Source organism: Ursus americanus, chromosome 31, assembly GCF_024610735.1.
Source record: "Ursus americanus isolate L20-20 chromosome 31, mUrsAme1.1.p, whole genome shotgun sequence".
Classification (NCBI taxonomy): domain Eukaryota; kingdom Metazoa; phylum Chordata; class Mammalia; order Carnivora; family Ursidae; genus Ursus; species Ursus americanus.
This window is the reverse complement of record NC_142157.1, coordinates 31,965,303-32,107,440: the sequence shown is the minus strand read 5'-3', so window position 1 is coordinate 32,107,440 and position 142,138 is coordinate 31,965,303. Positions and strand designations below refer to the sequence as shown.

The 142,138-nt window shown below is 45.6% G+C and overlaps 3 protein-coding genes and 2 long non-coding RNA genes across 12 annotated transcripts; 3 read left to right on the top strand and 2 right to left on the bottom strand.

The window, feature by feature from the left end:
• Window positions 1-9,446: 9,446 nt before the first annotated feature.
• Window positions 9,447-20,657, bottom strand: ANKRD16 (ankyrin repeat domain 16). The gene is made up of 7 exons (XM_045812969.2): window positions 19,829-20,657; window positions 17,429-17,649; window positions 15,971-16,013; window positions 12,911-13,019; window positions 12,433-12,594; window positions 11,289-11,367; window positions 9,447-10,199 (listed from the first exon to the last, which is right to left on the bottom strand). The coding sequence occupies exons 1-7, from the start codon at window positions 20,146-20,148 to the stop codon at window positions 10,042-10,044; spliced, it is 1,092 nt and encodes a 363-aa protein (XP_045668925.2). The 5' UTR covers window positions 20,149-20,657; the 3' UTR covers window positions 9,447-10,041.
• Window positions 20,658-20,757: 100 nt separating this feature from the next.
• FBH1 (F-box DNA helicase 1) lies at window positions 20,758-70,090 on the top strand. 3 transcript variants are annotated; one of them, XM_045812966.2, is made up of 21 exons: window positions 20,946-21,084; window positions 31,789-31,944; window positions 34,088-34,689; window positions 38,672-38,802; window positions 38,908-39,043; window positions 41,143-41,333; window positions 43,811-43,903; window positions 44,255-44,349; window positions 46,337-46,505; window positions 47,213-47,435; window positions 48,120-48,207; window positions 48,293-48,379; window positions 49,100-49,236; window positions 51,139-51,238; window positions 51,333-51,454; window positions 53,215-53,290; window positions 53,897-54,094; window positions 54,581-54,706; window positions 56,317-56,423; window positions 69,099-69,230; window positions 69,590-70,090. In XM_045812966.2, coding segments are annotated over exons 1-21 (3,141 nt in total). In that variant the 5' UTR covers window positions 20,946-21,083; the 3' UTR covers window positions 69,761-70,090. The 3 variants fall into 3 exon arrangements, with proteins under 3 accessions (XP_087713876.1, XP_045668922.2, XP_045668923.2); XM_045812967.2 differs by lacking the exon at window positions 31,789-31,944 and having other exon boundaries at window positions 20,960-21,084; XM_087857750.1 differs by lacking the exons at window positions 31,789-31,944; window positions 34,088-34,689 and having other exon boundaries at window positions 20,758-21,084.
• On the top strand, window positions 56,430-68,868 carry LOC148107414 (uncharacterized). Its single transcript, XR_015722478.1, has 2 exons — window positions 56,430-60,798; window positions 61,018-68,868. It is a non-coding gene; the product is annotated as an uncharacterized LOC148107414 (long non-coding RNA).
• A 5,661-nt stretch (window positions 70,091-75,751) lies between the features above and the next one.
• On the bottom strand, window positions 75,752-135,588 carry IL15RA (interleukin 15 receptor subunit alpha). 6 transcript variants are annotated; one of them, XM_087857751.1, is made up of 8 exons: window positions 134,616-134,738; window positions 104,995-105,189; window positions 100,840-100,932; window positions 98,135-98,329; window positions 97,079-97,097; window positions 96,522-96,554; window positions 89,927-90,002; window positions 75,752-79,095 (listed from the first exon to the last, which is right to left on the bottom strand). In XM_087857751.1, the coding sequence occupies exons 1-8, from the start codon at window positions 134,710-134,712 to the stop codon at window positions 79,015-79,017; spliced, it is 789 nt and encodes a 262-aa protein (XP_087713877.1). In that variant the 5' UTR covers window positions 134,713-134,738; the 3' UTR covers window positions 75,752-79,014. The 6 variants fall into 6 exon arrangements, with proteins under 6 accessions (XP_087713877.1, XP_087713879.1, XP_087713878.1 ...); XM_087857754.1 differs by lacking the exon at window positions 75,752-79,095 and adding an exon at window positions 85,791-85,958; XM_087857753.1 differs by lacking the exon at window positions 97,079-97,097.
• LOC148107413 (uncharacterized) lies at window positions 134,767-140,485 on the top strand. The gene is made up of 2 exons (XR_015722479.1): window positions 134,767-134,899; window positions 135,576-140,485. It is a non-coding gene; the product is annotated as an uncharacterized LOC148107413 (long non-coding RNA).
• Window positions 140,486-142,138: the final 1,653 nt, after the last annotated feature.

Below are 142,138 nucleotides of genomic sequence, written 5' to 3'. Positions count from 1 at the left end.
CTCCAGGAGGTGGTGCCACCGCGCAGGGGAAAACGGCCCGGGGGGCGCGGGGGCACCCACCAAAGAACATGCGTGTCAGACGTTCCATCAACGAGAAACATACCTTTTTTCTGTTGGGCTTCCAAGATTTTGAGGTTATTTCAGCAATGGTTGTGGCTCACTTCATGTTTTTTCCACGTTCAGCTAACGAACCAAGTTCAACAAAACGAATTAAAGGACACATTGTTTCCCCCTTTAAAGAGAGAGGCCACGTTGACACATTAATTAGCATTTTCTTTAGGGTTGCCAAACCCTGCACATGAAAACACAGATGCCCAGTTAAATCTGAATTTCAAATAAACAACAAATACCATTTTTAGTATGAGTGCTCTGTGCAATACTTGGGACCTACTGACACTGAACAACAATTCATTTGTCTGAAATTCAAACTGACCTGCATTTTATCTGGCACCCCGAATGTCACTCTATCATATCCTTGCTGTGGACCCCGCTCCAAAAACTTCCCCATCACCTCCACAAACCAACATTGCTCCCACCTTCCAGTCCCAGCCCGAATGCCGCCGCTTCCTGGGGACAGCCTCCCGTGGTCCGTCCTCTGCAGCTTCTGAGCAGCCCTCGCCACACGCACGCCCGCCGTGCAGGTATCTAACAAGGCTTGCGCTTTTTTTTTTTTTTAAGATTTATTTATTTATTTTTAGAGAGAGGGAGGAAGAGAGAGTGCACCTGCCCGTGAGTGGGGGGGAGGGGCAGAGGGAGAGCGAGAATCTCAAGCCAACTCCCTAACAAGTGTGGAGCCCAATGCAGGGCTTCATCCCGCGAACCTGAGATCATGTCCTGAGCCAAAGTCAAGAGTCGGACGCTTAGCCGAATGCACCAGCCAGGCATCCCAAGGGTTGTTCTTCTTTCAGATTTTGGATTCTTGAGGGTGGAGACATGCTGCTTGTCCAGCACTCGCCCCTACCAATTGTTCATAGAACACTGACTTACGGAGGGCCCATGCCACAGCACACACAAGACAGGCTGGGGCTGTGGACCTTGTGGGTTTCAGTCTTGCAGGAAAGACAGGCATGACTCAAATTGTCACAGTTATGAGAAGGAATACTGCCAAGTGCAGAGACCCTCACCGTCCGCCAGCTTCAGCTCTGCTCTAGTGCTCACGTGGCTGGGCTGTGGCCCATGGGGCGTGAATAGAAATGACACGAGCCATCTGTAAAAGGGGAATGACTCCCTTCATCCTCGCCCCCTTCACAGGCCAGTGAGCTGGCCTGGACCCTGCACGAGGGCCACATGCTCAGGATGGCAGCAGCCGGAGAGCGGATCTGGGTCACCGACACGGGGAGTCTGACCTGACTCACCCGAGTTTGGTTTTGCCCAGGCTCTACCTAGGAGAGAAGTAAGCTTGTGTTCATGCCGCTGTCATCTGGGGCTTAGCTTCGCTTGGAGAGTTTATATCCTCATCGGTGTAGACAACATACGGGGTGTGACTAGGGTACAATGGAAGGTCTGAGAAGGAGCAATTACATGTGAAAATATTTTCACTGTCCTTTTCCAGTGTGTGTGCACCTGCGTCAGGTCAGGGATGTGGGGTTGTGGAAACAGCATGCACACCAACAGTGCAGACGTCCATCTTTCTCTGCGTTTGGCGTGTTTTTCTCTACTTGCACAGCGGTTTCTGTCAGTGAGGTCAGCTGGGGAGGGAAGGCTGTGAGAACCTGGGCTCTGAACCCCAGGGACAGCGCAGCCCTGAGGCTGGAATTGGTGCCAAGGCCTTCCACGTCCATCTGAACCTTAGTTGACTGTGGATTTTCAGGGGAAAAATAAAGCCCGTGCCTGCCGTGGGCCACACAGATGGAAGCTCTAGAACCCTGGGGGTTGCTCCCACACGGCCACGCACTGCCGAGGAAGCAGCAACGCCTCACATCCCAGCTGTGCCCCCCTCTGCCAATCTCCCAGCAGCTTCCCTGTGTCTGCATCTCGAGAAAGGCTGTTTTCTAGACATCACTTCTGCAGTATTGCAGCTTGTTTCATTCTTCTTTCACTTAGAATCATACACCCCACATTTTACTGTTATACTATCTGAATTTTGTGTGAAGTTACTTAATTTACATAAAAAGGACTCTTGCAAATCAACAAGACAAACAAAACAAGACAAAAGATAATGCAAGAGACTGATTTCATAAAGGGCCCCTATCAAAGCCTGTCTGTATCATGGGCAGGGTGCTGGCCTCTCACATTGACACTGCGCTCAGCCGCCTGGCCGTGGGACCTGCTTTGGCTAATGCGAAGGGGCTGTCTGCACACAGCAGACGTGAGAAAGGCACTGAGTCCTCCTCTTTTCTGTCTTGGATCCCTGCCACTGTCACGAACATAAGCCTGGGCTCGCCTGAGAGGAAGTGCCACATTAAAGCAGAGCCAAATGCACCCCACACCAGCCAGCTGGCGTGACCTGGCCGCTGACCCGAGACACACGAGAGAGCCCAGCTAGCAGCTGAGTTCAGCCAGGATCAGCAAAATCACCCGGATGACCTGCAGAATTTTTCTTTCTTTTTTTTTTACTTGAGAGAGAGCGTGTGTGCATGTGCTCCAGGAGGTGAGGTGGGGAGAGGCAGAGAGAGAATTCCAAGCAGACCCGCCACTGAGCAAGGGGCCTGACACGGGGCTGGATCTCATGACCCTGAGATCACGACCTGAGCAGAAACCAGGAGTCGGATGCTTAACTGACTTAGCTACCCAGGTGCCCCACTGCAGATTCTTGAGAAATAATTAACAGTCGTTGCTTTAAGCCATGGAGGGTTTTTTTTTTTTTTTTTAAAGGAGGCTCTACGCCCAGCATGGAGCCCAACAGGGGCTCGAACTCATGACCCTGAGATAGTCACCTGAGCCGAGATCAAGAGTCAGGCGCTCAAACGACTGAGTCACCCAGGCACCCCCTGAAGTAGTTTGTTACTAGCTAATAGCTAACTAACACAGATAAAAAATACAGAAGGTATTTGCTTATTAGCAAATGTGAAAATCTTTGATCTGGCCCATAGCTAAAGAAACACAAACCCAAAACAATGAGCTATTAAGCCAGGTTGACTGGAATCAGGTGTGGTAACACAGCTCTGCAGATGGTGAGTTAGGATCAGGCACTTTCCTGTGTGGTAGATTCTGGAAGGTATTTTGGCAAAACCAAGTGTGATGGGCGTGTGGCACTCAAGGCCCATCTCACCTCCTTTTTATGTGACTTCACACGTTGCAGAAGCAGGAAAGTTATCAACTACGTCTCCTGGGCTCCTGTGGAGCCCGAATTCTGGATGTGAGCTGGACTCTGCTAATTGCTTGAGCTGGAGGAGGAACCAGTGCTCCTGGTGGCAAACTGTCATCAGTGATCGTTTTCCAAGGAGACTTCCGGACCATTTCTGAGTCCCAGCGGCTGCCCAGACAGCATGGTTCTGGAGCTGGAAGGTGAGGGGCTGCACCCAGCCAGCAAGGATTCACCTGATGAGAAAGGCAGCACTTCTCTTCGAGGCCCAGGTCTGCACGACGGCTCTGGAAGTCATTTCTCCACCAACTCCTTCGACCAAAACCTGTCTTTGAGCCATTGCAACGATTCTGCACGTCAGCCCACACCCTACGGTACATCTCTACTTCTTACGCTGGCTGGAATGCATGTTCTCGGTACCTGCCACAGCCAGTGACACACGACGGTGGCAACCTAGCCTTTGATCCACGTCTAGGAATTTATCCTCCAGTTACATACACAAGGACACAGAGATACGTGTTCATTGTGCCGCAGTTTAGAACGAGGATTCTCAAAACCCTTGGGCGCATCCTGAATGTCTATGGACAAATTGTGGAACATCTGAACGACGCAGTGGGAGAAAGAAGAAGCAGGTCTGCAAGGACTAACGAGAAACACTGTCCAGGGTGCGGTGAAACGTTACAGAAGTTACACAAGAGTAAGTATTACAGGATCCATTAGGTAATCAGAACCCCTCTGTGTCTGCCTCTGGTTGGAAAGCCCCCAAGAGTGGTTACTTCAGGTCAGTGAACAGGCTGGGAGAGAATTTTTATTTGCATTGTCTGAATTCTTTTTTCACCCGGAGGAGGATTATTACTCTTATCATAAAAACTCATTAAAAATTAAACAAGATGCATGATTACATCGTATAAGCTTATTTCAAATCCACAAACACGTCCTTGAAGGTGCGGCCGGGGCCAGGCACTGGGCGCGGTGCTTCTGGGGTTTATGAGCAGAAAGATGCCGGGGTTGCAGACGAGCAGCCTCGACCAGCGCACACGCAGCTCCTGCACACGGCACACCCCGCGATCGCGGCTAGGAAGTGCACAGCAGAGGCGGGGAGGAGGAATGGGAATCTGGAAGAGGCCTGGAAGGACAGATCCCTCCGGGAGCTCACGTGGACTCTTCTGGCCTTCAAGGACCATGGATGTTTCCTGTTCATTGTGGGCCTGGCGTGTGCCAAGTGTTACACGCGGAGGCTTGGCTCAAGTTTCCAACGACTCCATGAAGTAGGCGTGTTATCGTCTCACTTTGCAGATGAAAGAATGAGTTTGGAGATGCTAAGAAGCTAGGCTGAGGCTGTGGCAGGTGTGTGGGCCCTTACGCACTGTGTGCAGGGCCAGGGATGGGGGGTCCTCTCTCTGAGGGCAGGAGGGAATCCGAGGGCAGGCAGGTGCTGGGCATGGACTTAGGTTTGAGGCATACACCCTGTACTAAATATTGTGCTGAATAATCCTTTGCTCCACTTACCTCATCTTTTTAAAAAATATTTTATTCATTTATTTATTTGTCAGAGACAGAGAGAGAGAGAGAGCATACACAATTAGGGGGAGGGGCAGGCAGAGGGAGAAGCAGACTCCCTGCTCAGCAAGGAGCCTGATGCTGGACTTGATGGACCCTGGGATCTTGACCTGAGCCAAAGGCAGACGTCTAACTCACTGAGCCACCCAGGCACTCCCCTTACCCCATCTCGAGGAAACCTAACTTCGTGCCTACTCCACACCTGCACCTGAGCGGCTGACTGTGGCTGGAGAGAGAGGCAGGACAATGAGCCTCAGCCAACGTCCTACTGCATTTCCCCATGCCGGGGGCTCTCACACCGCCAGTCCACATCAGCGCCCCTGAGCCTGTCAAGGGTGCAAACCCAGACACCGCAAGCCCAGACCTCACGTCTCCCGTCCAGCTCCCCATTAGACTGAGCAGTTCGTGCCCAACAAGCGTCCAAGCCTAAACTCCTGACCTTCCTCCTCAGCCAGCCACCCTCTGTCTTTCTTGGCCCAGAACGAGGCGATTCCACACTTCCGTTTGCTCAGGTCTGAAGACTGGACTTTCCCTCTTTCTCTCCCATTCCTCGTCCAAGTCACTGGTAAGCGCTGCTCATCGCTCTGGACACAGACCCTATACCTTCTCACCCAGGTGCCGTGGGCCGGCGGATGTCACCGTCACACCTCACGTGAGGTTCCGCGATGTCCCCTCACCAGGTCCTTGCCTCCACCCGACATTCTGAATGACCCTGGGCCAACTCATCACTCCGTTGCTCACACCCTCCTGTGGCTTCCTCCTTCTTGCCCAGAGTAAAATGGCCCCAAAGGGCCTGGAGGCCCGCTCCCGGCCCTCCCTGCACGCTGAGAGCACTCGGCCTCGCACACCTGTGCAGCTGCAGCCCCTGCCCCCAGAGCATCTTCCCCAGAGTGCTGCACACACTTTGCCCAGAGGTCCCCCATGCGGCCCCTGACACTTCCTGCCCCTTCTCTGCTTTACTTTCCTCCCTGGAACTCCCCACTACCTGACGTTTCACATCCATAACTAGTTTCCAGTGTCCGGTCTGTCTCCCCAGCTACAAAGAGTCTCAGAGATTCCAGGATGAATTTCCCAGGTCACAAGGTAAGTATCCGAATCCATCTGAATCCAGGAAGCCTGATTCCAGCCTGTCCTGGAAACCAAGCTCTGCCACCACTTTGCCTTGGGAAAACATCCAGGACAGCAACCCCCGTGCACGAGGGGATTAGGATTGCTGTATTTCCAGATGTGGCTTCTGGTGCCCAGGATGCTCCTCATGCTTGAGTCCGCGGGGTCCTTTAGAGGCGGGCAGAGGCAGGTGGCTCATCACGTGATCCCTCCCCAGGGCTCCTCTCAGGGACAGTCATTGGAACTGAGACTCTGGCTGTGACAGGCCTCCATCACGCACACCCAGCAAGTCCTTCCCACCACAGCCGGGCCCTCCCTTTGGCCTCATTCCTTCCCAGTAAAAACCACATCACCCTCTAAGTGGGCGCTGATGTCCTCCACACCCTTGCTGGCTCAGGAAAGCCGTTTTTAAAAATCTATAAAGACCCCAACACTAACCCTTGGGTTCCACAAACCCCAATTCCTCCAAATACTGATGTTAAATGAGCCATGCACACGGTTGCACCGGAAACTTCCTCCTTGTCATCCCGTCTTCCTTCTCGTGTGCACCTGATCCTGATCCTGATCCAGGCGTCCCGCCCCCGGGGGCTTTCGGGCTCCCTTCCCCCTCCTTCCCCACCTTCTGCAGAGCCCACCTCCACCAACAAGCCTTCATCTGTCCCCCAAAAGCAGCCCTTATTGGAGCCTGAAACACTAGGGTCTCACCCTGAGTAAACCTGTGCTGTTAAACAGTCTTCCTAGCTCTTTCTTCTCACCACTCAGCATCTCCAAGAGCGCAGGCCCCCCTGTCCCCGCTGGCCCCTCCGTCTCCCGGGCTCACATGGCCCTGACCTGGGATCAGACCCGAGCCTTTTCCAGTTCTGACGGCCCTGCCTCTGCCTACCGTCGAGTACAAGGGCTTCACTGATGTCCCAGGTCCTCTCTTACCAAAGCAAAACAAAAGTGACAATGTCAGAGAATAAATACAGACAGCAACTCCAAGAAGCATTAGTGATTAAAATAAAATTATGCAAAGTTTTGCAAAATGTTAGGATACGCTTCAGACCTGAAGTTAGGTGAGACTGTGCGCACGGCGTCACCTCCAACATGTACACTTAAAGACCAGGAGGAAATAAGGGTGGTTATTTCTGAGTAGTGGGAAATAGACGATTTCTGTTTCTCCTTCACTGTTTTGTACATCCTGTGAGCCTTGCAAACTGGCGGAACTCCACGGTCAGCTCTCGGGTCTGCCCCCTGCTGGCCGTCTCCAGCAGAGAGCATGGGAATCACACCCCACGTCCCCTCACCTGGGCTCCCTTCATGGAGTTTTCCGTTTTTGGCCTGACTTGTGTAATTTCTTTTCCATTTTAAGAGCTCCTTTTTATTTTGTCTTGTGAATATTTTCTTGCATATTTTTTCCAAAAATGTACATTAGGCCGTATCTATTTTCAAACGATTGCAATTCTTTCTTATTTCTATCTCCTTCCAGAGGCTTCTGCCCTGATCTGTCTTAGGAACAGACCCTCATGGTGGGTCAGGGGCACTTGCAGGACCAGCCAACAGCCCTTGTGGAGGCAGGCGGGGAAACACGTCAGCGGTCAGCACTCTGGTCACCTTGGTGAGAGCTCTGGGACAGCCACGCGGGGGACGGCATTGAGGAAGGCGGGCCCAGGGTAGGGGTTAAGGGCACAGTTAGGATACCACCGTGGTCTGGATGATAGCCGGAGGTCTTGAACCTGGGAGTCACGGATTCCTGGCTTCCAGCTTTAGAGATGGTAGCGGCCAGCTGGGTACATGTGTAAGCAGCTTACGGAGAGTGTAGGTTTCGGATAAACTGAGTTGGGACGGCCTAGAACAGACCAGGGTGACAGGGGTGGAGTGTCCCCACGAGGAGCAGTGGGGTCCAACACAGACAAGACGGCCAAGGAGCACATACAGAGTGAGCAGACACAAGCAGGGGCACAGCAGCTTTTCAGGACAGGCCCTAAAACAGGTGCTCACGACGGACACAGAGATGGAAAGTCAAAAAACCCAGGCGTGCGTTACCAGCCACTACAAGGCACGGGCTTCCAGAAGGCAGGAGGGATTCAGAGCAACAGTCACACTGAAGTGGAAGGATCAGCAACATGAGGGCTACAAATACACTGCTCCGTGTGTCAGTCAGCAAGGCCCTGGTTACACCGCAGAGCAGCAGCGAGGGGCCAGCGTCTGTGAGCTGGGGGGACCGGCTGCAGAAGTCTGGCAGAGAAAGGGTGCCGGGGGCGGAGTCGTAACGAGGGGGACACAGAGAGACTGTGTGGGTAAGGCACTCAGCACTGCGTCCAGGACACAGTACGTGTTCAAGAAACACGAATCACCATTCACTCGTTGACCACATAATATCGTATCAGGCACTGTCCAGGCTGTGTAGACAGCCAGTGAACAAGGGAGACAAAGTCCCGCCTAGAGCTGGTGATACAGTGGGGGAGACACGCAGTAAATGAAGAACGGGACTCACGATGCGTGGTGTACCTGGCGGTGGTAAGTGCTAACAAGGAGAAAGCAAGCAAGGGACAGGAGGCTAGAAATGCTGGAGGAGGGGATGCAGTTTTAGATCGGGTTGCCTGGTGGGGACTCCCCAGAAGGTGAGTCAAGCACCCACGATTAGGAAGTGAGGGCACGACTCCCTCCTAGCGTGGTGACCCCAGAGGTAGACTGTCTCTGGGCTGTCCCTGCGGCTTTTGCCACAATCACCACCACTGGCGTCCACACCATGGTCCCTGGTCCTCGAGAAGCTTCAGCAGCCACAGTCTACACCACAGAACAGAGTCAGACACGCGGGGAGCAAAAGCGCGGCCTCACGCACCACAAGCGCCGCTGGTTTGTGGGGCAGACGCGCAGCTGCAGGTGTGCAGGGACTCCGCGTGGAGCCACGACGAATCAGAAGCTGCAACGCGTGTGCATGGGGAGGATGGCCGGCACCACGCCCGCCCTTCTGTCCTCCCACAGGTCACAGGACCATCTTCAGAGCCAAAGGGCAGCAACATGGGGTGGATCTCTGAAGCAGCAGGAAGTGAAACTTGAACCGGCACAGATCACACGGGGCGCCACGTAGAGGTCACGAGACAGATGACACCAGCAGGTGTTGGCTGTTCAGACTGGGACCCAGCTCGTGCTGTCTGGGATGACGAAGAGCGGGAAAGTCTTGCTCCTTCCCCGGCCCAGCACGATGCTCAGGCTGGGCGGGCATGCAGTACGTCCTTACTGGTTCACGACCAGCAGGAGGATCGAGTCTGGCTTGTGATTTTCTAAGATTGACCTGGACTAATTATTCTTTGTGACCCAGCAAAAATGACCTTCATCCCCTCCCCGCAAAAGGAAAAAGGAAGAGAATTGGAATGCCTGAGGACATAGCCTCCCTTCAGTCTGCTACAGGATTTTTGGAGTTATGATGTCAAGTGTCCTCCACACTGACAGGCTCTAGCGGGTAGGTGGCTGGGACAGGAAATGGGGTGTGCGTTTTAAGAACAAACTCCATTCTTCAACTGAGGCAGAAAAGTTTGGAAAATATCTTAGCTGCATTTTTTAGGTGTGTTTATTATCTGAAGAAATCCAACGCAGAACCTTAAAAAATAACCTCAAGATTGAAACGTTCTAGCTTAACTAGCAGTGCTTAGAATGTACAAATATTACCATTATTTCCTCGCAAATGTCTGTGTAGGCATCTCCATCCTGGCTACAGAACCAAAGTGAAGCCACTGTAATGACCAAGAAGAAGCGAGGGGGGAAGGAAGCAGCAGGCCCCTTACGTTTACGGCTCTTGTACTGTTAACATCATTGTCGTTGCCTTCCCCCATAACATTACTCATGGAACACCTGACGTATTTACGCGAACACGTACTCTGTGTTACCTTCACGCGGGTCACGTGCTTCTCTCAGGGCTCCAGACACTGACTTCGTGAACATCCCCTAATTCCGCAAGAAGGGCAGAAAAAGCGGAATCTGGGTCATGTAAGACTCTGCGTGTGGGTCACATGGCTCGGGAGCCAACATCCTCATGGCCTGGGGTCGCGCCAGAGAGGGGCAGCCGGGGCTGCTGGCTGGAGACCCCAACAACGGCAGCAGCAGGATGTGGTCACGGTGCGTGTCGCTGTCCTTTCTCAGAAGCACCCTCAGGATGCGGGGCGGCGGTCAAAGCACTGAAGGACGTCTGCGCTGTGAGCGAGCTGCTGAGCCAGGGTGCCCGAGACGTCCGCAGAATCGCTCAGCCCGGACCGCAGGAGGAGCTCGACACAGGCTGTGTGCTGGCCGGCGCAGGCCAGGTGCAGGGCTGCGTGGAGACAGAAGCCACACGGACTTGGAGCAGGACCCCGTAGCAACTCCCCAAAACAAAACTCCTTCCGCTACGCAGATTTTGTATCTCTGTGATTAGTCCCTGCGCCCTCGCCTGTACAGGACCAGAGCACTTTCCCTTCTAGCCTGACTGGGTTGGAAATGATTTTAAAAATATCAACCAATTAGAGACTTTAAGAGATTTTTGCCTAAAGCAATGAAGCAAGGTCACGAACAGGCGACTTTAAACGGCACAGAAACCATTTTAAAAGTTTTGTGAATTCTCCGTGTCAGTAAAAATATCGCCACAAATGAGAATGACATGACGAAAAGAAAAAGGGACACGTCTTTCCCTTTGAAAACTAACGCTCAAGGTTCCTGGTGCTGTGAGCCCTGGGATCCCGCATTCTGCCGACAAAGTCTTGTGTCCCTGGGCTTAGTGACCATCCTGCGCAGCCTCGGAGGGAGGTCTAAGCATCTCAGAGGGCTTCCCGGGTGGCCGTGGTGCACAGAATCATGGGAGGGCTTACTCTAACCCGAGTCTAAAGAATTAGGTCTGGAAATCTTTCTGGGTCTCAAGTTTAAAAAATTATAGTGGGATGCCTGGGTGGCTCAATTGTTAAGCATCGGCTCAGGTCACAATCTCAGGGTCCTGGGATCAAGCCCCGCATTGGGCTCCCTGCTCAGTGGGGAGTCTGCTTGGGATTCTTTCTCTCCCTCTGCACACCCCAAATAAATAAATCTTAAAAAGAAATTATAGTGATTCTCGTTTTTAAATGCACTCCAAAGAGAGACAACCTATGAAAAATATGAACTACGGGTGGCCAGCAGCATGGCGGACGTAGCAAGTGCTTCCAGGTGCACACACGGTCGTGGTGCAAAGTAGAACAGCAGTGACAGGCTGCAGTCCCCGCCATCGCCATGGCAACAGCGACATTTCCAGAGCTTTGCAAACGTGTTGTCTCAAAGAAGGGGTGACGAGCTACTTGAGGAGTAGTACGAAACCAGTGTTTTTAACATCGAAGTCCGTGTATCGTCTACATGGATTACTAGTCACTCCCCAGGCACGCGGGACACGAAGCCGTACCTGATCGGTTTCTTTCATCTTTGGAGTTGATGTCAGCACCCAAGGATAGGAGCACCTGAACCGTGCTCACGTGTCCTTCCTGAGGGTTGAAATACACTTGTTATCCCGTGACGAGCACACAAACAAGTCTTTAAACACAAACTAATGCATGTTAGGTACTTTTTCTAAAATACTCAGCCTCTAAAATGCAATTTTGACATCTAGAGGAGACTCACACGGCTCTCAGGTTTGAGTGTAAACTGTTAAACCCAGATTTTGGTGACGTATGGTTATTAAAATACAGAGGATCTACTCTGTAGGCCTAATTACCACCTACTGCAGGCGGGAGCGTGCGTCTTGATTCACACGGAACACATGCTTGTGGAATCTCTCCCAGCAAACATGCTCTTTGCTGGAATTTCAGAGCAAAGATAAACGGGGAGACCTTGACCTGTCCTGGACGCTCGTCACAGTGTGCGTCACCGTTTACCAAGCAGTTAACAGGGTTCCTGTCCAGCCGGCCAGTCCATGAGTACCCGGGGAGACAGGGAATCATGGCTCCAAGTCCCATCCATCCCCTTGCGGCCTCTGCCACGCTCGGGGCACCCTCGTCTCTCCACTGCCTTCCTGCGGGACGGGAGAGTGCCGTTTTCAGGAAATAATTATTCCTGTTGCTGCTGGAAAAGCCAGTCGGGGCAGGTAGCCAGGCCGAAGAGGCTGAAGATAACCCACAAAACACTCCTAGGGGCGCCTGGGTGGCACAGCGGTTAAGCGTCTGCCTTCGGCTCAGGGCATGATCCCGGCGTTCTGGGATCGAGCCTCACATCAGGCTCCTCCGCTATGAGCCTGCTTCTTCCTCTCCCACTCCCCCTGCTTGTGTTCCCTCTCTCGCTGGCTGTCTCTGACTCTGTCAAATAAATAAATAAAATCTTTAAAAAAAAAAAAAAAACACTCCTAACACTTGAAACCCGGGGTGTAAGCCGTGAGCCTCGCTGCAGAAATGTTCACTTCTGGAATCTAGTTTAAGGACAGAGCAGTAGGACTTCACATGGGGGATTCTTAGGGCTGCAAATGACATTATGTTATTTCTAAAAACGGAACAAGGACAGCTGTGAACTAAAGCCTGGACATCCCACAGAGGGAAGGTCTTCCCGGAGAGACAAACCTTAGCGGCGAAATGCAGTGGCGCCAGGAGGCTGGGTGCTGCCCTGGCATCCACGTCGGCGCCCAGCTCGGACACCAGGAAGCGGAGGGCCTCGTCCTGCCCGGTGACGGCCGCCCTGTGGATAGCCTGCGCGCCCAGGGCGTCCCGTGCGGCCCAGCAAGCCTGGTGGGCGGGGGAGAGGAGGCCACACGTGAGGAGCAGGGACCTCCTGCCGGATCCCCAAGGCCTCTCTGGCCAAACACGGGGAGGATGCCACACTCCGGCCACAGCACCCTTGGCGGGTGGCCTCCGGTCATTTCTGTGGACCAGCTGCTTACTGGATCCTCCTTGTCCTCTAACTGCTCCCCGTGCATCACACATGTGAGCCTCACAGGGGCCCCGAACCAGGACGTCTGCCTCCCCCTTGCCCACCACGACACTGACCCCACACCAGAGGTGCTCCCTGAAATGAGACTTGTAGGAAGAGCCATTTCTATACCTTGTGTTGCTCGAGCAGCAGCCTGGCCACGTCGATGTGTCCGCACTGAACCGCGTCCATGAAGGGTGTGCAGCCACAGCTGTCGGCGCAGTCAGCTTCGTACTGGCACCTGCCGCCCGGACCCAAAGCAGCAGGTCAGATGGGGGTCCCCGCTGCACACAGGCGCTGCGGAGACCGGAGCGCAGTCCCTGTCCCCCAAACGGCCCCTCCTCAGACTTCCTTCCTCTCCTCGTTTACGGGCATCGTCTCCCCCTTGTGACTAGCCTATTACCAAAATCTCAGTCCCGGGTCCACTTCTCCCGCTGTGGCTCCTGCCTTGCTAACTGATCTCACAGCCACAGGACCACCCTCGGTATGGCCACTCCTGCTTGAAACCTTTATCGCCCAATCACAAAGGACAATCTAAACCCTCATGATCCTACCGGGATAAGGTGGCATCTGCTCATCTCCCCAGGCTCCTCTGGGCCACCAGCCTCCTTCCTGGTCCTCCTCCTCCTTCCACCTCCTTCCCATGCCCTTCTTCCTGTTCCACCTCCTTCCAGGTCCTGCTCACCTCACCTTCTGCTCAGTCTCACCTCCCACTGGTCCTATCTTCATCTTGATTCTGCCCTTTTCTTTCCCCACCTACTCCGCTATCCTGTCCTCTCTGTTTCTACCTGTCCTTTTTCTTAATTCAGCCTCCAACATGACCTCCTTTCGTTCCTACCTTCCTCACAGTTACCAGTCCTGCCGTCTTCCTGGTTCTTCTCTCAGTCCTGACTCCAAATGGACCTACCTTCTTCTGTTCCTACCTTCTCTATGATCCTATCTGTCCTACTTTCTCCTTGGTCCTGCCTCCTACCTGACCTACCTTCTTCTGTTCCTACTTCTCCTCTCTTCTGTTCTTACCTTCTCCACAGTCTTTCTAGCTGACCTATCTTCATCCATTTCAACCGTAATTACAGCTCTTATCTGTCCTTTGTACGATCCTATCGGTCCAACCTTCCTCTTGGTCCTCTCTTCTCAGTTCTGCCTCCCATCTGATATACTTGCTTTCCTTCCCACCTTCTCCACGTTCAGACGTGTCCTACCTTGTTCTCAAGTCCTGCTCCAACCTGATGACCTTCTGTTCCTACTTTCTCCACGGTCCTACCTCCTACCCGATCTTTCTGTTTCTACCTTCTTTATGGTCCCAGATGGCCTGCCTCCTACCTGACCAACCTTCTTCCATTCCAACTGTTCCCACGATCCTACCTCTCCCCTCCTCCCATCATCTTTTGATCCTATCTTCTCCATGGTCCTATCCATCGTACCTTCCATTTCCTCCTTCCTTACTGCCCTACCTTCTTACTGGTCCTACCTCCTATGTGACCTACCTTCTTCCATTCTTATCTTCTCCATGGTCCTCTCTTCTTTAGATTCTTACCACCCACCTGTCCTCCCTGCTTTTCTTCTTACCTTCTTCCTGGTCTTCTTTTCTTGGTCCTGCCTCCCACCTGATCTACCCTCTTCTGTTCCTCCCCATCCGACCTCCATCCTCTCCTCTCTTCTTCTGTTCTTACCTTCAGGGTCCTATCCATCCTGCCTTCTTGGCCCCCCTTCCCACCTGTTCTACCTTCATTATGGTCCTATCTGTTCTACCCTCTTCTTGCTCATTATCTTCTCCTTCAGTTGCTCAGCTCTTTGCTGCCTTGGCATTTGCTGATCCCCTCTGCTTGGAACACTGGTTCTCCCTTCTTCACTTCAAATTACAGCTTTGTTATGACCTCGTGGAGGCCTCTTCTCTCCTCCATTCACAGTAGGACCTTTGCTCCCTCATAGCACTGCATTAAGCCCTGTTCTCTTCTTATTATTCAGTATCTGCTCAGGTAATCTCTTCCACTCTCATGAATTCAGTTGTTATTTCTATGTTGATGATGCCCACATTTGTTTCTCAGCTCACACCCCTCCTATGGGCTTCAGATCCTTGTCTGTAGCTGGCCACTCGACATCTCTGCTTGGGTGCCTTACAGGTACATGCAACTCAACGTGTCCAAAAGTGAAATTATCATCTTCCCGGCAAACCTGCTCCTCCTCCAGTGCTCTCTTTCTCAGTAAATGGCACCAGCACCATCACCAGGTGCTCGAGAAACCTGTCATCCTTGACTTCTCCTTCCTCATTCCCTTGATCAAATTATTCACCTGCATCTTTGATTCTACTTCTTAAGTATCTGTATGTCTTTCTCTTCACCCCTACAGTCAGCGTCTTATTCCAGCTACCATGATTTCTCTCCTGTTGAACTGCAATGGCCTCCCAACATTCACAGCAGCTGCTCCTGCTTCCCCCCAGTCCATTCTCTATTTTCCAACCAGAGGATCTCTGAAAAATGCAAATTTCTTATTACCGTCCACCCTCCACTCTGCTTAATGGCATTGCATATGCTTAGAATAGAATCTGAGGTCCTCACATAGCCCCGTGCCCTCCCTAAGTCTGGCCTTCCTCATCGTGTGTTTTCCCTGTCACTCCTGAGCAGCAGCACACACGGAACTTTCCCTTTACTAAGGCACCATGCTTTCTCTTGGCTCTGAGCATTCACGGGGACTGTTACCTCTGCCTGGAATGCTGCTCCGCCTCCCACTTGCAGTCTCCTTCAGATCACAGCTTGAATATCCCAGGGGCCAACATTCCTTACTCCCAGTCAAGCTGGGTCTCCCTGGCATATGTTCCTGGAGGGATCCTGCGATTCCTTGTACTCTTCAGACTCACAGGATGTGAACAGTGAGTCTTGTCTGCCCGTCGGTGGGTTCCATGAGGGGGACCTGTGCGGGCTGGCTTCTCTTGCAGCCCGTGCACGTGGTATAGCACTTAGTGGGTGTGAGGCACTGAGGATATGATTATTTGCCGATGAGCAGATACATGGGTGATTTTTTTCCCCTCGTGTTACTTAGTGATTTTTGTTTTATATTCTTTATGTCCTTTGTTCATCTCTCTTTGGGTGCTTTAGTTTCTTTCTGAGCAATTTTTCTGAGCTTGTCCTATAGCATCGATATTAACTGCCACAATTAGCCAATCCTTTCCTCCATTTGCTGTTTTGTTCTTACCTCTGTAGAAGCACCTTTACTGCCTCTAAACAGCCATGCATTGCTGGGAGAAGAGAGTTGAGAGTCAGAGCTTTTTAGTGCAGGTATAAAACTCTTCTTTCCTCCTCTCTCTGCCCCATCCTTTTAGCTAGGACTTATGGCAAGCAGTAATTAAATCAGGGACACTGTTACCATCCTAGAAAAATAAAAATTTAGCTGAGTAAGTGGTAACGATGATGTTTTCACTTAACAGGCACTTAGCCAACACTCAATTATCTTGTCTCTGTGAGCACTTCCATGGAAAATTCTCATCCTAAACTTTCTCCTCACTTTTGTGCTGCAAATCCTTAGGGCCGGTCAGTTTTTGCCCAGGAAATGTAAAACTTATTAATAATGATCCATGACAAAATAAGCAGGAATGTAATTCTCCTATTAAAGAGAATGACACTCAATAATAAAGATTTCAACTATCTGTTCTTCACTGTTTTCTGTGAATGGCTAGGTGTTGATTGTTTCTAGAGGAACTAGTCAAACAATTCATAGCACAGAAAAGTTTTTCTACTCATTTCTAAAGATTTAAAAAGAATTCCTTGGTCCCTAACTGCTCTCTGTAGCTATAAAATTGTATGCATATTTCCTAAACTATGTCATGTCACAGGTATTGATGTTTTGAGAAACTAAGGCCCTGTATTCTAATTCAATGTACTATCCAAAACGCTAAAGATCATTTTTTAAATTTCTTGATCTGGACTCTTGAGGTCTTTAATATCCGTGTTGTCTTACACCACAGCACATTTTGCTTTTCACTAATTTAAAATAATCTATGAATAGATAATTCAGATTTAAGGATAATTACTCAGTTGTACCCCACATTTTTATTGACATTATCACTAGATAAGTCAAAGACACTCAACCCCAGGTACTTAATTACAAGTAAGTACCCATATTTATTTAAATGGATGAGCACTGTGGGACGTGTTGCTGAGGATATATGGAAATATAGTCTCTTTTCCTCCTGTGGGTAACGAAGACAACGCAAACACGATCCTGGAAAGAGCCATACCCAGTTCGTCTGTGCTGTCTGTCGAGCACTGCGCCGAGTTCCTTAAACTCTACAACAACCTTGTGATATGGGCATCATTACCATCATTTTTTTGTTGATGAGGAAATTTGCTTAAGAGACTAAGTGCCTTACCCAAGGTCAAAGTCAGTGAAGAACAGAATGAGCTTTCCAACAAACTGGGGAGGACAGGACAGATAGACATGAATATGAGAAAGAAGAACATGTTATGTGCGAAGTTCCATTAGCTTTAGGAACAAACTATATGCCGAAATACCCCAAAGCTGCTCTTACTCCTGGCCCTCTAGTTTCCAAACCCCTCCAGCCCTGTGGGTGCCCCTAACCAGAAGGTGTTCTGCAGGGTCGGGTGAGTGGGCTGCACATGTGTGCCTGCGTCCCCGCAGAGCTCCGGGCCATACCTGCCGTGTGCAGGGGAGTTCTCCCGATTTTGCTCTCTGTCTTGCAGGCGGCTGGGCAAACAGTGAGCAAGTACTGGAGAGTCAGAGGGTCACCCTCTCGGCTGGCAATGTGGAGACTATTCCAGCCGTCTTTGTTCTTCAGAAGTGGATTGGCGCCATGTTCCACAAGGTCCTGGATCACCTCCAGATTCTTCCTTGTGCAGGCCATCATCAAAGGAGTCCTAAGGCCAATCAGGACAAACTGTCAGACAGAAGGGCAGCTGAGACGTTAGTAAGTGTGCGGCCGGTGTTCAGAAGAGCACATGCCCTTGGCAGAGATGGGAAAACCTAGAGGACTCAGGGGGTCTGGGAAGCAGGAAAACAGTATTGACTGGTAACTTCTCTGCTGCCGTGAGGCGCCAGGAGAAATAAGAAAGGGAGAGTGATTAGGATGTAGGTGTGCCTGCAGGAGGGGAATACTGAGGAGGCAAACCTGTTTCTGGACAAGTTTAGTCTATGGGACCAAACTGAGACAGAGTTAATCAAAACCATAGTTTATCTTGAATAATATATTTTTTAAAGACTTTATTTATTTGAGAGAAAGAGAGAGAGAACACAAGCAGGAGGAGTGGCAGAGGGAGAGGGAGAAGCAAGCTCCCCACTGAGCAGGGAGCCTCATGTGGGACTCCATCCCAGAACCCCAGGATCATGACCTGAGCCGAAGGCAGACACTTAACCGACTGAGCTACCCAGGCATCCCTGTCTTGAATAATATTTGAATAAGTACTCTGCTGGACTTATCCCATTCACTTCAATCAGTAATCATCTATGAATTAAATTGTGCTCAAAAGGGCTAAAAAAGAACATTTGACACAGTGCCTACCCATGAGGAGCATACATTGGTGACACAAATGGAACGCGTGATTATAGTAAGTTTCTGAACTGACTTGTACCCACAATTATGGGAATAAACTACATTAATATCAAGGGAGGTGGCTCTATCCCTCCACCTCTCATAAGTGATCTTGGATGAGCCATTTCAATTCCATGAGCTTCTGGTTTCCCATCTGCAAAATGAGGGAGACATAAACCCTGGAAAGCAAGGGCAGGTCTTATTTACCTCCTGATTCCTGTGGGTTAAGACCCATGTCTGGCACACAGTGGGAGCTCACCATATCTAGGAGATCTCTAAGGGCACATCTAGGACCTATCTTCTAAGATTGCTATGATATTAATGGATTACTAACACTTTTGTGGGGGGAAGTAGTAATGAGAGTGAATGAGAAATTAAGAGGGAGAAACCCAGAAAAATGAAGCCTGGAACCTTCCAGAAGGGCTTCACAGAGGGAATAAATCTTGAGCAAGGCCGGATGATTGAAAAAGCAGGGAAGGTATTGCAGAAAGCCAGAAAGATGAGAATGGGCAAAGATGTCTCACTGCAACGACACCTCCCACATACATACCCAAATGAACTTTGCCTCTTTAATGGTGTTTTGGGGAGAGGCCAGTTTCCTATCCACAGAATTGTTCTGAGGCATGTATGAGGTAATATGTCTCTCGGCATGGTCTATAGACCATTTCACCAGCCCCAGAAGAAAATCAGTCTTGTGATAAGTCATAGCCAGAGTGCAGCCCTCAAAACACAACCATGCTGACCCCCCACCCGGCCGGCAAGATGCACTTTATTTAACTATCAGTCTGTCTGCTGTGGTTCATACTGATACCAGATCAGGAATCACTTGCAGGCAGGAACTCCATTACCTTAGGAATCTCAGGATGCTATCACCTCTAAGGAGGCCCACGTAGTGAGTACTGGAGACCATGGTGATCTAACAAAATGCAACTGGTTTGTGTGATGGTAGCGCTGAGCATCTTGTCTGTGGAGGTGCTCACGCCGGGCTCTTCATGTGATAAAATCACATGGAGCACCACACGCACCCAAGTGTCTGTGTAACTGATGAAATCTGAATAAGGACATCGACGCTAGCAATGCCAGTTCCTCAGTCTTGGTACTGTACTGCAGCTGCGTAAGATGGTAACTTTGGGGGAGTCTGGGGGAAGGGCGCACGGGGCTTCCCTGAACATTTCTTTGCAACCTTCTGTGAACCTCTATTCCAAAATAACAAGTTAAAACAATGCTACTGGTGAAGTAGTCATTTAGCTAGGCGAGCCTCAAGCTACAAGTAGTACAGACAATTCATTGTTTGATCATATTGCATACTGTTTCATGAAGGGACAGGGTTTGGAACAGAGGACTGGAACCGTTAATCCCCCAAGAGTACCCCACTGTTCGCAGTGGGTAATCTGTCCTACAGGGGGAGGCTCAGAAGCTACGGTGTCGAGGCGGACAAAGTACACGGGAATCCATGACTCTGCGGAGAAGTGGGGGTGGGGGGTGGAGCACGAACCCCAGCCACTTACCAGTCGGCTTTCTTCAGGCAGTCGACCGCGGCTCCTCTGTCCAGCAGATAGCGCACGCAGTCCCGGTGGCCCTGCGAAGCAGCCTCGTGCAGAGGCCGCTTGTAGTCTCGGTTGGCGGCCTCGATGTCCATGTCCCAGGTCTCGACCAGATAGGCCAGCACGTCCCGATGCCCGTGGCGGGCGGCGCAGTGCAGGAGGGTGTCCCCGGCGGGCCCCGGGCAGCCCGCGGGCCCAGCTCCCCTCAACTCCTCCCTCAGGGCGCAGAGCCGGCCTTCCTGCACCAGCCGGTAGAGCCGCCGCGGGTCCCCGGGCGCCGCCATGGCCCCGGGCGCCGGCGGGGGTGGAGGGGGCGTGCGGACCCCCAGCCCTGACCCCGGCGGCCCCCGGGACGCCCCGACCCCCGCTGCTCTCCGCGGCTGTGGTCCTCCTGCGGACGTCTCGCCTCGCGGGCCTAGGCGGACGCGCGCTCCGGGTTGCGGGCCCGGCGTTGCTCACGGACCCGGCATTGCTCACGGACCCGAGGCTCGTTCCCAGGCTGCCGCCCGCACGGGCTGCATTTTGGGGCGCTACATCAGGTGTGAGGGGTGTTGCCGCCCAGCCGGCCCCGGGCCAGCGCTCGCTCCGAGCGGCAGCAAGGCCCTCCCGGCCTCTACAGCAAGGCCCGCCCGGCCGCGACCGCAGTCAGCAGGGCGGAGGAGGAGGAGCCCGCGCGGGGCGGTACGCTAGAGGGGCCGGGATTCCGACCCGGACCACCGCCCTTCCGTCGCTAGGCAGCCGCGGGCCCTCAGGGAGGGGGTGGGGCCCCGCGCGTCCCCACCCTCAGCCCCTCCCTAACCCAACCTCAGCCGGCCGCCTCCACCTCGCCGCGACCCCTCCTCCGGTCCGCGGGAGCTCGGAGGAACTCTGGGAAAGTTTCCACTCGCCCCCTCGGCCCCAGCGGAAACATGGACGGGGCGGGGCCCGCTAGCGGTAGCCGCGCCCCCTGGGGGAGCGCGTTCCAATTGGTCGCTGGAGCAGTCCGTCAGCACGCCCCCTCCGCGTGCCATTCCGATTGGACTTGCAGGCTGTCTGTCAGTCCTGGCGGCGGGCTCTTCCCGGGGCTGCGGCTAGGGCGGAGCTGGCGGAGGAAGTCTGCGGCCTGCTCTGGCTGGCGCTGCCCTGGGGAAGCTGGGACTGGGAGGCCGGGCGGCCCCGGCCCGGCGGCGGCGGCGGCGGCGACGGCGGCGGTGGCGGAAGGCCCGGTCCGGAGCGTCATAGTGCGTGAGGCCGCGGTCGAGGCAGGGAGCGCGGGCGGGGCCGTGCCGTGTGGACACTTAAGCTCTTGGGGTCCTGAGCGGGGGTCCGGCCTCGCGGGGCGGGGAGCAGTTCCGTGGGGGGTGTGGGGGCCCGGGACCAGCGCAGCTGTGCAGGAGCTCGGGTCCGCAGCCGGTGGCCAGGCTGGAGGGGCTCGGCGGGGCGTGCACGCAGGAGGGCGAGGGTCGCCCCCACACTGCGTCCTGCGGCTGGGGAAGGGGGGAGCTGGTCGTTCCCCGTCGGTTGCAGGAGTCACGGGGGACGTGGCCTCGGTGGCTGACAAGCCGGCATTTCCTTTTCTACCCTGGTGTTTTGACCTTGGGCGAGTCATTTGATTGCGTCCTCTGGCGACTCTTTCATTTGTAGGCTCCCTTATCTGAATCCCCCTTTCCTGAATATTAAGAAAATTAGGGTGATGTGGGAAGGCCTCGAGCTTGTCTTGTGGAGGGTACGTTGAGATCTAAGCAAACTGAACGGGGTGATGGGAGAGATTAGGGCAGGTGCTGAATTCTCAACCAGATCTTATTGGGCACTAGTCATTCAAATCTCCTGGTGTTTTCAGTCCAGAAGTTGCTACTATTTGCCAGGCTTGGAAACAGTTATGCTTTACATTTTGTGTTGTGCTGTATGGTTTACAGAGTACGTTAATTTATCTGCAAACAACCCTGAGAGGCATCATTACAGGTGGGGAAATTGATGCCTCAAGAAGTTAGTGATTTTCCCATGGAGCTAGAGGTAATAAAGTCCTCTGGAACAAAGGATGGTGGCACCTAGTGAGTGCCTGCTGGGCCCTGGCACTGTGCTCACATAAATTAAGGAGATACAGTGAAAGGAGACCTCTGGTATGGACCCATGCAAACAAGCCCATTTCACTAACGAGCAGATTGAATTTGGTTAATTTACTGAGTAATATGGGTAGTCACTGGAGACAGAAGTGGGTCCAGTATCAGTTTTGCCGAAGTTATTGTTCATTATCTCTTGCCACTTCAGCAAAGGGTGGGCACAAAAGTATTTTGAAATGTATGAAGTTTGAGAACATGCCCAGCATTGCTTTTACTGCCGCTCTTGGTTTGGTGCAAATGGAAGCTGAGGCATCTTGTAACTTCGTATTTTTTGCTGCTCATGCCCCCCAGCCCCATCCTAATTACAAACAACCCCACCTTTTATTGCCTTATGTCTCCAGTTTCCCTGTTTTTAAAAACAAAATGGGGACACTTGGGTGCACGATAAGAATATTTCAAATCCAGATAATTGGTTACTTACCTAGTGCCCTCAATGAAGATCCTCTCCTGTGTTCCTTAGGAGCGGAGCTTCTGTATCTCCCTTTAGATAACTAGATGATAACGTATACGAATCTGACCGTGGCCCTTGTGATTTTTTAGAGCAAAAGCTTGGTGTAGAGGGAAGGAATCCGTACGGTAAGCTGACAGATGGAGCTGTGCTTGGGTCTTGCTGATTTCCCAGTTGGGCTGCCCATTTCTTTTCTGCAGGCTTTTGGAATTTGTGGTCTGCTGTTTCATGTCTCGTTTCTCATGTAGTCAGTATTGGCATTGGAATTTGCTACGTGGCTGTCTTCTCTGCTTTCTCTTACGTTGTATTTCATGGTTCTGAGCATTCAGCTACGGTCATCGGTGTCCCGATCGTTGACATGTTCTGTGATCTGTGAATGTGTGAACACTGTTGGTATTGGTTGAAGTTCAGTTTTGCTGCCATCATCTTTTCTCTGCTTCTCATATCACTCTATTCTTCTAGGCAGATTTTATTTGAAAACTGAATTGGATTCTGTCTTTGCCCTTCTGGCTTGGAAATCACTTAACTCCTAGAAATTTATCTGTCATCACAGCATCTCATGTCTTATAGTTTCAGCTGTCACTCACATGCCTTTTGAGGACCAGTCTCCTATTTCAAAGTTCTTCCTGGAGCTTAACCCAGTATCCCACAGATAACTTTGAAACAAACAACTGCTTTCAAAACTGGAAACTTTCATCTTCCCCTTCCAGGAAAAAGCAAGTAAAACAAAAACACTGTCTCTCTTTTACTCCTTAACGTGGTTAATGACGTGACCTCTGGGTTCCAACTAGAAATGTCAGTTACCTTTGTCACTTCTCTTTCATCGTTCTTTTCAGTCTTGTCGAAAAAGATGTGTTGACCTTCCTGTTCCCCTCCTCCCTATCTCTGCTGCTCTCAGGCCTTTCCCAACTCTCGTCTTGGGTAGGGAAGTGGCTTTCTGTCTGATTTTCCTGGCGGTCTCTGTACCCACCCATCCTGTATCCAGCTCCCAGGATGACTGTTATAGAGTGTTAATCTGACTCTGCGTTGGCCCTGCTGGTAAACTAGATAATCCCCGAATCGCCTACACGGTAAAGCCCGCAATTTCTTTAGGGCTCTATTTAAGGACCTTTACAGTCTGTGCCTTCAGATTCCTTTTCCAGCTTCTCCCCCATCTGTGAACCTCTTGTTCTAACGCAATTCGACTTCCCACTGCACCAATGCTGTGCTATTTCTCTGCTTTTTGTACATAGTGTTTCTTTTGCCTTAGTGAATCCTACCCGTCTTCCGAGGCTGAACTCTTCATAAAGCCTTTTTCAACATCCCTACTCTGTTCCCTTTACTCTCAGCACTCCATGCGTTGTTTGGGCAGCACTTATATTGCCTTATGTATGGTCATTTGTCATTGTTTTGCTCTCTGCCTTATGGACAGGCAAAATCTTTTCTGTTTTGTGTGCTCATCGTTCAGCATTTGACACCGAGATACCAAGAGAGGAAGCCCTCATGGTGTTTATAATGAATCTGGGATATGGTAACAACTTAAAAGTGGTTGTGGAATGAATTGAAAGAAGGAAAAGCCTTTCAAATATATAAAAATATAGTCTGTAATAGTCATTTTCTTGTTTCTCCTTTTTTTCACCGTTCCTTCTTATCCTTGTGAAAATCCTGCATCTCCGTCCTTGTGTGTTCTAGTAAGTGAATGCTGTCTCTTCAGGGGGAGTAGGTGTTTGCAGAGTGTGAGACGATCTGAGGAAGATCAGGCCTTCGAGCCTAGGCCTTTGGGGTTTCTAGAGAAGCAGGATGTGGCGATCAGAGGCACCTCCATCAAGGGAGGTAGGACCGCAGTGTCTTCTTTCTGTGTTGATTTCTTGCAGTGCTAACGGGGATGCAATATTTTGAAGTTTTTCCATTTTGAGCTCACTGTAGTTAGTGATTATTTTCCTTCCAGTTACGTTTTCTAAATACTCGCTTGTTATGAAGTCTTCAGTTAATGACATTTCACACTGATGAAAAAAAGTGACCTAGAAATTAAACCTGAAGTTTTCAGAGGCTGCTTTAAAGCTTTCTGGATATGGAAGGTGGAACGTTAACAGGGGAAAGAACAGTGCCCCTGGGGAGTCAGAAAAGCTAAGTGCCGTCGAAGCCGTGTTGTGACTTGATGTAAGCCTCCTCTGAGCCCTGGTTAAAGTCATAGGATCGGGTGAGGTTCCAGTGAGAATATGTGAAGGAATTTCCGGAGCCGTGAAGCACTCAGGAGCTGTAAGGTAGTGTGTTTAGGGTTTCCAAGCCAAAGAAGAACCAAGCTGCTACAGAGGGAAGTGGGGGAGCGCTGTGGTGGTGCATTTATCTGCTGATGGCCAGTTATACATGGAGCGGTATGTGTTGGGTGCTGGGCCGAGCGAGTCCCTTGCTCCTGCCTCCCACCAGACGACAGAGCTTTCAGTCCATCAGTGGGAGACATGTTAATACCCACACAGACAGTTGACACTAGTATAATAACATATAGTGAAATACACTATAGTCGTATAATTTGCATATGAGGCATATTAAATGCATAGTTTTACGGATAATTGTTACAAGTATCTCAGAGGCCTACAGGATGGTTTTATTACTGCAAAGTGCTTCCTGGCTTGAACGAATACTTTCCGCAGTGCTGAAGTTGGGAAATAATACCATAACTGGTTAAATTGGGCCCTTAGGTCTCACAGGTTGCAATTTGACCTGTGAAGTACCTAGATCCTTGTAGTAATGGGCCACATTGCAGTGCACCCTGCTATCTCCCTAGGAGACCCAAGAGGGAAAGTGTCTACTTGTCCGTCTTCACAGAGCCCCTCCAAGAAAAGCGGGAGGCTTGTGGGGAACTAACAAGATGAGGTTAGGTGACACAGTAAGTTAGTTAGCAAGACTGCCCTCTGTGGTTCCTGTTAGGAGCAGTCTGTCTGGTCAGGTACTTTTGTACTAGACAATTACCTTGATTGATTGATTGATTGATTTTTTTTTTAGATTTTATTTATTTATTTGACACACAGAGAGAACACAAGCAGGGGGAGTGGCAGAGGGAGAAGCAGGCTCCCCGCTGAGTAGGGAACCTGCCGTGGAATTTGATCCCAGGACCCTGGGATCATGACCTGAGCTGAAGGCAGATGCTTAACTGACTGAGCCCCCCAGGTGCCCCTATTTCTTTCTTTCTTTCTTTTATTTTTTTTTTATTTTTATTTTTATTTTTTTTTAGATTTTATTTATTTATGTGACAGAGAGACAGCCAGAGAGAGAGGGAACACAGCAGGGGGAGTGGGAGAGGAAGAAGCAGGCTCCCAGTAGAGGAGCCCGATGTGGGACTCGATCCCGGAACGCCGGGATCACGCCCTGAGCCAAAGGCAGACGCTTAAGGACTGCGCTACCCAGGCGCCCCTTCTTTCTTTCTTTTAAAGCAGTTATTTAACAGTGTTTCCTTCCAGGAATTGTAGGTACTTAGTATCTTCATCTTGTCCATTTGGGTCTGTAACCTATAAGTTTTAGAGGACTTTTTGTTAGAAATTCTCATTAGCGATGATAGGGAAGAAAGAAAATAATTTGGTATCAGTTTCAAATGATCCTGGAATGGTTAGAGAGGGCTTGGCTACAGTAGCAGGTAGACCCAAACATGTAATGACAAAGTGCATTTCTCAATCTCAGGGCAATCTAAGGTGGTTACAGGTTGTTAGTGTGTGTGTGTGTGTGTGTGTGTGTGTGACTTTGGGGGGGAGTGGCCCTCTCTGAAACAGTAATCCAAGGACCCAGGCTGCTGGAGGTGCTTCCATTTTGAACATGGGGCCTCTAAGGATTCTGGGGAGTCAAGTTCCCCATGAACTGGAAGGGGTCAGAAGATGGAGGAACAAGCCTGAGAGGTTTCGTGGGCGGGGCCTGCAAGGGGCACCTGTCCCTTTTATTTGCATTCCATTGGCTCAAGCTCAGAGTGATGTCCTAACTGTGGTCAAGACAGAGAAGTGTAGACTCGCTGTGTGCTGAGGAAGAAGAGAAGCCCTGTCTTTGCCACAAAACCCAGAGCACTCCGTTTCACTTTCTGTGACTTGTTTTGTAAGTTGTTTTGCAGTAAAGATTCTGGAATGAAGCTGACGAGAACAGAGGTGAGGAATCACAGCCCTGTGCTTCTCATTCAACAAGTATCTGAGGGCCTGTTACTTGCAAAGTATCATCTTAAGAGCTTTGAGGAATAAGGTGGTGAGACATGTTCCCAGCCTTCTAGGGGCTTCTAGTCCAGGAGAGGCTGAGGACAGCTATAGCTCACTGGAGACCTCTGTCAGTGGGCCTGCCTCGGGAGGCGGGGCTAGCGTGGGACAGACTGTCATCAAGGTGAAGAGGTTCAATGATGGGTAAAGGTAGTAATCATTCCCGGTAGTCACCACTTTGAGGTCAGCACGGAGTGGGAGCCTGAGGTGCTGGTGGCCTGCTGAGCTGTGGGTTCTTGAAAGGGGGGCTACGGGGGTCAGAGAGATGTCATGCTGTAAGAAAGCCATCACAGAAAAAAAGCAGGGTGGTAATGGCAGAGTTCTGTTTGACAAAATGGCTTCATACGACCTCAGTTTTTTCCTGTCCTGACACATGAGGGAGATGACACATTTCTGTTAGTCACCGTGGTAGAGCCTCTAAGAGGGGTGATACACCCACTGGGGTGCAGAGAAGATTCATACCACAGGGCCTCATGCAGCACCGAAAGCCCACGCGCGAGTCTGGTCTCTCGCCATCCCTTTAGCTGCACGCTCATCGCGGAGCACTCTTGAAGGATCACGAGCAGCTTCTAACACTAAGAGAGGTGACCGGGGAGACTTGGTGCACAGTGTGCTTGCCACTCAGAGGCGGGAGGAATGCACGAGGTTTGGGTGACTCAGGGGAGGGGGAGGTAGCTTTGAGCCTCTTTATTTTGATACAATTATATCTGAACTGTTGGTTGAAAGTATGGTAATAAGAACAGGAGGGTGGTTAGTGTTTTGCTGTTACTGTTTTGTTTTTTTTTCAATTTCACAAGAACATTCATGCTGTTAAAATAAAACTCATGCACCTTTAAGGAGACACCAAGTGTGGTGGGGTCAACGTGTTGACCCCAACGTTCTAGCATTTCGGCTTTTGGTTTTGCCAGCCTCGATATGGATGTCACACAGTATTTTCATCTGTATTGTCTCATTTGAATCTTGGCCGTCCTGTGAGTTCAGTATGGCAGGTTATTGTAGTTTCCTTTTAATGATAAGGGAATTGGGGCTTTAAGTGGTGAGTGAATACACCTGCCAAGTAGAGGCGGCCTTCTGACTCCGAATCGGAATGAAGCACTCATTGAAACACAGTTCAGTGATCTGTATGACTCCAGGGGTAGACAGACACAGGACTCTGGCTCCCAGGTCAGTGAATGAAGCACTTCATCTCTCAGAGGTCGGAGAGTCAGATAAAATACAGCCTAGTTTTTCTGACCTCTAGCTGAAGTCAGAAACATGATTTTTGGTATGGAAATCCAATAAAAGTGGTAGCTCTGCTTCCCAGGACAGCAGTCATGGTGGCTCAGGTGACGCCACTTCAGATGGCAATACCCGGAACCCGGGTCACTCAGCCTGGGTGCCCCTATTCCTTCCGCTCTTTTAGCTCCTTCTGCGATGGCTTCATGCCAGAATCCATGGGAATTTCCCAGAGCTCTCTGGAAGCAGAATACTGACTCCTGTTACATCTTTCTTTTGCTCTTGTGCCTTTGTAAGATTTCCGCAGACGTTTCATTTTCTTAGCAAATATTTAAGATTCTGATGTATTTTACAAAATAAATATGTAAATAAGAGCCTACCCTGTCCATATAACTTACTTTGCACAAACAGTTTCTTTTGGATATTTCTGATATTCTGTCGTGTGGTCTGCCCTTCCCAGGTTCCCCATGAAAGCAGTTCTGCAGCAAATTCCTCGTAATCTGGAGCTTAGGGTCCTGTGCCGCCCAGCATGACCATGCTCCCTGCTCTCTTCTCATCCTTCTCCACTCTTCGGCATTCGCTGAACAGCTGCATGTGTCTGGTACTGTGCTATGTTCAGTAGTAGAAAAGACAGGATAGTTTCTTATCTACTTGGAGCACGCTGACTAACTCCTGGGCGTATGGTTAAGACATTACCCCCTAGTTGACGGTCATTATCAGGGCCTCCATATTTTCATTATGGCATCGTCGTTACAGATAGTTGGCTGGGGAGGGCTGGGATGGACTGGGATAAAGCCATTCTTATCTATTTTTTACAGAGAAAGTTCCAAGGTGCATGGCGTCTGTATTAGTTATCTCTTCTATACACACCTGCTGTCAGCTACTGTCTTGTTTAACCGTTTCCGAAAGCTGAATTTAGGGGTGTATTGTAGATTTGCGTGGGCATCTAAACCCTTGAGTGACTCCAGTGTTCTAACTGGTTCTATGTCTCTATTGCCTTTTAGACGTCTTCTGTTACCCGACTCATCCCAGTAAGCTAAGCAGGTCTGCGCCGGCCCCAAGGCCCTGGATCATATGAATTTGAGTGGTTTGGTGTTAATCTTATTCCTTTGTGATTTTTATCCACGACGGGTTTTCCTCTCCAGGCCAATTTGGCAATAGACCTTCACCTTCTTTAAATAAGATACTGTCTATCAGTAGCTTTTTGCTATCTCCTTTTTTTTTTTTTTTTTTTTAAAGATTTTATTATTTATTTGACAGAGAGAGAGACAGCCAGCGAGAGAGGGAACACAAGCAGGGGGAGTGGAAGAGGAAGAAGCAGGCTCATAGCAGAGGAGCCTGATGTGGGGCTCGATCCCATAACGCCGGGATCATGCCCTGAGCCGAAGGCAGACGCTTGACCGCTGTGCCACCCAGGCGCCCCGCTTTTTGCTATCTCCTGTTCTAATTCTAGACGTTCTGTTTGCCAGCTCTGCAGCGGTTGGGGATATTTGAAGAGCCAGAAAAGCAAAGACCAGTCACGTATTTGGGATTTGCAGTGTTAGTGGGTTTATTGGTTGGAATTCTGCAGCTGCTACTGTAAGTTGAACCCAGTGTGTTTGGAGCGCCCGAATTGGGGGCCAGGATTTGTCCGTTTTCTGGAAGGGTCACTGTAGCTCTACCTTATGTCTTTTTGCCAGTCTGACCAGAGGTCCCATTCGGCAAAATAATTAGGTTGTTGACTTTGTACTATGAAGGGTTTGAAGCAGAAGTGGTAAAGTCGTGTCTTGTATATAAAAAGGGAATGATCAGACTTTAAGTTTATTTTTTTCAACGTAGAAAATTTCAAATATATTTTATTTTTTTAATGTAGACAAAGTGCACATTCATTTTTTGCCTCTGTACGTGTGAATAAGACTCTTGGTTTTTAGCATCCAGGAATATATTCAACAGCAACAACAAAAAAATCAGTTAAAAAACCATTACACTGGAGGGGATATTTTCTGTTCATAATAAGTAATTAAGAGACATTACTTTTTTTTTTATTTTTAATTTTAATTTTTATTTTTTTTAAAGATTTTATTTATTTATTCGACAGAGATAGAGACAGCCAGCGAGAGAAGAAACACAAGCAGGGGGAGTGGGAGAGGAAGAAGCAGGCTCATAGCAGAAGAGCCTGATGTGGGGCTCGATCCCAGATCGCCAGGATCACGCCCTGAGCCGAAGGCAGACGCTTAACTGCTATGCCACCCAGGCGCCCCCTTTTTTTTTTTTTTAAACATTCCCAGGAATACAGACGTGGCTGTGGTTGGACTGCTAATGCACGTCATGTCTAATGCATGCCGTTAGGTGGCATCTTTATAATTTGAAAGTTATTTCCATGTTTTATGCAAATCAGTCATAGCTAAGCTTTGTTAAGTAGAGTAAGCAGAGGGTATATTTGTGTGGGGTTTTATGGTTCAGTGACTGTTTGTGGGTGTGTTTTCTCATTTAAGCGTTGTAACACCTCCAAATCTTAGAGAAGTAAGTGAGGGGAGGTCCGGCAGCTGCTGTGTGGCGGGCGAAGGGCTCACACCGGTGCCCCTTCCTCTCGCTACACTTGCTGCTTGGATCCCTCTGGGCGGGTTTGTAGAGACGGCTCAGTGCCTTCACGGTTCTGCCTGCCCTTAGCCTCTAAATTCACATAGGTAGAAGGTCTCTAGCAGCCTTTGAAAGGGGCTTGTACACCTATTTTTGCATGTAGAAATCATTATTTTAAAGTCTTAAAATATTCATGAAGATTTTTTTCCCTAAAACTTCTGTTTAAACCTTCAAAGAATGAACTGAAATTTGGAAGGATCATTTCTGAAGAAGCTAAGGGCCGAGGGAGATTAATGATAAAAAAAAAAAAAGTAAATCGTGCTGGTTATACTCATGAGTGACGTGGTTTTAGACATATTCGTGCTGTAATTTTGAGTGAGAGTCTGGCATCTGACACTAGAATTTCCTCGAGTATTTTTAGGACCTGTGAAAATATGGTACTGACAGGAATGGATTTTATTCTTTTTTGACCATCTTCTGTAAAGGATGACTCTAATTCTGTTTTATCTATTCTTGTTCTCTCTCTCCTTTTTCTTTCTTTTTTATGTGTAACTATTCAAAATGTTTAACATTTAGTATAACCGTTCTATTTAATGCCACAAGGAGGTAGTTAGATCTTACATGTCTTAACAGATACAGAAACATGAAGTCTTGGTTAAATATGAAAAGGGATTACCTGATAGCAAATGGCTCATGTAAAACTACATATGTCAATACTCTCGAGACAGAATTCTAGGTGCAGTTGCTGCTCTAATGCGTTGCTAAGGGAGGGTGTGAAGTTTCCTCCTCTGAAGATCCTCAAGAGTGGGTTTGATTCTTCTACTTGGGGGCATCAGTCCTTTCCCCTTACAACAGTGCCAGTACGGAGATGCCCTGGGGGCTGAGAGGTGTACATGGTGGTCCCCTGCGGGAATTTACAGGGACTATTCCATTAGTCACTGCATTCTGCTTCGGAGACCCGGAGAAGCTAGTATATACCGGGAATGATGAATGAGTTTATTATTGCAAAGCTATAGCCAGCTCTTATAAATACTTAGAGTTATTATGGGAACATGAATGGCCTGGCTAAAGTCAAGGAAAAGATGTTGGAGCTCAACTTACGCATTAGTGGCAACTTCTTTTTGAATAAACTGTTCATGATCACGGCTTCCAGAAGGTATAATAAATAAAAAGAATCATTTCAGGATCTTAGGATTTTTAAATTCTAAGGAGGAAATGCTAAGAGACTAGGAAATGACTAAAAGTGGATAGGAATGTAGGGAAGAAAGAAAGGGCTGGCTGGGGTGGTCCACAGTCACTAGATTCCTGAAAATTGAGTATAAGCTTCTGGCTCACTTGTAGAGTTGGTGATAACTAATGAGTGTCCCATTTCTTCTGCCCGTTGGTACAAAACAGTGAGACGGTTTAAACGGAAGCACCTTACAGCCATCGACTGCCAACATTTGGCTCGGAGTCACTTGGCTGTGACCCAGCCCTTCGGTCAAAGATGGACCAACAGAGACCCGAACCATGGTCTCTATCCTAGACCCAGAACAAAAAGAGGGACTAGGGGTATGTCTTCTAAAAACACCTTGCATTTCTGAATCTGTAGTGTGTGTGACCTTTGACTATCTCCTGGTATTTGTAAATCTTGCTGCTGTGATTCTGTACTCCTGTTGCAATAGTTTGACACGTTTTCCATTATTGGTGACTTTCCGTGAAAATGGCATCCTACAAAAGCGCTTGGCCAGAGCCCCAGGAAAACGTGGCATGACGAGTTGTGTTAGCTTGCCTTATTACAGCGTGGTGGAAGACATGCACCAGCGTCACGCTCTTCCCCTCCAGAGCCGCTGCGATGTCCTGGCTCCAGCGGGCCGTCACTAAGCCCGCTGTGCCATTAGTTTTCTCCAAAATGCCCCCGTGCCATACTTTCACGGTGGATTGTGCTCTTTGTCACCTTGTACCTGGCTGCTGCAGGAGCCCTCTCCTTGCCTTCAAGGTGTTATTTCTTCCAAGTCAGCTGGATCGTACAGCAATACCCTTGAGTTCCGTTTTCTGTCCTGCCACTCAGGCACCTGCCGTGAAATGTTTCCCTCTTACTATTACGGACACAAGCTCAGACTTGCCATTGCCTGGTATTTATTATTAATTACACGCAAATTCCACTTCTGGCACTTTGGTTTTCTTATTACCCATCTAGGTGCCAAACGAATTCCTACTTTTGTTAGTAATACCGGTCAGGAGAGTGCTGATTACCTTATTTCCCTTTGATGTATTTAATTTCAGAGTCCAACTCAGCTCTTACCTAGTCATATTTAACTATTGTAATACATGTTTATTACTCTTTGGAACTACCATAACCGACGTATGCGGCAGTTTTAAACTCGGTGATATTTTGTTTGTTTTGTGTGTTCTGTCATGAGTTCTTCACTGACAAGGACTTTGTCAGCGTGTGTACATTTCCGTGTGGAGTCCTGGCATGGAGCCCATAGCAGGCTCTTCGTGGATATTGGTGTTAAAATAGCACAGTTAGAAAATACCAGGATTTCACCCGGACTGTTGCCTTCGAGCCCTGGGTTTCTATCATATTGCCCCAGAGTCAGTTATAGTTTTTTCTTCTAAGACAGAAAAAATATTAAATCCTATGAATTCTATTAAAGGCTAACCCTAGTCATGTTCCTCTCTCTTATTTTCCACAGTAAGAATTCCGGCTACAGCCACTTCAGGAAGGAACCATGTATTTTCTTATATATTGATAAGGCGTTTAAATACTTCACTGGCACTTTACAATAGGGCTTAAAAATACAGTGGTGATGTGTGAAATCACCGTTTGGACTGCCTTAAGTGCCTGAAAGTCTGAGATCAGGGACCGTGTTTCACTTTCTTTCTTTTTTTTTTAAAGATTTTATTTATTCATTTGACAGAGAGAGAGACAGCCAGCGAGAGAGGGAACACAAGCAGGGGGAGTGGGAGAGGAAGATGCAGGCTCCCAGTGGAGGAGCCTGATGTGGGGCTCGATCCCAGAACTCCAGGATCATGCCCTGAACCGAAGGCAGACGCTTAACGACTGAGCCACCCAGGCGCCCCCGTGTTTCACTTTCTGTTTGTCTCAGAATCCTAGGTGCTGATTGAATGCCTGTGGAATAAATGTGTGGACTATTTAGGTATCACCCTTATCATATGAAGAGAATTCTGACTCCCTGCTTTTTATTTTAAAATCAGTTAATGTGTCAGCTTCACAGGAGGAGATAAAAATAAATTAAAAGGGTTTTAACTGAGGCAAAGAGTAGGTTTTCCTGAATCCTGATAACTGAAGCATTTTCTTTTCTACTTACACAAACTTAGATTTTGTGTTGTATGAGTAAGGCAGGAGAAGTGAGTTCTTGTAAGTGGGTGTGTCCGTGTGAGTAGTTGTTGACGTTCTATCTGTCCATTCGGGTGTTCAGTTTGTATGTACCGCAAGGTAGAACGTGGTCCTCAGACCATCTGGAGACTCGTGTCTGTCTCTTCCCATGTATGTGTCTGACTACGTGATAGAGCCAAACAGAAATATTTTCTGGATTAAGCTGTATATACAATCAGTTGACCAGTAGCTAGATTCTTGTCTCTGTTCTCTATTGATGTACACTATTAAAAATTAGCTTTTCTCATTTGGATCAGCAGTGGGTCAGCGGTCCCTCCTATCTTGTTTGTTGTGTTTGGGTTCTCTGTCCAGGTCAAGGATGTCAAAGATACGACACTGACTTCTTCCCAGCTGGCCAGCAGCGGCGCATCAATGACATGGCCAAAAGCAATTCTGTGGGCCAGGACACCTCTAAGGACTCGGAGGGGGAAATGATCTTTGCTGCAGAGAGCAACTGTGCGCTGCCTCAGGAAGGTGATGGGGAAGCAAGACTGGGCTCCTCAGGGTCTGCTCTGCCTGCAAGGAAGCGGTCTCGGTCCTTTGAGGACGACAGGAATCAAGCTACGGGGACCAGTCCGTGGGATGGGGTTTCTAAAAAGACTCCGCGGCATCGTTTGTCCCTGTCATGCGCAAGACCCAGGGAAACCAGGCAAGAAGCCGAGGGCTGTCTGTCTCGGTGCTCTGCGGAGTCTGGAGAACCTGGCCAAGAAGTGGAGGACGTTGGTCCTGATCCCATTCCTGACTCTTACTATGGGCTTCTTGGGACCCTGCCTTGCCAAGAACCCCAGAGCCACATATGCAGCCTGCCCAGTGAAGTCCTAAGGCACATCTTCGCTTTCCTCCCCGTGGAAGATCTCTATTGGAATGTGAGCCTAGTGTGCCACCTTTGGAGAGAGATCATCAGTGATCCACTGGTATGTAGACCGCTTGTGGCTCTGTGATGCTTTCTCGAAAAGCACACAGTATAGCTTCGCTTAAAACAGACCTCAGATTTTATTGTTTCTTCAGAAATGCCTCCAGAATAATACCCAGATTGCCTGGAGGCATTTAAGGCTTTCCATGTTTGTTCTAGTGTTTGTTTATACCCTCGTTGCCCAGCTCTCAAGATACCCTTGTATTCTGGCCACCACAAGTGATTTTCTGCATCCCAACCATAGGCTGCATATTCCTTCCCCTCTGTAGGTTGGTGCAGCTCCCCCCGCCCCAACCATATAAAGGGCCCCTCATATCTCTGTTGACATCTCATGTCTTTAAGGCTTCACTGTCTACCTAGGAAAGTGAAATAGAAGTTTCTCACTTTCTCTTCCTTGTGCTTCTATAGCGATTTATACCTCTGTTTGAAGCTTATCACATTCTGTATTACGGTTTAGAGAACCTTCTGCCTCCTTTTAAAGATTTTATCTATTTGAAAGAGGGGGAGAGAGAGCATGAGCCGTGAGCAAGCAGGGGGAGGAGCAGAGTGGGAGGGAGGGGGAAGGGGAAAGAATCTCAAGCAGACTGCCCTGAGCGCAGAGCTGTCTTGGGGCTTGATCTCGTGACCCCGAGGTCGTGATCTGAACTAAAACCAAGAGTTGGACGCTTAACCAGCTGAGCCACCCAGGTGCCCCTCTTTCTTCTCCTTTTAAATTATTGGCTCATGGATAGAACCCTGCTGGTCCTATTTGTTTTTGCATTCTCCATTGTGCCTCATGGTATTTTATATATAGTAGGTGATTCATAAATGAGTCTTGTGTGGAATCACCCTGGTGTCTCTCTTGCCATTGATAGAGTGGGCAGCCCACGCTCTCAGAAGAGACTTCCTGGTGCTGACCTCATCCTGTCCCTACTCTGGCACCCTGCCCTTCTGTTGGTGCTTCAGTTACACTTCTTCCCTCCCAGCTGTGGGCTCAAGTGTCAACCCGAGGACTGGGAGCATGTTTTGCTTGGCTTATGATATCCCTTAGACTAGCCATTGGGGATAAACCCTAGGAAAGAAGATGAACTCTCCCTTTAAATATAGTGAAGTTTGGAAATTTAGGGATGGAGGGGTGCCTAGGTGGCTCGGTTGGTTATCTAGGACTCTTGGTTTTGGCTCAGGTTGTGGTTTTGGGGTCATGGGATCTAGCCCCGCATCAGGCTCTGCGTTCAACACAGAGTCTGCTTGGGATTCTCTCTCCTCCTTCCCCCTCTTCTCTTCCCCCCTATCTTGCATGTGTGCTCTCTTGCTCTTTCTCTTTCCCTCTCAAATAAATAAGTAAAATCTTCAAAAAAAAATTTAGGGATGGAGTGCAAGGTGAACATATCAAGACTTAGTACATTTTTCTTCTAAGCACGAAAGGTTCTGGATGAAATTTCATATCACTCTTGCTCCATTCTTTGCTTAAGGTCTTGTCTCCTACTTTCTGAGAACTGTCTCTCTGCCTTTGGATGTGAACTCTGTTTTGTGTCATAGTATTTCTTCCCACTAAACTGAGATGTCTCCCGTGTGAACTGAGGAGTCACAGATGGGGATAAGTGAGTTTTCTCCATTTTGCTTGAGAAGATCTGGGGAAAGATATCCCAGCGAATATTCTGTTTACCTCTTGAAATGGTCGACTGACAAGGATGCGATGTATTTATTTCCAGTGATCTGTCATAGCTCTCATTTTCCTTCCATTGCTCATAGTATCTTTCTCTGGCTTTGATTAAAGGTTATGCCGGCCTCACAGAATAAGTTTGGAGGTTCTCCCTCCTCTTTAGTGTTTTTGGAACGTTCGAGAAGGAATGATGTTAGTTCTCCTGAAGGAATTAATGCTTAGTGGAATTCTCCAGTGAAGCTCTCTGGTCCTGGACTTCTCTTGGTTGGGAGGTTTTTGGTTACCCGCTCAGTCATTTATTATTGGTCCGTTCAGATTTTGTTTCTTCATGAGTCAGCCTTGGTACGTTGTCTTCTAGGTTGTCCAATTTATTCGTGTCCTTTTATTTCTGGTATCAGTTGTAATGTCCCCCTTTCATTTCTGATTTCAGTTGTTTGAATCTCCTCTTTTTTTCTTAGTCTACAGAAGGTGTTGTCGATTTCGTTGATCTTTTAAGAAAACCAACTCTTAGTTTCAGTGATTTTTTTTTTTTTCTTCTGTTTTTTTTCTTCTCTATTTCATTTATCTCTGCTCTGGTCTTTATTATTTCCTTCCTTCTGCTCGCTTTTTTTCTAGTCCCTGTAGGTGTAACGTTAGGTTGTTGATTTGTGGTCTTTCTTCATCTTTAATAGAGATGTTTATGACTATAAACTTCTCTCTGAGCATGGCTTTCACTTCATCCCATATATTTTGGCATGCTGTGTTTTTCTTTTCATTTGTCTCAAGGTATTCTCTAATTTCTTATGGTTTCTTTTTTGACCCATTGGTTGTTTTAAGAGTGTGTTGTTTAGGGGCGCCTGGGTGGCACAGCGGTTAAGCGTCTGCCTTCGGCTCAGGGCGTGATCCCGGCGTTATGGGATCGAGCCCCACATCAGGCTCCTCCACTATGAGCCTGCTTCTTCCTCTCCCACTCCCCCTGCTTGTGTTCCCTCTCTCGCTGGCTGTCTCTATCTCTGTCAAATAAATAAATACAATCTTTAAAAAAAAAAAAAAGAGTGTGTTGTTTAATTTCCACATACTTGTGGGTTTTCCAGATTTCTTTCTGCTACTGATTTCTAGTTTCATTCCATAGTGATCAAAAAGGATACTTTCTATAATTTCAATCTTTTAAAATTTGTTTTTTTTCCTTTTCTTAAAAAAGATTTTACTTAAATTCGTTTAACGTATAATGTATTGTTGGTTTCAGAGGTAGAAGTCAGTGATTCATTAGTCTTATATGACACCCAGTGCTCATTAGATTTCGTGCCCTCCTTCATGTCCATCACCCCGTTACCCCATTCCCCCACCCACCTCCCCTCCAGCAACCCTCAGTTTGTTTTCTGTGATTAAGAGTCTCTTATGGTTTGTCTCCCTCTCTGATATCGTCTTGTTTTTGTGGCCTAGCATGTGATCTGTCCTGGAGAGTATTCCACGTGTACTTGAGAAGACCGTATATGCTGCTGCTGTTGGGTGGAATGTTCTGGTCTGTCTGTTAGGTCCCGTTGGTCATCTGTTGTTCACATCCTCTGCTTCCTTATTGATCTTCGGTCTGATTGTTCCGTTCATTCTTGAAAGTGGAGTATTGAAATCCCCTAGGACTATCTTATTGCCGTCTGTTCCTCCCTGTGGTTCTGTCTGTGTTTGCTTCCTTCATTGAGGGGCTCTGATATTTGGTACATTTATATTTACGATTATTATATCTTCTTGGTGAATTGGCCCTTTTATCATCATATAATCTCCTTTCTCTTGGAATCATTTTGGATGTAGAGCCTTTTTTTGTCTGGTATTAGTATAGCCACAGATTTTTTTTTTAATGATTTTATTTTTATTTACTTATTTGATTGAGAGAGAGAAGAGAGCATGAGCCAGGGGGGAGGGGCAGAGGGAGAGGGAGACAAGCAGACTCCCCACTGAGCAGGGAGCCTGACGCAGGGCTCGATGCCAGGACCTGAGATCATGACCTGAGCTGAAGGCAACGCTTATCTGACTGAGCCCCCCGCCCAGGCGCCCCCCAGCCACAGTTCTCTTATTATTTGATCTTCATTGAAACTCTGAGCTGTTAGTGTCGTGACGAGGGAAATTGAAGCACTAGCTTTTCCCAGATTCTGTATCAGATTAGTGTTGGAACCAAAATCAAGATCTAGTTCTCCTAGTTTCCAGCCAAAATGTGTGTAATGTCTCTACCCTACTTGCCCAGCTTTTGAATTGTGAGCTGTAAGTGCTTTTCAAGTGTCAGAAGATTGTCTGTATATTTGTGGCTTAATCTGCTGTCTCATGGCCATTGCCTTCTTATTATTGTGGATTTTTTTTTTAAATTATTCAGTTCATTCCTTGGAAAAAGCTGTATCATCGCTACCTGATGAATGAAGAGCAAGCCGTGAGCAAAGTGGATGGCATCCTGTTGAACTATGGTATAGAGAAGGAGTCAGACTTGTGTGTGCTGAACCTCATCCGGTGAGTTGCCTTTCTCCTGGGAGGAAGACCGATTCTGAAGTCCTTTCCCATGTGTTAGCACTTAGGACCACCTTTCTCACGGACTCTGCTGTGAATGTCGTACAGCTATACGGCCACCACTAAATGCTCCCCCAGTGTGGATCCTGGACGGGCGTTATGGAGTCTGAGGGATCACCTCCTCCTTCCCGAGGCAGAGGCGTGCGTGCGTCAGCACCTCCCTGATCTCTACGTGGCTGCTGCGGTGAGTGAGGGGGCTGTGAGGGATTGCAGGCCAAGGAGACACCCTTTCTCATCTCGAGAAAGTGTAGTGGTGATTCAGTCTGGCTGAAGGTTATTTTACATTTATTTTCAAAATTCCCCCCCTTTTTTTTAAAGAGAGGGAGTTGAGGGGCAGAGGGAAGGGGAGAGAATCTTAAGCAGGCTCCATGCCCAGCGCGGAACCGGACACTGGGCTTGATCTCCTAACCCTAAGGTCATGACTTGAGCCAAAATCAAGACTCGGATGCTTAACCGACTGTGCCACCCAGGTGCCCCTCAAAATCTTCCTTTAATCTCTGCTTTGAAGCCTTAATCTTGTCATTGGTCCCCTTATGGAAATAACAGGCCACATTGTTATAGATTCTTCAATTTGGAAGGAATTTTAAAAAGCAATATTTATTTATTTATTTTTAAAGATTTTATTTATTTGAGGGAGAGAGAGTGAGAGGGCACAAATAGAATTGGGACAGAGGGACAGGGAGAAGCAGGCTCTCCACTGAGCAGAGAGCCCAGTGTAGGGCTCGATCCCAGGAAGCTGGGATCATGACCTGAGCCGAAGGCAGACGCTTAACTGACTGAGCCACCCAGGCGCCCCTTAAAAAGCATTTAATCCAATTTCCCATTCTGTGGAGGAATCTTCAGCAGAGGATGGTCATCTGGCCTCTGAAAGCTTTAATTAAGAAGGATTTCTTTACAAGATAGCCTGTTCCATTGGCAACAGTTGGTTTATTTGAAAGAACTAGAGAAATGAAGGTTTTTACTAGACACCCATGAGTCGGTGGGAAGCTAGAAATAGTCTTCAGTTTCCTGATTCAGCCTTTTTTTTCTTAATAAGAAAAAACTGCTTAAAAATAATAAGATGAAAAGACACTAAAATGCTCACCATTCCCATATCTTTGGGTGTTGATATGACAGACGACCTTTTATTTTTTTTTAAATTTTCATGTATTTATTTGTTTTGAATTTATTTTTTTTAAATTCAATTCATTAACATGTAATGTGTTATTAGCTTCAGACGTAGTGTTCAATGATTCATCAGTTGTACCTGACTCGGTCTTGTGGCTCCTTACCTAGATCAGGGATTCTTAAAAGGAATCGCGTGCACCCTCAGCCTGTGCTCTGCAAGCTGCAGAGGGCTGGACATCCAGCCATGTGTATTCTTTCTGTCTTTAGTGAAGTGATTGCTGGTGATGGTGGGGTGAGATTTCGAGGACCCCGAAATTATAACCGGGATGCCTGTAGTAAAGTGAAGAATGAGAAAGATACCTTTCTAGTATTTGACTATTTCCGTGTTCGTGAACACTTTCTTAGATACTACTAAACAGAGTGTATTGTGTCCATAGTAAATTTTTAGTCATTTATTTAATATTAATTAAAACATTAATATTATTTAAACATTAATTAACCTAAATAATAACATGAAGTAAAGAGTCGATTTTTTTTTCTTTAAAGATTTTATTTATTTGAGAGAGGGAGTGAGCGAGAGAAAGCGTGATGGGGGGAGGGCAGAGGCAGAGGCAGAAGCAGACTCCGCACTGAGCAGGGAGCAATGTGGGGCTTGATCCAGGACCCTAGGATCATGCCCTGAGCCGAAGGCAGGTGCTTAACTGAATGAGCCACCCAGGCCCCAATAAATAATAGATTAACATCTTAATGCCAGGGAATTGTTGGTCTTGGTTTTGTCCCCGAAAGCCTGCTGTCTTCTTTTGCGTCTTCCTTCCCTTGTGCCTCCCGGGTGAGCACCGTTGCATGGTGACCTTGCTCTGGCCCTGTCCAGTCTCTGTAGACCTGAGAGCTCACGCTGCCCTGGAGAGGAGTGGTGGGGAGGTGGGCGTATCCTCTCTAGGCAAGGTCCTAGGTTAGATCCTTTATTCATGTTTTTTAACTAAAGAAAACTAAGAACCCAAATGCAGAAGTGATGAGAAGAAGGAAATCCAGGGTGAAAGGAAAAGTTGCCGTGTTTCCAAATGTCCTGTGGAAAGTTTGCACTTGGCTCAGGCAATCTGAGACTTGGCTCTCTTCGCTGGTTGTCTGACGTGTTCTGGGTCTTTCCTCCCCTCCCCGGTCCGCCTCCCTCCACAGGGTGTCAACGTATGGGCTCTGGTGGCGGCCATCGTGCTCCTGTCCAGCAGTGTGAATGACATCCAGCAGCTGCTCTTCTGCCTCCGGAGACCCAGCTCCACCGTGACCATGCCAGACATCACCGAGACCCTGTACTGCATCGCTGTGCTTCTCTACGCCATGAGGGAGAAGGGGATCAACATCAGCAACCGGTAAAGCCGTGGGGGGAAGAGCTGAGGCCCTGGTAGAGGCAAAGGCCGGCGCTGGCTGCGAGGCCCAGCGCTAGTACTGGGTGAGCCGTCGGTCTCACAGGCCCCCGCCGTGTCCGTCGCGGTGAAAGCAGGTGCTGTGAGCATCAGACGTGCTCTGCACACGTGAAGTGCCACGCGGCCGGAAATAGCGCTGAGGCAGGCGGACACGCAAGGCTGTCGAAGCCTGACGTGAAGTCCCCTCACCAACAGGAGCCTTCTTTCTTCCTGCGTGGCTTCATTTTCCTAGGAAAGCATTAGGATTTGGTGCCTCCATTTCTCTTTTGGGACGGGATGTAAACCTTGTGGCTGAGTCTCGCCTGCCTCGCCGTCTCTAGCATGTGGGTGGCTTATTGGGAGTGACCGTCGCGGTTTCGCTCGCCAGCAGGTGTGCACAGGTCAGCTGGCAGGGGGCCAGCAGCTCTGAAGCACGTGCTGCGCGTCCCAGTTTCTCAGGCATTCAGGATGTGCCGGTGACCGAGTCGGCCGCTGTTCTAGTCCTCCTGGTGGACTGTGTGATCCAGGGAGGGGAGACAGGTACTGCGTAAGGAAACGCGTGACACAAGAACGTGTAGTGAGTGGAAAGTGGTACAAAGAAAAAGAAGTGGGTGACAGGCCAGGGAGGTGGGGAGCACCACGTTAGATGGGGTGGGTGAGGAAAAGCCTTTCTGAGGAAGTAACATTTGAACTAAAACCTGAATGTCAATTTTAAAATGACATTTTAAGACTTGAGAGCATTTTAGCAGAAGTCATAGATAATTTCAGGGTCCAAAGACAGGAATGAATTTAGTATATACAAGGAAGAGGAGTAGTCCAGTGTGGCAAGACTGTAGTGAAGAAGAGGGAGACCGAGCCATGGTTTCGTGGGAAGCGTAACCGGCAGTGGCCAGACGAGGGAAGCTGATGTAGGCCACGGGGAGAAGTCAGAATGAAGTCCCAGCTGTGAAGGGCAGCTGTCAGAGAGCCCTGACGCCCGACCTGGAGACAGGCAGTGTGCTTCTGCCGCCCGTCCTGGGGAGGCAGAAGGCCCAGAGAGGATATCCTTCCTCTGGAACCCCTGAGCCCTAAGTGGAGCATGGCTGGGGGCACCATGTGAGCTGTGGCCCAGTCGTCCTTGCTGGAGTTCAAGGATGGAACATGCATGCTCCAGAAATGTCAGTCTGAGTTACGTTTCAGTTTATTAAATGTTTTTTATGTTGTATCCACATCATGGCATTGAGGCATGGGACAAGGAGCTTTAGGGTTAATCGGGACAAGACAAATACACAAATGGTAAATAACGTTCTTAAGTGCAAATACGAACCTACAGGTTCTGTCCATGTTCACAAGGATGGAGAGGAGGAATGGAGGGTACGATATGTTGAGTTTTGTTGTGTTTATGTATTTCTTCCTGCTTATACTTGGGAGGTAATATGAGCGGAGACTGAAGTGTTAATCTTATTAAAGGTATTTGTGGGTGCTCAGAGGTCACTTTCCCTCTGGGGCTGGGGAGCAATGCGCTAAATGTGGGTACTTGGTGATGAGGGAGAAGAGTTTGGGGTCCGTGTGAACGCAGAGAGCTTTGGAGTGGCTTGTTAGCGGGCTGTTTGCCCATTTCTGGGGCCACTGCTGAGTGCTCTGTGTCATCTTGGGCCCCTCTTGGTGGCTTGGAGGCCATTTTGTTTCCAGTCCTTGGTAATCATATCTTGTTCTCTGTGTAACACCCTTCCTTTGGGACCTTTAAAGATAGCATGTTCTTCGTGTTTCTACACCAATTATCACCTTACAAGTAGCAGGGAGCAGAACAAAGGAGTCTGAGAAAGATACGATGACATTAAGTTGATGTCGAACAAGAATCGCACTGATCAGAGTAGAATTTACATTTGTTTTCAGCTGGTTCTTTTTTTTTTTTTTTCTAAGATTTTATTTATTTGTTCAACAGAGAGAGAGTGCATGTGCACACAAGTGGGGGGAGGGACAGGCAGAGGCAGAGGGAGAAGCAGGCTCCCCACTGAACAAGGAGCCCAATGCAGGACTTGATCCCAGGACTCTGGAATCATGACCTGAGCCTAAGGCAGACACTTAACCAGCTGAGCCACCCAGGCGCCCCTCAGCTGGTTCTTAGTGCTTTTGTAATTATTTGTCTCTTAGGATCACAGCTAGTGCTTTGATCCCCAAACAGCATGTCCTGGTCTCTCTGCCACTACACACTGGAGCCAGGCAGCTTTTCAGAGCTGGGCTTTCCAAGAGGGCTTTGGTCAGCTCTAGGTATATTTAAAATCTTTTCTTTTCTTTTTTCTCTTCTTTTCTTTTCCTTTCTTTTCTTTCTTTCGTTTTTCCATAAAATGGTGGTAGGTATTTTCCTTTTAGAAATGGTAGGGAGTCCAGGTACATCTAAGGGAAAACAAGATAGAGATTGTGACTTAATTTGAAAATCTCTAAATCTGCTTTCTCCCTATTAGGATTCACTACAACATTTTCTATTGCCTGTATCTTCAGGAGAATTCCTGTACTCAGGCCAGAGAAGTTACAGGGGAACCGTCGGTTTGGCCAGGGTATGTATATGGGAGCGTGTGTGTGTGTGTGTGTGTTTTGTCTTCTAGTCTCGGTTCCTTCTTATACTTAAGGAGGAGAGGGGTTTTGTCTTACCAGTTTCATGGAGGTATAATTTACATTACATAAAATTCACCCATTTTAATTGTACAATTCAGTGATTTTCAGTAAATTTATTGAGTGTGGACCCAGCATCATAAACTAGCTTTGGAACATGTTTATCTCCCCAAGGGGAGGCCTTTCGTTTGGTTAATTTTGTTCCTCTGATCGGCCTGTTTGCTTTGTGACAGTCCATCACCTGCTCTTTTGAATTCCTTTCTATTTTTCTAATTTCTCTTCTGTAATGATTATAGCAAGAAAACAACCATCCAACTTACACACGAGCAACAGCTGATTCTGAGCCACAAGATGGAACCTCTCCAGGTGGTAAAGATTATGGCATTTGCAGGTAAGGGAGCTCACCATTCCTGGACTAGAGAGTCAGGTTCAAGCCTCTTATCCCTGCATCCCTCTTCCTTGCTACCTGCCAGAATTTCTTTACCTTGGTCTGTTATCCAACTATTGCAGTTAAATTATTAAATTAAATTAAATTAATTTATTTACGTTTTTAAAAAGATTTTATTTATTTGTTGGTCAGAGAAAGAGAGAGTGTGTGCGCACACAAGCAGGGGGAGCGGCAGAGGGAGAGGGAGAAGTAGGCTCCCTGCTGGGCAAGGACCCTGACGTGGGACTTGATCCTAGGACCCTGGGATCGTGGCTTGAGCTGAAGGCAGATGCTTCTCCGACTGAGCCACCCAGGCGTACCAATTAAATTATTTTAAAAGCAGTTAAGGAATGCCTGGTTTTTTTCTTCCTTTTTTTTTTTTTTAAAACCACTCCTGGGCACATCCACAGTGGAGTTCCTGGTTGGACAGATAGTTCATAGGAATTAGTTTGTGAGAGAGATGCTGTCAGGATTGACCCAGGCCATCATTTATCGTTGTCTACGCTCAGACACTGATTGCTCACAGAAAGGCAGGCCATGTTTCCGTAGCTCCCTGATTTCTGTCCGGTAAAGTCAGGGAGGCTGTCCCTGCATTGGATTCTAACCTACATTCCTAAATACGCAGTCTGTAATTCTCCTGCCTCAGTCAACTAATTGTACTTGCAGTCTCCTAAAGTACTTGGTTATCCTTTTGTCTGAGCCTTTGCTCATACTGTTTTCTACCTGGAATTCCTTCCTGCTTCTTTCTGCGTAAATGTCCTACTACGAACAACAGCAGCCATTCGTTCAGCACCTGGCACCGTGCTAAACCCTAACAGCATTCTGGAAGGTCGGTTAGTTACCTCTGTTTTACAGATGAGGATTTGAAGCTCAGAGAAATTACAATGACTTGCCCCAGGTTAAATAAGCGAATAAGTGGAAGAGGTAGAATTCAGAGCTGGGTCTGTTTCTCTCCAAGAGCATGCCTCCCCCCACCCCTACCCGCCTTCTTTGCCTTGCTGTGTCTGACTCCCATCATTGCTGTTTCTTCTTGGTGGAGGCCTCTTTAGCCATTTGAGTCCCACGTGATCTCTGAACTCGTACTGTAACTAATCATCTGTATTAGCTGATTGGTACCTGATTATTCAATAAGTATAGCCAACACACACATTCTATAAATGCTTCTACGCTATGTCATTAATCTTCACAGTAGCCCTGTTTGGTAGGGAAAGAGGCACTATTTTTCTGCTCTTACAGGTGAGATTTTTTGTTTCCAAATTCACTCTCTCTTTTTTTTTTTGTTCTGTGTTGTCATTATACTCTCATTTTGTTCTAATTGTTTCAACTGTGTTGGTTTTGTATTCCCAATGAGATTGTAGTACCGGAACCTTGCTTTATGGTTTTGTTTTGTTTTGTTTTTTGACATACTCCCAGTGCTTAGCATACAGCTGAGCATGGAGTAGGTGCTCATAAGTGCTTGTTAAGTGAACGATAACTGAATAAATGAAGGGTGGAGAGGCAGGGTACACTGGAGAGCTCAGAATGGGCCGGAAGTATCCTTCAGTCTCACTTGCATGCTGTTGCCATTGAAGCGCTACTGATGCCTAGGCCAGCAATAGCTACTCTTACTGAGTTCCTCTGCTGGTTACCTTGATGCTTGCCTTTATCCTGCCAGACCCTGCAGGGTCAGCGTTGCCCATGCGTGGCTGAGGAGCACGATGATAGTCAGTGAGGTCGAGCGGCTCGCCACTCACTGCTCAGCTAGAGCCGGCCAGAGCCACGATCTCAGCCCAGGTTAATCTGGCTTAGAATCCGCTGCTCTTTTCACTACACCTTATCAGTATTGAAAAACTTGTCACGGTCTAGTTTCAAGCAAGAGGCAAGATAAGCATGAATAAGACCTGATTAGGGCATCCTTTGGAACAGTTTTTCCTGGTCAGAGGGTCACCTCCTTTCCTCTTGGCTTCCCCAGGCACCGGGAAGACCTCTACCCTGGTCAAGTACGCTGAGAAGTGGTCTGAGAGCAGGTTTCTGTATGTGACATTCAACAAGAGCATCGCAAAGCAGGCCGAGCTAGTCTTCCCCAGCAATGTCATCTGCAAAACCTTTCATTCCATGGCCTATGGACACGTCGGGCGGAAGTGAGCATTGCACTGCCACCATCATTGTCTAATTCCTGGTTTTCACGTTGCGGTCATCATGATTGCATATGAGCTTACACACAGCAGCACTGAGAAAATGGAATGCTTTCAGCTCCACTTATAGGCAGGCAATAGAAAGATATTTAGTGATTTGCACTTTTACCTTGTAAAAATGTGTTGTTTGCAAATAATAGTATCTTACTGAGGTGAGCATTCTCATTTCTCTGGAACTGAGGCACAGAAAGTGCCCGTGACTGGTCTGGAGTGCAGGCCCTCAGCAGTCTGACAGACAGGCTTCCCTTGGACGAGGTAGGGAGGGGTGGGGAGAAGACTCAGCTGACGGGCACTTGCCCAGGCCTCTTGGGGCCTCTGAACTAGAATTCCCTTGGATGGGAGGACTTCAGGGACTCGAGTGTCCCCCTGGGGACCTCTTGGAGTCTAGTCCACACCATGGAGTCATAGCATCTGCCGTGAGCCACTTCATCTTTTGGGTTATTTGAGAATTCCTGAAAGCCAGATGAAGCCATTTCCAATCCTGCATGGACCTTGCTCAACTTCTCTGGCTTTTGTTTACCCCTAACCTGTTGTGACATTTAAGGTGGCCAGGTGGTGTCACTGTAGGAAGGGGCTTGGAGTGGGGGGAGACACTAAATACCACATTGCAGTGGTAACAGTCAAATACTGTTCATTTGGGATATGTGTTGCAGGTACCAATTGAAGAAGAAATTGAATCTCTTCAAGTTGACACCCTTCATGGTCAATTCTGTCCTTGCTGAAGGGAAAGGTGGATTCATAAGGGCCAAGCTAGTATGTAAGACTTTAGAAAACTTCTTTGCCTCGGCTGACGAAGAGCTGACTATTGATCACGTGCCTATCTGGTGTAAGAACAGCCAAGGACAGAGAGTCATGGTTGAACAGAGTGAAAAGCTGGTGAGTATCTAAATATCTTTAGTAGTGGGGATCGAGGATAAATGAGAAGAGCTGACATGATACACTGTTCTGCTTGTCTTTGATTTCTTCAGAACTGCTGGCTGGAAGTCTGACCCCCAGACTGCAGGCCCGTCATGGTAGCTGGGAGGGGTGGTGTTTTCTGTGAAGAGGACTCACAGACATTTTACTTAATCTGCACACTGGTCCTCTTAATTCAACACATGAGGCTCCTTCTACCCAAGGTTTATAGGAGCATGTCATTGAGTCTACAAGATGTAGAATTTAAAGATATGGAATCTCTTTTCTGATTTTTCTTGTCTCTTCAGTCATTGGCCATTCTTTGTACGACTTAGTGGTCAGTCATAAATCTAGAGAACTAATCCAGCCTTTTCTGGTTCGTCATATCTTGTGCTCTTCCCCAATTCCCACCTGCCCCAGATCTTGTACTCTTTGAGCGATTTTCTGTTACTGGGCTTGGTATGGCCCAAGCTTCTTACTCATCTCTGCACTTGACATTGTTCAGAGGCTATCGTGGAGCCGGAGGAAGGTTAGGGAGGTGACTGCCCCTCACCGTGCTGTGATGGTGCCTTTGTTCAGACCTCTGTGTATGAGAATGAAAGTGATGTCAGGAGGTGTCTTTTCCAGGGTCTTAAACTATGACTTGCTGTATCACTTGCTTTCTAGAACGGTGTCCTTGAAGCCAGCCGACTCTGGGACAACATGCGGAAGTTGGGGGAATGCAAAGAAGAGGCTTACCAAATGACTCATGATGGTATGCCAGTTCCCACCTCTTGGTATCTGTTAAATGTGACTGCTTTACTTGAGAGTTCTGACTCTTTGCTGCTCCCTTCTTTTAGGCTATTTGAAACTCTGGCAGCTGAGCAAGCCTTTGCTTGCCTCTTTTGACGCCATCTTTGTGGATGAGGCCCAGGACTGTACCCCAGGTGATAAACTATTCAGGACATCAGTAGTCTCAAACACATAGAAACAACATCATGATTATGTAAGAGGACATACATGTGATATAAGTTGGTGATTATTATTTGTCATAAAGAAGAGGAGCAAATGATAATTTGGTCACACAGAAATCCTTTATTATTTGACTTTGTATTTCAGCAGTTGTCCTTCACCCCCCCCCCCCATCTCAAAGCAAATTTATTTTTCTGTAAACGTTTTGCTTCGGTTAGTCTTAAAACGTTGAGTATGCGTAGGTCATCAGGTGATAGGGACCTAGACTCATGCTGAGTGGGAAAAGCTAGTCAACTTAGAGCCGGACAGTTTGTGTTGTTTGTTTTTCAAGTGGCTGATAGAAAATAGTGTGCCTTTGTGGGGTCATTTTTGAGCTTTGAGTTACAATGTTAGAAAAGACAATTTGCCTCATTTTTTATTTGCTTATGTGGTTTTTTTTTTTTAGCCTCCATCATTTATCCGGGACTAAAAATAATCTGCATTCCTAGGCTTAGAAATGGTTTCTCTTGTCCATTATATAGTTGTTTCTTTGCATTGCCTGCGTATCCTGCAGGGAAAGACAACTCTGTTGTCCAGCGTGCCCTGGCTTCGTTTCATGAAGCGTTTTCATCTTTTTCTGTCGTAAATACGGTTTCTTTTTGCTCTGTGAGTTGGCATTCCTTCAGCTTTCTTACTGTCCCTCTTATTGGTTGCAGCTATCATGAACATAGTTCTGTCTCAGCCATGTGGGAAAATCTTTGTAGGGGACCCACATCAACAGATCTATACCTTCCGTGGTGCAGTCAATGCTCTGTTTACAGTCCCTCACACGCACGTCTTCTATCTCACACAGGTAAGAGCTCTCGCTGCTTCCGAGCCCCCAGAACCATAGAAGCAAGCATTGTGGTTCCCCACCCTCGCTTTCCCGTGGTTACCCTGTGACAGGCGCCCAGTACGTAGCAGATCCTTGCTTCTAAGCGCTGGTTCTCTGTGGCTCTCGGGGTCTGCAAAGTCAAAACTGTGTTCACAACACTTGCGTGTGCCGTTGTCACCGTGTTCACCTTTGCACCGCTGACGCCTTCCCGTGCGTCAAGGCGGGGGCACCACATGGTGCTGGCAGTCCTCGTGCTCTTCTTGTGACGTGCTCAGAGTAAACCAAACAAAAGTGGTTCACTCAGGAGCGTCCTGGTGTGACAGCAGACGGATGAACTGCTGGCCCTGGGGTGTGTCTCTAGTATTGTGTGCGAGCAAGTGGCAAGTGTGAATAAAGCACTTCTCCCTCGGAAGTGTGTTGGCTGTCTGACCAAGAGCACTCTTGGGATTGAGTTGTGAGCTCAGCTGGCTGCGTTTGTGTGTCGTTACTGTTGGTACTTGAAAGAACAGCTGACAGACTCGGGTATTTGGCATTTTCTCAAAAATGAAGGAAGTGAGCTGTGACTTCAAGGAAAACAACTGACAAATGTTTGTTGCCAAAGATAAAATTCTTGCTTTCAAGTGAAATAAAAATTTGGGAAATTTGTGTCTGCCCCTGTGAGCGTGACGACGCATGGCATCCTTGGCTGGCTGAGAAAGCTGTAACGATCCTCTATTTTCCGGTACCTGTCTGTGGGAGGCTGTAGGGGTATCTACATGAAGTGTTGAGAATTCTTCTGCAAAGAAGATTTTTGTCTTCTCTCCCACTTACTTACTCAGTCATTTGTTTATGTCGGTGAGGATTCATGGGTATTTTATTTCATGTTTTATTTCATGTCACTCAGAATGGTTCTGTAGCAACAAAGTACTATTTGTCAAAAGTCTCGTGTTTTCCTGAGTGTTGTTGATGTTCACCACAGCACATCGTAGTTTATTACTTCAAGTCACAAATGCATGGGAAAGGGCAATAAGTACTATGAGTTTGGGGACAAATGGTGTCTTTCCAGCTGCACTGATCAAGGAAGTAGGCTGTGGGGCCATGTTTTGAAGGGTAGGAGACCATTTTGCCCTGTGCCGAGGCAGGGGGAGCGCAGGGAATGCTCGGGAAGTGAAGATGCTTGGGGCTGGCTGTGTGGAGCAGCAGTTTTAAATGAATGTTGAGGGAGTCTCAGAGGTGAGGGGAGAAACCCCCCAGCCCTCCCTCAATCTTTTGTATAATTTACACTTCTTCATTAGATTTGATTTGGAAGGAAGGCTAGGTTTGCTTAAAAGAGCAGTTTGCCATTGGTCTTGGGGAAAGAAAGGAAACAAGGCTGTCTGGGCTGTGAGGGCTGTTCACAGTGCATGCATCGCCTGTTTCCTCATGTGCTGCTCTTCCTATTTTCCAGCAAGGGTGTGGCCCTGGTGAAAGTGTGTGGGAAAGAGTCATCTGACAGAGATGCATCTGGCAGTGGGAGGGGGAGACCAAGTGGGTGAGGCATGGAGTTCGGGTTGCTGAGCTGGGCTGGCAGCAGTGGTGAGAACAATAGTCTAGGCCCCATGGTGGGAGAATTGCCCAGATTTGGATTTGGGGATCAGGGGTAAAGGAAGATAGGTAACCTGAATTTCAGGATGGAAGCTGTTTCAGGATGGAAGCTGCAGTTCTGAAAGCTCAGAAGTCAAGTCAGTGATCATTTGACTGTGAGTGGGTTTGCAGTGGGGAATTGCAAATCCCCTTTGCAGATAGGGTGAGTCAGGAATCAACAGTTGGGTTTGGCAAGGCCGGGACTCGCAGGGACAGAAACGTGCTAACCTACTTTAGGGAGGGGTTGTTGACTCCGTTTGTTTTGTTGTTTTCCCACAGAGTTTCAGATTTGGTGTGGAAATTGCGTATGTGGGAGCTACCATCTTGGATGTCTGCAAGCGAGTAAGGAGAAAGACTTTGGTTGGAGGAAACCATCAGAGTAAGGCTTTTAGTTACTCTTCGTTTATTTGTTCCAAAAATTATTTTTCCTCTTTATTTGGATTTGTCACAGAGTTTGTGCTCTCTCCCAAAAGGTGGCATTAGAGGTGATGCCAAGGGCCAGGTGGCCCTGTTGTCCCGGACCAATGCCAACGTGTTTGATGAGGCTGTGCGGGTGACCGAGGGAGAAGTCCCTGCGAGGATACATCTGATTGGGGTAAGAGTAAATTTCTGTTGACTGCTTCCTGCACAGACACAAGCCTAGCCAATGAAAACATTCGGCTTCGTTAGGGTTATTACACCAGCAAGCATCTGGGGCTTGGGGCACCATCTGCGCCATGACTGAAGTCTTTGCCCCTAGCCATTCTGATCATATTAGCCAGACATTCCTATAAAGGCCCAGTAAGGACTGAGGATCCTTTCTTCCACACTTTAAAGCACTAATGCCCTTCTCATCTATGGCTTTGCCAACGATGCTGCCAGCTGGCTACCTGTGAGTGTTGTGGTGTATGGCGTTTGTTAGCGTAAGAACAGGGGAGCTGCCAACACAGCGGGAAGCGCTAGCGAGCTCCACGTAGAGGGTGTGCCCACCTGGGTTCTAGCTCTGGTTCTGTCACTAACTTTGTGTGGCTTGCGGCAAGTCACAACTTCCGTGTGCCTCATTCTCTCCATCTCTGAGACAAAAACAATGCCTTGCCTTTACCTGGTTCACGGGGAAGTTAGGATGAAGTGACATGTGTATGACATTTCTAACTCTTCAAAGCAAAGCGATATGACTAAAAGACAGTCACTCCTTTTATGAAGAAGAGAGTTTTCTGAGGGTTTACTATGCGTGGGCACTCAATAAATACAGTCAGTGAATCGTAATCAGAAGATGTTCTGAGTTTTCTCTTTTTTATTGATAGAGAGTATGTAGCCAAGTTACAGAAGTTTTGGAAATTAAAAGGAAAAAAAGTGACCCTAAATCTCAGTATTTCAGAGAATAATTTTCTCTTTTGCTGTTTATATGTATGTCTTTGTCTTTATAGACACACATTTCAACATAATTGTAATTATAACGTACAGACAAACGTGCATGTTTCACTCAACACCTGAGCGTCTTTTCTTTCACGGTGCTCCATTAATGACTCTGGTATTTCATCTAGTGGGTATAGTGTAATTTAGGCATTTTTGTCGTTGTAAGAAAATAGCACTCTTGGAGGGTGGCCCACGCCGGGCATGGCAGACAGTAGGCGGCTGTGGTCCCTCCGTCACTCCCATGTGTCGTCTGAAGCATGTGTCCACGCTTGTGATCACATCTGCCTTCCCACTATAGTACGTGCTGGCTTATTTCAGTCTCTGTCTTACGTTAGTGGTTGACATGTCCCTTTTCCAAATGAGGACAAATCCTTGGAGTGTGGCGCCTTGGTCCTGGGCAGTGCTCAGCGCATGCTTCTAGGTAGAATGGGCTGCACTCCGACACAGGCAGGCCCCCTCCTGCAGGAGCTAACCTTCTAGAACATACAACAGTCTGGACCTGTAGACATTCTCTAGCATAGTTCTTTTCTCCAGAGACACAGTGGTGAGTACTCACACTCCACACGTTGTTCAGGTATCCTCGTAACCTCCATCGCGGCCATTTTTCTGTTCCTGGAAGGTAGATGGTTTCAGTTGCCCCTTTTGGACAAGAAAGCAGCATGCAGCTGGTTTTTGCCCCTCCCCCCCTTTTTTAAACAGAGGAAGAGTTTGAGGTAGCAGCCAGGCCTTAGCGTTTGAGAATCCTGACTGCTCAGGCTGCATGATAGCCTAATGCTGTTGTGCTTGGTGAAATTTCCTGCTGACTGTTTGCTCTGGGTGCGATTTGAGATCCATTTCTACGAAAACATCTCATTTCAAAATCCCATCTCTACATTTGCTTTACTTTGTTTTGTTAAAACAACAATAACAAAACAAAACAGAAAACAAAAAAACAAAAATCCCACCAAAAAACTTTTTCAGGGGATTAAATCATTTGGATTGGACAGAATCATTGATATTTGGATCCTTCTTCAGCCGGAGGAAGAACGGAAGAAACGTGAGTACCCTCCTGGCCGTGGTGCAGTGGACAGGAACGTTCCAGTGACGAGGGACGGGAGAAGGCTGGGCTTGCTCTGAGTCAGCACTCTTACTTTTCTCCTGGAGAAGGGTGGAGCTAGTGTGGCTCTCTTCCTATCAGGAGTGGGATGCCTGAGGCCTCCTGTTGCAGAGGTACTGAGAGCTTTTTCCAGACCCTTCTCTTAGAAGTCTGAATTTCTTCCTATTGTCGGTCCCTTAGGCTGTCATCCCTTGTCATCTTTCTGTCTGCCTGGGCACTTTTACCCACCGAAACTTCTGCATGGGCCCCAGATGGTCATTTCTAACATCCTGTAGCATATTTCTTTTCCACACTGTGCTGTTCACATCCCTGTGAAGTAGGTAAGGATGTAAGGGTCGGGCCCTTGATCCTCAGTTTGGAGACGGAGAGGCTAAAGCACAGGTCCTTTCTGACTTGCCCAGGGTCACACAGCAGGTTAGTGATGCAGTCGGGACTAGAACCCGGATCTCCCAGGGTTTGTGCTGCTGTTGGCTAGGAAGGTGGAGCTGCGGCCGCCGGAGCTTAGTGTAGCCCTGTCGTGTTAACCGGAGTGTGTGTTCTCCTTAGAGAACCTCGTTATTAAAGACAAGTTTATTAGAAGATGGGTGCACAAAGAAGGCTTTAGTGGCTTCAAGAGGTACGTGACCGCAGCCGAGGACAAGGAGCTGGAAGCCAAGATTGCAGTCGTTGAGAAGTATAACATCAGGATTCCGGAGCTGGTGCAGAGGATAGAGAAGTGCCACATAGAAGACCTGGACTTTGCAGGTGAGGAGAACAGTGGGTTGCTCACCTCCCAGCAGGAGGGCGGGCAGGTGGCCCTCTTCCTGCAGGTTTCTCAAGGGCGCTCCTGGGGAGCCTGGGGGGAGGGGGAGCCGAGCTGCCGCTCCTCCTCGGGGCCCGTCAGTTCTGCAGTGGCTCCAAGCCCGTGGAATGGGGTCCCCTGGGCGTGACTGTGGGCCAGCAGCTCAGCGCCCTGGAGGTTCCGTCGTTGCTCTGTCTGCAGACTTGGGGGGGCGGGCTCTGGGACGTGATTCTGAGGTACTCCCCCGTGGGCACTGAATTTGCTACTTCCCTGACTGTCGTTTCCTGTCGCCCTCCCCCCCCCCCCCCCACAGGCGGGCAAGGAAGGGCGGTGGAAGGAAGCGCCTGGCAGTGTTAGGAACGCAGCGGGAGGAGCGCGCTTGGCTCTTCCTCGCCCCTTCCTTTCCCCGCCCAGCCGCCATCTAACTGTGCGCTCTCTTGTTACTCCAGAGTACATTTTGGGCACCGTGCACAAGGCCAAAGGCTTGGAGTTTGATACCGTGCATGTGCTGGATGACTTCGTGAAGGTGCCCTGTGCCAGGCACAACCTCGCGCAGCTGCCGCACTTCAGAGTCGGTGAGCGGCGTCTGCGTGCCGTGCGCTCTGCGGGAGGGAACAGCACACCTGCTACTTCCGGTTGTTTACTGTCGAGCCTTCCGGGTCCGCTGTCTCAGGGCTGCGGGCGCGCGGCGGTGCTTGGGGTGGGGCTGTTTCAGCTCGCAGCTCTGGGTGTTTCACCGTCGGGTATTGGGTGCCCAGCCTCGTAAAGCTTTACAACAATTTACCTGCTTTCCAAAGTGGTGGTTGTGGTGGTGTTTTTAAGATTTTATTGATTTACTTGGGGGGGAGGGGAAGAGGGGGCGAGAGAGAGCGCGCAGGCGCAGGTACACGTGCACATGCAGGTGGGGGGAGGGGGAGAGGGACAGAATCTCAAGCCAACTCCCGGCTGATGGCGGCGCCTGACTTGGCCCCATCCCAGGACCTGGAGATCATGACCTGAGCCGAAATCAACAGTCGGTCGTTTAACCGACTGAACCTCCTAGGCGTCCCCAAAGTGGTGTTTTTTAAAATTAAATATTTTTACTGAAGAGGCCAGGAAATCATAAAAAAGTAAGCACTTTGTATCATTTGTTTACTTTTATATAAATTTATCCTCAAGGCAGGTTGTTATATTCTGAGCATCCCTATGGTTATTTTGGTTTAAAATCTTAGAATTAAACCATGTGAAGTTTTTGTTAACCGTGGACTCAGAATTTGGGGCATAGCACACATTGGCGGGCTGAAAGTAGAAATGGTAAAAACTCCTGGTCTCTGGTGAATATATTCATAACATTACAGAAAGACCTTGTGCTGAAGGTAAATTAGAGTAGAGTGGGGCAAGGGAACGGCCCTAGGCAACAGTGGTCCATACTGGGGAGGAAAAGCTTATTTAATATGCTACGACCGTTTTTTTTTTCCTTGTTGGCCATTGCATGTTTACATATTTTTTTGTTTTTTGTTTTAGAACAGCTTTATCAAGGTCTAATTCACATACCATGCAATCTGCCCATTTAAAGCGCACAGTCGAGTGGCTTTCAGTATAGTCACTCGGTGCCACGTTCTCACCGTTGTGCTGGGTGTGGTGACTGTCAGGGGACAGGCTCAGGGACGCAGTAGAGCCTCGGACGTGTGTTTCTTCCCTGCTTGTCGTGTCACAGCCCAAGGCATTTCCAGAGAGAGAGAGAGACCATGTCAGGAAAAGGGAATAACATGGGCTTTGGAGACAAGTAGCCTTGGGTTTGGCTCCTGGGTCCTTGCTCAGCCTTGGCCCGTGTGTCCAAGTGACTTGGCCTTTGTGAGCCTGTTTCCCTGTCAGTCCTACACAGCTGTCGTGAGTGACCTGGGAGGATGAATGAAAACATCACGGGGGTTGAATGACCCGTGAACAGGCTCCCGGGATTTACCAGTAGCAGCACAGGTTAAAACTCAGTATTTTGTGCCGCTGGTCTGTTGGGTTTTTGTTTTTGGTGTTGGTGTTTGTAGGAAAAGTTTGTGTATTCAGCCAGCTAGTCTTGAGTGGTTTTTCTTGGTCAGGGAGGCGGCGGCGGGGGGGTGGGGGGTGGGGGGAGTTAGTGAAAGTGTAGAGGAGAACACACGTTTAAGCAGGCTTTTGAGCTGATAACCTTTCTTCCCTTCATTTTCTTTAGAGTCGTTTTCTGAAGATGAATGGAATTTACTGTATGTTGCAGTAACCCGTGCCAAGAAGTGTCTCATCATGACCAAGTCCTTGGAGAACATTTTGACTTTAGCTGGGGTAAGAGGAACCAGTAGCACAAATTAATTTAGCAACATTCAAATTTTGTTGGGTTTGAATAAGGGATCAACCTGTGGCCTGCGAAGGCCTTTGGTTCAGGATCCTGGGCTGGAAGAGAAGGGCTTCTCTTGGGGTTCATGGGTAGTGCAGGAAGCGTTGTAATCGAAGAGACAAAAATGTAGGTTCTCTTCTCAGTTCTTCCCTGATTCAGTTGTAAAAGTTCTTTTTAAAATATCCACTGTTCATGTGTTTTGCAATTTCTCCCTTGCTCAGTTTGTGCTGAACACTCTTGGGGAAACACCAGCAGGAATGTTTTCTGTGTCTACACTCCCTCCCTCCCTCCCCTTGCCTAGTTCCTCTTGAACCGGCAGCTGCTTGCTGCCACCAACAGACCTCTTCCAAGGAAAATGTCCTTGCCAGGAGAGAAGGAATATTCAGGCACCAGGCCTCTTGTCACGGGCTAAGATGCAGGAAAGTGTCGGCACTCGCTCCTTATCCCCAGAAACCAGCCTGCTTCCCACCCTCTTATTTCTAGCTCTCTTCTGCCTCTCACAGGTTGGCGTATAAGCCAGTTAGTCTTTGAACCCTGTTGGAAATAAGAACAGAAATGTGAGCTCCCAGTGGCTACTTGGTCCATCTTTCCCTGAACCAAAAATACTTAAGCCAAAACCTAAAACTTAAGTGTAAAAGTTATTCTAAATACTCTTCTTCCTTTGCTGTCTTGAGAACAGAAAAGATTTTGTAGAGCAGAAGTGCCATATTTCATGCTCTCTCAAGGAGGTGAGAATATTGGGAGCTGTGGAGTCTAAGCAGTGCCGCCAGCGGCTTTGAACCTCGGGGCGGGGTGGCGGTGTGGGGCAGTAATCATTTTTTAGTAAATGGTGTGGAAGTCCTAGCGTTGTTCAGCGGTGGTAACGCAGAACCCTGATGCTCAGAGTGGAATAGAGCCTATTTCGTGAGTGCCTCGTATGTGCCATGTCTGTTTCTAGATACCGGTGGTGACATGGCGGCCAAAGAATGCCTGCCCTCCCCCAGCCCCCATTCCAGGTGCAGAGACAGATGGTAAGCAAGGCAACAGATAGGATTTCTCTTCACATATTTGAGGAAGATGGTGTGAGAGCCTTCCGGGGGAAGCTGTGCCGATCAGTACTCCAGGACCTGTCACAACAGCAAAACCTTCTTGCATAAGACAGGCTACCTTGTGTGTTGGTAGCACTTTTTTCTTCTGAGCTTCTCTCAGACGGGCCCATTTGGCCATAAGAATGTTCTGGAATTTGGAATCAGCTGCATGTTTCCCCAAGCAGCTTTGCTTCGCCAAGGCCTCACTGTGGGTGATGGCGCCTGTGTCATATCTCAGAACCAGAGCCCCCTTTTTTTGTCTGTGTCCTCACTGGCACTGGAGTCACCCAGTGGTTTCCAGAGAGGACTTAGAGCAGAGCTTTGCCCACTTTTTCTCAAAAGGGCCGGACAGTAAGTATGTTAAGCTTTGCAGGCCATATGATCTCTCTTGCATTGGCTCAACTCTGCCGTGAGAGCATGAGAGCAGCCACAGGCAAGTCATTGAGGCATGAGTGTGGCTGTGTCCCGATAAAACTTCATTGACAACAGCAGGGACTGGTCTGGATTTGGCCCCATAGTTTAGAGATAAGTGTGGCTTTTCTTAAACTCTAAACCAGTACCCCAGGGACGAAGTAGAAATACAGTGGACCCTGGAATAACACGGGGTGAGAGGCACTGAACAATGTCCACCCCACCCGTATCCCACACAGTTGAGAATCTGTAACTCTAGACTCCCCCAAAACTCAGCTGATAGCCCGTTGACCAGAAGCCTCACCAATAGCATAAACAGTCGATTAACACATATTTTTTATGTTCGATGTATTATATTTGGTATTCTTATGATAAAGTAAGCTGGAGAAAGGAAAAGCGTAAGGAAGAGAAAATACATTTACAGCACCATACTATAAAGAAATCTGTGTGTAAGTAGACCTGTGCATTTCAAAGTTGTTTAAGGGTTAACGATAATAATTTTTATGTACAAATAATCTCTATTACATGAGTTTTTTTGTAGAAACTTTGATCGCAAGTATTTTTTTAGAAACTGTAGTGTGATTTTCCCCTAGAAATAGTGCTGCACTGGTGGTTGGATTTATCACAGAACCAAGTTGTCACATGGGTAACTTGTAGCAATATTGTGGGCAGTAATCTCACTTCACGACATGGGTTAAATAGGATTTTTTTTCACTTTAACTTAGGAAAAAAATTCTGAGATACTTAAAAGGCAGAGTAATAAATTGAATTCCTACATACAAATCATACCTATATATAGTTGGAGTATGTATCTCTAAAAAAAAATGGACTTTCCCCCCATAATTACAGTGCCATTATCACAGTTCATAATATTTGTAGGAATATCATGTTCCGAGGGCACTGGAAGTAAGTTCTTTTCCCTCTGTGGTTAGATCCGCCAGTGTAATTACAATAAGATACATCTGTTTACTGTCTCTACAAGGATAGCTTTGCTTCTTTTTGACTCAATTATCTTTTTTGAATATATAAGACATTTATGTTTTCAAAGTCAGAACTTTGTAACAAGTGTAAAAGTCTCGTTCTGTCTTTGTCCCCTTCAGACTCTCCATCATTGGTAGCTATTTTTTAAAAATTAGTGTTCGATTTATCCTTCGGTATTTCTTTTTGCAAGTATCAGCAAATGTGTATAAATTTTTCTATCCTCCTTTTTTGTGAAAGTAACATCCTGTAAATAGTGTTCTGAACCTCACTTGGTCACTGAGAAATGTGCATGGAGATCACTCACTGTTACTGGTTCATATAGCATTTTCTCATCCCTCAGGACCGCTGTGGAGTATTCGCCGGGTCCCTGGATCGTGATTGGTGTGGCCCCTCACTGGTGGCTACTGGGCTCTTTCCAGTCTTTTGCCTTAAAGAATAATGCCACGAGGCATCATAAGGCACAAGTCATTTTCTGGCTTGCCAGTGCATCCTGGGGAATACATTGTAGAATCTCAGTTTCTAGGTAAAGGATAAATGGATATGTGAATTTTCTAGATACTGCCAAATTCTTCGCAGAGATTGTATACCTGAGAGCCCCACCAGTTACATAGAAGAGTCGGAAAGGCTTTTTAAAGCTAGTCGGAAGCTCATCAGTTAGTTATTGCATACATTTTATGGGGAACACGAGTTTTTCCCCATATAGAAAAGGATACAGAATTGAGAGAAATACTTCCTCCTTACTGAGGCTGGGTTGGAAAACATCTGTTGCTCCCAGAAGGGCTCTGAAGTGCCCTGGAAATGTGGCCCGTCCATGTGAGCAGATGTTTGGGTCTGAAAGCTGTTGTATGAGACGGAATGCTTCTGCTTTTTAACTTAGGAATCTGTTTGGAGACATCCTCTTTGGAAGTGGCTGAGTCTGCCCTCTGCTCAGAGAGGAAGGCTGTGGGGATTTTGAAGGCTCTGGGGCAGGGGGCTAGTAATAATTTAGAGAATATGAAAGCACATGAACGGAGAGTCCTGCGTGCTGAGGCTTTAGAACAAAAGGGAGCCATTGGTTCCTGCTACCTCGAGTGAGAAACCACTTTGGTCTCTATAACCAAGAGAGGTCAGGCAGCCTCCTTTTTCTCTCACCCCCTTAGAAAATCTAGCTAATCCCTGGAGCCTTTTTGTTCCTTTGTTTCTTAAAGTTTTGAGGAAGTGAAGGGAATCATGACATTATTGAATGAAGTGTATTGAAGTCATGCAAGTTGCTCAGAGACAGCTTCTCAGCCTCCCAGAATCCGAGATTCTTAATCCAAGTGGCACGGGAGTATCCTCAGAATCCTAACGCATCGTTGGTGCTCTGGAAGTGTTTGTCAGCTGGATGAAAGCAGCCTCCCTCCTGGTCTGGGGCTGGGCTGGGCCCGATTCCACAGGCCCCGGATCAGACTGCCTCGGCTCACAGCACAGTTCTCCTGGCCTGACACTGGGCAAGTCACTCATCACTCTGTGCCTCCGTGTCCTAATCTGTAAAGCTGGCACAGGGTTGTACCTGTGCCCGAGAGGAGGGGGCTAGAGAAAGGTCTGGCTGGCCTGACGGGGTAACTGTATCTGTGCGTTGGGAGAGTGCAGGGGGGTCCTCTGAAGCAGTTACTGGTCATCGAGACATTCAACTCCAGGAGGGAGGTATAGGGGCGGGGAACTGGCCTCTGAGGAAGAGCGTGGGGGTCGTGGCACTCATGCAGTCATTCATTCGGCAATACTCGTGGTGTAGTTTTCACACAGCAGTTCTGAGGTCATGTGCCTCCTTGTCATGGAGCTTTGTGTCTACAGACCGTGGGAGAGAGAGGGAGCCTCACTGTTGCTTGCTGGTGTAAGAGCACAGGTTCTGGGGCGCCTGGGTGGCATAGCGGTTAAGCGTCTGCCTTCGGCTCAGGGCGTGATCCCGGCGTTACGGGATCGAGTCCCACATCAGGCTCCTCCACTATGAGCCTGCTTCTTCCTCTCCCACTCCCCCTGCTTGTGTTCCCTCTCTCGCTGGCTGTCTCTATCCTGTCGAATAAATAAATAAATAAAACTCTTAAAAAAAAAAAAAAGAGCACAGGTTCTGGACTTAGACCCGGGTGGGACCCCACATCTGCTGTGGTCTACCTCTGCAATCTTTTGCGTGAGTGACCTCATTTCTCAACTCTGATGCCGTCATCTGTGCAATGGGGACGATGACAGGATCGCCCCAGGAAGTCGTGGGTGAGGACTTAGAAGCCAAGGGCCCGACTGCTAGTGAGGAACCAGTGCCTTTAAAACCAGAGCAGCCTGGAAACATTTAAGAAGGGATGTGTAGGTACTGGTATGAGGCACCTTTGGGTTCCTGAAAGCTGGGGGTTCAAATGAAGCTTCGGGGTAGGTTTTGTCTTTCTTTCTCGGGGTAGTGTTTGCCACAGGTGCACTGGTCTTCCTGCCCACACGCGACAGTGTGATGTAAGCCCATTGGCAGTTCCCTGGACGTTGGTGTTTCCCAGCAGCTACTGTCTTCGTACCTGTGCAAGTAGTAGACACCCAGGACATCATGAAAGAGTGGAGGTGGCTTGATTGATTCACCTGTTCACTCCACTGACAAACTAGATTTATGGAGCCCCTGTTCCATGCCAAGCACTGTAGTTAGCGCTAAGGAGTGTAGGTAGCAAGTAATACGCTCCTTGATCTCGTGGAACTGACAGTCTAGGAGGGAAGCTATTAGGCAGTCTTGGATCCACCCGCAAGATTTGGGGGAGTTGGAGAGTCTGCCACTTCTACACGCGCTATGTACTTGCGCCTCGGGCCAGAAGGATAGTCGTCTCTGTCCCACTGGGGCGCTGTCCTCTCACTGCACCAATGATGGATTGTCTTCAGACTGTCTATATAGGAAGACTTATTTTACCCATGATGTTTGGGATTTTAAAGGTGTGTTTTGTTTTTTTAGCTTTTAGAAACTGTTAGACCGTGAAATGATTCATTTGCCCAAGTGGGATCCCTCTGCATCTTAAAGATCCTATTTATGGATGGGAAATGAAAGTTCTCCCTAAAGAGTATGTTCAGTGCCCAACAGGATTTAGAGCCTGATGGAATTGGATAAACTGATTCTAAAATTCGTGTGGAAGAACAACAGCCCAGGACTAGCCAGTTTAAGGAAAAACATGGCGTGGGAACTCTGACTGACTGTAAAGAGATGCTAGTGAAAGGAGAAGAGACAGATCAAGGGGAGTTCCCAGAAAGTCACATGGCTGTGGGAGAGCTTCACACGTAATAGCTAGGGATTACACAGGGGTAGGAAAAGAAAGTACTAGTCAGCCAGCAGTGTTGGGGCAGTTGGCTTTCCATATGGAAAGAGTCAAGTTAAATTCTTTATATCCTCATAATAAATTCCAACTGGATTAAAGACATAAATGTGGGTACCTGGGTGGCTCAGTCGGTTAAGCGTCTGCCTTCGGCTCAGGTCATGATCTCAGGGTCCTGGGATCGAACCCTGCATCGGGCTCCCTGCTCCTTAGGGAGCCTGCTTCTCCCTCTCCTGCTGCCTCTCTGTCTCTCATGAATAAGTAAATAAAATCTTTAAGAAAAAATTAAGACCTAAATGTAAGAAAATAGTTTTAGAAATGTTAGAAAAATAACTTAGGATGAGGAAGGTTTTCTTAATAACGTTGGCATAAAAATGGGAAGTCCTAAAACAGTTATTTCTGATTACATCAAGTTGTAAAACTTCAGTGTGATAAAATAATAACCAACATTTAGTTAACCTTTAAAAAACATCCTTTGAGATGCTTGTTTTGCCAGCTGAGTGCTAGGCACTGTTCTGAGAGTGTGGCCGCGAGCAGACCCGAGCTCTGCCCTCCTGGAGCTTGTGTAACTGCAGAGAGTAGGACTGGCCAAGGTCATAAAGAACCGCGCATTCGTAAGAAACAGGCAACCTAGTAGTCATATAGGCAGAAGATAGAAACAACAAGTTCACAGGAAAAGGAACCCTAGTGGCCAGTGAATAGATTAAAAAAAAAAAAAAGCCACCTGTGTCACAGTCTAGGAAATGCAAACGAAAATAATCAGATTGGTAACAATGAAAAGTTTGACCTTTTCAGGTATCGGCGAGAGTGATGGGAGGTGGGCATCATCCCGGTACTGGTGGGAACGTGCGGCCCACTGCTCAGGAGTGTCGTTGGAGTGAGCCCCAGTTCTCAGAGCATGGCCGGGGGCCTTCCGGGCAAGAGAGTCCCACTCCTCACAGTAGATACTATGAGTGTCTGCGAATCCAAGTTCATCTGCCTGATATGCCCAAGACAGTGACTGAGACATGAGGCTGCAGCAAGGAAGGGGTTTACTCAAGAGGCAGCGAGGGGAGGAGCGGGGAGGAAAGGAGGTGAGAAGGGAGGGAGTCAGGACATTGAAAGGCACATGAGAAAGGCCCGGGTACAAGTCACTGCCGCGCGTAGTCGTCCCACTAACCCTTTGGTTTTGGGTTTTAATCCCATCTTCTGGTCCTTCCTCGTTCTTGAGGGAATTGGGACGATGACCCATCTGCTTAACTTTCTGCTGAAATGGGGCCAAGTTTGGGTTCAGAGGAATGGAAACCTGCTCTTGTTTAGAAGTACTCTTTCGTTCCAGGTTGAAACCCAACATCCTGCATTAGCAAGATTTTTGTACCTTGGTTATGCGTTCTTATAGTGTATGTGATCCCAGTTTATCTAGGTCCTTAGGGGAAGCTTGTTGTATTTATCAACTGATTTCTAAAGATAAACTCTCCTAACTAGTAGTTTCAGGTCTGTCAGAGACTCACTGCTGCAAGGGGTTGTCCTTGTGGAGCAGGGTGTAGGGAACCGGTGGATCCTGTAATTCGAGTGTGATGGATGCCCCCGGCTTCCTTCCCTGTGGCTTCACTGAAGAAGGGGTGGTCAGCAGTACCTCGTGTGGTCCTAATGAGGCTGGAGCCAGTCCTCTGGGTGCCCCCACCACCCGTCCAGGACTGAGGCGGCATAAGGGCACATCTGTGGGGCACATAGATAGAACATACCGGGTAGCATCCAACTCCGTAACGTGAGCCCTAAGTCATGACAAGTGTAGAAAGAATCTTCCAAATAACGTAGCATAGGGGCTTAAACAAAGCCCCTTCTAAGGGCCACTCTTCCTAGATGCAGAGCAGCCAGCAAGGCTTTAGTCCAGTTTAGTAGGCAAACAAACCCTCAAAGACTGTTAATTCAGAACTAGAATCTAACACCCACGAAGTTGGGTTATTGGAACAATTTCTCTAAAATCACCCTCATTTTCAAAGATAGCCAAATGAAGTCTCATTTGTTTGTAAAATAAGTCCAGTTTTAACAAAGTTGGCCTAATTGTTCACATAAGCATGGCAAGAATAGTGATTGACCTTTTTTTTTTGGTTAAGTTTGCTTTGCTGGAACTTATAAAGAATTTCAGGTTGAACTTTTAACAGCCTCTCGAGGCTAAGAAGACAAGCCGAATACTTACCCTCAGACTTTGCCTGCAGTACCTATAGATTTGGGTGAATTCTTCTCTTTGAGGTCCCGGAATCTCTTGTGGTTTCTACACCTGCTGGGAGGTGACCTTCTTTACTCCCATGGTGAGGCTGCTGGGAGCCCTGTAAGTAAGCAAGGTACCAGACCGATTTTTCCAAGGGGTTTCATTGGCTCCATAAAGTCATCCTTAGTTCCCTAAAACCGATCATATCTGAGCCTGGGCACATGTCCCTCAAATACGGTATTCCTCTCGAAGCCTTGGTAATGTAACCGATGTTTCCAATTGTGTTCTGTCATAAGGAGACCAGATTCTTACTGAACTTATGCAAATAAATACATTGCTGTGAAAATAAGAACAGTCACTGAGAGTTTCTGAATCCTGGAGGAAAAGATAAATGTTCCGTATTTGTTTCCAAAGGAGTATTTTAACAAATTTCTGTAAGTCACAGCCTTAAATCTGAAAGAGCAAACAGAGAACCAGTGATGTTTTAAGCAGGAATCTGGTGGAATGCAGTTTTCTCGTTAGTTGAAAATCTTCATCAGGAGTGAAGGACTCCAGCTATAGGAATGCTGCCCACGGGCCTCAGCTCTCAGGTACCATCAGGGTTGCCTTGACTGGAGACAGCTGCCTTTGCCAAGGGCATGCCCTCCACCCAGGTGGTCACAAACCATGACTCTTGCCCCAGTGGTGGATACCCTGAAGGGTAATCCAACTTTTGGAACTCCTCAGAGAATCAGCGGAGGTCTCTGTTGATACTGAGTCACTGCTCAGCTTCTGTCTGATTTCGCGCTCTTTCACTCCCTTCCTTTCCACAGGTGTCGCTCACTCCCTAATAGACTTTTATATACTACGTCTTCATAGTCTTAGTCCTGACCACGCACAAAACTCCTTTCCAAAGATTCCCTTCTCACAAACCTTCTACAGCTTTACAGAATTGTTTCCCTTATTTCCAGTAAATCAACAACATTAAATTTGGCTTTAATTCCAAGTATTTTCCAAGGTCACATGAACTTAAACATTTGGGAGTTTCTTTCTGAATTTCATTTTTTAAAAAGATTTGAGAGCGTGAGAGAGAGAGAGATCATGAGCAGGGGGGAGGGGTAGAGGGTGAAGCAGGCTCCCTGATGAGCAGCAGCCTGAGATGGGACTTGATCTCAGGACCCTGGGATCATGACCTGAGTGGAAGGCAGACACTTCACTGACTGAGTCACCCAGGCGCCTTATCTCTCTGAGTTCTAGAATGCCCAGTTTTTACAAGTGCTTCCCTTTAAACAAACGAGCTCTTTTGTAAATTAACTTCAGCAATACCATCCAGAGTTAGAGGGGTGCCTGGGTGGCTCAGTCAGTTAAGCATCTGCCTTTGGCTCAGTTCATGATCTCTGGGTCCTGGGATCGAGTCCCGCGTGGACTCTACACTCAGTGGGGGAGTCTGCTTCTCCCTCTGCCCACCCAACTCATGCATGCTCATGCACATACTGTCTCTCAAATGGATAAAATCCTTGAAAAGGCAGAGGTAGAGAAAATCACTCACATTTACAACATATATAGACACGGAAATACACGAACAAGATGCAAACTAAATCTTAAAGGGCCAACTTCCAAATATCTCCCTTTTACAAACTTAATTGCAAGATGGTATTATATAATTTTATGGATTTGTTGGTCATTTTTCTCCAGAGTCTAATGAATATTTTGCCCAAGGAGTGTTGCCAAAAGTGATTGCCCAGTTTTGGAGAATAGCCCAGAAGTCTGCATGTGGGGGAATCAAAGTGTCATTTCCCATTTTCCAAATAGAATATGGCTGGTTTTATTCAAAGATATCAAAAGCTACAGCAACACACAAACCAGACGAAGCCCAGAGTAACTCTGTGAGCATTGGTTCCTCCCCAGAAGTTGGGGGGCGGGGGAGGGGGGATTCACAGACTGAACCAAACAGCTTCCTAGTTTCTAGTTCCTCCCTAAAAGTCAGAGCTCCACCGACTGAACCAAACTGCTTCCTCACCAGCCTTTCCTTCAGTAAGAAAAGGAGGCTAAGCTGAACAGGAGGAAGAAATCTAAGAGCCAAACCTAATGGGAAGAAGAAATGAGCTCATGTACCATCAGATAGGAAGTACTCACCAAGACACGTCTGCCCAAATCAAACCCCAAAACTGTTTCCTTGCCACAAGAGTTAAATTAAGTCCTGAAGGTTGGCCGCACCCAGGCTGAATGGGGCCCCAGGGACGGACCTGAGGACAGAGAGCCCAGGCAGCTGCTTGGACTGGTCACCAGACTGTGCCGCTGGCTGGGGGCTGACGACGAACCCTTAGCAAAGAGTGCCTGGCTGGCTCACTGGATCTGAAGCCAAAGCCGAGCTTGTCTGCCCAATGCGCAGTAAAGACAGACATCAGTGTGCCGCAAGGAAAGGCTTGTTGGGGGCAAGCCTCAGGTCTACCTCCCGGAAGAAGAGTCAGAGAAATTTAGGGGCAATTGTAAAAAGGCTATAAAAAGTTGCAGCTGTGTTTATGCATCCCATTAACCCTTTGGCTGCTGGTGTCATACATGCACTGTGCTGTTTGTAGGACCCTAGAGAGTCCTCTGCCTTTCTCACTCAGTGCTCTGACAAGCTCATGGGGCAGTTTTCCAGAGCCACGTGACATTTTGCCACCACAGACTGAACGTAGAAGTTGTTTTCTGTTAAGCCAGACATGAAAGATTTGCAAGAATGTAAAACAATGCAACTCTTCTAAGCTTTTTTTTTCTGAAAATACAGTTGTATTTGATAAAAAGGTTAACGTGATAGGTTTAATTGTTAAGCCTAAATTTCTTATGTGGTAAATATTAACAGATAAGACTCACATAAATTAACCTTCTTTGGAGCCTGTAATGTTGGAGCCCGTCATATTTAGTAGTGTCAAGGGGTCCCGAGACCAAAGTGTTGGAGAACCGCTGCTTTGAAGCAATGCTTTTCCAAGTGTCGGCTGCAATCCAGTCATGATTTATGAAACCAGTTTAGTGGGCTACGATAAGTTTTTTTTTTTTAATTTTTTTTTTTTTAAGATTTTATTCATTAGAGAGCCAGCAAGAGAGGGAACACAAGGAGGGGGAGTGGGAGAGGAAGAAGCAGGCTCCCAGCGGAAGAGCCTGATGTGGGGCTCTATCCCAGAATGCCAGGATCACGCCCTGAGCCAAAGGCAGACGCTTAACAACTGAGCCACCCAGGCGCCCCTACAATAAGCTTTTTAAAAAGCGAAGTGGAAATAAAATGTAGAAGAGAAAAACTACACTGCACATAAGGTGAAATACTGTTTTGTGAAACTGTTATTCAGCCTTTTAAATATGCACGTACGTGGCTATAGACTGTAACGCTAAGTGGGCTCCTTGGTGTGGGTCGTGCTCAGAAAGTTCGTCAAAACAGAAACTTCCGCGTGCTGGGTGGGAAAGCATGTACAAGCATGTTCGTTGCTACGTTGTGGGCAGTAATTTGGAAACAACCTGAGTATCTACTCAGAGGGAATGGCTGAATCAAATGTGGAAAGAGGGATGTGATTAAACCCTGTATAGCACTTAAATGAACTAGATGGGAAGCAGACTCAAAGTGTAACATTTATATAAATAAATACCTGCAAGATGACACCTAGCCTTCTGGGACATACATGTCCCCTTAAAGCCCTTTTCGGGTGGGTCAAAAAGGGTACACTCCAAATTCACTCGCGACGCTGGCTGCCTCGGGGGAGGGGAGGGGAGGAGAGATGACCGGCAGAGGGGATTTCTGCAGAACCTGTCATTCTGTTTTTAAAGGATTTCCTGGTTTAGTTGTCCCTCAGTTATTGGTGGGAACACGAGTGTTTATATATTTTCTGTTCTTTTCTGTAGCAGGCAGACAGATCCTGCAAGAGAGAAAGCCAGATCAATGCAAATACCAGATACAGATTTTGCCACAATTAAATCAATAGCCTGTTGTAATCCAAAAAACAGGAAATCGTAATTATTCGGTCAGCAGATACTTGGGGTTCTACTCGTCTGCCACAACTGTGTTACCTCCTCCGGGCACAGCAGACCAGACACTGGTCCCTGTCCCAGTGGCTTTTCCAGTCTGGGAGGTCATGAACATTTGGTTTGGGTGTTCCCTGTGTGCTGGGCCTGAGCACTTAGCATGTAGGAGTATCTCTTCACAGCAGTCAAATGAAGCAGGGACTGTGTTGTCTGCATTTTACGGATGAGGAGGCTGAAGCCTGAGGAGGCCAAGAATTTGCTCACTCATTTAGCCACAAGCCTGGGAGAAGGCAACATGCTGGGTCAATGTGGGCAGGTCTTTTAAGGTTGCCTGTTTCAGCTCACCTGGCTTGAAAAGTCAATATACAAATAATTTTTAATGATTCTGGGACAGGTCAGCGTGAGATAAAAATCCAGAAACCATCCTGAAATATCATTATTTCATGTTTGCCCATTAAACATTTTTTTTTTTTTTAAACTGGCCATTTTATGAAGAATCCAGCTGAACTGCTTTAAGCGTTCTGTCTTGGAGACGGCCTTACCGGCAGGGAAAAGGCACAAAAACTGAGGGCAATCGGGGCAGTCAGTGCTTTTCTCCCGAGAGGACTCCGCTGTGTCTAAAGAGCGTTTTCCGCTCCGGCACTAGCAGAGTTTCCAGGGAGAGTGTGGTGGAGACGTTGCTGTTACCCTCTTCTCCCCTGTCCTCAGGAGTACTTCCTGCAAGCAGAGCTGACCAGTAATGTTTTGAAGACCGGAGTGGTGCGTTGCTGCGTGGGCCAGTGCAACAACGCCATCCCCGTGGACACTGTGCTCACCATGAAGAAGCCCCCCATCACTTACGTATGTGGTCCCAGCAGCTTGTGCTTCTCTAGGATTTGAGTCAGTCATTGGCATCTTACACACGAGCATGGTCTGGGAGCTTGGATTGTGGCCCGACTCTTAACAGGACCACTGTTTCCCTGGAGGGCCCGGTCCAGTTTTCCTTGGCTCTTCACCCCTTGCCTTGATAAATTCTGGTTTCTGCCCCAAGGGAACTTGACAAGAGTCGAGTCTACCCTCAATGGCTGTGCTGTGGGATATGTGACCTCAGAGGTTTGCCCACGTCTGAAAACATCAGAATACTAATGCTTAGGCTCTTGGTGGAAAATTCCTGCTGTCTGATTGTCGCCCTGACATCTTTTTCTTTGCCCTCCCTGCAGAGCAACAGGAAGGAAAACAAGGGTGGCTACCTCTGCCACTCCTGTGCGGAGCAGCGCATCGGGCCCTTGGCCTTCCTGACGGCCTCCCCGGAGCAGGTGCACTCCATGGAACGCACCGTCGAGAACATAGTGCTGCCCAGACACGAAGCCCTGCTCTTCCTTGTCTTCTGAAAGCCAAGAGGAGCTTTCTCCACGGTATAGAATGCCTTGTGTGGACTCGAGTTACTTGAAGAAAGCCAGTGTGGGGTAGGGTTCTCACTCACCTGAGACTCTGAATTCACTCACAGAGCATTTTTGGAGGAATACGAAGCCAACGAGAGTTGGACCTGCCATTTCTCCATTCCTTGTAGGTAGCCAGTTTCCACTGCCCCTGCTCTATGCGCATCAGGCTGGGGACGTGGGGGATGTTCTTTTGATAAAAAAAAACATTTTATGTATTTAAACTTTTATTACAAGGTTTCAATTAAACAGGCATTGTAGCACTGGCGTACCACTGTGTGACACCTGGCCTCAGCCCTGTGGTTTTTGAGCTTTCTCCAACTTTCTCTTTTTCCCGCTCACTCTTTACAACATCTGTGTCACTGCTCACATGATGCACCAAGCAGAGAATGAGACTTCATGTCTGGCGATCATTGGCAGATCAAAACACAAGAGATTTTTGTGCCACGGGGATTCACACATGTATGAGACATAGTGTGTGCCTTTGTCATTACATGGGGTTCACGGTTTAAACGGGAGCAACATAATACATGAAAAGACAAGTACAGAGTGACAATAGCCAGGCCTCTCGTGTTTCCCTCCGGTAGAACTGAGAATCCGAAATACCTGACAGAGATGTGCAGTTGTCTGGCCGCTGTGGGGGTGGGGAGAGGGGCCTAGGGAGCGATGGGAGATTGGTACCTGGTTCACTGCCTGGGGATGCTGGGTGGATATAATAAAGCTATTCTTACAGAGACCGATGACAAAACTCACATCGTCTAGATGTACATGGATCTGGTATTTTTACGTTTTTGCCATACAGCACTTCAGGGATGCAGATGACAGGTGGGGGAGTTGGCACGGCATTGCCCAAAGAGCTCACCACATCTAGTCTCTGAGCCCACCAAGCGGCGTCCAGGAGCAGGCCTCGTAGCTTCCGTTGTCACAGCCTCCCCTTAGCCTCCGCCATCAGCCTGGTGGAGCTTAGAGTGCGGGCCGGTGAGTAAAGCAAGCGTGCTGTCGGATGGGGCGAATGCCAAGTTAATGTTTGTATATCGAGGAGCGGTCACAGAACGGGACCTGAAGGCAGAGGTGGGAAACTTTCACGGCCGTGGGATGGGGCTGTTTCATCCACTTGGCCAGGATTCCTGGCCTCACCTTAATTAATGCTTAATGGATGACTCAGAATAAAAGAGCAAGTGAAAGGAATTTGAATTTGGGTTGGTCACAATTTTCACTGTCCTTAAAAAGAAGGATTGGGGGAGGGGTAGTAAGCAAGGGTTCATTCACGTGTTTTCTGGAAATCAAGTTGTGCCAACCAGAGGAAGCCACATATTGTTGGAGAAGTCGTTAACTCACTGAACCGTCATCGAGCACCTGTTGTGTGGCAGGTGCTGTGAACGCGGGCATACGGAATCCCAGTGTGGTCTCCGGCTCCCAGAGACTGCAGCCACTAGTGCGATTGTAGTTGGAGTGAACCGGGTGTGGGGGGAGGGCTGCATGGGTCCTGGGGCATGGGTGGGCATCCTTATCCACAGGGGAGGTCGGAGTGCTGCCCGATGGGAGTGATGCTGCAGCTGCGTTTACCAACAGGACAGGCAGGTAGCTGGTGTTTGAGTGGGAAAATTTTCTAGGAGGAGGGAACAGCAGGAAGGACAAGAAGGATGTGTGCGGTAATGGCACTGCCAGAGCAAAATGTCAGGAGTAGCATTTTTGTACTAGTTTTAAAAAAACAACAGAATCTAGGAATATTAATACTGGTATTTCATTTTTCAAGGTTAAGTTGTTTTTGAGAGCGTGCGTGAGCGTGGGGTGGAGCAGGCAGAGGGAAAGGGGGAGAGAATCTCAAGCAGACTCCCTGCTGAGCATGGAGCCCCGATAAGGGGCTCGATCTCACAACCTTGAGATCATGGGCTGAGCCGAAATCAGGAGTCAGACACTCAAGCGACTGTGTCACCCAGGTGCCTCTCAAGTGTTAAGAATTTTTAAAAAATTAGTGAAACTAAATATTTGGTGTGTTTCAAATAGAAGAACAATTTTTACATACCAGTAAAAATATAAATTAAAAAAATAAGTGTTAAAAATATCCATTGTCATTTTAATAGATGCGAAAAATAAATGCATTACTCAAAAACATAAAACACTACATGAAAATGAAAATCCATTAATTTTTAAAAGTGGAGTCTTTAAGAGGCTTTCACAATTTTATTTAGTTGTGAATGGTTTTTTTGTGCAAGAGTTTTTGTAGTCTTTTTTTTTTTTTTTTTTGAACCCACAATAACTGGGGGGAAAATAAGAAAAATAGTTAAATAAGCTAGTTCCGAATATTTTTCTTTGGCTCATTAATTTTTTATTAATTTCTCTTATTTGATAGAGGAGATCTTTTAAGAATCTTCAATCTGTTGATAGCCAGCTCTAGTTTTTCGTTTTAAAGAAAGCGCTTCTGATTGTCTCCATCTTTGATTTTATCGTGTGTAGAGATTCTGATGCAGTTGCCCATATAAACATGAATGCTGTTATGTGTAGAAGGTATTTGAAATAAAGTAAAAATTATTCTTGCAATATAAGTGTTACAATACTACAGCATATCCTAGACCACGTCTTAGTTTGGTCCTTCACATAATTATTCTCAAGACCTTTATCAGATTTTAGATTTTTAAGAAGATAATAAGGTGATGGTATTGGGGCAACCTGTCATATTCGTTGGTAGATACTTTAAAATATCACAGCACGCCAGCAGCTGGAAGTGCAGCCCTTGAAGGTGTGAGGCTGTGGGACATGCTTGGGTGAAGAAGAGAGGTCTGTGTGGCTGCAGTCTAGTGCGTGCATGGCAGTAGCAGGCTTGCGGGGGGCCAGGCCGGCCATCCAGGGCCTTGAACAGCAGGCCAGGGAGTCCGGGTGTGATTTGGAAAAATTCTGAGGAATCATTGAAAATTTTAAGACCTCAGATTGTCTTTTTAGGAAGAGCATGCCAGTTGTAGATTGGAGGACGTTTTACAAAGGTCAGGCAGATGAGATGTTATAATCTCAGCACAGGGGATGTGTTGCTGGACTAAGGGAACTGGAATGGACCGGTGAGAAGGGCTGGCGACTAGAGGAGTGGTTCTCAAAGTGTGGTCCTCAGATGAGCAGCGTCGTCATCACCTGGAAACTTGTTAGAAATACAGATTCTCGGTCTGGATTGCGAACTGTGCCATTGAGGCCCAGTTGTTGGTATTTAACAAGCCCCACAGTGATGCTGTTGCACATTAAATTTTGAGAACTCCTGTTCTTGATGTTAAGGTAGAATCAATAAGACCTTGAGAGTCTGACATGAGGATGGGTTGTGACAGTTTCTCAGTGGTACGTCTGGTTGTCTAACTTATGGGCCACAGGGTCTCAGCGGGACTTCCGGTCGTCTGGCTTGTGGGCCACAGGGTCTCGGTAGGACTTCCTTCCGGTCATCTGGCTTGTGGGCCACAGGGTCTCAGGGGGGCCTACGGGCGTCTGGCTTGTGGGCCACAGGGTCTCAGGGGGGCCTATGGGCGTCTGGCTTGTGGGCCACAGGGTCTCAGGGGGGCCTACAGGCGTCTGGCTTGTGGGTCACAGGGTCTCAGGGGGACTTCCTTCTGGTCATCTGGCTTGTGGGCCACAGGGTCTCAGGGGAGCCTACAGGCGTCTGGCTTATGGGCCACAGGGTCTCGGGGGCCTATGGGCGTCTGGCTTGTGGGCCACAGGGTCTCAGAGGGGCCTAGGGGCATCTGGCTTGTCAGCCTCAGGGTCTGAGCGGGACCTCCCGTCGTCTGGCTTTTTGCAGGGTAGATGAGGGCCCTCTCCATTGAGCAGAACATGGGAGATTTAATAGGTTTGTGAACACAGTGACGACTTTGGTTATTGGCATGTTGAATTTGGAACGCTTACGAGAATTCCAGGTAGATTTGTCCAGGAGGCTATTGGGGAAACGGATCTATACTTCAGCAGATTGCTTTGGGCTGGAAGTGGAGATTTTAGGTTGTGAGTATGTAAGTGGCAGTTAAGGTAGTTCAGTTTAACGGTCTTGTGCTTATTCCAGCAGAATGCCAAGAGTGAAAAGAGCAGAGGTGTAAGAAGCCCCAAGAACACCAGGCTTGGGGTAAAGAAAGGAAGAGGATTCTGTGAAGGGAGTGATAACTGATTCCAGGAGTTAGAGTTGCTACTGAGTTTAAGATAGGAAGGAGCTCACACAGAAGTAGTGATCAGCACCTGAGTCAAGTGAAGGTGGGGAGGTGTTTGTCTGACTGACCGTCCGAAATCAGTGGCGGCATTAGCTTGGTCAGTTTCAGGGAGGCTAGAAGCCAGTGGGCGTGGGATGTGGGTGGGGGACTCCAGGTGATTTGGTGGACTAAACATGTTTTCTGAAACCATACTAAGTGGAAATAAAAGGATTTTTTTTTTAAATGCATAAACCTACAAGGGCAAAGAAAACAAAAAAGAGGTAATAGTTATAAAATTTTGGAAATTGGAAAGCAGGTAAGTGAGTGGTAACTGACTTAGTTCACTGAGTAAACTGAGTCCTAAGCCCAAGAACTTTCAAAAGATGTGGGGATTGATGGCACTAGGTTCTTCTGGAAGGAGGGTTTAAAGGTGGAGCAAAAACCAGGAAGATTGGTAGAAAAGTTTATTTACAAGTTTATTTAAGGGTTCCTTGGAAGCTCAGTTTGTTAAGCATCTGCCTTTGGCTCATGATCCCAGGGTCCTGGGATCGAGTCCCTGCTTAGCAGGGAGCCTGCTTCTCCCTCTCCCTCTGCCCCTCCTCCCTGCTCATGTGCGTGCTTTCTCGCTCTCTCAAATAAATAAAAAATCTTTAAAAAAAAATACAAGCTTATTTAAAAGCCAGTTAAGGGGCACCTGGGTGGCTCAGTTGGTTAAACGCCTGACCCTTGAACTCAGCTCAGGTCTTGATCTCAGGGTTGTGAGTTTGAGCCCTGTGTTGGGCTCCACTCTGGGCATAGAGCCTACTTTAAAAAAAGGAAAGGAAAAAGAAATAAAAGTCATTTAAATCCTCAGATTTCTGGGCAGCTTTTCATGCTCAACCATAGCAGAAGACCAGAGGTTTAGTCTCTGGAGTGGACCATGGCACATAAGAGACTCGGCATAGCTGAGGACAGGGCCATAGTGAAAACAAGGCCGTTGCTTACTATGCTTGGGCTGCTATAACAGGAGGCCACAGCCTGGGTGGCGCATCAACAACAGACATATATTCCTCAGAGTTCTGGAGGCTGGAGGTCCAAGATCAAGGTGTCAGCTTTTTGGTGTTTGATGAGATCCTGCTTTTTGGTTCATAGACGGATATCTTCTTGCTGTGCCTTCATACGGTGGGAGCGGCAAGGGAGTTCTCTGGGGTCTGCCTTATGACACTAATCCCATTCATGAAGGCTCCATGATCATGACCTAATGACCTCCCAAAGGCCCCAGCTTCTAATACCATCCCCTTGGGGGTTAGAATTTCAACATACGATGTTTATACACAAACACAAAAGCCTGCACATGCCGGCACACATACTCTCCGTGGGAGGTGGCCAGTTCCTTCGCTGGAGAATATAACCCACTTTAGTAGAAACACCGACATCAGTGACATCAGGGCTTCCTGAGGAAATTGGCCAACCAGATTACTCAGTGCCAGGAGTTCACAATCTTCAAACTCCACCCAAGTCCTTGGATCTTCAAACACATTTTTAGTGCCCCACACTTACATAGTAATAAACCAAAGATTGCCAAACATCTGAAAAGAAATTTCAAGATAAAGGTTGGATATCAAACAAACAATTAACTTGGAGGAAACAGTTCATGCAGGGAAAAGAAACCATCTAACTTTCTTAAGCATATTCAGAGAATAAGAGAAGACCGTTCATCCATGAAATAACAGGATAAAATATATATATACAGACATATATGAATATTTAGACATAAAAGTATGAAAAAAAACCCTATAGAATTGTTGGGAAAGATAGTTTGAGAAAATATCCAGATAGTAGAGCAAAAACAAAGATTGAAGAAAAGGAAATATGTAGTCAGAACCAATTTAAGCAGTTGAGTGTCTGAATAATAAAAGTTTCAGGAGGAAAAAGATGGAGATTGGGAAATTAAAAAAAAAATTATCAAAATTACCACAGCCAAATATATGAGTTTCCGGATTTACACGCTCAGCCAAATGGATGAAAACAGACCTGTAGTGAGTTTGTTATGGTGAAACTTTAGAAACATCAGGGACAAGGATCCTCCAAGCTCTCAGAAAGAGAAAAAGTCATCTGCAAATCAAATGTCTTCAAATTCCACAGCAATAGCACCGTGGAGCTCTACGTGAGGGGAAATGATTTCCAACTTAGAATTCTAAACCAAACCACATGAGCAATAGGATAAAGGCACTTGGACACCAACATTCTATCTACTAAGAAGCTACGGGAGGAGTGAGTTACATCAAGTCAAGAGCAAAGCGAGGAGGAGGAGGGCTCTCCTGTAAGAAAGAAGCTATCCGACGCAGAAGGGCGTGGAGGGCATCCCGCGTGTTCCTCAGCACCTTGGGAGGGTACTTACAGCAACAGGCAGAGTGTTCAGGCTGCAGTTGGTGATAAGCACCCAGAAAACTAAGCGAATGGGGCAGGGAAACAAGAACATTATTAATCCTCTAATAATTAAAGCAACAGGTTGTGTAGATGAGAAGAAGGAACAGGTAGCTTACTACCTCGCCCAGTTGCGCATAGGTGTGTTTTCATAGACTTCCTAACGTCAGCATGTGTGTCCGAGGAAGGGAAACGTGGGTTCAGAAGGGGAGGGTGTGTTTGACCTTCGGCTTCCACAGTAGGAAGTTGGCTACCATGCCTGGAAAGGAGAAATGGAAGTAGATGTCAATAGGAGCTTATCTAGAGATACAGGATACACACCAAAAAATCAACTCAAAGATTTTCGGACAGTTTACTCCTGGCGGGGGAGATAGAGAGGCAGGGTGCCTTTCCGGTAAGGCCTCTCATATGATTGGCATGAACTCTGCCTGTATGACAGACCTTTAGAATAGGAGTGGGAAGTAGAAGTCTCAAGTGAGCCTGGGAATAGGGAAGACGGTGGATGGGGGGTGACTTGGCATCGGGGAGGGGAGGTCGTCTTTAAAGTGCAAGGAACGTGAGCATGCCTATTTGTTGAGTGGGAAATAGCAGAGGGACTGATGGAGGACAGGGACGAGAGGCAGCTGGTGGGGGGTGGCGGGGAGGGCTGGGATCTGAGATAGAAAGGAAAGCCCCTATAAATGGCTAAGGAGGAAGTTTCAGTAGCTCTCAGTCATTTTATCATGTTTTCAGTGAAGTCACCGTTGGGGTCACCAAGAGAGTGTGGAAAGTTTGAGGCTGATGTGGCAGGCATGCGTGGAAGCGGACAGCACCGGCTCGACCTCAATACCATGCTTGTAGCCGATGCGTACTTTTCCATCCTGCTGCCTGGGCAAGGGAGCAGAGAAGGCCAACGGTTAGATTCACACACAGTTTACTAAGCCCTGATGAGCACACAAGTACAAGGGCCCGGGAGGAACTCCCTCTGCCTGGAAAGCCCAGTCTCCAGGCATGTATGGCAGGCCATACTCTGCTCCTGCCGTGGGGCCGGGTCTGCTTTGGGGTCAACCACCTGGATTGGAAAGGGACTTAGATGCCCCTTGAGGTCAGGCCACTTGCGGTCTAATGCTTTTCCTCCAGGCTGGTCTTTGCCACCAGTTCTTCCCAGTCCTCCTGCACCGCCAGTTTTGAGGAATGTGGGGTACACTGGAGGACTGGAAGCTGACTGCTTTGCATTGCCAATGAATGGGTGCAGTAAAGCTGGCCCCAAATGAGGCAGGCCAAGAGTCCCTCCAGACCCTTCCCCAGACACATGAAGACCTCATGTACCCCTTTTCTGAGGTCTCTTTCAATAAAGGCCTTCCGCTTAGGCTGTGGGGGGGTTTCAGAACATTTGGAGGGACTCCCTTCCTCCCTGGGCTACTTAATTACGGAGTCTCCAAGTGAGCCCTGTGGTGCTGTCCCTCACATTCCTCCTGATGATGTTATGTATTTCCTATTCCTAGTGGTTTGGACTAAGAGGTAGGATAGATGGAGAGAGAGGAGTTCCAACCCTAAATGCCTCTGCTTGCTTACTCCATTGAATGTTTTAGCCATGTCTCCAACCTCCAAAATGCAGCTCTTGATTTCTTCCCCTGCCCCAGCTGGTTCATCCCTGCGCCCTTCCCCACATCAGTAAGGGCAACAACGTGCAAATCCTTTTGATCTGACCTCTCATGAATCTTGAGTCCATCCATTTCTCTCCACTGTCCTCCCTCTTGAACCAGCGCTCCCCTCTCACCTGGCCTGTGGCCACGTTGCGCAGTTGCTCTGCGCTTTTGCCTGCTCGTGTCTCCTACTCTGCACGCGGAAGCACAGGGCATCTTAAAACGAAGGTGAAGTTACATCAGCCTCCTGCCTAAAACCCTCCGGGGGCTTCTTGCTGCCCTCAGAACATCAGTCTAACTTGCACCTTAGGCAGAAGAGACGTCTGGTCTACTTTCAACTGAAGCTCATCTTGTAAGGGCCTTACTGAAGACCTAAGAAGTAGCCAACACAATATCAGCACCTCGGTTTTGTTTTCCTTTCTTAAATGTCCATTTCAGTGGTTCTGGATCTTTTTAAGTCATCACTTAACTCAGTATGTTTTCATAATCTGGACCGCCAGTAAAACAGGTAACATTTTAGTCTGTTGCTTTACAACAACATGATAGAGGGGCCCTGGCTTCCTAGCCTAAAGTAGTAGGGGCCTTACTACCTGCACTCTGTTTTACTGCCTCTGCTCACCCAGTTTCCCATGTTAGGGTCTGTTAGGGTATCTCCATTTTCTCTTACCAATTCAGTATCGGATTTTGTTTCACTTTTTGGGCTGTAACCCAAAACAAAAACTCTAAAGGGCATTGAACAGCAAATGTTACGATTTTACCTAGGTGTGCAGAGGACAGACCATAGGGCGGCAACATCAGCCCCTTGGCATGCTGTGGAGAAGCCAGGTTCTTCTGCCTCTGCCCTTTGCCCCGGCTGACTTCCCTGTGACAGGCTGTTTGCAGAAGTTTTGGGCAGGGCATCCAGATGCAGCAGTGGCAGTGAGAAGCATGTCTTCTGTGTCTCTTAGGAGCCAGGACACCTTTCCCAGGAGCTTCCCAAGCTGACCTCATACCTCCATGGTGACCACTAGGTCACCTAAACCAGTCACGGGCAAGGGCATGGCTTCAAATAATCAGGATTTCCTTTCCTGGAAAGTGGGCTGTCCGCTTCCTCTGATGTGCATGGCTGCGTGGAAGAGAAGAAATACCTGAATACTGGGACTTGTTTGAGAAGGAAGGGGAGGGTTCGGTAGCTGCCAGTAGCCGAGTCTCCAGCATATAAACATCGTTTGGAATGCCTCCTACATGGTAGACACACTCAGGACTTCATGGGCCTTACTCCATGTGGCCCCAGCAAAGCTGGAGAAGCAGGTGGTGGAACGGGCTCAGAGCGGCGGGCCCAAGCCACTGTGCTCGGCGGCACGTCGGTCAGAGCTCGAGCTCCAACTCCCGGGCCATCTCCAAACCCACGGTATTTGCACTGTCACCATGGGAACACTTGGGACTACAACTCTGCAAAAAATTAAAAACAACTATATTTCTTAGAAACGGAGTGCATACAAGGCTCTCAGATGTTCTTAGCCATGGCATTCTTCAGACATGACTCCTAATTCAAGACCGTGGCAGCTGTAATTAGTCGGGACTCAGGGCGGCAACTAGAGTTCTTTCTAAGCTCCCCCCGCTGGATATCACCCAAGGTGCTTCTGGAAATGAAGCTTTCTCGGAGCATGTTGACGAGTGAGCAACGACACGCAGCCAGGTGGCCCTGGGTCCCTGGGGCTCAGAGCAACTTGCGTGCCTTCTAGATCACCTTTCTCTCAAAGGGGATTTTGAAGATAACACACTTATTTTATACTTTATGCTTTTGGCCCTCTGCCCAGAGGACTGAAGAAATAGCCCTGGGAAGGTAACCATCTCAGTTCGTGGTGACGGTATCTACCGGAAAGGGGCTGTTGGGTAGAGCCAGGAATGCGGGGGAGGACCCTAGATCCAGTCCCTGCAAGGCCTTTCTCTTGAAGTCTCCTTTATTTGGGTTTATTTGACATGTAGTTACCGAGGGATCGTGCTGGAGCCCCCCTCCCAGCCTGCCATCTGCCTTTCTCTTTCCTGTCTGTGTCCTCGCCTCTGTCATTGCCCCTTGTAGAATTCTCCCTGCCTGTTCCTATTTACTTTGCTCTCGCCCATCCTTCATCACCAGTCCCATCACATCGAAAAAGTGTCCTCAAACATCCAGGCCTCTTAGTGATTTCTTCCTTTCCCAAACTTGTGCAACATTACTATGTTCACGACTCCTGTGGCATTTGTATGGACTAAACTTGTGGTGTGAGCTCTTTGTTTTGCTTTGTTTCACTGGTCTTTATTTTTTGGCCAGGCAGTAAGCGCCTCAAGGATAAGTCCTAGGTCTTCAGCTGCAGCATCTCTAGTGACTAGAGAGAGGAGAGACACATGCCCGTCACAAAGCACTTTCGAGTATCCCTTTTGCTCCTCACCTTGGTGAGAAGGATAATACATGTGATATCTCCTCTTTAGAGACAGAATGTCAGTGTGTGTAACCTAAGGGATTCTTCCAAGCTGACGAGGCCAGCAAGGTGGAAAGAAAGCTTGGCACCCAGGTCTCCTAAGTCCTGTGCTCCTTCCACTGCACAAAGGTAGTAGTAAGCATGTTTATAGGGTGCACAACAGATGTTACAGGAGCTCAGAGGCAGAGGATTTTGTACATTTGAGTAGTTAATGAAGGCTCCCCAGAGAAGGTAGAAATCAAGCTGCCTTTTGAAGGGTAGACTGGAAGTGGAGGGGATGGCACGGGACTGACAGATGAGTTGATAACAATGTGCCTGACCTGTGAGAAGACAGGAGGACAGTTCCTAGGAGGCAAAGGGAAGTGCTGTGAGGGAGGCAGCATGGAGCAAGGTTCTGGATGGCTTTTGTGGGAGCTGCCTGAGTCTCTTCCCTTGCAGACCAGGAGTCGGGAGGTGGGTCCCTAGGACAACAGGCTTCTTCTTGCAAGATGACTCCTCAGCCCAGAAAGTAGTATTACCTTGAAGCAAGGAGCAGCGTTACCACACAAAACTGGGGGCTGCTTCTGAGGACAAGGTGGGGTGAATGGGGGAGTGGGGATCCTTGTGAACCCTGCACATTTTCCCCTGGATCTTCATTCCAGTATTATCCAGTCAGTGCCTGCCTTTCAGCTAAGAAACTTGGTGGGCCTGTAAACTCAGCTAATGTTACTCAATGCCAGGAGGATTCAGACTCTTAATTTGGGTTTCCTGCCCTCTTGGTCTTGCTGTCTGAAGGATGAGATTCAGCCTGGTTATGGAAGTTTCAAGATTTCCAACTGTGGCTTGGATTGAGACTTTAAGGATTCGAGCTTATTACTCTCTTTTCTAAATTATTCACTGCCACTAATAGTAGCCACTCCTCTATGGCCCTGACCTTCTTTACCCATGGTATTTTTAGGATGGCAGCGATGCAGTCTCCCCAAGCTGGGCCTTCAGTGGGCATGCCATTCCAGGTAACTTCCGGGGAATTAATTCATGGCATGCCGTGGGCTGCTGCGTTCCCATCTCAGAATATTAGCAGGACTGTCACTACTTTGTACCTCTCTCTAAGGCAGGTAACCAATCACAGATATTCCCCATTTCCCTACTTCTCTCGTTTGCAATATGCTCTCCTAGCACCAAATTCCCTACCAGTTAGGAACTTTCAGTGACAAGTAACGAAAAGTGCATCTGCTCTAAGGAAAAAGAAAATGTTTTGAAAGAATGCTGGGGGCTCATAGAATCATGGGAAGTTGGAGGATTCGGTTTGGGAAACAGAGAGGAACCGAAGCCAAAATCTGCAGAGCCAAGAAACAGTAGGACAACTGTTTGATGGTCTTGAAGCTTTGCTGCGTGTCGCTGTATTAATTCTCTTGTGTGCTTTCATTCCATATTCATAGCATAGCTTTTGAGGGTTAACTAGGTGAGGGTTATCTGATGGGCCCGGGTCAGGGCCCCACCGTGGTGGGAGCAGGAGAGGGGATATCTGCCCTCTAAGTTAGTGGGCAATAAGGCACTCCAACACGATCTTGGGTCCCCAAAATGGGAGGAGTGCTACATCCTGGAGAGCTAAGAATTACAAAAGTGGAATGAGTGGATTTACAGGCTCTTAGGAAAGAAAAGAATGAGCCAGAATTCATATAAATGTAGTGTTGTGTATTTACAAATTCTGGGAAAACAGCCATACACCGAATTCCTGATACACCCCAGGCAGCGTGAGGTGTTGGGGCTACTACTCTTTGAATCCAGCTGGTCTGGCCTTCAAAGAGCATAGGCTTGTGGGAAAACAAACTCAAGATTCTCCATTACATTCTTGATAGTCTGAGGCTAATAGTAAAAGGTCCTTCCTTGATGAAGAAAATGGATGGGACAGTTAGAAACATGGAGGGACCCTTAAATGTGTCTCTTTGGTCCCTGTGCTCTTCCTAATGTCTAGAAGAAGGTTTAAAAAGAAGAAAATAAAAGCCTTACTTACCGGTCAAGGAAAAAAGCAAGACAAAAAAGATGAAGAGTAACTAGTTTTCTTCATGGCAAATGTTGTGGATGACAGGAAATGAAAGAGGAGAAAACAATGTGAACCATGTAGATTCGCAGCCAGCTGACAGATGTGGGCTAAGGCTTACCAGTTGAAGGACTTTCAAAAGCTAAAAAAAATAAACAGATGGACTCTTCTCAGTACCCCGCAGGTACCCCAGATCATTTGGTTCATTCAGGCATCAGGGATTTATTGGCATTTACTGAGCGCTAAAGATTGAAAGACAAATTGCATTTCTCTGATGGCCCCGAAAAGTATTGTGGGAGATAGTCTCCAAAGATAGTTTCCATTGATTCCTTCTGTTCTTCCCCCTCCCCTTAAATCTGGCTGCCTGCTGACTCGCTTTGACCAATAAAATGCAACAGAAGTGACATGTGGCAGGCTCTACCCTAGCCTTTAAGGGGCCTGATGGTTTCTTCTGACTCCCCCAAGGCCGCCATGCTGCCAGGAAGCCCAGGCTCGCTCAGCGGCATGCTAGGGTGCCCGACAAGCCCATGCCCAGCCGCGCTGAATGCAGCCGAGTGGTACGCCTCGTTGCTGCCACATCGAGCGCAGCGGGCTGGCTGAGCCCAGCTGGCCCCCAGAGATCACAAACAGTGGTGGTTTCAAGCTGCTGTTTTCCCTGGTGGGTTTCACAGCGACAGATAACTAGAGCAAGAAGCATCATACCAGCTCAATCGGCAGGACCCCTCCCAGGTTGCAGGAATCAGAGGCTTTTGGGCAGGGTAGGGGGAGATGGTGATTCCGGAGAACTCTGGCCTGCAGCCTCCTGATAGGGGCGAGGTGGGAGGGATAGGAAAGGGTCGTGATGCAGCAGAAGAGGTGCGCCTCACACCCCTCATACTGCTCACTTGCCGGTGGAACTCACACCCACCGTTCCACTGTAGCTTGTCATTGCTCTCCGCTCACTCCTCCTCGCTTCTGGGTCCGACGTGTCCTCCCCAACCAAACCCTCTGAGCATCAGCAGGTACTATTTTCATGTCAAATGGGGATAGAATGCGAGGCAGTGCTTGGAACTGTCAAGGCAGGATGGGGAGACCGGGTACAGAAAGACAAGTGGCTCAGTGCCCCCAGACATCACCCCCTTTAGAGCTGTGCCCGAGAACAGGCTGTGTACCAGGTGTCAGGAAAATGTGCTGTACTCCAGTTAAGAATCTTTTAGTTTATTTATGCAGAGTGTCTTAATCACCTTCAGGGCACCGCATCAGTCCCTGAAAATTCAAAGATGAAAATAGTTCTTAATTTCAAGATGTTCGTCACTGCTCAGTGGGTAAATTCTGGGGCTGTGGTGTGTCTTGGCATCATAGAGGTTACTTAGACACGTCCCCAGGACCGCACCACCTAGTAAGAGAATTCGTTTTACCTCTTTGCTTCTTTAAAACAAGCACCTGGTTTATTTATCCACCCCCACCCCACCAGCCTCTGTCCTTCCAGACCTCAACTCCACCCCACCCTGCTTGCTTCCGGGTCTAGATTACTTTCCTAGATCTAATTTTTGTCATGTGATTTACCCAGCTTGAACTCCGTTAGTGCCTGATGGATCACAGACTTAATCTGTGATGGACCGGAGGCAGGTGATTCTACAGCTCCGAAACGGGCCTCCCGAGGTCATCATACTAGTTTTGCAAAGATGATGGTCAAATGGAACCGCAGATCTGTGAAGTAGCCCCATGACGTAACACTTTTACACCCAGTAGAAACCTTTCAAAATTCTGGTTCTAATGAATGGCTGCCAAGTTTTTTGTGCCGAGGTGTGTCTTCTGTCAAATTAGTTTTTGAAATCACAAAGGTCAAACTCTTAAAACTTAAAAAGAACAAAAAGGGTCCAGTTAGTGGTAAACTCTAGAAAAGCAGGGGCAAACAGCTGAAGAGAGAAGCAAAACATTTAGATAATCAGGCAGGTTCAGGATAATCAAGTGATTAAGCCCAGCAAACACAATGGCTCTGCTCCTGCCTTAGCCATGAGTTTCCTCTCGTTGGGAATAGAGAATTGCTGGGAGTGACAGTGGCATGGCTCTAAAATCCTAACACCAGCCACTGGAAATTCCTACCCTTCCTTCGCTTTTGATGAAACCATCTAAATTGACGATGGGAAGAATTTAGTCGGGAACGGCCCTTGGCGAGCTGCTGTGGATGGTTACTGAGCCCGTGTCCCACTTTCCAAATGCTTGTGATGGCAGCCTGACTACCCCGCCTGTGCGCGAGGCAGTCGAAGGCTGGGTTCTAGTTGGGGCTGCTCCTTTCCTACCCCATCGCCCTTCCTAAATGTTGTCCAACCCAGCATTAATCGAGCCATGTGACCTTGGGCAAGTCAACTTCTATAGACCTCAGTTTTCTCATCTATAAAATGAGGAGGTGGGATGAGGCCCCTGATTTTATAAATACATGTTATTTTTAAAAAAGGAGAACAATGCGGGGAAAGAGTGTGTGTGTCAGGCACACCTGGGCCGTAACCTGCCACTTGTTACTTCGCACATGGAAATCTTATCAGTGATTCTCCAAAACTGTGATCTAATCCAGCTTTAGGCAAGGTTTCTTTTCTCCTTTTAGAAAGAAAAGCGAAGCTCAACCATTGGGACTCTGCATTCCCGCTCTTTCTCCTCTTTTTTATTTGTGGTGCATTTCTTCTCAGTGATTCTTTCAGTGCATTTTTTTTGTATTGAAAATAGACATTTTGTTTATACAAGGCATAATCTCAAAATAACAGTTATATAAAATATGTAGATATTATAGACAGGAGTATAAATAGAAATGCATATACATGGAAAATGTCACTGAGTTCAGTTGCCTTCTTTGTGAATCCTTAAATCAAATGGATTCGTGGGCACAGTACGTCTTTGCTCCTTTTCAGTGCCTGAATAGTACCTCAGTACAGGGACAGCGTTGTGGAGCTGCAACGCTGTTGTCATCCTTGTAGACATGTCTTAAGCCAGCAGGAGACTCGTAAGTGTCTTAGAGTCTCAGGTGTACTTCTTTTCTCTGTAAACTGCAAGTCAGGGTGAGGGGTGGAATGGTCAAGCTGCTAAGCTATCCCAAATAAATGTCACAACGAAATAAAAGGAAAGCTGAGGCCTTCAGCTACACCTAGGAAAGCTTCAACTGCTGGGATCTGGGGAAGTCAGCCCTACACCTGGGGAAGAGGCCGGGCAGGGCAGGTGCCGAGCATCCATCCGGAGACTGGAGAGCCTAGGAGGTGTCTTGGCTGGGTGCCGTCGATAAAATGATGCCAAGACGTCTGTTTTATCATCCTGATGGGCTCTTTCCTGGCGCCCAACTCCTTGAGTCGTTTCCAGGTCCTCTTCAGCTAGGGCAGGGTTGGCGCCTTCGCTCCACCCTCTGCTGCCCTCAGTCTCTCCCTGGAGTGTCCGAGGTCATGTGGGTGGTTTTCTGCGTCGTCCTCTCTGCTGTCGGTTCCCCTGGTCATTGGCATCACTTCCATGTGTTCCATTTCAACACTGGGTGTCTGCAAAGTTTGCCTGTAAAGCAGATCATTCACAGGTTTTGGAAAGAGGAGAGGGTCGCCCTCAGCTTGAGTGAACCTCCTGCTGAGCACTCAGATGGGGAAAGCCTAGCTTACCTCCGTTCGTGGCTCCTATTTACATCCTACTTTGGTGTTTTAAGCCGCTCATCCCCCAAAGAGTCACCAGTGCTGTTGGAGCAGCTTACCCCCTCGTCTCCAAACCTCTGCTAAAAAGCAGTGGTTCAAATGGCAGGAGCAAAAAGGAGAGAGTAACTGGGAGCCCGGCTAAGCCAGACATGACCATCTTGATAAAAATGATATACTATTCCTAAAGCTTTCAAAACAGTTCTTGGTACTTGGTGTGTGTTTAAAGAAACAAAGATATTAACCATTTCCTGAGTAACCAAGAGTGGGGGAGGCAGAACATCTTTTTTTTTTTTTTTTTAATGATTTTTTATTATATTATGTTAGTCACCATACAGTACATCCCCGGTTTCCGATGTAAGGCTCGATGATTCATTAGTTGTGTATAACACCCAGTGCACCATGCAATATGTGCCCTCCTTACTACCCATCACCGGTCTATCCCCTTCCCCCACCCCCCTCCCCTCTGAAGTCCTCAGTTTGTTTCTCATAGTCCATAGTCTCTCATGTTTCATTCCCCCTTCTGATTACCCCCCCTTTCTTTATCCCTTTCTTCCCCTACCGATCATCCTAGTTCTTATGTTCCATAGATGAGAGAAATCATATGATAGTTGTCTTTCTCTGCTTGACTTATTTCACTTAGCATTATCTCCTCCAGTGCCGTCCATGTTGCAGCAAATGTTGAGAGCTCGTTCTTTCTGATAGCTGAGTAATATTCCATTGTATATATGGACCACAACTTCTTAATCCAGTCATCTGTTGAAGGGCATCTCGGCTCCTTCCACGATTTAGCTATTGTGGACATTGCTGCTATGAACATTGGGGTGCATATGGCCCTTCTCTTCACTACGTCTGTATCTTTGGGGTAAATACCCAGTAGTGCAATGGCTGGATCATAGGGTAGCTCAATTTTTAACTTTTTAAGGGACCTCCACACTGTTTTCCAGAGTGGCTGTACCAACTTGCATTCCCACCAACAATGTAGGAGGGATCCCCTTTCTCCACATCCTCTCCAACAATTGTTGTTTCTTGCCTTGTCTATTTTTGCCATTCTAACTGGCGTAAGGTGGTATCTCAGTGTGGTTTTGATTTGAATTTCCTTGATGGCTAATGATTTTGAACATTTTTTCATGTGTCTGTTAGCCATTTGTATGTCTTCATTGGAAAAGTGTCTGTTCATATCTTCTGCCCATTTTTTGATTTGTTTATTTGTTTCTCGTGTATTGAGTTTGAGAAGTTCTTTGTAGATCTTGGATACCAGTCCTTTATCTGTAGTGTCATTTGCAAATATATTCTCCCATTCCGTGGGCTGCCTCTTAGTTTTTCTGACTGTTTCCTTGGATGTGCAGAAACTTTTAATCTTGATGAAGTCCCATAAATTCATTTTATCTTTTGTTTCTCTTGCCTTTGGGGATGTGTCATGAAAAAGGTTGCTTTGGCTGATGTCGTAGAGGTTGTTGCCTATGTTCTCCTCTAGAATTTTGATGGATTCCGGGAGGCAGAACATCTTAATTCCACATGACTCCCTGTCATTGAACAGCATGGGTTTTTAGGCCCTGAGTACCTGGGTCAGCAATTTCTTCCATGGACGATGTCATCTACCTCTTGAGGATAGGCAACTCTTTAAGGACATTTCAAAGTAAACACTTAGAATCCAAAGAAAACAAAAACACCAATTCGAAGAGATAGCTGCACTTTCTCTGCAGTATTATCTACACCAGCCAAGAGACGGAAGCAACCCAGGTGTCCCTCAATAGATGAGTGGATTCACAATAGAGTATTACTCGGCCATAAAAAATAATGAGATCTTGCCATTTGCAACAACATGGATGGCCCTAGAGGGCATAGTGCTAAGTGAAATAAGTCAGAGAAAGACAAATACCATAGGATCTCACTCATTTGTAGAATCTAAAAACCAAAAATGAGCAAACAAAATAGGCGTTTCGATACAGAGAACACACTGGTGAGTGCTACAGGGGACGGGCTGGGGGGCAGGTGAAATAGGGGAAGGGGATTCAGAGGTACGAACTTGCAGTTACAAAATAAATAAATCACGGGGATGTAATGAACAGCGCAGGGAATATAATCGATCGTAGTGTAGTAACTTTGGAGTCGGGTAGGAACTAGACTTGTCATGGTCATTTCAGAATGCATAAAATGCTGAATCAGTATGATGCACACCTGAAACTAATAGGATATTGTATGTCAGCCACACTTCAATTGTCAAGTACGTAAGCGCTTTGAGCTCCTTGGAGTGAGCTAAACTATAAATCAGGACTCTAGGGGGTGGGGGAATGGGATAGACCGGTGATGGGTAGTAAGGAGGGCACGTATTGCATGGTGCACTGGGTGTTATACACAACTAATGAATCATCGAGCCTTACATGGGAAACCGGGGATGTACTGTATGGTGACTAACATAATATAATAAAAAATCATAAAAAAAAAAATCAGGACTCTAGGCCGATGTACTGAAAATAATGCTGAAAGCCAGTTTGTTGAATGACATACCTACCTAATAACTCATTTGTAAAAAATAAGTTTACAACAAAGAATTGATTCACCAAATGACCAAGTAGTTATGCTTTTCAGGTTAATAAGTCTTAAGATATATGCACCCCGTGCATAAATATAAAGATTTATTTATCAATATTTCTTTACTATAGTCAGGGAATACTGATATTTTCATCTTATCGGCATATTTATTGGTCATATACACCAAATTTACGAATTCTTGTAAGATCCTATTTTTAAAGTCTTATTCTTAAAAAAAGATTGTGTACATTTTTTTAAGTCAATGAATATAGTCCTTATAATCTCTTAAGAATATAACTCCAAATATAACATCTCATGTGGAAATTTAGTTATAACGACACTTTGAAAGTCCTTTTAAAAGTCCTTTTTTATTTTGCCAATATTTTAGCATTTTGGGGATTGTTTTGACAGATTTTCGAGTCACATCTCAACCTTAGTGTGTTTGTTTCTAAACGATCCATGAGGTTTATCACATTTCTTTTGGTTGGGAAGGTATTAACAGCTTTTGAAGATGGATGTGAATTTTTAGATGACTTTCATTTCGGCCTCACAGTAGCATTTCATGGAATTCATTTTGCCAAAGTGAGGCTTGAAGGATGGTGTCATCCTTATACTGATATATTTAGAAAAGAATTCTTTATGACTAACAACTAAAAGTTTTGTTTCAACAAATCTGATTTCTACTGTCATTGTATGATGCTGAGGAAAGATCCAAAACAGCCCTATCAACACAGAATGCTGGTTCCTGGCTTCTAATTGATAGAAGTATGAAATTAAGGCTAATATGCCGTTGAGGCTTTAATGAAAATGATAAAAATGCCTCGAGATTAGAAAAATAATAAAAACTGAAATTTCAGCAAGTGGCAGAAACGGACTTCTGGTCACCAATGCTGAAATAAGAATTTCGACTATCAGAAATACAAAAGTCAGGCCGACATAAATGAGCACGTAAATAAGAAAGCATCCCTGTATTTAATGAGAACGTTCAAGAAAATATATTCATGATTGTATCGCAGCAATTGCGTATCCATCAACTTGGTTATTGGGTAGGTTCTTTCCTTCTGAAAAGGAAAGAAAACTTCGTTCATTCTTTTCTTTCCTTGTTGTAAAGCAGCCCCTTGTTACCAGTTAGGCTCTGGCTGCTACGTCTCCGACGGGTGGCCTGTGGAGGGCCTCCCAGGGCAGGCTGTCCGTTTGGTCGGGACGGGACTGGGTGAACCTGAGAGCCTGCCTCCATAGCCAGGACAGGGGGTCTTGCTTTGAGGGGGCGGCGGAATCATGATGATGCAGCCCTTTTCTACTCACCTCGATTTTTGGTAACAGACCAGAAGAAGTACCACACACATGACACCGAGCACAGCGACAGGTGTGAAGATCGCCGCTGTAAGAAAACAGAACGCAGCTGTCAGGCGGAGAGTCCTGGCAGGGGGTTCATGTCTAAGAATCTGGAAACTCTTCACAGTTGACGGTCCTGCAGAGGATCCAAATGCCTTCCCAGCCCGCTTACTGTCGCCAGCAATTCTGGAGCAGTCCCATCTGCTCTACTTCTGGGCAGAAAGTACGTTCTTTCCCCACCAGTACTGTCAGCTCAAACCATCCCCTTTCACGTCGTCCCACATCCCCGGCTCCTAATCCATCCCTCCTCGTCAGGGTGACTCGGTGATGGGAGGAGAGGAGAAGGCTGGGGTGGGAGTATGCGGAGAGAAGCCATGTCTGCTGCTAAATCCAAAGTCAGAAACTAGGGCGAGAGTTCTCCTCAGTTGTCTCTGGGACCACCTCCCCCTTTTCTTCAACTTCACAGAACCCCGATTTAGAAACAATAGCATGTTTCTTCCAATTTCATCTTTTTTTTTTTTTCAAAGTAGGCTCCACGCCCAGCATGGAGCCCAAGGTGGGGCTTGAACTCAGGACCCTGAGATCAAGACCTGAGCTGAGATCAAGAGTCAGAGGCTTAACCGTTTAATCCATGTGCCCCCATTATTGTTTTTTTTATTGGCAACTTTTTATGGCGGAGGAAGAGTGGTAAGGAGAGAGAGGAGGTGTTGGAAAAGTTGTTACGGGTAAGAGGAGAGTAAGTCCATGGCTTAGGAGAAGGGAAAGATCCTGTTTGGGCTGCCTTGGAAGGAATAGCCTGGAGCATTGGGAGCACTTGCGGGGAGGAGGCCAGCAGCCCCAGAGCATTTGAGATTTATTAGACAGGATAGGAAGAGCGGGATCTCTCTGGGGAAGCCAGAGGGCTCAGCCCGAGGGCACAGTGAACCTGACTATTTTAAAAACACTTGCATCAGTAATAAGCTCCAGGCAGAGTTGGCCCGTTTACCTCCATATTGTAAAATCTCCCTGCAAAAAAACACCTACCTGCCCTACGTGAAGGATAACAACCCTAAACATCTGGGGGGCCGGGGGTCTGACTGGGGACCACGAGTCACATCTCCCAGACTGTTCAGCTGTTTGGACCTGTGCCTCTACAAGCAGCACACGACCTCGTGTACAGGACACATCTCCCATCTTGGCCTTCGAAATACAACTCTATCGAAAAACAGAGAAATATGAGGAAACATCCAGATTCTCTGCCGGGTACGCGTGTAAATGGTACAGTTTTTCTCAAGGGCAGTTGGCAACATAAAACAACGGCTTTAGAGAAGAACACACCTGTTGACTCTAGTCCCATTTCCAGGAATTGATTCCAAGGAAATGGACAAATACATCCAGGCATATTCACTGAGGTATTGTTTAAAACAATTTTTTAAATGTTAATCTCAATCTATTAGTAAAAAATTAATTAAACTGTTCTATACCCATACATTGGACTATCATCCAGCTTTAAAAAATTAAGAAATGCATCTATATTTATTAACACAGAAAGATGTCTCCAATATCTTAAGTGAAAAAAAAAACCTGGCTGAGGTAAAAATGAACTGAAAAATAATCCCCAGTAAGCCGTGCGCGTGTCCATAGGTGCAGGACGACCTTGAAGAGTGGGTACCAGAGTATTAAGTACTGGTGGGCTTGTGGATAATCTTTACTTTCTTTTGAAAGAAGTTTGCTTTTTCCCCGATATTTTTGAAATGCTACTGTCATCAGAAGAAACAGTACAGTTGTCAAAACAAAACCACCCATGCCTAAGTAGATACAAACAAGAAAAGTCCCAAAGGAAACAACAAGGAAGCATGGCAAATGAGTGAAAACTGTTTTGAGTTTTCGGACTTATCATCCTTACGACTAACAACCAGAAATACTTCCTAAGGGATGGTGTGCCCTAGAGTAAACTATTTCCTCCCTTTACTAATCAACTCGGCATGCATTTACTGTCCCTGGAGGGATTTACTGGAAAAGGCTAGTTGATGTCAACTGTAGTTTTGCTTTCATAATGTCTCTTCCTGGTTCCTCTGAATGAGAGTCGAGCCTGCAGGCTCCCAGCTCCAGAGAGAGGAGGGTTCCTGAGCCAATGATGTGACAGAGCACTTTGAATACAGGGACAAACTCCTACCCTTGGCCTCTTCCTCGATTGTATGCAGGCAAACTGAGTAAAGAAATTGAAACCAAATCACTAAGTTGCTAGGTAAACAAATCAACTGGCAAGTTCCCCACCCTTTTGTAAACGTTTCCTAGAGGATGCATGGGTGGGAGAAAAAGGAAGGGAGAGAGATTTGGTGAGCCAGAGGAGAATAGAGGAAGGTTCAAGTCTGGGGGGAGGTAGGAGAACAAATGGAATTATTGCTCAGGAGGCTGAGAACGGCCTGTAGCTGCCCACTTTGACTTCAACCTGAAGTGAGTGTTGGGTCCAAAGCAAAGAGGGTGGCTGAGGCAACCAGTGGCCACTGTTCAGTGTGGATGATGAAAAGGTCCTCTGAGAACATGGTGGAGGGTGGGGTCACCATTCCTTAGCAGTACCTGCAAACTAGGTCAGCCAGGGAGTGCTGTTTCCGAGTGCTGGTGTGCCCGCATCTGATGAAGGCAGCTTTGAAGTAAGAATATCATTATTCCTGGGCAGTGTGTCTCTTCTGTCTCTTACTGCACTAAGCACATAGTAAGTGTTGGGTTCAGAGTAGGTACTCAATAAATACCTAATCGATTGAACTAAACCGTTCACAGTTCATAAGTTAAAGTACATTTGACATGCCATTTGCTTCTCAATGACAAATCTGCATTTCATTGCAACTTAGGACCAACCTGGCCCAGAGTTAGAACTCAATCTATATTGAATAACAGATGAACGATGTAATATAGAGCTAGCTCCTGTTAAAGACTGAGCATATCAACTGCAGCAGATTTGTTTCAGATATGAAAGACGAGAATTATAACATAGTTTGAAGAATTAATTCTTCCCTCCTAGTGTCCTAATGAACCTGGCAATGTAAACACTGCCATAGGTGACATCCTGGCTTTTTACCTTACAATTAGGAGTCCTCAGGAGTAGCCCTAGTTAAAGACCAGATAGAGGATATTGAAATAACTGGATGAAATTATTGATTAAAAGGGCTGCCAAGGGGTGCCTGGGTGGCTCAATTGGTTAAGCATCTGACTCTTGGTTTCGGCTCAGGTCGTGATCTCAGGGTCATGAGACTGAGCCCTGTATAGGGCTCTGCACTCAGCCCAGAGTCCGCTTGGGATTCTGTCCCTCTCCCTCCCCCATCTGTTCCTCCCCCTCCTTGTGCTCTCTCTCTCTAAAATAAATAAAATCTTAAAAAAAAAAGGCTTCCAAGTGAGCCTGTAGATATTTAAGACAATGAAATGATGAATCGCATTTCCTAAACATTTATTAAAATGTTGAAGTCCTCAAACTGACATTCTGTCTGCTCGCTCATTTACTTTTTATTGAGCGATCTATTTACCATTTTCTGTTAAGCTAAAAAAAAAACTTTTAAAAGTTCTGATAATCTTTTATGTAACTTATTTTAAAAAGTATGATTATTGCTAGTTATCAATGGGCTGATGAAACTATTGAGTTAATTAACATTTGCTGAGAGATTACTATGGTAAAGCATCTATATTTGCGTATAGACATGGTCAACTCATTGCTCATTCATGCAGAAATGGCAACACCTACGGATGCCCAAGGAGCCGGCAGGTATCTCTGCTGCTTGTATCTGACGGGGGCAAACTCTGGGGTCTCAGGTGGCTGGGACTGTATACGACATACTTGACAGGCACCATCACTAAGTGTCTTTATTTTTTTTTTTTTAATTTTTTTTTATAATAATTTTTTATTATGTTATGTTAGTCACCATATAGTACATCCCTAGTTTTTGATGCAGTGTTCCCTGATTCATTACTTGCGTATAACACCCAGTGCACCATGCAATATGTGCCCTCCTTACTACCCATCACCGGCCTGTCCCAATCCCCCACCCCTCACCCCCCTCCCCTCTGAAGTCCTCAGTTTGTTTCCCAGAGTCCATAGTCTCTCATGGTTCATTCCCCCTTCTGTCTTTAGAAAACCAGCATGATTTTAATTTCAGTTTACACCTTCTTCGTCGATAAAACTTAAATAACAACTAACGAAATATAACTCATCTTTATTTTTTTATTCCTTTGCTAATAATTACTTGATCTGGCTTGTAAGTTAGGAGCTAACGTGTTTGTCTTGAAGCCCCCTGGAAGAAGGAAATCTTATTCACATAGCAGGAAAGATTTGAAGTTTTTTGTTTTTGTTTTTTTTAAATCTCTGTATTCCCGCAGTTTCTTGCACGGAGCTGTCTTTGACTATTGCAGATGTCGAGTAAATGTTTATTACATTATACTTCAGAATTTGGGAGAGAGTTTCTGATATTTTAATCTAGTGAAAGTCATAAGCTGGAAAAATACATTATAAGATGATATCCCGTAATAAAGTAGTTGTTTGAAAATCTACATAGAAAACATGGCCTCCTGGATTTTATGTGTAGGATTTTATCCTACAGATATACTTGCCCACAGCAAAATGATAGAAGGTTTTCCAATTAATTACTGTTTGTAACGTAGTCAAAGAATGTAAACAGTCACATGTCCAAATAGGGGGTTGGCTACATAAATTGTGGCAAATCCATATGGTAGGATATTTTGTAGCTGTTTTAAAGAATGAAATGGTTTTAGTGTATTGATATGAAAGGATTTCCAAGAGATACCAGTAGGTGAAAATGAACAAGGTGCAAAACAGTGAAAATGCAATACCTGTCTAGCATCATGTAACCTCCGTGAGCTATTTACAGGTTGACTCTCTGAAAGGATACACAGAAATCTGGTAGCAGGAGTTGCTTTCTTCCTGCAAGGGGATTTTGAGTCTGAGATGGGGCTTTTTGCTCTATGTCTTTTTGTAATTTGTAATTTTTAAACCCTGTGCAAATATTACCAATTCAAAAAAGTGAGTAAAAAATGTGAAGCTTTGTAGAAAGGTTAATGTAATATGTGACATCAGCAGAAAGATTAGGTTGGCTACTTTTTTTTACTGGTTGCCTCTTAAGTGATAAACATTTTTGTTTCAGTGTCCTTGTCATTAAATCCCACAGTTTCTCAGTGAAAATACTCTCCCTAGGGGCTTTTAAAAAAAATGTCCTGCCTTTGCATATACGTTCTGATCATTTTAAAAACCATTCTAATCAACTAGCTGCTGAAATGACCAAACCTACTTGGTTGGCTTTTCTTTTCTTTTCTTTTCTTTTCTTTTCTTTTCTTTTCTTTTCTTTTTTTTTAAGAGAGCGTGTGTGCACACGCACATGCTGGGAGGGGGGCGCTGCGGTGCAGAGGGAGAGCGACAGAATCTCAGCACAGCTCAGCTCAGCACAGAGCCTGACTTGGGGCTCAATCCCACCACCCTGAGATCATGACCTGAGCTGAAAGAGTTGGATGCTTAACTGACTGAGCCACCCAGGCATCCCTCACTTGTTTTTTTTTCCCTAGATGACACTTTTTAGAAAATATAATTAACTAATTAATTAATTAACTTTTTTATTTGAGAGAGAGAATGAGTGGGAGCGGGGGGAGGAGCAGAGGGAGAGACAGAGAAGCAGACACCCCGCTAAGCATGGAGCCTATGCAGGGTGATGGGGGGTGATGCAGGGCTTGAGCTCATGATCCTGTGATTATGACCTGAGCTGAAATGAAGAGTCGGATGCTTAACTGACTGAGCCACCCAGGTGCCCCTAGATGACACTTGGTGCAGATAAAATATGGCCACAAAAATGAGTCATTCTCCAGTAGGAAAACTTGTAAATAGAAAACAGAAATAATTTTTGTCTGTACCACGTTACGGTGGTGGTTTTTTTTTTTTTTTTTTTTGGCTTATTGAAAACTTGTCAGACAAAAGTCTTAGGTTCTTTATGATCGCCTTTTTCTCTCCCTTCTTGCTCTTTTCTTCCTCTCTCCTCCCCTCCCTTCCTCTCTTTCTTTAATTCTTGCGAACACTTTCCACTCCCCTCCTCACAGTCACTGGGTCATTCACTTTCTCTCCTAGCCTTAAAGTTGTGTGTGTGTTCTGTAAAAAGAAGCCTTTTATATTGAGAAATTTGAGCAGTCTTGCTATAAAGTGCGTCGTGCTAACACCCTGTAAAAGATTAATGCAGCTTATGGCATCGTTGTAATGACAGCAGTACACACTTGTGGTTTTCTGCTAAGTCCTGGACGGAAGTGTAGCTGGGCTTAGTGGAAGGAGGCTGTCTTGTGATGTGTCAGCTCTCTGGTTCCCACATCAGTGGCCTGACAGTGAGGAGCTACCGGTAGTGAGATAAGCAGTCATGTTAGAATCCTGTAAGTAGGGTGATCCTATAACTAGCTGCCTAAACTGAGACACTCTTGAGAGGGGAGGGGGATGCTGCTGGTGGCCAGGCTGGGGCAGCACGCATGAGCCAGGACTGTCCCACCCCCCTGAGACTGAGGTCCCCTGGGCATAAACACTGCTAGGACAAGAAAAAGAAATACGTACCAGTCACGGTTCCAGAATTGTACGAATATGTACCTGCAGAGAGAGATTGCAGCTCAGTTATTGCTGTCGCCCTAAAGGCACTAATTTCTCATTGAGCAGGAGGAATTTTGGACAATTTGGCTCCCATCCTAAAGCCTTGAGAGATTGATGGCTGGCAAAACCAAATTCCCTTTAGCAGAGAACAAGGGTAATTTATTTAGATGCTGGGCCATGCTCAAGAATCAAATGTGCCCTTTTTGCGCAGTGAAGGAAACTACCAACAGAACAAAAAGGCAACCTACTAAATGGGAGAAGATATTTGCAAGTGACATATCTGATAGGGGGTTAATATCCAAAATGTATAAAGAACTTATACAGCTCAACACACACACACACACACACACACACACACACACACACACACACACACAAGCAAAGAATCCAATTAAAAATGGGCAGAGGACCCGACAGCCATTTTTCCAGAGAAGACATACAAATGGCCAACAGGCACAGGAAAGGGCGCTCAAGATCACTGATCATCCGGGACAGGCAAATGTAAAACCACAATGAGATATTACCTTACACCTGTGAGAACAGCTAGAATCAAAAAGACAAGAAATAACAATTGTTAGGGAGGAGGTGGAGAAAAGGGACCCTCGGGCAGTGTCGGTGGGAGTGCAAGCTGGTGCAGCCACTGTGGAGAGCAGTATGGAGGGTCCTCACAAAATTAAAAATGGAAATACCTATATGATCCAGTAATTTACTGCTGGGTGTTTACCCAAAGAAAACAAAAACACTGATTTGAAAAGACACATGCACCCCTGTGTTTATAGCAGCATTATTTACGGTGAGCAAGATACGGAAGCAGCCTGATGTCCATCAGGACATGAGCTGATAAAGAAGACGTGGTGTGGGTGGACGTAGAGTGGATTATGCTAAGTGAAATCAGTCAAACAGAGAAAGCCAAATACCATATGATTTCACTTAGATGTGGAATCTAAAAAACGCAACAGACGAACAAACAGACAAAAGCAGAAACAGACGCATAAACACAGAGAACAAACTGATGACAGCCAGAGGGGAGGAGTGTGGGGGGATGGGCAAAATGGGTGAAGGGGAGTGGGAGGCCCAGGCTTCCAGAGGTGGAATGAATAAGTCACTTGGACGAAAGGTACAGCATGGGGAATACAGCCAATGGTATTGCAGTAGAGAAAAACCCGCCACAAGCATCAGATGTGCCTTTATGGGAGATGCGGATTACCAAGAGCTTTTCCATCCCACAGATGGTGACTCCAGAATACAGAAGGCTTCCACTGTCCTCCCATATTGGGAGGAGGCAGATATTATTCAGATTGGCAAAGCCTCTGCCATGCAGGTCAATACGGTGAGCCTTGTCCCATCCAGGAGATGGACTTTCTTTTCCAGCTGGGCTGAACCAGGGCAAAGCACAGAGGTTAGAGGGCAGAGCAGGAAGGCTGTGGCACAGAGCAGCGGGCAGAGGGTTACGGAGTTGTCTGGACTTTGGATCGGGGGGTATAATGCTGTGCAGTCAGCTCCCTCCAGGTCTCCACCCCACCTCAGGAGCGGCCCATGGGTTGCTGACCTCTCCTGAAGCCGGCAAAGCCAGTGCTAACCTGGCGTCTCCTGTGAGGCAGAGGGAGTGTGTTCCGAGGCCTTTGCTGTTGCCTGAGGTGGGGCTCGGGAGGGTTCTTTACGGATCGGCCCTGTGGTTCCTGTAGCAGGAGGCTTTGATGGCATCAGCCTGGAGCCTGGCACAACAGCGGGCTTTGTGGCCACTGTGGTGTCTGACTTGGAAGTGAAAGCTGGCTCTGTAGGAAAGTGCAAGATATGGAGAACAGAAATATTTATAATTGTGTCTCGGCTCAGCTCCAGAGGAGAGTGGACTTAATACTTGGTGAAGTCCACCATGGGCCAGCCCTCCCCCAGCACATGCCTCCATGACTGTCTGGGAAAATCCCTTATGTGGGTAACGCATTCATGCATCTGGAATGGCCATGGGACTTTCGAGAATGCGAGAGGCTCTGTAGCTGTTTACCATGGTGCCCCTAAGTTAAAGACACCATGGATTTGAGTAGATCGGGCTCGTGTACTAGAGAAAGCATCTAAGATGCTGCGAGAGCCCGCTCTCAAAAACCGAGTGTGACTATATTTGCCTGAGACATCTGGGGTGCTGATATTCGTTTATTTTTTACATGTTCGCAGATGATATCTGAAATAAGGGGAAGCCTGCGGTTCAGCCTGACTGAATCTTAGAGAGCGTATTTGAAGAAAGGGTCCTGGTTTTGTGCTGATCTGGGGGAGGGGAGCCCGCCTTGTGTCTAGGCCCTCACCCTCCCTGTCGACCTGGCAAACGGCTGCCCCCAAACTGTGAAGCATGGTGGAAGGTGGAAGAACTTCACTATTCTCTTTCCATGAAAGAGGGGTCTTCCAGTGTGATAAATACCGTACCGAGGGACTGCAGCCCCGGAGCAAAGGAGTGAGCAAAGTGCCTCTGGGACCCCAGCACCGTTGGCTGTGTGGCCACACTGTGTGGGGCTGCTCTCCCAGCCGCTTATGCTGTCAGACGTCCTCCTGCCCCTTCCTCCCCCGTCAGTGCCTCACATGTACTCACACGATCTGGCCTGCCAGCACTCCAGGTGCCCTGCAGACAGAGCTCCCCCAGAGCCTTTCCACCCTAGTGCTCATGGCCATGTCACCCTGCATCGGAGACTACATTCCCACGCCTGAGATTCTGACCGCACGCTTTCATCGTGTGCGACGCATGAAGGCAAGGCTGGGAGAGATCCCTTGATTATTCTCATCAGTTGGTGAACCAGATGTGACTTGGGTCAAAGGGGTTTGGGAATTACCCCAAACTTAAATGTAGCCAGTGCTCAACCGTATCCTTGGTTTGTAGTCAACAGACTACCTAACTAGGAGGAAACCTCCTTCTGGCCTCGCCATCCTCCCTTCAGCATTGGTTCCCAGCTTTGCCTCCCTAAGAATTACCTGGGGGAGCTTCTAGAGCCCTAATTCCCAGACCGCTCCCCAGACTGCCAGAGTCCCAGGGAAGTCCCTGTGCGTGTCCACGGTTAGGAAGCTATGCTCTAGGGAAGGCGTGCCTGAGCAGTGCAGCCAAAGGCAGCAGGATGACTGTGTCTGGGCAGGAAGGGGGGAGGGGGGAAGCCACACTGGATAACAGGACACAAAAAATCAGGAGTTAAGTGTAAATTAAGGCTTTCCTAGGATGTAGGGCACATTGTCCCAAGATATTATCATCCAAGATTCCAAATTTTCTTAACATCAGAACGGTGCTGAGAAAATTGGGATGGAAGATGAACTAAAACCCTGGAAATTCATAATGTTGGCAGCTTTGTCCAATGCTTCTGTACCAGAGCAATCATAGTTGGGACTGTTGGGGGACAGTTCTGCACGGGTCTCTCATGTTTCTGCATGCCTCGTCAGCAGAGGCGCTGACAGCCCTCTCTTGGGACTATCTTTTCAAAGATGCTCATATAGCCTTGGAAGGTGGAGACAGCGCCTCCCTATGGAGCAAAGGGCAGACATGGTCAGCCAGTTATAAAAGACTCCAGTTTCTTGGGGCGCCTGGGTGCCTCAGTTGGTTAAGCGTCGGCTCTTGATTTTGGCTCAGGTCGTGATCTCAGTGTCCTGGGATGGAGCCCATCATTGAGCTCCATGCTGAGCATGGAGTCGGCTTGAGATTCTCTCTCTCCCTCTGCCCCTCCCCCACTCAAGCTCGCCCACACACATGCACACACTCTCTGTCTCTAAAATAAGTAAATCTTGAACTCAGGCTTCCTCTGCTATGAAGCAGCCTGCTGGGTTTGCAGGCTTCTTGTAGGCTCATCCCCGTTGTCCCTGTGGGACACAGAGATGAGGGAATTGAGGCAAACATGCCGCAGGTCCCACTTCCTGATGTGCCATGTAAGTAGAACGTCCTTGGTCTCTGAAGCAGGAATGTCCTGTTTTCCACTGGCACCCATGACGTGTTGACGGGCTAACATGCAAGGCAGGCAAAACCACAGATCCTCCCCAGTTCTGATAAGGAAGTGCATCTACAGCTAATGATCTGGCATATTAAGAGTGGATTTCGAATGATCATTAATTTTGTGCAACTGAAACCTAGCTATCAAGCAACTTTGATTTAAAAGAGAAAATTAAGCTAATATAAGATTTAATTTTGACGTTTAAAGAAAGTATGTTCTGTTGTTTAAGTTGGCCGTGGAACTCCAGCAGTGGTCCAAGAATCTGGGGGACTCACAGGGACCTGAGTGGTCGCAGGGAATGGGAGTCCTTAAAAAGTTTACAACATCCCTACCTTTTCCAGAAAGGGAGGTGCTCTCTGGCTCTGGGGTCACCCCTGCTGGCACTTCTGTGGAGGATGGCCTTAGGTGAGTCAGGGAGGGGTCTCCTAGAGAGAGGATAACCACATGGCATTTATGAGCCTGAGGATGGAACCTGGAGTGCTTCACAACCACATATAAATAAAAAATAATTATATAAATTTAAAATGGAGATATCTGGCTTCCTGGGATAGGTCAGAAGCACAAGAAATAAGCAACAATGTTTCCCAATCTGCAATCCCCATGCAAATGCAAACAGATGGCAAACTCTTTTCCTAGCCTTTCAAAAAGACTGCGCACATATCAAATGTCTTGTTATTTTAGGTTAGAATGAAATCAATGAGATCGACTCCATTTTATAATACTGTCTTTTACATGGAAAAATGAATGATTAGTTGGTAGATTCCGTTGTTTTGTGAGGAGCATTCCAAGCACAGGAGGTTAGGAAAAGTAATGGAGGGAGTTGTTAGTGGTGGAAGGTGAGGAACCTTTGGGCTACATGAAACCTAAAGATCATCCAATCTTTAGCTTCTAAAAGTCTATGATCCCAGGTCTCTCCCCCTTGCTTCCTCTCCCCCCACCCTCCACCAACCGGTTCAGAGCCTACACCTCTTCTCCATCTTGGATTCATTCACTCAAAGGAATTGGCACTTTGAAGAAACGGTCACTTTGCCTGTGCTGGAAAGCCCTTATCTTTGCCCCTGGAATACATGTACCAGTGGGTGCCCAGACGGGACAGAGTAAGAGGTCCACTCTGTGTCTTTGCCACAGTATTATTGCTCATACATGTCGTCACCCAGCTAGCTCATCACTTCAGTGGCACTTAACGCCATGTGGCACTGTGTCCCCAGCTGAGTGATTCCTTTGCAACAAATAGAAGGCTCCTTCCTTGCCCTGTCTCTGATGTCTGCATGGTGTCATGCAGGTGGAGGGGGCAGGTGCATAAAATCAATGAGAAAGTCTGGCTCTTTGAGGAATCTTACAGCAGAGTGAGTTTTCTCTAGAACAGCCCCTTTTGTGCACTTCTCCAGAGAGGACTTGAGAATTTTCACATATATGAGAAAGTATATCGCTTGCAGTTGGACATGTACCAAATATGCAATAAACCATGAGTTATTCTTTATTTTTCTAGCATAAGGGGCTTATTATTCCTGGAAATGGCACTATTGACTTCCACTCCAAGATTGTTGGCCTCTGACATAGTTATCCAGTTGTGGATGGTTCAAAGAAAAAATAGATTGTGACAACCATCCCTCTCATGGGCTCTGGAGTGCTGGCTGGACCCCAGACATGGGAGACCAAGCTAAGGGAGTCTCTGCTCCTTGGGTAGCCCCCATTCTCCTGGGTGGGTAACAGCAAAGCACACTAATAATTTCCCTACAGGTTGTCTTCTAGGGAGAAACTGGGGAAGCTATCTGGGAGGCAAGCATGCTGTGAGCAGACACCCTTTGTAGCCAAATTCTTGGTATCATAATCTTAAAGGCATACCTCAGAGATCATGTAGGTTCAGTTCCAGACCACCACAATAAAGTAAATGTGGCAATAAAGCAAGTCAAATGAATATTTTTGTTTCTCAGTGCATAGAAAACTTCCGTTTGCACTGTACTGTAGACTATGAAGGGGGCTATATAGCATAGTGTCTTAAAAAATCAATATATATACCTGAATTTTAAAAATACTGCTAAAAAATGCTAACCATCATTTGAGCTTTCAGTGAGTCATAATCCTGCTGGTGGGGGGGTCGTCCCTCGATGTCGGTGACTGCGGACTGATCGGGGGTGGTTGCTGAAGATGGGCGTGGCTGTGGCAATTCCATAAAATAAGACACGGATGAAGTCTGCCACAGTGACTGACTTTTCCTTTCATGAATGATTTCTCTGTAGCAGGTGGTGCTGTTTGATAGCATTTTACGCACAGTAGAACTTCTTTCAAAATTAGAGCCAGTCTTTTCAAACCTACCACTGCTTTATCAACTTAGTTCACGTAATATTCTAAATCCTCTGTTGTTAACTTAACCAGGAGTAGATTCCATCTCAAGAAACCACTTTGTTTGCTCTTCCACGAGAAGAAACTCCTCATATGTTCAAGTCTGGTCATGAGATCACAGCAGTTCAGTCCCATCCTCAGGCTCCGCTTCTAATTCTGGGTCTCAGGCTGTTTCCACCCCATCTGCAGTGACTTCCTCCAGTGAAGTCTTGAGCCCCTCAGAGTTATCCATGAGGGCTGGAATCAACTTCTCCAAAACTCCTGTGAGTGTGTGTATTTTGATCTCTTCCCATGGATCATGAAATGTTCTTAATGGCATCTGGAATGGTGAATCCTTTGCAGAAGATTTTTAATTTACGTTGCTCATATCCATCAGAGGAATCACTATCTTTGGCAGCCACAGCCTTATGGGATGTATTTGTGAAATAATAAGACTTGAAAGTTGAAATGACTCCTTGATCCGGGGACTGCAGAATGGATATTGTGACAGCAGGCAGGAAAACAATCTTAATTTCATTTTCATCTCGATCAGAGTTCTTGGGTGACCAGGTGCATTGGCAATGAGCAGTCATATTTTGAAAGGAAACTTCCTGAGTACTAGATCTCAACAGTGAGTTTAAAATATTCAGTAAAACATATTGTAAGCAGATGTGCTGTCGTCCAGGCTTTGTTCTTCCCTTTATAGAGCACAGGTAGAGGACATTAGCATCATTCTTAAGGTTCCTGGGATTTTCAGAATGGTCAGTGAGCATTGGCTTCAACTTAAAGTCATCAGCTGCATTAGCCCCTAACAAGAGAGTCAGCCTGTCCTTTGAAGCTTTGAAGCCAGGCATTGACTTCTCCTCTCCAGCTGGGAGAGTCCTAGAGGACAACTTCTTCCGCACTAAGGCTGTTTTGTCTACGTTGAGAATCTGTTGTTTAGCGTGGCAACTTTCATTAATTATCTTAGCCGGATCTTCTGGATAACTGGCTGCCTCACTTTGCACTCTTATGTTATGGAGACGGCTTCTCTCCTTGAAGCACATGAACCAACCTCTGTTCGCTTCAAGCATTTCTTCTGCAGCTTCTTCACCCTCTCAGCCTTCATGGAATTGAAGAGAGGGCCTGGCTCTGGATGCGGCTTTGGCTTACAGGAGTGTTGTGGCTGGTTTGATCTTCTATTCGGACTCCTAAAACTTCCTACGTATCACCAATAAGTCTCTTTTGCTTACTTACCTTTTTTGTGTTCTCTGGAGTAGCACCTTCAGTTTCCTTCAAGGACTTTTCCTTTGCATTCACCACTTGGCACAAGAGGCCTATTTTTTTGGCCTATCTTGACTTGACATGCTTTTTTCACTAACCTAATCATTCCTAGTTTTGATTTGAAGAGAACGACGTGATTCTTCCTTTCACATGAAGCTTTAGAAGCTATCGTAGGGCTATTAATTAGCCTAATTTCAATATTGTTCTGTCTCAGGGAATAGGGCGGTCCAAGGTGAGGGAGAGAGACAGGGAACAGCCAGCTCGTGGAGCAGTCAGGATACATACACAACACCCATTAAGTTAACCGTCTTACGTGGGTGCAGCTTGTGGTGTCCCAAGAGAATTGCAGTGTGGTAATATCAAAGATCACTGATCCCAGGTCACCATAACAAATATAGGAAAGTTTGAAATGCTGCGAGAATTACTAAAATGTGACACAGAGACACAAAGTGAGCAGATACTGTTGGAAAAATGGCATCAATAGACTCGCTTGAGGCAGGATTGCCACAAACCTTCAATTCATAAAAAACACAATTATGTGTAACGTGCAATAAAGCAAAATGCAACAAAATGAGGGATGGCTGTAGTTAATATTGTCCAGGTTTCACTTTCACTGCTACAACCCACAGTGTTGACATCACGTTCATTTTCTAGATGTGGAACAAAGATTTCCAAGATGGTGAGGCCCTTGCTCAAGGAACCCAAAATTGTGTGGCCCTAAAGCCTGTGTGTTTTCAGCTCCCAGGGGTGTTGTTTAGAGGCCCATTGGTTTATTTAGCCTCAGACCTCAACACAAATGTCTTGTCCCCCAGAGATGGGCTCATTCAGCTTCCCACACTATAGTTAGGCTCTGTAGGGCTTTGGGAAGAGGGATGGAGAGACTTGCAGGGATGGCTACTTACTGATGCACTTGAGATTGGGAATTGTCCAGTGGGCAACGTTGGTGGTCTCATTAAGCACGCATTCAGTCAGACTGGATGTCCCAGCTTTACGCTTGAAGCCAGAGTTACACGTGTACCGCTCCCTGGAGCTCACTTTGTAACTCTTGACCCGGATGTCTGCATGTTCGACCGACGTGGGAGGAGGGCATGTGATGCCTGCAAGGGTACAGATAAGACAGGAGAGATGAACACATTTCAGCTTGTTCAGAAGGTGTTCTCCAGGGCAACTTGGGCGGCACTTCGTGCCTTTACAGCCAGGGTCTGGCTTTCCGAGGGGCCCCTTAGGATACGCCCTAGATTCTAAGCATGTGGAAAATGTTCAGTAAGGGCTCTCATCATTTAGAAGCCTTCCAGCAGCCTTGTCTTAAGTGCTCACCATCCAGCATGGTTAGGGACTGGGGAGTCATCTGTGGAAACCCCTCTCCCTTCCCTTCACTCCCCATCAGTCTCTCACCATCTCTGTCTCTTTGGCCCCATCCAGCTCGGCCTCTGCGTTCTCCTGCCGGAAAGCAGCAGTAGTCTTTGAATTGGTCTCCCTGCCTGTTCTCCATGAAAACTTTAACCCATTTCTGTAATACAGCCAGTCATCTTCAGAAATGCACACTGGATGACTTCACTCCTTTCTGGTTGCCCACTGCTCTTAGAATAAAAACTAAAATCCTCAAGATGTCTTCAAGGTTCTGCTGGACCTTCCCACCCCGCCCTCTGCTGCCCAGCTACTCTTCTCCGTGGCCACACTGGCTTTCGGTGCCCCCAAGCCACTCACCATGAACACTGCTCTCCCCAGCCCATCTCCTGCCATCCTTCCTCACATGAACATGACGTTCTCAGGAGAGCCTTCCCTCCTCTCCCCCTCCCCTCCCCCTCCCCACCCAGTCAGCCGGGTCCCACAGTTCTGCGTTCTCTCCCTGTATAGCCAGCCACTCCCATGGTTGTAAGACAACGAGATGATGGAATGGCTGTGTCTCATCACCTGCACTTTGAGTAGTTGGAGGCGGGGGCCAACACGGGCTTCTCTGAGCCTCGTACAATAGCTGGCAAGGGAAGGTGTTCAAGAAAGAGTTGTTCAGAGAGTGATGCTTAGTATGCATACGCCCTTTACCCCAGCAATTTCACTTCCAAGACTTTACCTTACAGGTACACTGGTACCTTTATGAAGTGAGTATGTACAAAGTTATTGACCGTGATAGCCAGGACCTATAAATTACCTTGTAGTGGTCAGCAGGAGACTAATTTAGTAAATTACAATACAGCTACCCTGCGAAGAAGTACCCCCCAGCTCTTTATAATCGATGAAGAAAGCTCTTTAGGCACCGAAGTGGAAAGATCTCCAAGATACACTGTTAGGTTAGGAAGAAAGGAACAGAACCCTGTGTTTCATATGCTACCATCAGTGAAAAAAGAAGAAGTGGTACCAATACACAATTTTTTGCCTATCCATAAAATCTCTGAAAGAATGCAAGAGACTGTTAATACTGGAGGAGGCCGCTGAGAGATGCCCTGGGAGAGACTTTTTACTGAATGCCTTTTCATATTTTTTTTTTTTTTTTGCCTTTTCACACTTTCTGAGTTTTTAGTGGTGCAAATGTTTTACCTGTTAAAAATGCTTTTGCGGGGCCCCTGGGTGGCTCAGTCGGTGAAACGTCTGCCTCCGGCTCAGGTCATGATCCTGGGGTCCTGGGATCGAGTCCCGCATCAGGCTTCCTGCTCAGCCGGAGTCTGCTTCTCCCTCTGCCTCTCACTTGTGCACTCTCTCTCACTCACACACTCTCTCTCTCAAATAAATAACATCTTTAAAACTTTTTTAATTTTAATTTTATTTTTTTTAAGATTTTATTTATTTATTTGACAGAGAGAGACAGTCAGAGAGAGAGGGAACACAAGCAGGGGGAGTGACAGAGGAAGAAGCAGGCTCATAGCAGGGGAGCCTGATGCGGGGCTCGATCCCAGAACGGCAGGATCACGCCCTGAGCCGAAGGCAGACGCTTAATAACTGAGCCACCCAGGCGCCCCTAAAACTTTTTTTAAATAAAAAATAAATTAAAATGCTTTTGAAAGTTTTTGCAATGCCCTGTTTCTTCAGCCACTTTGTACCTAGATGTTTATTATTCCTTTTCATATATTAATATATGCTGGTGTGAAAATTAAAGTATTTAATAAGGAGTGCCACCTAGATAGCTGCTGGCAATAATTGGGATGGGGGCAGGGCGACCACTGGCCACGGATGAAAGGGCACACTGATGAGGACTGGCAGAATATTAGTTGTGCCTGTATACACTGTTGTAAATATATGAAATACTTCATAATAGAAAGGTAGGGAGTGGGAGATTTTAAAGTACCCTGCCACAGGAACTCAGAAATCTTGGTTGAGCCTAGGGCAGGAGAGGGATAAATCCTGCCTAGTGGGGGTGTTCAGTGCTTTGGTTATAATATGTTGCCGGCTACACTGAATGTGAGAAATGCAGGAGATTCTAGAATTAGGAATTTTTGCCTTTTTCTGAGCAAGTGAAGCCAGCTTGGGGAAAAATTGAAGGCGAGAAGGTTTGCAAGGTCATCTGGGAGGATTCTGGACACCGTTTAGGGAGACAAACGCCCCCCCCAACCGAGTCACTCCCAGCAGACTGTGGACGTGACAAAGTGTGTGCCAAGTGATACCTTTTATCAGAAGAATGTCACCAAAAGAAGGTAAGAGCCAGAGCTAGAATGAGTCAAGCTTTCTCTAACCTGTACAACTGTGTTAAAAATGTCCCCTTCCTTCTAATTAGAAGTTGAAAGATTTGAGCAAGATTTAGACGCCACGATTTTCCTCACTATGAAACCTCCTGGCTAAAAGCAATGTCCTGGGACCTGCCCGGTCATGTACGTTCATTTCATTTTTGTGGCATTTCTACAGATAGGTGCTCAGTAGATCTGCAGGATAAGCCCTAGAGCTGGTCTCATGGCTTGTGGGTATGACACCTGGCCAAGTTCTGTCTCCTCATGTCTGGGTTCTGGAATGCACCAGAAGCAGACAGTTCTAGTCTGAAAGTCTGATGACTGAGCTACCTGCAAGTACGGTAAACAGTCCAAACCCCAAGTGGATGAGGTGAGCTCCGTCACCTACCCACAGTAGACCTTGGTGCTAGGTCTGAGGGGGACAGATTCTGGAAAATGCGACCATCTTCTGCAGCTCTGCATGTCACAGTGAGGATTCAGCTTCTGGAACATGAATCCCCATCCATCCTGGAAAATGTAACATCTCTGATCTTAACCTGGGTGTTCTAATTGGGGCTGGTTTCCTTCTGTATTCTTCAAATAGGCCACGCTTGTCTGATTTACCCAAATAGTATCTGTGTCTGCTTTCCAGCAACCTGAGCCTTCTTTGGGTTGGCCAGGATCTGGGGTCAGCCTTGACTGGCCATGGGCCCCCGAAGGGCAGCTTTCTCCTTCCTTCTAACCTGCTCCCTGTGGGTTGGCCTGTCTCTTCCTAGAAACCCTAGCTTTTGGGACTAGGGCTCTGACCCCCCTGCCCAGGTCCTGCCCATCTTTTCCTCCAGAGAGCAGTCCCTGGATTGCCACACTGCCCAGCCACTGGCTTAGGTTCAGATGTCCAAGAATGACTGTCAGAATCACCAGGACACCTACTGGTGCCTGGACCCCTTATGCCACGTCCCACTGGCTGGGTGAGCCTCTTCAGATATTAGAATCAGAGGAATCCGCCTCCAAAATCAGAATATGGTCAGAACAGTCTACTACAAGGGCATGGCAGCCTGCAGATCGACCAGCCCACAGTTGGGTCAGCTGTCCGATTCTCCCCATCTCCTTCAGGAAGGCCTTCCCTGTGGGCTCTCTTGGCTGAGATTCCAGCATGTCTTCTACCTGTGCCCACCGGAGCTATGACAGCCCCTGGGTCAGGAGAGCCCAGGCCTTACTTTGTTCTTCCTGGTCTCAAGAAGGGAAATGGATTGTTTGATTTTTGTTCTTAATCCAACCATTGACTTTTCTTTTTAAATCCCATCGGCCTTGAATCTCACATTTTGTACAATATAATATACATCTGTGCTGTTCTAATAGTCTCAGTGTTCTCTCTTCATTCACGTGACTATTAGAGCAGACTCGAACATTTTCTTTTCATTTGAGAAAGACGAACACAGTCCAGGTTTCTCTCTGTTGGAGGAAGAAGTTGAACTATGGATCAGGGGAAAGGATGACTAGAATGTACCCTATGGTGTTAGAAGAGAACTGGGGTTGGAGATATCAGTATGTCATCATCTTATGTGTGTTCACGTGTGTGTGCACATATGTCTGTACATGGCAATGTGTTGTGCAAGTGTGCGTGTGCATGTGTGTGCTCTAGCTCCATCCTCTTACGATGCCTAGAAGCAATGACACATTAACAGTGAGCATACTTGGTGCCCAGATCTTGGTCTCCACCAAAAGAAACCGTGGCTACTTAGAGAAAAGGCTGATTCCAGGGCTAGGATGGGGAAAGCATTTTGATTTTTTATTTATTTTATTTCTTTATTTACTTTTAAAGATTTTATTTATTGAGAGAGAGAGCGCGCACACATGGGGAGGGCCAGAGGGAGATGGAGAGAGGGACTCTTAAGCAGGCCTCATGCCCAGTGTGAAGCCTGACACGGGGCTCAATCTCATGGCCCTGAGATCATGACCTGAGCTGAAATCAAGAGTCAGACGTTTAACTGACTGAGCCACCCAGGTGCCTGGCATTTTGATCTTTTAAAAGATCAAAAGATGAGCCTTGAATATATTCTTGTACTAGAAAGTAAGGAAATAGTCAAAGAAAGATGGCGACATTGTCAAAAGGATATAGTGAGAAGGTTGAACTGGCTCTCACTGGCCACATCTGGGACCATTTGAGTATCAAAGGAAATAAAAAGCCTAACAGATTATGGAACAAACTAAAACAATACTCCGTAAGTCTGTCCTAATATAAATAAATAAATGAATAAGTGAGCAGGGGAGAAGAGAAAGCCCTCCTGACAGTGTAAAGCTAACATAGAAGGAATGATGGAGTTAGAGAAGAAACAATGGATGCTAGAATGAATGGATTGAAGTTTGATAAGGAACAGATATTTATATAGGTGGCCGATTGCACAGGGTCAGTTTAGCTAAGCTGGACACACATTCCTTGAATCCCCTTCCCTGCATGGTGCCCAGTGAACCTGTGGTACAATCACTAATCTTGGGACAAATTAATTTCATGTGCCTCCTGATATGATTCACTGAGAAGGACACAACATCACACCTGTGGTATTTCTCCCCCAGATCCATAATCTGAATCTAATCATGAGGAAACACTAGATGAACCTAAATTGAGGGATACTCTGAAAAACAGCCTGTATTAGAGATCAGGAAAGGTAAGGGGGTCGCCTGGGTGGCTCCGTTGGTTGTGTCCGACTCTTTTTTTTTTTTTAAGATTTTATTTATTTATGAGAGAGAGAGAGAGAGTGCAGGGGGAGGAGCAGAGGGAGAGAGACAAGCTAGACTACTCGATAAGCATGGAGCCAGACCTGGGGCTCAATCTCAGGACCTGAGATCATGACCTGGGCTGAAACCAAGAGTCAGACACTTAACTGACTGAGCCACCCAGGCACCCCAAGTGTCTGACTCTTGATTTTGGCTTGGGTCATGATCTCAGGGTTGCAGGATGCAGCCCCATGTCAGACTCCATGCTGGGTGTGGAGCCTGCTTGGGATTTTCTCTCTCCCTCTGCCCTTCCCCTCCCCCACTCATGGGCACATGGGCTCTCTTTCTCAAAGAAAGGAAGGAAGGAAGGAAGGAAGGGAGGAAGGAAGGAAAGGAAGAGAGGAAGGAAGGAAGAAAGGGAGAAGGAAAGAAAAAGAACAAAAGAAAGAAAGAAAGAAAGAAAGAAAGAAAGAAAGGAGAAAAGAAAAGAAAAAAAAGAAAAGAAAGAAGAAGAGAGAGAAAAGGAAAGGCAGAGGAAATATTCTGGACTGAAAGAGGTTAAAGAGACATGGCAAGGAAATGCTACTTGTGGCCCTGGATTAGATCCAGAATTAGGGTGAAAATGGTGAACAAGGGCATTACTGGGACAACAGACAAAATTTGAATGTGGCCTGAGTATTAGATAATACTATTGTGTCAAGGTTAAATTTCCTGATTTTTGATAATCGTTCTGGGGTTATGTGAGAGTGTTGTGTTTTAGGAAGGTATGTTAGAGAATGTAGTCTTTGGAAATATACACTGAATATTTAGGCATAAAGGAGCATAATGTCTCCAACTTACTTTCAAATGCATTAGAGGAAAAAGCACACGTGGAATAAATATACATGGTTAGAGATGGGGGATGATAAAGTACTGGGGCAAAATGTAAACAGTTGGTGAATCTGAGTGAAGGCTATCCAGAGGTCTCTTCTGTTTTTGCAGTTTTACTCTAAGTTTGAGGTTGCATCAGAATAAATAAGTTAAAAAATAAGCAGTATGTAACAAACAAAACCACTTGGTGAATGGCTCTTGGGTCCCTTTCTTTGAGGATTGCTCCTTTTTTTTTTTTTTTTTAAGATTTTATTTATTTATTTGACAGAGAGAGAGAGAGAGGGCGCAAGCAGGGCTGAGCCACCCAGGCGCCTAGGATTGCTCTTGAAGGAAACTCTAAGAGCCTTTGACCGCTCAGGCCAAGATCATAATTTAGTCAGGAAAATGTTCTTGAATTATCTCCCTGCTTATGGTTTTCAGAGTGCCACCTTTCCCTCTTTTCTTGTCCCCTCTTCGCACTGTTTAGAGTTCCTCCTTCCACTTGCAGGGTCTAAAAGTAGTGTTTGCACTCTCTCTGCGTTTGGTGTTTTGACTGCAGCTGTGGCTTGGTGTGTGGGGTCATCGTGGCCATATTTGAGTCCTCGCTCTGCGAAATCAGCTCTGCTCCCCACTGCCTTCGTCTTCATCTCGGGTCCTCTCTGTCAGTGATCCCTAAATCGGAGCGTACAGTAGAACCACCTGGAGGGTTGGTTAAACCCCAGAGGGCTGGGCCCTCCCCACAGAGCTCCTGAGTCAGTAGGTCTGGGGCAGGGCCTGAGAATCTGCATTTCTAACCAGTTCCAGGTGGTGGTGATGCTGTGGGAAGCATGGCCCGTGCCACATAGAGCCCTGCTATATGGCATTCACAGGTGCAGAGCCTCCCAGCATCACATCAAGTTACTTTCCAGTGTGGATTTAAAGCTTTTCTTGAACTTATTAATAACTGCTTATTCATACCTTTCTATGGTATTGATACCATCAATGAAGATTTCTTTTACAGGTTCCTCCTGATGTGTTCTTCTGAATGTTTGGTCTAATAGTTTTTAATTGGACCCAATTCCCCCACCTCCATCTAAAAAACGTACCCACCCACTGTGCACATGTGTGTGTCTGTGTGTGGGCGTGTTTAGCTTGGTAGTACCATGGCTTTAGCTCCATGCTACCAAAATCTTAAATCTGTGCTTTGCTCTATGTTAACATAGATGGGAAAATACTTAGAGATGGAGGGTGTGGTGGAATGGGGAGGAACGGTCATAAAACACTCCACTCTAGAAATATTTAACAGTAGACCAGAGCACATAGTCCCATAAAAATACTAGACTCTGCTCTATGATAAAATGTTCCTTCCTGCCAAGGAAGCCCGGATTGACCGTGGACCTTTGGACCACTCAGGTAATATTACATCATTGGTGACTGGACAGTCTGCATCCAGCCACAAATCAGTGACGCCAGAGGACACGAGAGACAAGAAGTCCCAGAGGGAAAGGCTAGGCAAAGACTGGATTTAGCTGGTAGGAGTGTATTTAACTGGTTTTTCCTTCCGTACCCCTTTCCTTCCTTCTGCCAAGTTTGCTCTTTGATGCTGCCAGCATCATTGTCTTGGGCCTGGAGGAACTTGTCAAGCTCTCAGCCTTGGCCCCTACCATGGGTTATTCTGAAACTTTAGAAGGGACGGAGAATCTAAGAACCCTTACCTCACCCCAAATACCACACATGCAGTTACTTCCAAGACCAGTCCATTTTGGGGCGGATTGCAAAGACATCTTGCATGAAACTGTATTTGTCTTTGTGTACCTGACTATTTCACTTAAGAATATTGTCCTTAGTGCAATCCATATACGCTACAAATGTTACATAATTTCCTTTCTTTTAAAGGCTGAATGATATTCCATTGGTATGTATCTACCATATTTTGATGATCCATCATTCATTTGTTGATGCACACTTGGATTGATGACATGTTTTGGCTGTTGTGAATAAGGCTGCTATGAACATGGATGTATAAACACCTCTCTGAGACCCTACTTTTAAATCGTTTGGGTGTATACCCAAGGTGCAATTGCTGGATCATAGGGTAATTCTATTTTTGACTTTTTGAGGAACTGCTGTACCGTTCTCCACACTGCGCCGGTTTGCCCTCCTGCCGACAATGCACACGGGCTCCTTTTCTCTACATCCTCTTGTTTGTGTGGTTGTTAGTAGTCATCTTAATGGGTATGAGATGTATGTCATTACAGTTTTGATTTGCATCCCCCTAGTGGTTAGAATCTTTTCATGTACTTACTGCCATTTTTATATCTTCTTCGGGGAAATATCGATTCAAGTTCTTTGCCCATTTTTGAATTGGGCTGTTTGTTTTGTTGTTGTTGAGTTTTAGGGGTTTTCTGTACATTCTGAATGTTAATCCCTTATCAGATATAAGATTTGCAGGTATTTCTCTCCCATTCTGTGGCTTGATTTTACTCTCTAGATAGGGTCTTTTGATGCACAAAATTTTTAAATTTTCACGAAGTCCAATTTGTCTATTTTTTCTTGTTTCCTTTGCCTTTGGTGTCATATCCAGGAAATCATTGCAAATCCAGTGTCATGAAGCTTTAGTCCTATGTTTTCTTCTAAGAGTTTTATTTTTTTAGGTCTTGTATTTAGGTCTTTTACCCATTTTGTGTTAATTTTTGTATACAGTATTATGTAAGGTACCAACTTCATTATTTTGCATGTGGATGTCCAGTTTCCCCAGCACTTTGTTAAAAAGACTGTTCTTTCCCAAATGAATGGTCTTGACACCCTTGTCAAAAATCGTTTTCCCATATATGTGATGGTTTATTTCTGGGCTCTCTAGTCTATTTCATTCATTTGTATGTCTGTCTTAATGCCCATACCACACTGTTGTGATTAGTTTTGTAGTAAGTTTTGAAATCAGGGTGTGTGAGCCCTCTAGTTTTGTTTTTCAAGATTGTTTTGGCTATTTGGGATACCTTGAGATTCCATATAAATTTTAGGATGGGTTTTTCTATTTCTGCAAAAGACATCATTGGGATTTTGATAGGAATTGGATTAATCTGTAGATCACTTTGGATAGTATTGACATTTTAATAACATCAAATCTTTCAATCCATGACCATGGGATGTGTTTCCATTTATTTGTGTCTTCTTTCATTTCTTTCAGCTGTGCTTGGTAGTTTTCATTGCACAGGTCTTTCAGCTCCTTGGTTAAGTGTATTCCTAAGTATTTTATCATTTTTAGTGCTATTGAAAATGGAATTGTTTCTTAATCTTCTTTCAGATTGTTCACTGTTAATGTATAGAAATGCAACTGATTTTTTGTATGTTGACTTTGTATCCTGCTACTTTACTGAATTAATGTATTAGTTCTAACAGTTTTTTGTGGAATTTTAAAGTTTCCTACATATAAGATCATACCATCAGCAAACAGAGGTAGTTTTACTTCTTCCTTTCCAATTTAGGTGCCTTTTATTTTTTTTCTTTGCCTCACTGCTGTGGTTGTTCAGTGCTATGTCGAGTAGACGTGGTGAAAGCAGGCATCCTTGCCTTATTCCTGATCTTAGAGGAAAAGTTTTCAGTCTTTCACCACCAAATATAATGTTCACTGTGGGTTTTTATGTATGGCTTTTATTACGTTGATGAAATTCCCTTCTATTCCTAGTATTTTGAGTGTTTTGTTTCATCATGAAAGGGTGTTGAATTTTGTCAAATGCTTTTTCTGCATCAGTTGAGATGCTCATGTGCTTTTCTCCCTTCATTCTACTAATGGGGTGTTAATATTACACTGATCAAGTATCATAGGTTGAACCGTCTTTGCATTCCAGGAATAGATCCCGCTTGGTCATGGTGTATGCTCAGGTTAAAAGGATCATATTGCTGAATTCAGTTTACTAGTATTTTGTTAAGGATTTTTGCATCAATATTCATACAAGATATTGGTCTGTAATGTTCTGTTCTTACAGTTTCCTTATCTGGCCTTGGTATCAGGGTAATGCTGGCCTCAGACTGAGTAAGGAAATGTTCCCTCCTCTTTAATTTTTTCTACCTTCTTGGTAGGTATTGTGTTTCTAGGGATTTGTTCATTTCATCTAGGTTATCCAATTATTTGTGTACAATTGTCCATAGTACTCTTATAATCCTTTTCAGTTCTATAGAATTGGTAATAATGTCCCCACTTTCATTTCTGATTTTAGTAATTTAAGCCATCTCTTTTTTTTTCTTAGTTCATCTAGCTAAAAGTTAGTCAATTTGGTTGATCTTTTTAAAGAACCAACTTTTGGTTTCATTGATTTTCTTGTTTTTCTATTCTCTACTTCATTTATCTCTGCTCTAATCCTTGTTATTTCCTTCCTTTTGCTAACTTTGGGTTTCATTTGTTCTTTTTCTAGTGCCCTGAGGTATAAAGTTAGGTTGTTGACTTTAGATCTTTCTTATTTTTTAATGTACACATAGATAGCTATAAATTTCCCCCTTAGCTCCACTTTTCTATGTTCCATAGCTTTGGTATGTACGTTTTCCTTTTCGTTCATCTCTAAGTATTTTCTAATTTCCCTGTGATTTCTTCTTTGATCTTTCGGTTGTTTAAAAGTGTATTGTCTCATTCCACAATTTTGTGAACGTTCTAGTTTTCCTTCTGTTATTGATTTCTAACTTCATCCTGCTATGATCAGATTAGATACTTTGTATACTATCTGTCTTTTTAAATCTATTGAGACATAATTTGTGGCCTAACATATGGTCCATCCTGGAAACTGTGCCATGTGGATTAAAAAGAATATATATTTTGGTGGTCTGTTATTAGATACATAAATATTTACAAATGTTATATTTTCTTGCTATATCGAATCTTTTATTAATATATAATGTCCTTTTTTGTCTCTAAACTTTTTTGATTTAAAGTCTGTTTTGTCTGATATTAGTTAGTATAGCCATCCCTACTGTCTTTTTGTTGCTGTTTTCATGGAATATCTTTTTGTGTCTTTTCACTTTTAATCTGTTTGTGTCTTAGGATCTTAAGTTTGTCTCTTGTAAACAGCACATAATCAGATCGTGTGTGTGTGTGTGTGTGTGTGTGTGTGTGTGTTTCGCCAATCTCTGTTTTTCCATTAAAGAGTTTAATCCATTTACATTTAAAGTACTGATAAGGAGGGACTTAATTCTGTCATTTAACTCTTTGTTTTCCATGTGCCTTACAGCTTTTTTCCCCTCATTTTCTGCATTACTATCTTTTTTTTATGTTTAGTCAATATGATGTCATAAAATGTTTAAATTTCCTAATTTCTTTTGTGTATGTTCTATAGCTATTTTATTTGTGGTTACCATGGGGATTACATTTAATATCCTAAAGTTATCACACTCTAATTTGGATTCACACCAACTTAACCTCAATGACAGATAAAAACTCTGCTCTTTTATAGCTCCATCACTATTGTTAATGTCACATAATCACATCTTTATACATTGTGTGCCCCAAGACATAAGCTAATAATTTTTCAAAATGCATTAGTTGCTTAATTTATGTAGAAAACAAGATTTGGAGTTACAAACCAATGTTACACTAATATTACCTTTTATAATAATTTTTTTCATTAAATATATTAGTCTATAGAAAATATATTTCTATCATGTAGAAAACAAAAAGTACAGTTACAAACCATTGTTCAGTAATACCAGCTTTAATAATTGCCCATGAATTTACCTTTATTGAGATCTTTATTTCTCCATACAGCTTCAAGCTATGGGCTAGTGTCCTTCTGTTTTGCCTTGCAGGACTCTGAGCATATATTGCAGGTCAGGTCCAGTGGTAGTAAACTCCCTCAGCTTTTGCTTATCTGAGAATGTCTTAATTTCTTCCTGACTTTTGAAGGACAGTTTTTCTGGATATAGGATTCTTGGTTGGCAGTTCTTTTCTTTTAGCATTGTGAATATATTGGTCTACTGCCTTCTGGCCTCCAAAGTTTTTGATGAGAAATATGCTGATAATCTTATTGGGGAATCCCTTGTATATAAGGATTTGCTTCTCTCTTGCTGCTTTCAAGATTCTCTCTTTGGCCCTGGCTTTTGAAAGTTTGATTCTATTGTGTCTTGGTGAAGGTCTCTGAGTTCATCTTACTTGAAGTTAATTGAGTTTCTTGGAGGTTTATTTCATGTCTTTCATCAAATTTGGGAAATTTACAGCCTTTCTTTATTCAAATATTCTCTCTGCCCCTTTCTCTCTTACTTCTTCTTTCAAGACTAACACAATGTTGGTCTCTTGATGGTGTCCCATAGGACCCTTAGGCTCTGTTTACCTTTTTTTCAATCTTTTTTCTTTCTTTTTCTCAGACTTGATAATTTCTATGGTTTCCATCTTCAAATTTGTTAATTCTTCTTCTACATGTTCAAATCTGCCTTTGAATCTCTCTAGTGAAATTGTCATTTGAGTTATTGTACATTTCATCTCCTGAATTTGTTTTTGATTTCTTTTTAGGTGTTCCCTCCCTATTGATATTTCCATTTTGTTCATACTTCATTCTCTTTCACTTACTCCAATCTTCCTTTAGTTCCCTGAACATCTTTAAGACAGGTGTTTTAAGTCTTCGCCTAGTATATCTGCCATCTTGTCTTTTTCAGGGACAATTTCTGTTGATTTATTTCTCTTTTGACTGGGTCGTACTTTTCTGTTTCTTTCTATGACTTGTGACTTTATTTTATTGAAAACCGAACATTTGAATCTAATAATGTGGTAACTCTGGAAACTAGTTTTCCCCATATCTCTGGGTTTGCTGTTATTTATTTATTATTTATTATTTATTTATTTATTCTTTTGATTGTTGCAGGGTGTCACTGTGCCAAAGGTCAGCCTGAGGTATAATTTTAAGGTCTACTCAGGTCCTTTCTAAATGTTTCTCTGAGCTTGCGTGGTCACTTTCTATTTTTCCCTGAATATGCAGTTTATGAATGTCCGAGTCTTTAATGTCTGGCTCCCAAAAAGAGGAAAAAAAGAAGGGGGGGGAAGAAGGGTGCTGGCTCTCTAAATCCCCCTGGAAATCACTTCACCTGGTTTTGGAGGGGCTTGCAACAATAGGGAGAGGTGCAGCAACAATGGCTTCCCACCTCTTTGGCAGCATGGCTGTGATCAGAAGCACCAATCAGCAATCACAGCACGGATCCCTGATATTTATAGGACAGGGTCCTTTTTGCCCTGCCCTGGCTCCCGCAAGCTGTGTGCAGGCTGCTCCAGGAACACGTACACAACTGCCTGCCATGTGGCTGGGGGTGGCGGATGGGTGGCTGCTCCTTTGTAAAGAGCTGAAACTGACCACTGTTTACCTTCCAAGTCTCCCCTGGAAGTTGCAAGCTTTCAATAGATTCCAGATTTCTAAAATAGTTCTATGAGACAGCTTCTGCCAGTGCCACCATTGTCCAGGTGAGGAAACAGATTCCCTATACTTTCTACTCTACCATCTTCCCAGAATCCTAGTTCACCCGACTGTTTTGAATAAATTCTACACAGATGGTTTTTCTCCTCAGCACTTCGATGCTTTCTAGCTTTTAGTATTGGTGTTTTATTAAAAAGCCCACCGTGTGTCTATTGTTTCTTTGTCAGCAATTTGTCTTTTCTCTCAGGACACTTAAGATCTCCTCTTTGGTTTGGGACTCTGCAGAGTCATCACGGTGGTTCTTGGTATGGGTTTCTTTTTGTTTATCTTGCTTGGTGGTGTTTCCCAGATTTGATCTTTGGTGTCTTTGATGGCTTTGACATTTCTGGAAAATACTCAGCCATTATCTCCTTATGTCCTCTTCATCATTGTCCCTATTACCATCTTTTGGAACCCCAATCATGGTCCTTATTCTATTTGTCTTAGTTCAGGCTGCTATAACAAAATACTATAGACTGGGTGACAACAAATATTTTTTTCTCTTAGTTCTAGAGCTTGGAAGTCCAAGATAAGGTGCCAGCATGGTTGGGTCCTAGTGAGGGCCCACTTCGTGGTTTACAGACCACTGTCTTCTTGTTTATTCTCACATGGTGAAGAAAAAGAGACCTCTGGGGCTTTTCCTCTCCTTATAAGGACACTAATCCCATCATGGTTGCACCCTTATGACCTCGTCTAAAAGGAATTACCTTCCAAATGCCCCACCTCCAAATATCATCATATTCAAGATTAGGGGTTCAACATATGAATTTGGAGGGATACATTCATCCCATAGCTCTGTCCTTCATATCTTTAAATTATCTGATTCACCATCTGTTTCTCTGTGCTATACTCTGAGTAATATCTTCAGACTTATCTTTTAGTTCACTCATTTCTCTTTAGCAGGCTATAATTTGATTTTTAGTTTCTCTGTGGATTTTTTGAATAAATGTTTGCATGTTGATAATTTGCAGTTGATTAAATCCACTTAGTGCTGACAAGTATTTTACCAGAGTGAGTCAATAATCAGTTACAGAATTTGTATTTGAGAAGGTTGGCTGTTTCAGCGTCCCCTCCTCTCAGCACCCTCTTCCTCTTCTGTACATGCCTAAAACACTTCTTATAGTGTAAATCACAAATACAAAAGTATATAAAATACATAAACAGCTTAAGGATTAATTATAAATGAAGACTCATGTATATGCCAATCAGCTTAAGAAATAGAATATCACCAGTAACTTAGAGGCCACTTGAGTGCCTTCCCCAGCTGCATGCCTCCCCTTTATCTCCCCAAGAAATGAACACTGTGCTGATGTTTGTAATAATCATGACTTTGCTTTTAGTCCCAAATAATATAGTATCTACTTTTTATGTTTCTGAATTTTTATAAGTTGAATCATGTTACATATATTCTTCTCTACTATGCTTCTCACACAGTGTTATGTTTTTTATTTATGTTGATGCATGTAGCTGGAGTGCATCCACTTTAGGTATTAAAGTATTGTATGGATATTCCAGTTCATCCATTTTTACTATTGTTAGACATTTGGATTAGTTCCAGTGTTTTTGCTATTACAAATAATAACGCTAGGCATATTCTTGTATTTCTCTCTTGGTGCACGTGAGAGAGTTTCTCTATGGTATTTTCTTAGCAACAGGGATTGCTGGGATGTAGCACCTGCACATTATCAATTTTGCTAGATAATACCAAATTGTTTTCCAAAGTGACTGTACCCATTTACACTTCTACCAGCAGTAGGTGAGGTATTTTTCCACAACCTTGCTAACATTTGTCTGTCTTAAGTTTTGTCAAACTGGTGTATGTGACTTGGTATCTCATGGGACTTAATTTGCATTTCCCTGTTATCAGTGAGGTTGAGCAGCTTTTGATGTGTTTATGAACCATGTATGTTTTTGTTTTTTTTTTAAAGATTTTATTTATTTATTCGACAGAGATAGAGACAGCCAGCGAGAGAGGGAACACAAGCAGGGGGAGTGGGAGAGGAAGAAGCAGGCTCATAGCAGAGGAGCCTGATGTGGGGCTCGATCCCATAACGCCGGGATCACGCTCTGAGCTGAAGGCAGACGCTCAACCGCTGTGCCACCCAGGTGCCCCGAACCATGTATGTTTTTTAATCAATGGCATGCCTGTATGTTTTTGTCAGTTTTTCTATTAGGTGTCTTTTGTTTCTTATTATATTTTTTGTGTCCTTCTTATACTAATTTTTTTGTTATTTGGTTAAGTTACAAATACCTTCTCCCAGATAATGGCTTGTCTTTATTTTCTTTTTGGTGCATTTGGATGAATAGAAATTTTAAAATTTGAATGTAGTGAAATTTACCAGTGTTTTACATTTAAGATTAGAGTTTTAGTGTCTTACTCCAGAGGTTTTCCCTAACTCAAGGTTATAAAGAGATTCTCCTACTTTTTCTTCTAGGAGTTTTATATTTTTGCCTTTCAAATTTAAGTCATTATGCAATTGATTTTTGTGTACGATGTGAGAGAAGAATACAATTTCTTTTTTTCCTTCCTTTTTTTAAGTAGGCTCCATGCCGAGTGTGGAGCCCAACATGGGGCTTGAACCCATGACTGTGAGGTTGAGACCTGAGCCAAGATCAAGGGTTGGATGCTCAACGAACTAAGCCACCCAGGCGCCCCTCAATTTCTCTTTTTTAAACAAAGATAGTCACTTATTTCATTAAGGTTTATTATAAATATTCATCTTTTTCAGCTCTATCATAAATTAAGTTTCCATATTTTGTCTCTATTTTGGCTATTCTATTTCGTTGGTCTATTTTTCTATCTCTACACCGTAAGTTAGGTAGTAAGTCCTAATACTTTATTAGATATTAGAGCAAGAACCCCTTTCATCCTTGTGTTCTTTTAACATATTTTCTTGGCTATTCTTGGCTTTTTGATATGAATTTTAGAACCAATTTATCAATTTCCACAAATAATCTTGTTAGTATTTTTATTGAAATTTAACCGAATCCAAGGATAGAGGTGGGGAGAATTGACATCTTTAAGATATCGAGTCTTCCTATCCAAAAACAATGTATATCTCTTTACTTATTAAGTTTTCTTTCAAAAAGTTTTATGATTTTCTAGATAAGGGAGTAATGTATCTTTTGTTGATTTATTCCTAGGTACTTAATTTTGGGCAGGGAGGTGTGCTTTGTAAATGTCATCTTTTAAAAATATGTATTATCAAAGTGCTTTGCGCAGGTACACAGAATACTGATTCTTGAATATTGACTTTTAATTCAGTAATCTAGCTCAATCCTTAATAATTTATCTGCAAATTATTATGATGGGATAACAGTCATATGTCTGAGAATAATGAGAGCTTGAAACATTCTTTCCCAATCTATAATGTTTGTTTTTCTTGTCTTCCTATATTGGTTTGGACTTCTTGTATAAGGTTGAAGAGGAGGGGTTATGGTGTGAAACGTTGTCTTGTTCCTGTTTTGAAAGTGAATCTTTAGGTTTATTGATTCTATTTCTTCTTGAGTTAGTTTTGGTAAATTGTTTTTTTGTTTGTTTATTTTTAGAGGGGGAAGGGGCAGAGGGAGAGGGAGAGAAGAATCTTAAACAGGCTCCACGCTGAGTGTGGAGCCCAATGTGAGCTCGATCATGACCTGAGTGGAAATTAAGAGCTGGACGCTTAACCAAGCAGGCATCCCAGTAAATTGTTTTGTTTTGGTTTTAAATAAGGATTTGTCATCTACACTATCAAACTTATTAGCATAAAGGTATTTTAAATATTTTATTTATGCCCTCTTTTACATGCCTAATATTGTTTGTTTATGCATTCTCTTTTATTCTTGATTAATTCTGCTAGAGGTTTTTTCATTTGAGTAGATATTTTTAAAGAACCAACTTTTGGATTTTGTGCATCTCTCTAATGTACATCTGTTTTCAGTATTATTTATATCTGTTTTTATCCTTATCGTGTTGCTCTTTCTACTTCTATTGGACCTATTCTGCTTTTTAAAAAAGATTTTATTTATTTATTTGACAGAGAGAGAGAGAGTGCATGCGAGAGTGGGGGTGGGGCAGAGGGAGAAGAAGAAGCAGGCTCCCTGCTGAACAAAGAGCCTGATGAGGGACTTGATCCCAGGAGGGTCCTGGGATCATGACCTGAGCTGAAGGCAGACGCTTAACTGACTGAGCCACCCAGGCGCTACCCCTATTCTGCTTTTTTATAATATCTGTAGTTGGATGCTTAGCTCATAATGTGAAGCTTCCCTTATTTTCTAAAGTCGGTACTTACAGCTCTAAGTTTGCAGAAGATGGTGTTTGGTGCTTTTGTTTTGTTTTGTCCTAGTTAATTTTCTAGTAATTTTTTTTCTGACTTGTATTCCTTGTGGTCAGATAATAACTATCATTTGAAATGAATCAGGGCTGATTTTATGGCCTGGCAACACATAGTCAGTTTTTATAAATGTTCTCTGTGTGTTTGAAAAGAACATGTATTATTCAGTTAGACATAGTGTTCCATATTTGATCAAGCTTGTTAATTTTCACAACTTTTGTGTTCTTACTGATTTATTTTCACATTTGATCCATCAAATAGGTATGTTAAACATTTCCATTATGATTGTATACTTGTTAATTTTTATGATAGTTCTGACCATTTTTCACTCGTATATGTTGAGGCCGTGCTTTAGAACTGTTACCATTCTGTGTTAAGCGACCTATCTCCATGTAGTGATTATACTAACCTCTCTAACATACGTCCATAATAACATGGAGATGTGACATCCACAGCCTTCTCCCCAGCAATACAAGAACCTTAGAGATGCTTTAATGCCATGATCTGTTATTATTTTCTCTTCCTTTGAGTCTTTATTTCACTATCTTTCTTAAATGTCAGTTTTGTGCGGCATAGACTTCTGCATTCGCTGAACATCCCACTGCTGTTGTTGAGTATTTGGCCGTCACTCAAATTTGCAAAGCTTTGTTGATTTTTTTTTTTTCTTTAGAGTTAGCCAGGGAAGCCATCTGGGTCTGAAATTTTTTGTTAGAGTTGTTTGAAACTACAACTTTAACCCTCTAAGATCTAAGACAACTCAGGTTATTCCTGAATGGGCTTTCATATTCGTGTTTCAATGAATTTGTCCATTTTACCTCAGTGGTCATATTTACAGACATAAAGTTATTCATAATAGAACTATATGACCCATCGGATATTCATAGGATCTGCAGTGGTGTTCCTTTTCCTTCCCAATGTTTCATTCCCAATGTAATTCATGTTGATTCATTTTTCTTCTTGATCAGTCTGGTTAGAGATTTATAATGTTATTGATCTATTCAAATAACCAGCCATTAGTTTAATAGATATTCTCTATTTTTCTGCATGCAATTTCATTGATTTCTGCTCTTATCATTATCATTTCCTTCCTTCTGCTTAGGGTTAATTTGCTCATTGTTGTCTGGTTTCTTCAGGTAGAAGCTTAGATCACTGATTTGAGACTTATTTTCTAATACAAGCACTTAATATTTTCTTCCTAAGATCTCTTTTAACTGAGTTTCACAAATTATAACTTATTTAAATGTATTTTTATTATCATTCAACTAAAAACGTTTTCTGTTTTCCCCTTATCATTTCTTCTTTGACCCATAGGTTATTTATAAGCGTTTTGTTGAATTTTGACATACCTGAGGATTTTCCATATACTTTTCTGTTAAGGCATTCTAATTCAATTCCATTGTGGTTACAGGACATATTCTGTGTAATTTCAATGATTTGGAATTTGTTGAGGTTTGCTTTATGGCCCACAGTATGGTCTCTCCTGGTGAATGTTCCATATGTATTTGAAAAGAATGTGTCATCTGGTTCTTGGACGGGGGTCTTCTGTAAATGCCGGTTAGATTAAAGTTTTGATCTTCTCTATATTTACCGTTTCCCCCCCCCCTTTTTTTTTAACTGAAGGAATAGTGTTAAAGTCTTTAACTATAATCCTGGATTTGTATTTTACTTCTTTCAGTTCTATCAGATTTACTTTATGAATTTTGAATCTCTGTTGGGTAGGTGTGTCTTCTGGGTGAATTAACCCCCTTATTATGTAATGTCCTTCTTTATCCCTGGTAATATTCCTTCTTCTGATGTCTGCTTTGTTTGCTATTAATACGAATACTCCAGATTTCTTCTGATTATTGTTTGCATGGTATATATTTTCCCATCCTTTTTCTTCTAACCTATCTTTGCCTGTATGTTCAAAGTTGCTATTTTGTAGTCAACATATAGTGGAGCTTTTTTTTTTTTTTAATTTAGTTGAAGAATCTCTGTGTTTTAATTGGTGTGTTTAGATCACTTGTATTTAATGTAATTATTGATGTGGCTGGATTTAAGCCTACCATCTTGCTTTTTGTTTTCTATTTGTTCCATCTGACCATTGTTCATGTTTCCTCTTTCCTGGCTGCTTTCGGATTAACTATTACTTATTTATCCCACTGTAAAGTCATCATTGGCTTATTTTACGTACCACTTTAAATTATTTTTAGTGGTTTCACTAAGGTACACTATACATTTTTATTTTATCAAAGGCTACCTTCAAATAATATTACAGCACCTCACCTACAGTTAAGAATTCTACCAATGCTACTTAGAATTTCTCCCTCCCATTTTTTTTTTGCTGTCATACACTTTGCTTTTATATATTCTATAAATGCAATACTTTGCTATTTTCGCTTTAGACAGTCAGATATTCTTTAGAGTGATTTAAAAGAACAAATATATTTTATTTGCTTCCATTTTAATCATTTCCAGAGTTTCTCTTTTTATAGATCCAAGTTTCTGTTAGGATTATAATCCTTTTGCCTAAAGAACTTTTTAAAGTGTTTCTTAGAGTGTGAGTCTGCTGGTGATGAATCCTTTCACTTTTTTTGTCAGAGAGTCTTTATTTTGCTTTCAGTTTTCAAAAGATAACTGATTATCCTGGTTCTAGAACTCTGGCTTGACAGGTTTTTCTGTTTTGTTTTATTTTAGCATTTTAAGGATGTTGATTAATTTTCTTATGGCTTGAGGAATTTCTGATAAGAAGTCTGCTGTAATTCTTATCTTTATTCTTCTGTGTGTAATATATCTTTACTTCATCACAGTTTTTCTTCATCTTTGCTTTTCAGTGCTTTGAATACAACGTGTTTATTTGGGAGGGTGTTTTGGGTGGGAGAGGGGTGGGCATTTATCCTGCTTGGTGTTCTCTGAGCTTCCTGGATCTGTGGCTTAATATCTTTTATAAATTTGGGGACATTCTCAACTATTATCTCTTCAAATATTTCTTCTGCTCCATTCTCTTTTTTTCCTGGAATTCTGGTTACACATATATTAGACCATTTTCTGTTGTCCTATGGCTCTTGGATACCTTGTCTCACTTTTTTTTCTCTCTCTCTCACTTGTTCTCTTTGCCTTTCTGTTCGAGTAATTTCTACTGACCTATATTCAGGCTTACTGATTCTTTCCTTGGCTTCATCAAGTGTTCTGATAAGCTTGTTGAAACCTTTCTTCATCTCTGTTACTGTTTGTTGGGTTTCTTTTTAATTTCTAACATTTCCATTTGATAGTTTCTTAGAGTTTCCCTCTCTCAGCTGAAATTCCCCATTTGTTCAGAAACACCGTCCATCTGTTCCACCAGAGCCTTAGTGGTTAGTGGTATTTATTTTAACTGCTAGTCTCATAGTTCTGATTTTTGGGTCATCTCTGAATCTTATTTATTGCTTTGTCCCTTGATGATGGGATTGTGTTGTTGTTGTTGTTGCGTTTTTGTGTGTCACATAATTTTTGATTGAATGCTGGACTATGTGTATAGAACTGAGGTAAGTAGTATTTATGCTTGAAAATGGGAAACTTCTTTGGTGAGACTGACAGTGTGGGGGGATTGAGTCGGTCTAGTCAGTTGTTGAATTGGGTTTGGATTTGGTTGTGCTAAGGTTGCCTCAGAACACCATTGGCTTCAAATTCCTGTAGTGTTATCTTGTGCTTAGGTTGGGTGCTGGAGGGCCAGAGGGTTTTTCTGTGTTCCTAATCAACCCTCATCTTTCGTCCTTCTCTATGTATCTAAACCCCAAGAAGCTATCTCCACACTTCTGCCCACCACACCCTCAGCGGGTGACTGCTGTCCTTGTTACTTGGTGTTTGCTTGCCTGGAGGTGGTGGGGTCAGGAGAAGTTTCTGTTGTCCTAGTCCTGCCAGTCTTAGGCAGGCCCTGTGTGTCTGGCTCGTGGGTTTGGGGCTTTCAGTTATAGTGCTCCTTACTTCCTTGCAGTCAGCTTCTCCCCTGGATCTTTACAGGTTTTGTGTAGGAAAAAGCTTCCTTCCCCTTATCCCACAGTATGGACCTCTAGTGGTGCTGGTATAGGATCCTGAGCTAGGGCCAAGTATGAGTGGGTTTATTTCTGGACTTGCTATTTTGTCCCATCGATCTATTTGCTGTTAATCGTGATGCCGATACTACACTGTGTTGATTATTGTAGCTTTATAATAAATCTTTGTTAATCATTTTCAAAGTTGAGTTTGGTCCCTTAATGAATTTTAGAATCAGTATATCAGTTTCTACCCAAAAGAAAAAAAAATCCTGTTGAAAGTTTGATTGTAATTGCATGAAATCTATATAGATCAAGTTGGGGAAGAAGTGACATCTTAATAATATTGAATCTTTTTAATATCTATACGCACAGTATCTCAGTTTATTTAAATCTTCAGTAATTTATCTGAGAAACGTTTTATAGTTTTTGGTTACAGATTTTGTACATTTTTTTTGTCAGATATATTCCTAAATATTTCCTGGTTTTTACGTCAACACAAATGGTGTTTTTTTTCAGTATTTTCTAATTTTTTCAATTTCTAACTGCTTGTTGCTAGTATTTTATATACTGATCTTTGTAAGTTAACTGTGTATTCTGCAACTTTGCTGTGCTCACTTATTCTAGGGGCATTTTTGTAGATTCCGTAGGATTTTCTATGGAGATGATCCTGTCGTGAGATTATTTGAGTATATTTCATGATTTTGTTTTACTCACTTTGTTGGCTTACTAACTGTAATTCTTTCAATCATGTGATTTTGGTGGTTGCTTTAGTGTTTATGGTATATATCTTTACCTCATCACAGTTCTCCTACAAGTGACATTACGCCGCTTCACATACACAGTTTAAGAACCTTAAGCATTATCCTTCCATTTCTCTTTTCACAGCCTTTGTAATATTGTTGACATACATTTTGCTTCTACATATATTACGAACACCAAAATAGATTTTTTTTTTGCTTTAAATAGTTATTACATTTTTTTATTGGGTCTGGATTTTAGTAGATATTTGCTCTGTATTATTCATCATTTCTGGGTGTTTTGTAGCAGGAGGATTTTTCAGATTATCTACTCTGTCATTCTGCTGGTGGTCTAGCAGATTGTGAACAGGCCTCGAAGAAAGATAATAATTGGTATATGAATGCACAAGGATATCGGTATACTGAAGCCGGCCCCATCTGCCACATGATGGCCCGTTATTTACCCTGCAAAGCTAGACTCTCTCATCAGGACACTGGAGATAATACATTTGATTGTATCAATAACCTTTCTTTCTAGAGACCCCAGTCACTTCAATTATAATTTCTCTCTATATTTTCTCTTAACATTGTTCCTTAGATATTCCAAGTAAGCAAGTGTTGCCTTATTTACAGATCGTGAGCTCTTTGGAGGTGGTGAACATATCTCAAAGTTCTCTGGTACTCCCACAGTGCTAAGCCTGGTACGTGATGGGTGCCTTCTGGGGGTTAGTGGCTTATGAATATACAGAGAGAAATGGATGAAATAATGTAAATAGTTGTAAACTTGAGGTTCTGGGATTTTAGAAACTCTTAAGTAGACAAAAAAAAAACACAAAACCCCACCCATATAAAGTTTTAGTGATCATAACTGAAGTCACCTAAATAGTGTGTAGGGCCACACCTTTCTCTACTTTGCAGAACTTGTGAACCAGACTTCTTTATCAAGTCGGCTAATGCAGTCTAATATAGTAAGTATCCTTGGCCTAGTCTCGTATCCAGAGTTCAAAAGGTTTCGTGTTAGCATGCCCCTCCCATCCTTTGAGGAGAGTCAGAATCCATTCCAATATTTTTTTTCTCTTATTCTACCATTTCTATGTCTACAGCATGCGAAGTGTGGTAGGAAGTATCAGATGTAATTTCCCCCTCAAGGAGCTCGCTGTGAGCTGATGCATCGAGAGCAAAAGGCCCCGATGTTCACAGCAATGCATTCTCCTTCATTATTTTTCTAGCTGAAATGCCAGCCAAGCCAACACGTTCATTTCCTTTTGGCACTCGCTGTGAGTACGCGCTCTACCCACGCCATAATCTCTAACTCATCAATCCTGGTCTTTCTCTCTCAGGCTCCTTAACTGAAATTCCCAACCCACCTTTTGTGTGGTAAATGAATTCGTCTTGGTTGGGGTCCTTCAATATTGATTTATGAGGGCTTGGAGCAGTTGAGTGCTATAGGCTACAGAGCAAACAAAAGGGAAAGAATGAAATACACTCTATGCTTGTAAGACTCAAGAGGAAATCTGCCCCTTCCCCTCTTCCTTATTGAGACTGTCTTGGCTCAGGATTTCATCACCATTTACAGGAACTGTTGCAAAAGTCTCCAACTTGGCTGCCTGCCTCCAGACCCTCTTGACTACAGTTTACTCTTCACATTCTTTACAAAAGTAATCTTTCTACCATGAAGGTCCAGTAATGTCCTTCCTGCCCAGAGACCTTCAGTGGCTCCCTACTGCTCAGAGGAAAATCAAGTCTTTCCTAGTAGAAAACATTCAGATAACATCAACCATGTATAATGAGTAACAGGGATATGACTCTGAGTATATATACTAGGGGATTTTATACATTTATTTACGTAGTTACACCCTATTTAGTAAAATCAATTTGGCAAAAGTGCTTTAGCCCAAAACAAGTTCGTTGAAGTACTGATTCGATTGAAAATGAATATCCCCAGAAGCATTTCTGCCACCTTTTTTTAGACTTTGAGGAGTTTTCCCTTGCCCTTTTTGCTCTATATAGCTTATTTTCATCCAGTTGTTCCTACTCTGTGCTTTTTTAGAACATCGGACATTTTGAAACAACCTAAATATCCAGCCTGTACACAGCTCTAGCAATGAGGAACTGCTTAAACAAATCGTAAACTGTAAACTGTATGTGTAAACTAGTATAAAACGTACGCACGAATGTTATCTATGGTGACTTTATAGTTCTATAACCCTAAATTGGTTCCACTTTGCAAAATTATATTATAAAGTCATGAAAACATTGCCAAACAAGATCTGCTGCGATTAGTTAATGAGGAGATAATGCTAAGCGAAATAAGTCAAGCAGAGAAAGACAATTATCATATGGTTTCACTCATTTATGGAACATAAGAAGTAGGAAGATCGGTAGGAGAAGAAAGGGGAGGTAAACAGCAGGGGGAATGAAGCACGGGAGACTATGGACTCTGAGAAACAAACTGAGGGCTTCAGAGGGGAGGGGGCTGGGGGATGGGATAGGCCGGTGATGGGTAGTGAGGAGGGCACGTATTGCATGGTGCACTGGGTGTTATACGCAAGTAATGAATCATAGAATTTTACATCAAAAACTAGGGATGTACTGTATGGTGACTAACATAACAAAAAAATATTATTGTAAAAAAATGGTTCTGAAAAAAACCCCAAATTCTATAACTTTTTTGAGCTACTTCTTTTGTAGCTTTATTTTCTTTTTTACAAAGTCAATTTAAATGATGACAGAAAAATAAGAAAAGGCAGACAACTACACACACACACACACCCCATAGTGTCTCCCTACTTAATGATAGCTACTTCTAGATCTTCTAGTAAAAACTGAATAATATGAGGCACATTATTTGAAAGCAACTTTATGCAGTCCTCCACTGTTGAACATTTACGTTGAGTTCAATAAATCCCATAATTTGTGCATTTAAGTTTTTATGACTTTTTTTGCTATGAGTAGCAGCACAAAACAATAATAACTGGATAAATTGATCTGAAATAGAAAATGAAAGGTTTGGGCAAAACTCCCCAGAATTCTGAAAAGTGGTTTTAAAAATGTTTAAAGACACAGAAGTTGTAAAACCACCCCAAAGCATACTAACACCGTGTACAACAGAACCCAGGTTGGTGAGGTGTATTTATCTTCAAACAAATCCTCATCTTTAGCTGCTTTTGGCAAATTATCTGCAGTCTTTCAGGTTGTGAGGATCTTTAAGAAGTAAATTACTTCTTGTGTAAGATGATGGGTTTCCCCTCCAAAAGTGGCTTTTGACTAAGAACAGATAACAGCAATTTGCTGTGTCTGCTAGCACTGCAAACTAGTCTCAGAACATATCTGAGACTGTATTATTTGTTCTGCTGGTGATGAGGAATGGGCTTCTCTCTATAATTTCTGATCAGGATCATAGTACCAAGTAGCAAATTTAATAATTTGTATCCACTTCCCTTCCAAGCTCATTCAAAAACATTAGGTGCAGACTGTTCTGTTAGCCCTTTGTTCATCTTTACCCTATAACCACCTTGTCTTGATTACTGTTACCTTAAAGTAAGTCTCAAAATCAGAAGTGTTATTTCTCCAACTCAGAGAAAGTTGTTTTTCAAAGTTGTTTTGGCTATACTGGGTCTTATGCATTTCCATGAGAATTTTGCAATCAGTTTGTTAATTTTTACAAGAAAGCCTGCTGAAATTTTGACTGGGAGGGGTGGGGGGAGCAAATGGTTACCTACTGATTTGTCCAGTCTGTGAGTATAGTGTATGTCTCCATTTGTTTAGGTCTGCTTTAATTTCTCTCAGCAGTGGTTTGTGGTTTTTAATGTACAGGTCTTTCTCATCTTTTGTCAGATTTATGCATAAGTGGTTCATACTTTTTAATGCTATTGCAAATGATGCATATATTTTTAAATTTCAACCAATTGCTCATTGCTAATGTATAGAAATAGAATTGGTTTTCACAGACTGATGTTTTGTCCATGGTGACCAACACGTATATGAACATCTGATGTTCAAAATAGGTGTGAGAGCAATTCAGCTGAGATCATCTTTTCAACAAATAGTGCTGGGACAGTTGGATATCCATATGCAAAAAAAACCCCAAACCAAGCCAATATGGAACTTTCAATCCACACTTTATATTATATAAAAAATTAACTCAAAATGATTCACAGACAGAAATGTAAAATCTTAAAGGTATAAAATATCTAGAAGAAAACCTTTGTGACCTTGAGTTAGGCAAAGATTTCTTAGCGATGACATTGAAAGTATAATACATAAAAGAAATAAACTGAACTTCATCAAAATTAAAATTTTCTGTTCTTCATCAGACACTGTTTAGAGAATGCAAAAACAAGCCACAGACTCTGAGAAAATATTTGCACATCGTATCTGATAAAGGTCTTGTATCCCAAATATATAAAGAACTCTTGAAACTCAATAATAATTCAGCAACTCAATTTTTAAAAGGGCAAAAGGTGTAACCAGACACTTTACCAAAGAAGATGTATTTGATGGCAAATAAGCACATGAAAAGATGCTCAACATCATTGGTTATTAGGAAAATGCAAATTAAAAACTATGAGGAAAAAATACAAGAGTCCACTACACACCTATTAGAATGGGTACAATTAAAGAAACTGAACACACACACACACACACACACACACAGAGTTTGGTAAATATATGAGGTGATGCATGCGTTAACCTTATTGCGGTAAACCTTTCACAAGATGTACATATACTAAATCATCGTGTCATACACCTTAAGCTTACATGATGTTATATGTCAATTATATCTCAATAAAGCTGGAAAAATTTTTTCTAGGAAAAAAGAAAGAGTGACTCTACCAAGTGCTGATAAGGATGTGGAGGAATTGGAACTCACATACCGCTGTGGTGGGAATAAAAAGTTAAGCACATGCATGTCATATGATTCAGCCATTCCGCTCTCACTGTCTCTACACAAAAGAAATGGAAGCCTGTGTCTACACAAAACCGACATATGAATGTTCATAACAGCTTTAAGTGTAACAGCCCCAAACCAGAAACAACCCAGACGTCCAGTGACAACCGAGCAGATAAACAAACGGTGTGATACGCATGCCATGAAATACTTCTCAGCAATAAAAAGGAATGAGCTATTGATACAAATTACAAGATGAAAAATTCTCAGAACAATTACCATGACTGAAAGTAGCCAGACAAGGAAGAATACATATGGTATGATTTCATTTATGTAACATTCTAGAAATGGTAGCAAGTCCAAAGCGACTAAAATCCCATGGTGGTGGCCTGGGGGATAGGGCTGGGTGGCAGGTAAGGGTTATGCAGGACAAGAGGAAACTTTTGGTAGTGATGATTAGATTTACCTTCTTGATCATGATGGTCTCATGAGTGTATGTATACATTTACCTCCAAACGTATCAAATCATGTAATTAAATGTATGAAGTTTATTATCTATTATATCTCACTAAACCCGTTCAAGAAACACTAGGAAACACCAGGAGCTGCGGAATGGGAGCAGTGCCCTTGTGAGGTCAAACACGAGGCTGTAGGTGATGCGCTCTGGAGGTCCTGCCTGCAGAGTTCTCTGCACTTGCTGGGCTTGGACTAAAGCTGCTCCTCACTTTCACACGGTGCTGGTAGAGGTGCCCCAGTCGGCTGGCTACCGGGCACCCTGGCTAGGGACATGAGAGGAACTGACTGGGTCACCAACATAAGTCAGATTCTCAGATGTGCGGGGAAAAATTCATAGTCTCAAGGAAATAAAACTTGATGAAACCCTGCAGAGCTGCAGGGTTCACACCAAGCGGGCCTGCGGCAACTGTGGGCAGATGCCTCTGAGCAAGTCCTGGGGAGATAGCTCGCCCGACTGGGTGTAAATTATTGGGAGGCTTGCCTTAAAGCACACGCATGCACACACACACACACACACACACACACGCACACACAGAGAGATCATGGGGTTAACTAACTCTTGGAGAATCTATGAATGGGCTTTAATGGGTCCCTGGACCCCAAATTAGATGCATGTGCATTCATGCATTTTTCTGGGGAGAGGGTTCCTAGCTTTCATCAGACCCTCAGATTGCTCCCTGATGATAAGAAGCGCCGACAAGGATAAAGCCTCCTCCCTCCTGTCTAGCTACCCGGGATGAAAACCTATGAGTCACTCGTTGGGCTCTTCCTGCCGAGATTTTATCTATGCGACCTACGTTCATCTGGAATACACCAAGCCATCACCGACTTCATTTCTTCCCCCTTTGCCTGAGCGCGCCTATTCCAGGCAGCCCCAGCACTCCCGCGCCCTTCCACGGTTTCCTGCTGCTTAAGAATTTGGAGTGGCTTCCAGGTGCCGCAGGAACGCAACCTGCCCAACACCGTTTCTGTCCTCAGGGACGCAGTCTCTACCCCATCCTGCCATCACCCACTCGTGTTATTTCCTTTTGTTTGAGGGCAGAGACCAGGTCGATTTCCTCGCAGCCCTGCGGGTACTGCGTGCGGTGCGGCATCTACACAGCTTTCCTCGTGGGGCTCGGAGAACCGCCTTCACGCATTTCTCTAAACTGCTGTGAAACTCCCACCCAGAGCCGCCGCTGCAAACCCAGCGTCTTCCCTTTGCCTCGGAAATGGGAAGACGTGGAATTCAAAGCCTGGCCGCACGACTCCCTTCCCTGGATGACCCTGCAAGCTGGGGCGGGTCGGCTCTCGGCGCTGCCCTCCCCACCGCTGCCTGCACGTGTCCCCGCGCGCGGGCGCAGCGCCCCGTCCCCTCTGCCCCGCGGGCTCACCGCCCTTTCCCGGGCACCGAGTCGCGGCCGCTGCCACCCGCCTCGGGCGCCCCGGCCGCCTCCCCCGCCGCCCCGCCAGGGGCGCACGCCTCTCCCTACCCGGCGTCGCCGGCCGGAGCAGCAGCAGCAGCAGCAGCAACAGCAGCAGGGCGGGGAGGGCGCTGACCCTGCAGCCAGAGAGCCGCCCCCGGGCCATGGCCCGACGCTCGGCCGCACTCCCGGCCGCCGGCCCCTGGGCTCGCAGCGGCCCCGACGCCCCGCAGCCGCGCGGGCAGATGCCGGACAGTCCCGGAGGAGGTGGCGGGCGCAGCTCCCGGGACTGGCCGCCCCGCGAGTCGCATTCGCTTTCGCTTTTGCTTTAGCCCCCGGAGGGCTGGGGAGAGGTAAGAAGCAGTGACAGATCCGTGACTCAGCATCCCCACCCCCTCCTCTAGAAAAAGCCCCGGCAGCCGTCGTGCCCCCCGCGCGGCCGCCCGCGTCCCCGGAGCGCCGCTGGCTGCGCGGAGCGGGGACCCGGACCGTCACCTGCAGAGGCCTGGGGTCCTTCCCCTTCTCTTCTCTCCTCGCCTCTGGGGACCCCAGAAGTCCACTTGGTCTTGTGTCCCGTCGCAGAGGGAGGCGGCCCCATCGGGAAGCAAACTCTTATCAGTGAGCACGGCTGGTGGGCGTTCACACCTGACTTCGGCGCCGGATCACTTCCCTGCGCTTGTGTCCGCCTGTCGCTCCGGCTTCAGTTTTCCTAGTGTCCCTGCTCTGCCGGGCTGGCGGGCGAGTGCGCCGCGCTCCGCTGGTATCTCCGGTCTGGGTGACCGCGGAGGTGTCGCCGCGGTGTGGCCGGTCGGGTGTCCTGCCTCCTGTGCCGCCTGCTCGTGCCCGCTGCGCCTCTGGTTCCAGCACTGTGCCTCAGTCCAGCTGCGCATTTCTTCCCCGAGAACACGTCAGACAGTTGAAGGGGGCGTGGGAGGGAGGAGAGGGATGAAGGGCCTGACAGTTACTCCTCTCGGCACCTCAGTGCCTCTCTTTAGACGACTTCTACTCTGCCGTCTTCCTCTTTTGCAGGTGGGTTTTTTCTTTCTTTTTCGGGATCTCAAGTGAAGCCTGACTTTATTGAAGACCCGTCCGTAACGAGAAAGCTCTGGGTGCATAGTCAGAAATTCCCGGTTACACGAGTGAAATTAGGCAAGACGAGACCTCTCTGGGCTGCAGTCTGTTCCCTCCGTGGTAACATCTGGAATCACTATCATACAGTATCACAACCAGGAAAATGACCTTCATGAAGACCCACGGCCTGCAGCAAATTTTGTGGTTTTCCATGCATTCATTTGCGTGGGTAGTCAGCTCTACGCAGGGTTGTCACACAGGGATCCGTCTGTGACCACACTGTCAAGACGGCACAGGACCCATCACAAGGATCCCTCCCCCTCCTCTGTTACAGCCACAGCCGCCTTCCTCTCAGCCCCTCTCCAAGCCCTGGCCACCACGGATCTGTGCTCCATCTCTAGGATTTTGTCACTGGAAGAATGCTTCTGAATGGAATCATTCAGTCTGTAACCTTTAGAGGCGGACTTTTTTCCTCCCAGTGTAGCTCCCTCGAGATCCCTTCAGGTTGTCCTATCAGTAGTTTACTCCATTTATGAGTAGCACTGATGGTTTCTTTTTTTAAATGTAGGAATCTCTGCCATCCACACTCCGACAGCCCTGTGCTTTACGCAGGCATTAGTTTCTAGAGCCTCCATAACAAAGCACTGAAACCAGGGGGCTTAACACAACACGAACTGAGTCTCCCAGTTCTAGAGGCCAGCAGGGTTGGCACCGCCATGCTCTCTTGGAAGGCTCTCGGGCAGATCCTTCCTTGCCTCTTCCAGACTCTGGTGTTTGCTGGCCATTCTCATGGTTCCTGGGCTAGTAGGTGGATCTTTCCAGTTCCATGGCCGTCTTCTCCCTGCATATCTTCACGTCATCGTTCTTCTGTGTGTGTCCGTGTCCAAATTTCTCCTTTTTATAAGGATACCAGTCATATTGGATTAGGACCCAGCTACCCTAAAATAATCTCATTTTAACTTGATGACCCCTGTAAAGACATTATATCCAGTAAGGTACTGCGGGTTAGGACTTTAACATAACTTCCACCCATGACAATATGGTATTTTTCTTTCTGCAAATGGAGTCCAAGACCCATTTTCTCAGGCCAAAGGAAATTGAGCTGACTGCAGAATGGCTGGATTCCTGATGTACAGTGTCTATACTTTGGGGTGAGGCAGGTGGCCATTCCTTTGGGGGCTCCAAATCAGCATGTCCAGACAGGGGTGGGGAATGTGGCCAGCAGCCATCACTCAGAGCAGAGCTGAAGTTGAGAACAGTGCTGTGGGGTCAGGAAGGACAATGTCTGGTGGTGGGCTCTTCAGCCGTGGGCTGTCCTCTGTGGGGGGATAGATGGTGGACCCTTGGAGCTGGAGGGTAAGATGTCAGATTGTGTCACCAAGAAGGGGAGAGCTGGGGCTCAAGGCTAATGGAGTCTTTTCTCTCTTTCCCCTTTTCTTTCTTTCTTTCTTTTGTTTTCTTTCTTTCTTTCTTTCTTTCTTTCTTTCTTTCTTTCTTTCTTTCTTACTTGTCTTAAACTTTTAAGTTCATATAACATGAAATTCACCATTTTTCTTAGTGTATAACTCAGTGGTCTTTAGTATATTCAAGATATTGCCCTACCATCCCCACTATCTAGTTCCAGAATATTTCTGTCACCTCAAAAAGAAACCCAGTGTGTTAGTAGTCACTCCCAGTTTCTGTTCTCCTAGCCCCTGGTAACTTCTAATCTACTTCTATCTGTGTGGATTTGCCTATTCTGAATAACTCATATAAATGTAATCATACAGCATGTCCTTTTGTGTCTGGTTTCTCTCAGCATAATGTTTTTGGGTTTTGTCCATGTTGTAGTGTATATCAGCACCTCCTTCCTTTTTATGACTGAATAATACTCCATTAGATAGATATTACATATTTTGTTTTTTCATTCACCAGTTTGTGGATATTTGAGTTATATTCACTTGGGGGCTGTTATGAATAACTAAGGAGAGTAGCACCACCAGGAAATGGACGTTAATGGGATGCATAGACCTTATTCAGATTTTGTCAGATTTTCCCATGCATTCATTTGTGTGTGTGTGTGCGTGTGTGTGTGTGTGTGTGTGTGTGTGTGTGTGTGTTTGGTTCTATCCAGTTTTGTCATATATGTGGACATTCACATCCATGCTTTTGTGTAAAATGTTTTCATTTTAGTGACCTAGGAGTGGAATTGTTGGGTCATGTGGTAATTCAAAGATGCTTGAAGGACAGCAAGAAGACTCATGGGACCATTTAGGAAGTAGGCACAATAGGTTCTCAGAACGGGGGGTGATGCATTTCTAGTGCTCACCAAGTGATGATGTACTTGGCTGTGGCAGATATTGACTAGGAACTATGGGACCAGCATAAGGGCATCCAGCTGCTGTGGCTGCCTGGGGAAACCAAGGTGCACGGAAATGAGGTGAAGGGAATGAAAGGAAACTACTCTGCCCATAGAAGGAGTTTTGCTGAAGAACAGAAAACAAAAGCGAGATGTAAGAGAAAGAATTGCTTCTCAGTACTCAAAATATAAAGCAATCCCACTTCCTTATTTTTGTAAGTCGTATCATATCTGGCTCTGAGATTCTACCTGCCAAGATCAACAAAAATCTGGTATCAAAGCTTGCCTGGTCTTGGGGAAAATCACCTCTTACTTTCTTCCTTGTGATGGTTCTTGGGAAGCAAAAATCGCCAAGAAGTCAATTCATTTCTTGATAACTCATCCAGATATATTAATCTGGAGTCTCATACCCATGACGTAATCGCTTTGGCAGTTGAAAAAATTATGCTACGAAATGGATTTTGAATTTTAAATATTTAAACATGTCAGAGTAGAGAGTTTAACAACTATTTAAAGTTGTTCTGTTTTTGAACTCCAAGTTGTTTGGGTAGTTTACTTTTTAATTGACTTTGAAGCCATATTCTCTCCAGTCTGCATTCTATTGGCCAGGTAGCTCTTTTCTTAGTACTTGTGCACGCAGAAAAGACAGCAATGAATCGATGTCATGCAGATAAAACAGCAGCACTGATAATTCTCGAACCGCTTCTCAGTCTTTGAGAAAAACTGAATTACATCCCCCCCACACACTTGTTAGAAGCCACTGTTTGCCACTATTATTTTGGCAATACCTTGTCTGCACCTCTCCTGCACAAGCCCTGTGGATATCCGCTTTTGTGCATATGGGTGAGAATTATGATGTGGAAGGGTTTTGTGAATTATGGAAAAGCTCAAAACCATGATACACCTGTCAGAATAGCTGTTTTTGTTTTCAGAATGGCTATTATCAAAAGACAAGAAATAACAAGTGTTGGTGAGGATGTGGAGAAGTAGGTACCCTGGTGCACAGTTGCTGGGAATGTGAATTGCTGCAGCCAGTATGGAAAACAGTAGGAAGTTTCTTTTGACAATTAGAAATAGAAGTATTATAAGACCCAGCAGTTCCACTTCTGGGTATTTATCCAAAGAAAACAGAAACACTAACTGGAAAAGATATCTGCTCCCCCATATTCACTGCAGCATTATTTATAATAGCCAAGATATGTAAACAACTTGAGTGCATCAATGGGTAAATGGATAAGGAAATTGTTTTACACACACACACACACACACACACACACACACACACACACACACGGCAATATTATTCAGCCATAAAAAGAGGAGTGAAATCTTGCCATTTGTGAAAACATGGATGGATCCCAGGGGCATTATGCTTAGTGAAATAATACAGAGAAAGACAATGTATGATCTTTGTTATATATGGAATCTAAAAAGTAAAAAAGAAAAGAAAAGAAATTCGATACAAAAACACTATTTGAAACCACAGCCCTGTGGCCCATCTTGATGGATATAAAGTAACATTATATATATGAAAAGACACTATAGAAGAATAATGGAATGTAAAAAAAGTGTTTTTTAGACAAAGTAACTGATTGCTTATTACGATGCAGAACACTCGTGTGTACATTAGGTAAAGATAGATTATATAGGACATTGTAAAATACTGCATAGAGAGAAAAAGAAGAATAGGGTAAAGGTGGATCAAGAATGTTTTATGGGAAAGGTGCAGCTTTAAGTATATTCTCATTTGAGCCAAGACATGAAGGAGACAAGGGTGTTTGCTGGGTGGATGACTGTGGGGAGGACGAATATTCCAGATAGAATAGACAGCCCATGCAGACGTCCTTAGCCAGAAGTGGTATGCGTGGTGAATTCCAGAGAGTGGCTGGCTGGAGTACAGTGAGCAAGGGGAGGGTATTAGCAGAAGAGATTGGAGGTATCATGGAACAAGGCTACATGGGGCATGTGTAAGGACTTCGGCTTTTGCCCTGTGTGAAATGGGGAGCCACTGTATGGTTTGAAGAAGAGGAGTGAGGCATTTGGAGTTTATTTTTTAAGGATCACTCTGTGTTGAGAGTAGACTGGGGGCCGGTGGAAGCAAAGAGGCCAGTTAGAGGGCTCCTGCAGTAATCTGCATAATAAGTAAGGAAATAAACATTAAAAAATTTAAAAACCGAAATTAAATTTTGTATACTTCCCCATCCTTCAGTGGCTCTCCACTGACTTCGGTATAAACTCAGTATAAAATCATCACCAGTGATGAGAGGAAGATTCCTGATCTGGTCCCTTCTTCCTCTTACTCACATCGTGTATCTTATTACTACTGTACTTGTTATTTGAGTCACAAGGATGTTGAGCCTTTGTGCAGTTTCCTTTGCTGGGAATATCTGTCCCCACATCTACTGCAATTTGCCTGTCCTTTAAAATGCAGCTCAAGAACCTCCTTCAGAAAACAATCCTTGACCCCCTTTCCCTGTCTGGGGTCGGCCCCTCTCTGTCTGTACTATTATCACACTGTGTTGTAATGGTCTCTTTGCTTATTGTGGTTTTTACTGGTGGCTTTCCAACTTTATTGACCCGGACCTATATTTCTTTTCTTTTTTTTTTTTTTTTAAGATTTTATTTATTTATTTTAACAGAGAATGACAGCTAGCGAGAGAGGGAACACAAGGAGGGGGAGTGGGAGGGGAAGAAGCAGGCTCCCAGCGGAGGAGCCCAATGCGGGGCTCGATCCCAGGACCCTGGGATCATGCCCTGAGCCGAAGGCAGACACTTAATCACTGAGCCACCCAGGCACCCCCGGACCTATTTTTCTTAACACAACTCCGGTACACACTGATATATTCTTTGTAAACTACCTAAGATGATTGTAGAGAAAGTTGTCAGCTAAAAATGTTAAGTCCAAGTTAGGAGTTGAGAGTGTTGAGAGCAATACTAGAACCATTTATGATACCAAGCCAGAGCCATCTGTCAAGGCAGGATGCCAGAGCGCCAAGAAGATAGTTGGGGAGGCCCTATGAAGATGGTAAGAGAAACTCCACCCTACATAAGTTCCAACAGCTGGAACCAATGTTCCCAATGTTCCTGCTATCACTTCCTACAGTGAGACTACACCCAAATAAGATGAAATGGCTTCGTCTTCCACTCCCAATTACACCACAAGCATCCCCTACGGATCTTCATCTACCTAGGAGCCCAACTGGTCCTTCACCCGTGGGATTCTTTCTTCCTCTTTACAGAAGATGGTCTGCCCTTACTGTTCCATTCCGCAACCCTTGCCTACCTTCCTCATCTCATCTCCTACTGAAGAGAACTTGGAAAAAGAGAAAAACCTTTAAAGAATCTCTTGCTTTCAGCTTTGTTTTTTGGTTCTTCCCTAAATAACTAGGATAAAACCGAGGAAGAAAGGGAGAAAACCTGAGGGTTTCAATATTGCAAACCCAAGATATATCTGGAAATCTCAAACCCAAATGTCTAGAAGGGCCAGACAGCAGGGATGTTGAGTGGGAGACAAGAGAGAGTGGGAAGAAAGTGCTTGTAGACCGTAAGGGTGCAATGTGTGTCCAGTGTCACCAGATTTTCAGTTTTCAAAGAAATTTTAAAAATATAGATCCTTCCGTGAAATCTTCCAGTTTACAAATAGTGATTGTTGTCTTAGGGAAAAAAAAATCAAAACACCATGCAAGCCAAACAAAGCCCATTCCACAGTCTTTGCAACATCTAACATATAGTAATCTTTTATTCAGACAACTATTCAGAGTGTTGCCCGGCACCCCTGGGTGGCTCAGTCGGTTAAGTGTTGGACTCCTGATTTCGGCTCAGGTCATAATATCAGGGTTGTGAGATCAAACCCTCCATGTCAGGGTTCATGCTGGATGTAGAACCTGCTTGATTCTCTCTCTCATTCCCTTCTGCTCCTTCACCCCTCCCTCTCTAAATATAAAATAAAAATAAAAAAATAACTGTGTTTCTCTTCCTTCACCATGCTAGAAATCAGAAAGAGTAGTTTACAGGAATGAGTTTGAGTCATGAATTTTAAAATCTTAGATCTATGACCAATCATGGGATGATTGGTAGTTAACCCATAACCTCTTGGAACATTTTGCAAAAAGTTGGTGTTTTTTTTTTTTTCTGTGTGTGCTTTTTTGCAGAAAGGATCCATAGTTTTCATCAGCTTTAAAAA

Bases quoted from the DNA above. Each gene is read 5' to 3' on its own strand.
- ANKRD16 (XM_045812969.2), bottom strand. From the start codon at position 20,148: ATGGCGGCGCCCGGGGACCCGCGGCGGCTCTACCGGCTGGTGCAGGAA. The intron at 17,650-19,828 runs GTAAGTGGCTGG...GATTGGCCTTAG, and splicing joins TGCCTGAAGAAAGCCGACTG to GACTCCTTTGATGATGGCCT. The intron at 11,368-12,432 runs GTTTGTCTCTCC...TTCAACCCTCAG, and splicing joins CACTGCATTTCGCCGCTAAG to GAAGGACACGTGAGCACGGT.
- FBH1 (XM_045812966.2), top strand. The intron at 39,044-41,142 runs GTGAGTGAGGGG...CTCCCTCCACAG, and splicing joins ATCTCTACGTGGCTGCTGCG to GGTGTCAACGTATGGGCTCT. The intron at 41,334-43,810 runs GTAAAGCCGTGG...TCTCCCTATTAG, and splicing joins GGGATCAACATCAGCAACCG to GATTCACTACAACATTTTCT.
- IL15RA (XM_087857755.1), bottom strand. From the start codon at position 135,144: ATGGGGCCGCCTCCCTCTGCGACGGGACACAAGACCAAGTGGACTTCT. The intron at 98,330-100,839 runs GTAGGGATGTTG...ACTTTCCTACAG, and splicing joins CACCTCCCTTTCTGGAAAAG to AGCCAGCTTTCACTTCCAAG. The intron at 96,555-98,134 runs GTTAGCACTGGC...CTCTCTCTGCAG, and splicing joins TGCCTCACAGGAGACGCCAG to GTACATATTCGTACAATTCT.